Raw genomic sequence first — 108,707 nt, 5'->3', positions numbered from 1 at the left:
TCTAAGAGTTCTCCCAGTCTGACATTAATGTTCTATGGTCCCTCCCAGTTCTGATATCTTATATTCTAAGGGTCTGACATCCTGTGATCTAAGGCCTGTCTTCGTTCTGATAGTTTTCATTCTGAGTCGTTTCTGGCCCTTTGGCTTCATGCTTTTGCCTCTCAGTCTCACCTATGCCTGGAATTGCAACCTCAATCCTCAAGAGCAGCTTAGGGCAGGATCAGGAGGCAGAACATTATATTTACCTTTGCCCTGACTTCAGGGACAAGGCTGGAGAAGTTTTAGAAAGCCCTTTCCCTGCCCCCAATGAACCCCCAAACCGAGCTTCCTGATCCCAGGTTCATAACTCATAGAAGCAAGAGTGGGAAGTGGGGGTGGGGAGGGAGACACAGAGTTAAGATTCTGGGACAGAGTTGAGGGAATAGGGGAAGGGACCTTAGATCATGAGCAGTCAGCTCCAGGAGAATCGCGTTCTCCCCAGTGGGAAGTTTCTTAGTTAACAGCAGAGAGTTCTCTCCCTAGAGGCTGTTTTTGTTTTGCTAGGTGGTTTATATAAGTTGTTTTCTGCACTTGCAGAACCTCCAGAGAGAAACTCCCAAAGTTCTCTGGGCCTGTCCAGCTCTAAATCCGCATGATCCTAGGATCCCAAAACTTTTGGCAAGATGTTAAAAATGATCCCATCTGCTTTGGACTCTTGATATGCAATCTGAGAAATGGAATCAGCAATGAAATGACGAACAAAGCTAGCCCCCCTCTTCTGAAGGAGGAGGATTGGATGAAACTGGTATAGATAGTTATTTCCCTGGCCCTGCTAAGCATTGGGGGGGGGGCTGGGAGATAAAACAGTTCCATCTCTGCCTGTTTGACAAAGTGTTTGTGGGCTCAAGCTTCTCCAAGCCCCAAAGGGTGGACTGGGGCAGGGGAACAGTGCTGGTGGTTTCCTTATAGAGTCACCTCTCCTCCTTGGGTCAGTGGATCCCAAATAGAATTCCAGTGCTGTCTAATCAATACTTGCAGACAATTAAGGCCTTTCTGCCCTTTCTGATGGGTCCTCTCATCTGCCCACCCTCATTCCTGTGGCTCCACTCCTCTTTCTGAGACAGGATCTCAAGCCAAGAACAAAGACATTTTTCCTGCTTTGATTTGTTTTTCTCATCGTTTCCCCCTCTCCCAGCCCCAACCTATTCCTACAAAGACCTTACCAGGAATTACAATAACTTACCTCTTTATCACATATAAACATTAAAGATCTATATACTGTCTGAGCTGGAAAGGACCTTACCTTGAGATTATCTGGTTCAAGGTAACTCCCCAGGCTGCTGATTAAAATCATCTGAGGCTTTTGTACCTGAGATCAGCTCTATGCTCCACTGGGCAGTAATTTTCTCCTTTGTGACTTTTTTGTTTTGAGGCTATCTTGGGTTTTTCTTGTAACCTATCACTTCCCCATGTTGGAGACATAATATAATTTGCCCCAGCCTTATTCCCTGCCTTTGGGACTGACCTCCCCCACTAATCTATATGTCCATTTGACCAAGAGCTCCTCCAAGAAGCTTTCTCCCACTAACTTTCCTTTGATAGCCTTCCTCTTTGGATTCTGGTTAGATTGTAATAACTCATGAACATAGCAAAAATCTGAGACTTACCAAGTTTTTTCCTCTAAGTTAGATGGCGTAAGGACCATAATCCTCATTTTATATACTTCAAGAAACTGAGGTGTAGAGAGGTGGAAGAGTTTCTTCCAGTATTACAACTAATAAATATTGGAACCAGGAACTGAATCCACTTATATCCCCTGATTCCAAGGCTAGTGGTACCAGAACCATTTTTTTGGATTTTGGATTTGGATTTGGAAGCTGGAAAATCTGAGTTCAAGTTTCTGCTCAGCCACTTAGGAGCCGTGTAACAGCCTAGGCAAGTCACCAGCTCTGAGCCTCCTCTGAAAAATAGAAATGCGAATAGCATTCATATCTCAGGATCATTGTAGGGATCAAAATCCTCAATCCACTTCATTGATATACTTTGAGATGCTCAAAAGAGACCCCAACTTGACATTTCAATATTCTTTGCTACTGAATGCTTCATAATTGTTTTCAAATCATTTTGCTTAATTATGCTTCCTGCACTCTCCTCCCTGTGCCTAAAGTCAGATTCCTCCAATCCCATTTGGGTCTTGTTTCTTTACTGTTCCTCACTCCCCATATTGTACTTCCACACACACTGCTTGGGTTTAAGCTGCCTGCTGGTGGGCTTACTTTCCTACTTACCTTGGCAGCTGCGGAAACAGTAGTAGTTAGAACTCATGGTGAGAGGCAATGGGGAAAAGGGCTGGGCAGAGTAAATCATTCATTAATTGTCAGCTAATCTCACAGAATCTAGATTTCCTCATCTGTAAAATTGGGGCTAAATCCTGCCCTGTCAGGTTCTCTCTGGGAATAGGCCTTTTAATAAGCAACTATTGGGAAGGAAACTGTTCATTGAACAAAGCAACTACTGATCTGGATCCATGTTCCCATGCTTCTCTGCTCATTATATGGCCTTTCACTTCATAATTTGTGTTCATACTGGTCCCTTGGCTTCTACCCATGCGATTCCTACATCACTCTGCTCAGGACTCTTGGCTCCTGGCCTTACCCTGGATTCTCCTTACTTGGTGTTTCTGACTAGTTTTTTGCCTCATTCTGAGACAATTCCATCATTTGGCATCTCTGGACTTTTGTTTTGTTTTTAAACTCAAGCTTATTTATTCCTTTCCCAATCCGACCTCCATTACACTTCCTCCATTCTTTACCTCCTCCTACCTCTGGGCCAGTAAGCTCCCAGGCTCTTTCTGCATGTGGGCATTCGTGAGAAGGAGTCCACTATTGTAAAATGTCATACAGATGTCCATTTCTTAGTGTGACACAGACTGCTAGGTCCTTTTTCCTGGCTGGGCCCTTCCTTTGCCTTCCTGGTGGTATCACTTGCATTTCTGAGTTTTCATGCCTTCTATGCTATTTTGAAATCTGCTTTCAGAAAAGGATTTGATAAAGTTCCATTATGCTAAGATGTGAGGAGGAGAAATGTTATGGGACATCTTCCCAAACCCTTCAAATCCCACTTTAATTCTAAAAGGCAAGCTAGGGTGCTCTAGGGTGATTCCTAAAGACCTAACTCAACCTTAGGTAGGTGAAAAGTTGTCTTTTTGGGCAGCTGGGACTCCCAAAGCTGGCTGATAACTCTAAAGACTTCCTGGTTATATTTTGGCAGACTGGTCACAGATGGTGAATTTCTGAATCTTAATTCATGAAGGTGAAATCCAATCTAGTCCAACAGGTTATTTATGAAAGTAACCCAGCTCCTAATAGGGTTAAACACAGAATTAGGGGACTTAACTCCAGACAGAGAAAGGGAGGAGGGAGCTACTCTTAAAAGAAATTGGGCAAAGCAAGCAGGAGGCAGAGAAGGTTAGGAAAATGAGTCCAACCAAGGCTTGGAGATTTTGCCTATCTATGATCAGAGGACCCTGTTCATTGAGAAAAACAAACCATAATATCCCATAACTTTAATTTAATATTGTACAAACGCGCCATTAACCACAAAATGGATATAGTAACCTTTTTTTTTCTTTTTCTTTATTTCCTTCTTTTTTAAAATTATAAATACTGCATTCTGGGGAGTGAAGAAGATCAAAGAATGAGGGAAAGGAGAGAGAGGTTGTATAGGCATTGAGCCCAGTTTTCCCAACCATGTCCCTCCAGAGCAGCTCCTTCCATTGGGGAACCCCCTGAGCATCCCCAATCTACTCCATTGTTTCATTGCTGCCTTGGGGTCCCGAGGAGACTAAGTGGAACTGCTGATTATTAGGCACACTGGGGTGAGGATATGGGGGCTCTGAGCCATGCCATAATTGTTGTTTTCCCATGAGCTAAGATGTTTCAACTCCTGGTCTCACTTTGTGAATACTGGTGATTTGAGAATGAATCTCAAATTTGCCTGAAAGGATCTGGCCCTGAAATGACTAACTGGGCAACCAGGGGCTATGCTCACAGCTAGAAACAGTTTCAGGAGTCAGGGAGAAGAAGAAAATCTCAGTTTTGACTTGGGGGACAGTACAGCCCCCCTTTTCTCCCTGAGAAATCAGAGCTGCCGTGGATAGGGTGATTTGAGCTAGGGGAACGAGAAAGGCTTGGGCCCAATTCCGATAGCAGCAGGGTTTCGAAATGGACAGAGTCCTTTCTTTCCTGAAATGAACCTCCTTGGAGTCCAGGCTGCTGGGCAGGCCTGCTATGGAAAGTCAGCTACTGAAGATCAGCCCCCAGAAGTCCTTTGGCCCATCCCTCTCATACAAAGCCCCAAACTCCGAGGTCTTGTAGAAGCATAGCCTAGACCAGACTACCAGTCAATGATTTCACCAGGCTGTAGTCAGGGCCTTTCCCAAGGCTTCTTTTCTTCTTTGTTACATGCTTAAGAGTCCTTGATTTGGGCACCAAGAGTTAACTATAAAGAGACCTGCTCCTCCAAAGCCTCCTTTCCTATATCCTCATCTTGAAGCTCCATTTGAAAAGCTAAGCTTAGGGTCAGGTTAAGTGATGAGATAGTTTCTCACCAAAGAAGCAATCCTATACTCAGAGCTAATGTCCTTACTCCTCCAATCTTGTCCCATCCCACAATGGCATGCTGAGGTCCCTCTGATAGTCCCTGTGGCCCCACATCCTGCCCTTTGGTAATCCTCCTCCCCAAGCCCCACATCTTTCTCTAAAATCTCTGAGGCTGGGATAGGGGGTCCGTGTACTATCTCACCCACCAAGACTAAACCAATCCAGCATCTTCCTCCAAAGGACTGGTACTGAGAGGGGCTCTCACTCCCATGAGGTACTGTTATTTCACCCTCATGTTTGAGAAAAATACTAGCACTGCTAGCACTGAGGAAACCTGCAGCCTGTGTGACCAAGAGAGGCTGCTGCTATGAGGGGCTGTGTGAACTACCATGTGCATAGTTCATGGAGAAAGAAAAGGAAAAACATTGCTTGGGAATCTGGGGCAGGTGGGTGGTTTGAAGCTCCCAGGTCTGGAGAGTGAATAATGGCTATGAGCCAAATGGGGATCAGAGTAAGGAAACAACCCCTGTGGTTAAAGGGGAAGTATCTGATCCCTGAACCGGTCATGGGCAAGCCTCAAGCTGTCCAGGGAGAAGTGACTTCTCTATTTCCCTGAGGCTACAGACCACCGGGGCAGCTGCCATCTGGCAAGGCCCCAGCGGCAGAGGATACCAGCATGGGTGGATGGCAAAGGGCGAGGTGACCCATCTCACAGATCAGGGCAGGAGGCACAGTGGGGCCTCCTAACGAAGGCAACGTTCTGTCTTTCTCCTTCCCGGCTCTGAGGTCTGTTGCCCAATCCCCCAAGGCAGCAGCGGTCACTAAATGCGCACCGTGTTAATGCGCAGAGGCTGCACATTCTTGCCATTAGCGTGGCTCTGACCGGGACTGAAGTAGGAGCAGAGCTTCCCAGGAAACTTCTCCCGGAAGGTGTACAGCCACGACATATCATCCGCATTGTAGAAAATGAGGAGTCCCTTGTCATAGTCCAAGAAGACCCCCACCTTCTCCAATTTGTTCTTGACATTGAGCCGGGTCCAGGGCTCGGTACAAGCACTGTACTGGTTGCCATCATGCATGACGATGCAGTAAAAGCCCCGGCTGGGCTGGATTTGGATGCTGCCCTTGCGGCTGACGGCCTCGTGAGCCAGCCCAATCATCCACTGGGTCTTTTCGGAAACCACCACCTCCCAATAGTGGACGCCGCTGCCAAACGCCTCCGAGCCCAGCACCGACACCTCCACGTCGAAGCGCTTGGGCGAGTCCTGCAGGGGCTGGGGGTGGAGGTTCCCGTAGGCTACAATCGTGCAGTCATCAGATAGGATGAGCCGCTGGTGGGCGGTGACGGGATCCAGGGTGAGAGCGGCCGGGACTGTGGGAGGAAGAAGAGAGGATGTGAGGGAGAGGATCCAGCTCTCCGGCCCGAGAGAGGGCCATCCTGGCAGAGCTGTAACCACAGGCAGATAGCAATCATCCTCAATGTCTACGCAGAACAGACTGGGCAACATTGTAGCTAGGCTGATAGTTTCCTTTCGTCATCTTGCAGAAACATAACTGTTACATACTTTTTTCATTGTATGGAACCCGGAACCCAGCAAGGTTCCGATGTTGGGAGGAAAGGCCGTTTTCAAATCAAAACACTTAATTGTCTAAGACAGCAAGAGGAAATAAACAGAGTTTGGAATAAAGAGAATTCTAAGCTAGAGATCTTACTACTGAGCGTTTGTTGCAAGGAGGTCAACGACAGAAAGGAAAAAAAGATTTATAATAAAATATTAATTGTGACAATTTTTTGTATTTACGGTAGCAAATTTTCCTTCATGCTAATGCCTTCCTCTGAAATTATCTGCAGTTTATCTTGCACATATCTCTTTATACATTCAAACATGTTTATACAACATGTTTGTATGCTGTCTCCCCATTAAACTGCAAAGTCCTTAATGATGAAATTGCAAAAAAGCCTTTCTTTGTATTCCTAGCACTTAGCTTGATACCACGGATAGGTGCTTAATAAAGACTTTTTGACTTGATTTGACAATGATGTAAATAATCTAACATACATTATAATGTATATTACACATGATGCATACATATTATGTATACATCCATACATAATATGCATAATAATGTAAAGAGAATGAAACTAAAATGAAGACAAATGGTCATTGTGATGACCAATCTTGATTTTGAAGAAGAGATAAAGATACATCTCCTCTCTTTTGGCAGAGAGGTGGCGGCCTATGGATGTGGAATATTGCAGTACTGTTGTTGGTTTTGCTGAGTTGTTTTTCTTCATTACAAGAGGGATGAGATGCTAATAAAGATAATATATCTATAAACTAATATGATATAAAATGAAAAGCCCCAAAGAAACAACTTCAAACTAATGCCAAATTAATTTAAACAAACTAATTGTAAATTAATATCAGATAAGGAGATCCATAGATCTGGAAATGGAGGGGAATGCAAAGGTCATCTAGTCTTGTTGTCTACAGTTGAAGGATGTGAGGTCCAGGTGGCACGGGTTATTAGTGAGCTTCATTTGGACCAGAGCCTGACACAGGTCTCAGAGGGGATGCATTCCTTCTCCTTATGCATGAGGAAAGAGCAGTGAGTGAGATGGGGGAGAAGGCTTTGATGGGAAAGCGGCAGGGCTGGCAACCAGATGCCCTGCTGCCAAGCAGTGGAGTGCTCCCTGGGGCACGATGGAATTTCACTCACTTGGGCTGGAGCCACAGCCCAGCTCTTAAAAAACAAACAACAACAAAAAAACCTGCACCATGGTTTGTGACTCAGCTTCCATTTTAAAGGGGCCAGAATTAGAGGCTATAGTGGATATCAGCCTTGGACCTGGAGTCAAGAAGCCTCCTTTTCCAGAATTCAGATCTGGTCCTAGACACTTCCTAACTGTGTGACCCTGGGCAAGTCATTTAAGTGCTGTCTGCCTCAGTTTACTCATCTGTATAATAGGGATGATGATAATAGCATCTACTATACAGGGTTATTGTGAAGATCAAATGGAATAATATATGTAATATACTTTGCAAACCTTAAAACTTTATATAAAGGCTAGCTATTACTACTACTACTACTACTACTACTACTGCTACTAATGCTGCTCTTCATAGCTGATTGCTGTGTCCTAAAATACTAGGTATGTGTCATGGTTAAGTACCAAATTGTAATTAATGTCCATTCCAATCCTTATTAGAGTTGGATCTCCATTTCCATGTCTACTTACCACAGGTAACATTTGTTTAAATAAGTTTCTTCCTGGCACACAGTAAATACTTAATGAATGCTTTCATTCATTCATTCATTCCTTGACCATGACCAATACTAAATTAAAGTGCTAATATTACAGAAGTAAATTTGATTTTCATGAGTTTTGCATTTTGCACCAAAAAGCAGCTTTGGGGAACACTCAACTCTTTCTTGGTCTGGAAACACTCATCAAAGGAGAAAGGCAGCATTAAAACAGTTAGCCTAATCAACAGAAATATAAACAGAAACATGATTCTCCAATCTGCTGTTTTCTCATGCTGTGGACATCTGCTGTAGGTCAGTGAAGGACAAAGTCCATCAGATGGACATGTTTGAAATAATATCCTTCTTGAAATACCATCCCCAGCACATCAGGAAAAGTGAAGCCCAATGAAAAAGACACAGTCCCCAATTTTCCTGGACCTCAGCTTTTTATTTTTAGAAGAATCCTTGCTTCAGCTCTTTTTTTCCCCCCAAGTTGAGGTGATGATTCATGGGATAGAAGTTGAGATGTGTTTTTGTGTTTCTTGGAGACTGACTCTATACAAAGGTAAAATGGCCTTGTTATCACTGCCATTAGGAGTCACCCCTCTCTCCACTTAATAAGTGTGTCTGATTCTCTGTCAGGAAGTGACAGACTAGACCTGACAACTGTGCCCTCTGGCCCATATTTCCCCAAACCTATGCAGTCTCCCACAGTAGCTGGTTGATGCTTAGATGCCTTCCACTGTTTACTAGAAGCCTTACTAAAAACAACAACAACAAAAATCCCAACTGCCTCAGTAACATGTCTGTTCCTGAGACAACTATTAGTTCTAGAAAATGACACGTCAATAGGCATTTATTAGATGCCTACTATCTGCCTTTGTTATGGCAGCACTTCTCTGAATAGTCTTCAGGGGCTCTGGCTATGGTCTCTCCAGAGAACCAAGGGCTCGGAGATTGTTTGCAGAGTTGGAAAGGCTTCCAGTCACCAGAAAATGCTTTCCAGGCTCCCCACATCCGGTGGGACAAAATCGGACTTCTCTGCAACATTCCAAGCTGCTGAGGAATTCTTGCCCAGAGCTGATGAAGGCCGGGCCCCCAGAGACGGTTCAAAAAGGGACTAAACGGTCTTTGTTCCAGGGCTTGCCGAGTCGGAGGCAGTATGGGAAACGGAAGCATCCCTTGAAGTGGATGGAACTTTGTCTGACCCTGAGATTCCTGGCAAGTCAGCATTTTAATGGGCAAAATGGGGCAGTAGAGAGGAATGGGGAGGAGGAAGAGGGAGAGAGTTAGGTTTGAAAATATAGGAGCTTCCTGGATGATACTATATCATCTACTACCTCCCACACGGCTGGCTTGGCAGGAGAGCTCAGGCAAGTAGACAAGCATTTATTAATTACTTACTCTCTGCCAGGTATTGTGCTAATTGATGGAGGTGCTAAGCCAACGTACACTTTCCTTCCCGGGACTACTTCCAAACCATTCTTATGTCACCAATCCACTCACACTGAGGGCAGAAGTGATACAAGGACACTCTCAAGGTCTCTCTTGTGAGACATGGGAGATACTAGCACAGGACCACCAAGCACGATGTGCCCACATGAAAGTGCCTCTATGAGCAAAGCAAAATTGCAGTAGCTCAAAAGAAATGCGAGGTGCACAAATTTAGAGACAGCTCCACCCCCAATGTTCATATGGACTATTTATGCTTGACCTGTGGTAGAGCCTTCTGGACCTGCATGGTCTGATCAGCCACAGCTGGACACATAGTACCTTGACCTCAACATAGTGAGGTAATTTTGGTCCTCTCTGAGTACAAAGGACGACAACCAAAGTCCCTAACAAGGTTCTCTTTCAAGGTTCACACTAAGTACTTAAGTCATCCTTCTCCATTTTCATTTGCCACCCTCTAGGACTCTTCCACCATCCCTGATGGCTTCAGATCCTGGCTCATGCTTGCTCTCTACTCAGTCTCCCGCTGTCATCTACAGTAACCTCAACATCCATCCAACTTCCCAATAACCATCCAACTTCTCAAACATCCACCCAACTTCTTGGCACATCAGCCCAACTGTGGCTTATATCAGACAGTGTCTATAGTCTTTTCCAACCTTGAGACTCCAGGTTTCTATAAACACCTCAATTCTGGATTCTTTCATGCTGGCTGTAGGATTGTCAGAAGATCATTTCCAATTTGGGAGGGGAGGCTTCTGAGAAGGCATCAGGGGATAACACTATAATTAGCTGTCTCTATTGAGTGTCTGTTAGGCTCCAGAAGAAACACTATTCCTGTGGTTATGAGATCTGGTATTTGTTCCCAAGTAAATTCAAAACATATAGTACAGAGCCTGGCACTTAGCTATTATTTGCTCCCAGATCTCACCTGACTATGTGACATTTCTTCTTTTTTTTTCTATCCCTTCTGCTCTTTCATCAGTAATGAATTTCATTTTTATCCTCTATACTAATGAAGGCAATGCAATATGGTAGATAAGAGTGCTAGACTTGGAGTTGAGAAGATCTGAGTTCTGACATTTAATAGTTGTGTGACCCTGAGTAAATCATTTATAATCTCTGAACCTCAGTTTCCTTATCTGTAAAATGAGGGGGAGTTGGACTAGATGGATTCTAAGATTCCTTTCTGCTATACATCTATGGTTATGTGACTAGCTTGTAAATCCTGGCTCTGTCACTTACAATCTATGTGCCCATTAGATAGTAAACTCCTTGAGGGGTAGGGACTATTTTTCACCTCATTTTATATCCCTAGCATTTAGCATAATCCTACAGGGATTACAAAGAAAGGTAAAGGATAGTGAAAATAAAGATTTTTTTTCACAGACATAGAATGAAATCTATCTATGGATCCCTTGGGCATCTGGGGACCCCAGGTTATGAGACTCTGATTTACATTAATCTTGCCATTTTACAGATGAGGAGTGATTTGTTTATAGAAAAAAATTACTTGTTCAAGAGCACACAGATAATGAAGTTAGCTAAATGAAGAATCAAACTCTAGTCTTTCTAAAACTGTCTTTCCCCCTTTAATTCTATAAACACAGCAACAGCAGCAGTAACTGATCAGTTGAAATCCCCAAACTTGGTATGATGGCCAACACTTTTGCACAACACTGGTCCCCGCCTCTGGTGTATGGAATGCTCTCCTTCATTACCTCCATCTCTTAGAATCTTAAGCTTACCTTCAAAGTTTGGCTTATGTGATGCTTCCTAAAGGAAGAATTTTCTGATCTCCTTAGTCACTGATGCTCCCTTCTGAAATTATCATATCTATACTTATTTGGTTCTTTTCCCATTCTGTATCTTCCCCAATTCTGTATCTTTCCCTATGTACCCTTTCCCCCATGTCCTAGTAGGATTGAAGCTCATTAATTGCAGAGAAAGCTTCATTTCTGTCTTTTTATTCCCTGTGGCTAGCACCATGCCTCGAGTACAAAATGCCAGTACTTAGTGGATTAGACTGGAGTCCAATAAACGTAAGTTTCAACAGCAAGACTACAGAGATTTAGGTTACCGGGTGACTACCATAAAGAAAGGAAACAAAAGGCTCAGAAAGGGCTCCAGTGGGTTAGAGGAGTCCCCAAGGGAGTCACTGGCTTATTTTATCAAATACATTAGGGCCCCTTTTTCAGGGGTCCAGGAAAGGTGAGGAGAGGGAACCTTCCTGTAGAGCACCTCTGGCATCCAGGCTTCCTCTCCAGTCTCAGTCTAGAAACAGGAGGCTCATTCTTGGATTGCTTACATCCTACTTGGGGAAATGTCTCTCACACTTAAGTAAACACTTGCAAAGCAAGATGCAAACAAAAGCCAATTAAAATAATTCAAGCAGTGTCAAGGGACTGGAGAGTAATTGAGGAATCAGTGTGAGATGGGGTTTATCAGGGAAGACTTCCTAGAATAGGTGAGTCTGAAAAAGAGAGGGAGGAACAAGAATTCACAGAAGGGAAAAGGAAGGACATCCCTTGGGTCTTTCCTGAGGAATGCCTGCAAGACATACCTGCAAGAAGGGTGACCAGCAGCTTAGGTTGGTCACAGCAGGAAGAAATAAGAGAGCTGAGCTTAATAAGTAAGGGGGGAAACCCAGAAGGGCAGAGGATTAGGGCGCCATTATTGTCTTTTGAGCAAGAAGGTGAGAGGTAAGAGGAGTTGACTGGTATACATTAGGTATTTAATAAAGGCTTGCTTGCTGATGTGACATTTCTAGAGCCTCAAAGTTTAAAAAGCCCCCTTTTTTGTGCATCACCCACTGAAGCCTCATAATGACCCAGTGAGACAGCACAGGTATTACTGTCCTTATTTTACAGACGGAAACCAAGGAGCAGAGACAAGGAGCAACAATTTGTGGATCACACAAAAGCAAGACTTTTCTTGACTCCTGAGCTGATAAGTGTCTTGAGCAAAGAGCCCGAGGCACATTATTGCAGCTGATACATCTAAAAATCATAAAATGATTGGAAGCTTAGTGATTGGCAACCTTCTGGGATACCACCATGGTGGGCAAGGAGGGTCAAGGTCTGGACAAAGCCAGCAACTGAAGAAAGATAAAGGAACATGGTGAATCCAGGAAGTCCAGGAAAGATTTCTGAGGTGAGACATAGAAACCCTTAGCTCTCAGACTACCCCTCTTCTGGGTATGTTTCCCAATAATATTCATCTCAGTCCACATTCATTAAGGCAATTATGCCATCATCCTCAGTGAATGTCTCTTAGATGAATGAACCTTAGTTTCTTTCTCTGGAAAACAAGGATTTATAAAAGTTTGTAAAATTAGCTGTGTCATTCTGTGTTCTAAAGTCCCTACTATTTGTGATATTCTTTGTTCTAAGGTTCTCATCATATCTGATATATAATGTTCTTAGGTCTCTTAGTCGTATTCTGAGGCCCCTAATGGCTCTGATATTTTATGTTCTAAGCTCCTTCCTAGCGATGACATTCTATATTCTAAGGATCTTCCAGTCTTGGTATTCTGGGTTCTAAGAGTGCTCTCAGATCTGACACTGAAAGTTCTAAGCGTGCTCCCAGATCTCATCCTATCTGGATTCTTCTGGGTTTTAAGAATCTGACACTGAAAGTTCCAAGGGTGATCCTAGATCTCATTCTATCTGGGTTCTAAGAGTGCTCTCAGATCTGACACTGAAAGTTCTAAGCGTGCTCCCAGATCTCATTCTATCTGGATTCTTCTGGGTTCTAAGAATCTGACACTGAAAGTTCCAAGCGTGCTCCCAGATCTCATTCTATCTCGGTTCTTCTGGATTCTAAGAATCTGACACTGAAAGTTCTAAGCATGCTCCCAGATCTCATTCTATCTGGGTTCTTCTGGGTTTTAAGAATCTGACACTGAAAGTTCCAAGGGTGCTCCCAGATCTCATTCTATCTGGGTTCTTCTGGGTTTTAAGAATCTGACACTGAAAGTTCCAAGGGTGCTCCCAGATCTCATTCTATCTGGGTCTTCTGGGTTCTAAGAATCTGTCACTGAAAGTTCCAAGGTGCTCCCAGATCTCATTCTATCTGGGTCTTCTGGGTTCTAAGAATCTGTCACTGAAAGTTAGAGCTAACATTCTGAGTTCTAGGGCCTCTCCCAGAACTGACAGTCTGTGACTGGAGGTCTATATTTCCCTATAGGCCTTAGTGGAAAGACCTACTCCTTGGAGAATAATTTCACCACTAACAATGTCCTTCCTTCAGCCCAGGGCTCTAAGAATCTCTCTCAGTGCAGGCTGAGTAATGAGCCAGCATGAATAAGGCAGGCCTGACAATTGACCAGTGACTCCTGTGGCTTCAGCCTAGAGGCTGATCCTGGGAAGGGCTTGAGAAGAGCCCTGGTTCTGAAGTCAATGGAAAGGGCTTGGATTCCGATCTCTACCTGTGTGACCTTGGACAAGTCCCAGCAATCACCTGACTGTGTGACTCCTAATGAATTTTGGGATTGTTGGGTCACAGATGCAGAGTGTAAGGAGCCTTAGGGATCTTTTGAGGAACCACCCCCCTCATTTTACAAATGGGGAAACTGAGGCACAGAAAAGGGGGGGGAGTAGCTTGTTCAAATTCACAAAGGTAAGGGGCAGAACTGAGATTCCAACCCAGCTTTCCCTGATTCCAAATTCAGCGACATCCATTGCTCTGTGATGTTTCTCCCTTAGCTTTAGGCTTAATTTCTTTACCTGGAAAATGAGAATAATATCAACCCCACCTCCCTTACCCACAACATTACTTCAGGGTTATGATAACAAACATCACACAGCACAAGGAGTCAGGGTAAGGCTTAAGCCCACTTTACAGATGAGAACACCAAGGCTCAACTAAAGGAAGTGTCTTAGCCAGAAAATAAGCAAAGAATTTTCTTTTCTTCAACCATAAAATCAAATGGCTGATAAGAAATCGGGAGCATGTCCTTCCCCAGTAATGCGGCACCTTTTCATGACCATCCTTGCCAAAATCAGCGGCCCAGCAAACGTATCCCTCAGGGCTCTGGGGAACCGAGGAGGAACTTTGTCTTGGCCTTGGGACACAAATTCACTGAAGGGAGCTGGATGTTCTCATCCCTTTAATTTTTTTGGGTGGGTTTCAATTTTCATGAAGAAGAAAAAAGCATTAGTGCTTCTTCCCCTCTCCTCCATTAAATTTTAACTGGTTTGTGAAATGCCCTTAAAGTACGACTGGATTACTGATTGTGTGTCAGACTGCCCTGGGTGTAATCCCAGGTAACTGGGAAGATGATTCCATGGTCCGCGCCAGCTCTGAGGGCTTCACTCACATACCTCCTTCTACCTGAAATGGTCTTTCCAATTTCCTCTCCCCAGGTCCTACCTCCCCAGGAAGCCTTCCCTGATTTAAGCACTCCTCTCTTGCTGACCTCCCCTTTCTCAGAAGGCCTCAGGGTCAAAAGAATGCACACAGACAACCCACAGTCTGCACTCAGGCTTTCCTGAGCACCTGCTGTGACTCCCACCCTGAAGGGATCACACGGGTGTCCCACAGCACAGCACGATCCTGGGCCCTCAAAAGAGCCGATAGCCTCCTGGGGGCCCCTGCTCCATCGTGCTTCCAGGGAGGACTTGGGGTGTGACTCTCTGCTTTTTGTCCCTTTCAGGAGGCAGCTGGGGGGCATGTGGGGAAGGGGCAAGGTTTAGAGTTAGAAAGCTCTAAGTTCAAATCCTACCTCAGACATTAGCGTGTCTCTGAGCAAGCTGCGTACCCTCCCTTAGCCTCAGCCTCAGTTTCTCCTGCTGTAAATGAGGATAAGAATAACACCTACCTTCTGGAATTGTTGTGATGTAATAGCTATATCTATAATAATACATACAGATAGATAGATCTATGGCTATATCTAGCAATGGTAAACCTTCAAAGCACTATGTAATAATAACAACAATCATTATTATTATACTCTCCAGAGTGGAAGATTTTTTGCCATTTAGGTTCTATTTCAGTGACAGGTCTGTCTTCCCTCTTCTTGCACCTTTGGTGTAAAATGGCATCTTGCCCTTGCCCTGGATGCTGCACCATTTCCACTTCTGGGTCCAAGTTGTGCCCCAAAGTTCCCCTGCCCCGTGCAGAGTCAGGAAGCAACACCCCCCTCCTTACGCCCCTACATCCCCAAGGAGCTCTGGACTGCACCTTACCAGGGTGGATGTCCTGAAAGAGAGACTTCCAGATGGTGTACTGCAAGGGGCCCGTGTACTTGGACGTGGGAAAGTCTTCATAGGTCAGGTTTGTTTCATGAACCTTCCCCTTGAGCCTGGAAGGAAAGTGTTCTGGATTAGGGGCTAGCTTCCCATTTAATCCCAGGTATTTGCAGCACTGCCCCACCCAAGATGGCATGGACACAAAACAGAGAAGGAGGAGAAGAAGAAAAAAGAAGCGAAAATGATAGGGGATTAAGCTAAACTTTCATGGGGCAACCTCCCTGCCCACAGAGTCTACAGAGAAAGCTCTCCAGTTCTCCTTGGAGGGTGTGCTATGGTCTAGAGCTTTCTCTCCCCATCCTCTTAAAAGTCATTTATCTCTCATACCATCCCCTTACGTGACCGGATTACTAGAAGGATTAATTGACATAGAGATGTCAGTGGCTCACCCTGGTTTCTTGTATGCCTTCTTTTCAGAGGGTATTTTTCCTCTCCTGGGTGGAACAGTAATAGAATAGTGGAACTTTGGGCACAGTAGCCCTTTTCTTTCTATCACGTTCCATCCTTATCTTGCTCTCTCTTTCCTGGAACAGTCATTGTCCCTCGATGGAGGACAACCAGCCTCAGTATTTTAGCCACTAGTTCCACTGTGGATGTTGGTCATCAGTGCTGATGACCGCTAAGGATGATGGTCCTTTCGAAGACTTCCCAGCACTCTCTGCAGTCTCCCAGGTCCCTGAGGAATTCTCAGGGAGAGAAGGGAGCCAGGGAAGAGAGCTATCTTGTTAGGACAGGACTTGGAAGGCCAACATGGCCTTTGGCTTTGCCAAAATGGCTTCCCCATCTACTCCGTTGTATGTCTCTCCAAACTGCTCATTCTGAACTGCCAACCTGGTTTGGGAAATGCATGGCCCGGATTCAAGTCCCAGCTCTGCTACTAATAACTGTGGGCAAGTTCCTTACCCTCTCTGTTTCTTCATCATAAGGAGAATCCTATTGCTGTGGAAAACTTGAAGAACTGAGTGAATGTCAGCCTCCAATGCCTCTGAGGGCCCCTTATTCTGGTATAAGAATGGACCATGTTTATGTAGGCTGTGAACCCTTTTCAAGGACTGAAGCAGACTTGTTGTTAGCTCCCTGCTCACACCAACTTCCTCCCTCACACCTCCCCAGGTCCCCACCAAAGGTACTGAACCTGCTGCTCAGTTTTTAATCATGGAGGAGATAGCCTCTCTCCCTTCAGGTAGGTGCTAGTATCACCTCCATTGTATAGCGAAGGCTGAGATGTTCGGTCATGTGCCCAAGGCTACACGGCCAGTATAGAGAAAAAACTCAGCTCTTCCTGCCTCCGTGGTCAGTATTTTCTAGCTGCTTCATGGTACGTGATGCTCAGTGCGTTCTTCGGTTTCACCGACAGCTCTTTTTCTTTTTAATTCTTTGAGTAGGGAAGGAGAAGAGAGAGCTTTGGAAGTGAAGGGGATGGAAAAATAAAAAAGCTCTGTACAAACTTTAAAAAGAAATGATTCCATTTGTTCTTTACATCTGTACAGAGCTTTATGATGCACTTTTTTCTAAGTGAAAATCATAGTCAGGTAACTTTCCTTAGCATTCCCTGAGGAGGAGCAATCTCTTGTTGGCTTTTAGTTTAGGGTCAGCATTAGCTCCTGGCAGTCATCAGAGGGAAGAGGGAAGAAGAAGCTAGCCAGGGTGGATGGGGGATGGAGGAATGGACCCCTCCTCTCCCCCCACGTACCGCTCAGACAGCGAGGCGACCCCAGCCAGGAAGGCATGCCTGTCCGCCTCAGCCAGCCGCTCCTGCAGGATCTGGCTGCCCTCCTGGACCCTGCGCAGCTGCTGACTGTAGCGCTGTATCTTCTGCTCAATGTCGGTCAGCGTGCGGGCCGTGTCCGCCTCCAGCTCTTCTAACATGGCCTTCTGGCGCTCACGTAGCAACCGGTGCAACCGCTCAAAGGCCTCCCCAATGGTGGCCCGCAGGCTCTTGGTGGATGACTGCAGAGAACACACACAGAGTGAGGCAGGGCGTGGGGCACAAGGTGGGGCACTGGGGTATCAGGGGACAAAATGTAGGGGCAGGAACCAGGGGACCTGGATGCTCTTTCACCAACCAGCTCTATGAACCTGGGCAATCATCCTCCACTCTCTAAATCCTTATTTCTGTAAAATGGGGATACTACTATTTCCCTTAAACAATCTCACAGAGGAGCAGGGGAAAAGAGATTTTAAAATATTTGTAAAGTTTAATGCGTTATATAAACGCAAGGGATAATTCAATTCAACTTAGTGCAAACCCTTCTTGAGTGCCTACCATGAGCATAACACTATGTTAGGTGTGAGGGATACAATAAAAGGAAGCCAGTCCCTAACTTTAAGAATTTATACCCTCCTGGACGCTCCACATGCAAGGAATGAGAACTAGAAGGTGGGGAATGATGGGAAAAGAGAAAGAACAGACAAAGGGATATAGAAAGAGGGGGAGAACATTATCAGCAGAGGGGGTGAGAGAGGACATCATGGAAACTCCATGGCCCCTGAGCTGAGCTGTGAAGGAGGAGAAGAAATCTAAAATGCTAAGAAGAAGGAGTTCCATCAAGGCAGGAGAGAAGGCAAGTGCAACTATACAGGGGTGAATAATGGCAGGTTGAGTCTGAGAAACTAGAAGTAGTCTAGTTTTTGCCAGAATGTAGACATCTAAATGACACAGAGGATAGAGCACTAGGCCTGGCATTCAAATTCAGCCTCCACACTTACTAGCTGTATGTTTCTGTATTTTTTAACCCTTTTGCCTCAGTTTTCTCATCTGTAAGATGAGCTGGAGAAGGAAATGACAAACCACTTTAGCATCTTTACCAAGAAAACCCTAAATGGGATCACAAACAACCGAAACAACCAAACAACAATAACAAAAGAATGTTTAAAAGGGGGTAATGTGAAATAAAACCCAGCAAGATAGATTGGAGTCAAAATAAAGAAGGCCAAACTGAGGGATATGTATCTGTTCTGGTGGTAGGAGCCATTAAAGATCCCTAAATAGGAGAAGGACATGGTTAGACCTGAGCTAATTTAAGAAGACTATTTTGGCAAGTAAATGGATTGGATGGGGAGGGAAGCAGGATGGAACGAGGAGGCAGAGAAACCAATTAATAGGCCATTACAATATTCCAGTAAGGGACAATGAAGACCAAAATAGGGTAGTGGTGGCGGCTGCCATGTTAGCTATGAGAAGGGGATGTCTCTGAGAAATATCACGGAGGTAAAATTCACAGGATTTGGCAACTGACAGACAATGAGGTAGGGCGAGGGATATAATCCAAGAGGAGTCTGAGGTTTCCAGCCTGGGTGGCCATTTGGACATCTTACAGCAATGGGACATTGAAGGAATCAGCAGATGAGTTGGGACCCTCTCCCATTAGGACTGCTCCTGCTGCCTGATTCCCTGGCCCCTGCCAGCTCAAGACCAGTGAGAATCTTCCTCAGGTGATGTGAGATTTTCCTTCCCTAAAGAGTCAACACTAGAGGGTAGTGTCATCTCAAACTTTGCAAAGTCCATTTACTTGGAGGGGGCAGGGAGGGGGCAATGCTTTTCATTTTCCCTTGGGTATCTGCTGAGGTGGATAAGTCCATGATAAATAATAATAATGTTAAATGCTTTAAATTTCAACTTTTTACATCTTTTATCTCATTTGGGAACTTGGTATCATAATGCCATCATCCCCATTTTATAGACACAAACACACACAAAGACTTGCCCAGGGTCACACAGCTAGGAAGTGTTAAGTGTCTGAGACCAGATTTGAACCCAGGTCCTCCTGACTTCAGGGCTGGTGCTCTATCCACTGCACCATCTCGCTGCCCCAACATATTCAATTTTAATCTAGCCAGTCTGGGACCAAAGGCCAGGAAGCTAATATGGGATTTCAACATCGGTCCTTGATGTCTCCATTAACCCACTTTCCCATCTTTAAACTCTGGGTTTAATCTTTGATTCTTTTTCCTTCTTGATCTCTGACCTCCATCAGTTTCCAAAGCTGGTGCCCAATTCCACCCTGCCTTCTCTCTCTAATCCATCCTGCGAAGGCTGAGGTGGAAAGGGTGTGCCTTCCCAAGGGGCATCCTGTGCAGTCACAGAAGTAGGAGTCGGAATGTCCTGAATGGGAAATGGCAAGCGGGGAAATCTGGCTGGAATGGAGAATGACATGGAATAAGGGTGGGAAGGTAGGTGGGAGCCAGATTATGGAGGGCTTTAAATGTCAGGCCGACTCTAGTTTATCCTGGCAGTAACAGCCCCGCTCCAAGGCCACCTGTTCCAGTAAGTCTCCTCTGATCCCCTGGGGTTGGTGACAGGAGGCAGCACGGTATCAATCTTGGAATCAAAACCCGGGGCGGATCCGAGTTTGGCCACTTGCTCTCAGTGGGCCTTTAGAAATCACTTACGCTCTCTGTGACTCAGTTTCCTCTGATATAAGATTAGGGAAGATGAAAACTGACACTCTACAAAGCAAGTAAACTAACTTTGTAAACACTGAAGTCTCATGTACTTGGGAGCCATTATTAATCACATTATTCACAAAAATAAGGAGAAAAGGCACAACTCAGGAATTAGGAGCTCGCCAGTGACCTTGGAGAAAGCATTTCCTATTAAGCGGTGGGGACGAGAGCTGATTATTAGAACTTGAGGGGTGAGTGGGTTCGCAGGAAGTAGAAGCAGAGAGGATATATGGCTGTTTCTAGAAACTTGGCAGCAAAGGGAAAAAGAGAATGATAGTTTAAGGGGGTAGCAGAGTGAAGGGGAAATTCTATGCCACTTGAAGGCTAGAGAGAAAGGAAAAGAATACAGACGAGAGGAGATGATTGGTGCAACAAGGAGAGATGGAAGGGGACAGATTAAAGTCACATATATCACTGAAGTGATTCAGGGGCTATAGTGTTGGGTGTAGGAATCTGAAAGATCTAAATCTGAATTCTGCCTAAGACACTTAACACAACCCTGGGTAAGTCATTTAATTCCAATTAACCTCAGTTTTCTCTTCTGTAAAATGGAGATAATAACAGCACTAATTCACAGGGTTATTGTGAGGCTCAAATCAGGCTTTACCCTCAAGCATTATCTAAATGCTTTTAATTGTTTTTCAGTCATGTCTGACCCTTCATGACCCCATTTGGGGTTTTTTAGGCAAAGATATTGGAGTAGTTTCCTTTTCCCATTTACCCAGTTTCCCATCTTTAAACTCTGGGTTTTTCCTTTTCCAGCACACTATAGAGATGGGGAAACTGAAACAAATAGGATTAAGTGATTTGCCCAGGATCATACAGCTAGTAAATGTCTGAGGTTGGATGAACTCAGGGAGATGAGTATTCCTGATTCCAGGCCTGGCTGCCTTACATAAATGCTACCCACCATGAACAGCATCATTATCTCTTTGGAAGGATCCAAATGGAGGGTCCTGAAGAATTCTTAGGCCAGCCCCTCCATTCCTCAGGGCCTCAGATCATAAACAGATGAATCCCAAGGGGAACAGTCTTGTCTAGGTACTGAGTTTTTGAAGAACTCTAAATGCATTCTGATTCCAGAAGCTGTGACCTCGCTCTCTGAGCTCTCTGTTCCCTGAACCGACTCCCCCCACTCCCCGAGCCCTGTGCCCCTTGCCCTCAGACTTGCCCAGTCCTTGCCAGGACGGCCTGATCTGAGTATCTATTCATTCTCCTCCATTTTCTACTCTCTCTCATGCCCTTTCAAGATATTGAGTTTGCCACTTCCAGAATCTGGTAAAGGAGTCGGTGCAGAAATACAAGTAGAGAGTGAACAGATAATCTGCCCAGAAGAACATACTGAGAAATCAGTCCAGCGTGAACTAGCCAGGTTCCAAGCTTACTCACTTGCTCTATCAAGTACCTGCCAAACTTGCTTGCGGTTGGGTTCTTGCATCATGTTGTAGGTGGATCAGGTACCACGCTTGCCCCCTCCTAGCCTCTCACCAGCCTGGGTCTTAGGGGATTCCCTCTGTCCAAGGACTGGCTCCACCCAGCTCTCCCAGTTTCCTCTGCCTGTCTCACTGCTAGCTTTATAACCTGTGCCCCGTTCTCACTCAGGAGCATTCACCTCCAAGAGCTATGGGGCTTAGCCACCACTCACAGGCCCATGAGAAATGGCATAATAATAGACTGGAAATTAAAAGAACCTGGCTTTGAATCTGGATTTTGCTCCTATTGACCAGTAGACAAGTCAGTGAACCTCTGGCTCTCAGTTTCCTTATCTGTAAAAATGAGCAAAAGGGCAGCCTAAATGATGCCTGAGATTCCTTTTAGCTCTAAATCCACGATCCTTGTTGAGGACTGTAGTTGTCTCCTTCATGCAAGGGGGAAAAGACAAGAGGAGTCTGACTAAGGGTCCTGAGGGATTAAATACAGGCTCAGAAAAGAAGACATCCTCAAAGCCAGAGACATCCCTTCTATTCTTTAAAGGGAATTTAGACTTACTATATACAGAGCATTGTCCTAAGCTTTCAAGAAATTCAAAATTTAGTAAGACAATCCTTGTATTCATAGAGCTTGGATATAACACATATATCTTTACTGTAAAATTTACTATATAGAGCAACTAAAACGTGTGAGGTCTGAGGATGCAGAGGGAGGTCATGATTGGAATGAGGAGTTCAGTTTTGGATGCGATCAAGTTGTAAAGTAAAGAAGGCCATGTCATTCTCTGAGATTGGGGAGAGGATGAAAGACCAAGTGAAGATATTAGACTTGGGTCCTTGGTAGGGGGCTGTAATAATAGTTAACATTTATATAACAAATTTTTTTCTTACATTGTCTCATTTAACCCATCTTTGGATGGAAGAAGGGAATAAGTACTGAAGAATTATCATTCCCATTTTATAGGTGAAGAAACTGAAGCACCAGTTGGTGCTTTGGTGACTTGGCCCATGGAGTCCGACTAGGTAGGAAGGCATACTCAGCTTTCCTGCCTCTGATTTCAGCCATTTCATGGCCTTATTCTTCTCAGGAAAGTAGGAGATAAACTCATTTGGGGGGAGTAGGAGTAGATGGGAGTGAATTGGGGAAGGAGGGAAGGGAGGAGTTGGGACTTGAGGGAAAAGAAGATATGGAACATCTGCTATGAGGAATATGACAGGGAGTCCAGAAGAGATGAATGGAAACTGCTATTAATTGTCTCATTAAAGTGCCAAGAAGATAATGAGCTGAGCGAACCTGGAGCTCAGGTCTGCTATTCTTGTCTCCTTGACACTCCGCACAGAGTAGGGGCTTAAAAAATAACCAACCCTTGCTCTGTTCCCAGTCCACAATGTTTATCCCCTAGCCCTAAGGGTCCTTCACAGTTGTGCTGTTGTCCTGGGCTGCATCCTTCTCCATCTCCTGACCAGCTTATGATCCAATGAGGTTTTAGTTTCCTGGGGCCAGGGTCAAAGATAAACAGCTTTGACCCTGGCCCCAGGAGACTAAAGAGCAATATTTTAGGACCTGGAGCATGGGAACTTTGCCAGCCTGGATCCCAGGCTTCCTTGGGAAGCCCTTTTCAGTGGAATAGAATGAAAAAGCATTTATTAAACAGTACAAGAACCAGCTTAATGCAGGGGATCCAAACTGAAAAGTCAATCTCTGGCCTCTGCTTTCAAAGAGCTAACATTCTAGGGGCTAGTCAGTACTAACAGCGTTCATATGTATGGCAGGCCCTAAGTCCCTTGGGTGACCCATTAGGAAGGGAGGATTCTAGCAGGATCTGGCCAGGCAGGGCTCAGGTTGGAGCTGTTGAGAAGTAAAAAGGTCACACACATCAGATGGGCTCCATCCTCTGACACCCCTGGGCAAGCAGGGTTCTGGCATGAGGTCCCTGGGGAACAAGGTGGAATAAGTGGGTTGAGAGGAAATGGAGTCCAAGAGTGTATATGTCCATTTCTAAAAGTGTGTCAGAAAATGGGAAAAGAGATGCCATAACAAGGAACTGGAAATTGGGTAGATGCCCATCATTTGTGGGATGACTGAATAAATGATGGTATATGAGTGTAATGAAATATTTTGTTCTGTAAGAAATGATCAGCAGGATGATTTCAGAAAGGCCTGAAGATATTTACATGAACTGATGCTAAGTGAAGTGACTAGAAGCAAGAGAACACTGTACACAGGAACAACAAGATTATGTGATGATTAACCGTGATAGACTTGGCTCTTTTCAACAATGGGGTGATTCAAAGCAATTCTAATAGACTTATAAAAGGAAGTTCTATCCACATCCAGAGAAAGAACTTCAGAGACTGAATGGGGATCAAAGCATAGTATTTTCACCTTTTTGATGTTGTTTGTTTTTTTCCCTTTCTTGTGTTTGTGTGTATGTGTGTGTGTGTGTGTGTGTGTGTGTTTGTGTGTGTGTGCAGCATGACGAATATGGAAATATATTTAGAAGTCCTGCACATATTTAACCTATATCAGATTGATTGCTATCTTGGGGAAGGGGAAGTGAGGAGATGGAGAAAAATTTGGAACAAAGGTTTTGCAAAGGTGAATGTTGAAAACTATCTTTGCATGAATTTGGAAAAAATAAAATACTATTAAAAAAAGAAATGCCATAGGACCTTGTATACAGTAAGTACTAAATACATGTTACTCAAATTCAGTTCAATACAGTTACTAAGGATTTACTATATACAGAGCATTGTCCTAAGCTTTGAAGGAAATTCAAAATTTAGTAAGACAATCCTTGTATTCATAGAGCTCAGATATAACATATGTATCTTTACTGTAAAATGACACCATATAGAGCAACTAAAACGTGTGAGGTCTGAGAATGCAGAGGGAGGTCATGATTGGAATGAGGAGTTCAGTTTTGGACATGATTAAGTTATAAGCACTGGAAGGTCGTACAGATGGAGAAGTCTAGCAGGCAAATGGCAATAGGAGACTGGAGCCGTAGGTTGGAAACAGAGATCTAAGAGCCATCTAAGTAGGGATGGTTACTGAAGCTTCGAGAGCATGTGAGATCATTAAGGAAGAAAATAAAGAGAAGGGAGGGAAGAGGATCAAGGACGAAATACCCATGTTCAGGGGACAGAAAGATGAAACCTTTGGTGGGGACCCAAGGGGGCTGCCCTATAGAAGGGAGATTAGGTTCTGTTCTGATTGGTAGAACTAGCAACCATATAAAGCTGCAAGAGGGTAATTATATATTCAAAATAGGGGGAAAACTTTCTAATGATCTGAGCTGTCCAAAAGTGAAGTGGGCTGCTTTAGGGAGCACTGAAGTCTCCTCGCTGATTTGTTATAGTGGTTGTTGTTCACTTGTGTTCAACTCTCTATGACTCCATTTGGTATTTTCTTGGCAAACAAATTGAAGTGATTTGCCATTTTCTTCTCCAGATTTTACAGATGAGAAACTGAGGTTAATAGAGAGTTAAGTGACTTATCCAAGTTCACATGGTTAGCAAGTATCTGAGAATTTGAACTCAGGAAAATGACTTTTCCTTATTCCAGACTCAGTGCTCTAACCACCGCACCACCTACCTGCTCCTTATCCTCCCTGGAGGAGCAAAATCTGGATGACTACTCATTGGGGAGTTAGTCCAGAGGATTCTTATTTGAGAATTCTGTGATGCTGAGAAACAACAACAACAATAACAAAAAGACAAAGAAGGTGCAGTCAAGGAGGTAGGAGGATAACCGAGAGAACATCCTGGAAACTGAGGGAGAACATGTGTCAAGGGTCTCAGAAGATAAGGATGATATGGAGTTGGCTGCGGGGAAGACTGAAGCACATAGCTCACAAAGCACTCTTCCTATTGTAGAGCTGCAAAGAAGGGGTTAATTAGAGGAGTGAGGGGAAGGAAGAATACTTCAGTTTACCATGAATTAGCAGGACAGGTAGTATATCAAAAATATTCATAGCAACTCTTTTTGTCGAGGCAATGAAGTGGAAACAGAAGGGGTATCCATCAACTAGGAATGACTGAACAAAATATGATATATGAATATAATAGAATAATATTATGCTATAATAATAGTTTCTGGCTAGCATTTATAAAGTGTTTTAAGGTTTGCAAAGTGCTATTTGGGTTTAATCCTCCCCAAAATCCAATAGGTGAGTGCTGTTGTTTTCCCTATTTTATGGATGAGAAAACCAAGGCTGAGAAGTTAAATGATTTGCTCAGAGTCATACAGCTAATAAGTAGCTGAGACAGAATTGGCATTCAGGTCTCCCGGACCTATGCCCAGTATTCTTGCCCACTTCACCACCTATGTAAGAAATGATGAAAGTTTTGGTTTCAGAGAAACCTGGGAAAATGTATATGAACTGATGCTGAGTAAAATGAGCAGAACCAAGAAAACAATTTATATAAGGACTACATAAAGAAAAACAACTCTGAAAGACCTGATGACTAGGATCCAGTCAACAAAAATTCACAATAAAGAGGACCATGAGGATGATGAACAAATGGATATGAAGCTGCATTTATTACACACTTGATAGATGCTAATCCTGTGAAAAGTTCAGAGAATACAATTTTGCTATTGTTGTGTCGTTTCAGTCACGGTCAAAGTCTTGTAACCTCATATGGGGTTTTCTTGGCAGAGATATTGGAGTGATTTGCCATTTCCTTCTCTAACTCATTTTACAGATGAGGAAACTGAGGGAAATAGGGTTAAGTGATTTGTCCAGGGTCACACAACCAGTAAAGGCAGGAGGCCAGATTTGAATTCAGGAAGATGAGCCTTTCTGACCCAAGGTCACCCAGAGGATACAAATCAGGAGCAAAGGTAGACTCTGCCCTCAAGGAGCTTATCTTCTGAGGGTGGTCCAGTGTCTTGGCCCTGGGTCCCCTCTACTTTGTGGGGGTGGCAGGGGCCACAGGGAATGTGCACAGGACTGGAGTTAACCTGACTTGTACTCCATGTTGCTTTTGGGTCTATCTTTACACAGTGTAGGGTGCAGCAATAATAGTGACCAATATCGATTTTGTGTTTTAGAGCTTTCAGAGAGTTTACAAACATTATGTCCATGGCCCTAAAAGATAAGTCTTATCTCCATTATCCCAATTTTACAGATGAGGAAATCAAGGTTCAGAGAAGTTATAAATGACTTGTCCAAGGTCATAGCAATCGACTAGCATTTATAAAAAGTTTACTATGTGCCAGGTGCTATTCTAGATACTGGGAATATAAACAAGCAACTAGTATTTATTAAGCACCTACTGCATGCCAGGCACTGTGCTAAGCATTGGCACATAAAAAAACAAAAACAAAAAAAAAAAAACCTAAGAGATGGAGCCAAACAATGCTAAGAAGAAGAATTTGAATTTAAGATTTTCTGACTTCCAGTCCAGAACTTTGTCTCCTAGGCCATGAAGCTGCTAAGTTATACATTTATAATACAATCACATTAGAAACCCAAGTCCTTTGGCTCCAAGTCTGGTTCCCTTTGCACTCTACCAAATTCCCTTTTCCAATTGCCCCCAAATTTAATGTCTAAAATGGAACTCCTTCTTTGCCCTGGAAAACTGCCTTTCCTCCTGCACATTCTACTGGAGGTACTACCATCCTTCCAGCCCCCAAGCTTCAAATTTCCAAGTTAATTCCTTCTCCTTTTTCTCCTCCAATTTGCTGCCAAGTTGGCGTAATATGGGCAGAAATAGCTCTCGCTTTGGAGCCAAGGGGCTCTTATCCTGACTATTCCTTACTTGCTGTGTGACTTTGAGTAAGTGACACTCTTTCTGAACTTCTGACCATTCCTCGATAAAAGGAGAGGGTTGGACTAGAAAGAAAAAAGTCCTTCTTGTTTCTAAGCCTTTTAAGTTCCATTGATTTTGTTTCCACAGACTCTCACAGAGGCCCCCTTATTTCTACTTTTTCTGCCCTAGAGGAGATTATCAGAACCCAGGAATAGAGAGCAATGCCCTATCTCCTTCCTAAGGACCTGGGGTGATGTAGGGATCCCATTGCAAGCCAGGAAGGGCTCTCTTTCTCTGAGAGCTTGCCTCAACCTCCAGGCTTGGAGCCCTTAGCCCTGCTTGCCAGTCCCCTTGGAGGGGGCTGGGTGAAGTGAGAGTCATCCCCAGGTGGTGGGATGCCCAAGACTCAGCAGCGTCCTCCCCTCCAGTTGTGTGTACCCTGGGCCGGGAGCTCCTCTGGGCAGAGACCGCCTCGCTCAGTGCTGACATCCCACCGGCAGAGCTGGAGGGGGGGGTTGGGGGAAACCTACTGTATGCTGAACAAAGGCTCAATTAAGGCCTATTCCAGGCCCGACACGGCTGCCTGTAAAGAACTGACAGGCTGAATCGAAGCTCTTTTCAAAGACCTCTCTCAAAAGAGCACTGGGGCGTGAGCACTAAGCAGCCCCGCTAAGCTCTGCCAGTGTGCGTTACTGAAGGGACTGGAGAAGAAACTCCCTGCTCCCTGAAGGCTGGCGAGTCAGGAGAGACAGACAGTAATTAGCGGCTCTTTGGCATCGGTGGCCCATCCAGCCTGACTCTGCCTGGGTGGCGCGGGCCCAGCCAGACCACAGACGTTACCCAGAACCTCCAGACAAAAAGGGGATCGGACTCGGGAGGTGTCTGGATGTAGTCTGTGTCAACATCCCACTCTGTGCATCCAAGGCTCTGGGGACAGGGGGACCACCCCGAGCTCCCCAACACTCCAAACCAGCACAAAAGGCTTCTACAATTCTTCCCGTCATCATTTATTGGAGCTGGGATAGAGAAGGGGATAGTGCAGTCTCCCTTCACTCATGCAGACTGTTGACTCTGTCAACAACAGAAAATTAGTTGCCTGGGGACCCTGAGAGATTAACTTGCCTGAGAAATATCACAAAGCAGCAGCTTAGGTAGTATTTGAACTCAGCTCTTGCCAACTCCCCAAGGCTGGCCCTTGAGCTAATCTGCCCTGCTGCCTCTCCAGGGGGATGAAATGGAAGAAGAAATTGAGATTCAGAGAGAATGACTTGCCCACGGTCACATTGCCAGAGCTGGGATTCGAAACCAGGCCCCTCCTAACTCCTTTGTCTTCTTTCATGAATTTAATAATCATGAACATTTCAATCTATAAAGAACAGAAAAAGTGGCTTGTGTATGAAGTTGCTGAGCCCTCTTGTTCCTGATCCTCGGTCGCCACTCTTCTAGGTCCCATTCAATGGAAATGGTCTATTTTGTCCAACTTTTATGAAATGTTTTCGGTCTTGTCTCAGAGACTCCAATCTCCTTGAGAAGAGAAGCAGAGTTTAGCCTAGAGCTATTGGGTAAAAACTGAAAAAAGTCATTTTCTTGATGAGATGAGGAGGAATTAACTTGGGAGACTGGAAGTTAACCTTTTACTGATAGGTATCGGCCAATCACCCAGATTGGTCTCTAGACAAGGGATCCCCAGGATACCAACCCCCCTCACTACTCGCCCTTCTGGTCTATTACCTGCTCCAGAATTGGGGCTCCACTGACAAAGCCTTTGTGAGATTGGGGTCAGCTAATACCACATGAGCGGCTGCAGAGTGACTGTAAGGAAAGATTATTCTAGTGATGAAGTGTGTGTGTGTGTGTGTGTGTGTGTGTGTGTGTGCAAATGCCACAGGAATGCACAGTTGGCTACTAAGTGAAATATGACCTCCAAAGTGTCTGCAGGAAAAAAAGAGGCATTTCTTATATAAACACCAAGGCTGAGGCAGGAAATAGGGTTGGGGGAATGGTAAGGGGCTCTGGGACCCCATGGGCCTACAAGAAGGCCTGGCAGATGGACAAAAAAGTGGGGGGAAGGGAGGAGGAGGTGGGGGAACAGGAAGCTGGGCAAGGATAAAAGGAACACATGGGGAGAGAGAATGGGAGGGCAGAGAAAAGGGGCTGGGGAAAGGGGAGAACGGGGCTTTTTATTTCCCAACACTACTAGGTGGTCTCAAGGTCCAGGTCAGTCAGGAACAAAGGCTCCAGGTTCCAAGAGTCATCTTATGGGCTTGGAGCCTGACTTTGCTGCCATAGAACACCTCAGATACAGGAGCTCATGGGAATGGGGAGGGGGGATGTTGACAAGGCAGTCCCACAGAAAGACACTGAACTCCACTCTCCCCGCCCCTACTTTGATCTCAAGGGATTGGGGAGAGAAGCAGCTGGTGGATGTGGCTATTGTCTCTGGTCCAATCCCTTTGTGTCTGCTCCAGACACACAGTGGTACAGATGGACCTGGCTTCAGCACACTGAGGGGACACCTGCCCTCTCCAAGGCCTCCCAGCGCTGCCGAAGGCCTCAGGTGTGCAGGGGGCTCCGGGCTCTCCTGCCCCCGCTGCCAGATGGAAGAGCTGGGCCCCAGGGCTGCCTGCTCTTCCTCCGGCTGAGGAGGTGAAGGGCACGGAGGTACCATCCTCCCCCCCTCCCCCAGACCCCAGGCTCACCTTTGTCTCGGCCAGTTGGCGCTTGAGAAGCTGCAGGGCCTCTGTGTGTTCCCGTTCGCTGTCTTGCAAGGCCTGAAGTTGCTCCTTTAATTCTCGCTAAAACAGAGAAGAACACAGGAGTGAAGCCTCAGACGGAAAGGACCAGGTTCCAGGCTGGGGGGCTTCAGCTGTCTACCAGCAGCTGGGAAGGCAACTCTTCTCCCCGGAAAAAGCTCAGCCTCCACCAACTCGCCAAAAGTTAATGTTTCAGAACTGGGAGGGGTCCCAGAGGGCATCTCATGGAAACTAGCTGAACATCAGGAGACCTGTAAAGTATCCCTGACAAACGGTCATCAGGACTTTGGCTAAAAGACCCCATTGGGGAGAAAACTACTATGCCTTAAAGGTTCTGTCCTCTGGGATGAGTAAAACCAGGGCAACCTTCCATGGGGAAGCCCTTCAAATACTTGAAAACAGCTACATGCTTCCTCTACTTTTTCTTTTCTCCTTAATAAACTGACACAAATTTGGCATTATTCTTGGTCCTTTTTTCATTGTGATCTCCCACTTCCTTTGAAAATGCTCAAATTTATCCCCAACTTACTAAAAAGTGATAGAATCAAACATGGTAATACAGATAAAATCTGACCAGGAAGGATGGTAATAAGGTTAACATTTCTCCTCCTATAGGTAGTGGGGAGCCACAGAATGTTACATACATACAGGGAGTGAAGTCAACAAGCATTTAAGTTCCTACTATATTATGTAGCGCGGTAGCACAGTGGATAGAGGGCAGGACTTTGAGTCAGGAAGAAAGGTAAAAGACAGTCCTTGCCCATTCTAGTGTGGGAGAGAACAAGCAAACAATTATGAACAAATCAGGTATACACAAGATAAATAGAGAACAATCTTGGAAGGGGGATTAGGAAGGGCTTCCTTCAGAAAGCTGGATTTTGGCTGAGCTTTGAAAGAAGCCAGGGAAAGTGAAGATGAGGAAAAAGTGTGTTCAGCTATGGGACACAGCCAGAGAAAATGTCTGGAGTTAGGAGATGGGGTGTGTTGTACGAGGAATAGCAAGTGAACCAATATCAGTGAACCACAGAGTAAAGAGAGAGGGATAAAGTGTAAGAAGACTGGAAAGATAGGAAGTAGCCAGGTTATGATGTGCTCCAGCACAATGTCAGACACATAACATTTATTGCTATTCATTTGCTGATAGATAGCAAACAACTGGTTCTCTAGAACAAAAAAGTCCCTTCCTCCTCAAAATAATACACTTTTAAGTTTAATCTGCATTATTAAATTTTCTCCATCACTTTACATTTTGACAATTAACAATATATTTGTAGCATTTGCCCATTTCCAGTATAAATGTTCACCTTGAAAATTTAATAATTTAATAATCAGGTCTGATTTAAAAATCAACTCTTCTACTTCCTTTACTCTCTCCCTTAGAGAATTGGTAACAATATATAGTAATATTCAAACAAGATGGTACAATGGCAAAAACCTTTGGAGTCAGAGGACTTCAGTTTAAATTCCATCTCTGGTAATTTTGGACAAATTATTGAGCTTCTCTTGATCTCAATTTCCTCATCTGCAAAATGAGGGGTTGTACTGAATGGCCTCTGAGTTTCCTTCTAGCTTTAGCTCCAGGAGACCATGACCCTCTTTCAATCCAACGAGCATTATAGAATGGAGCCTGAAAGGATCTAGCCTAGGATATTTCTTCCTTCCTCCCTCCCTCCTTCCCTCCCTCCCTCTTTCCTTCCTTCCTTTCTTTTCTCTCTCCCTTCTTTCCTTCCTTCCTTTTATTTATCCATCTATCTATCTACCCATTCATTCTTCCATCCATCCATCCATCCACCCATCCATACATCCATTTATTCACTATTTACTATACATGCCTAGGTGGAACCCTGCCCTAGGTACTGGTGAAGATATAAAAATCCATCTCAGAACTAATAATCTAGTAGTGGGTATAATACATGCAATATTCAGTACTACGCCATCCTTTCATGTTCTGGCTACACCTTCAGTCATTCTCCTTAGCCCTCAGTGCTGCTAGGCAATCCTTCTATATCTCCCTTATCAATTCACTATCCTAATCTCCAGAGTAGCTCTTCTAAAGCTTTTCATCCCTTTTCAACCCTTCCACGACTCTCTCTTCCTCCAACCTTTCAGCTGAGAATTTATTGTTTTACAGAAAAAAATCAGAATATGTGCTATGGCCCTCCTCCTCTCCCCGTGTCAATTTCATTTTTGTAAAATCTCTTAAATATGTCTCCTTCTCTGACACTGTCACTACCCTGGCATAGGTTCTCATCACCTGAGACCTGGATTACCGCAATAACCTTTTGGTGGTTCACTTGCCGCAGATCTTTCTTTCCCCACTCTAGTTTGTCCTTCATTTAGTAATGAGAGTGGCTTTCCTAAGGCTCAGATCCAGTCATCCATATCTCCCTCTCCCTCTCCTCCCTTCTTTCCCTCTCTCCCTCCCTCCTTCTCTCCCTCCCTCCTTCTCTCTCTCTCTCTTTCTCTTTTTCTCTCTCTCTCTCCCTTTCTTCTTCCCTCCCTCCCTTTCTCCCTGTCTTTGTTTCTTTCTCTCTGTCTTTGTGTGTCTTTCTCACCTCTCTTTCTATTCTCTTTCTCTGTCTCTACTCTCTCTCTCTGTCTCTCCTTGTCTCAGTCTCTCCCTTCCCCCTCTCTGTCTCCCTCTCTCCCTCTCCCTTTCCCTTCTTCTTTCTGTTTCTTTCTCTGTCTCTGTCTTTCTCTCTCTCTTCTCTCTCTCTCTCAGTGTGTCTGTCTCTGTCTCTGTCTCTGTCTCTGTCTCTCTCTCTCTCTCTCTCTCTCTCTCTCACACACACACACACACACACACACACACACACACATACACACACCCCTCCCTACTCAATAAACCTCAGTGGTTCCCTGTCACTTCCTCTGTCGTTCAAAGCCCTTCATAATCTAGGCCCTATCCTACCTTTTTGGTCTTTCTATTACTTTACTCCCTGACAAGTAGTTTTCAATTCAATAGCACTGACATCCTCACTTTTCTACAAACAAGACACTCCACCTCTTAGCACTGGCCATTTTCTCCGGCTATTCCCCCATGCCTGGACTACTCTTCCTCCTCTTCATTTCTACCTCCTGGATTCCCAGGCTTCCTCTAAGTCTCAACTAAAATCTCATCTCCAGGAAGCTTTACCAACTCCTTTTAATTCTAGTGTGTTTTCTCTCTTAATTATTACCTTTTTATCCTATAAATAGATTTTGTTGTATATATCTACTTGCTTGTTGTCTCTTCCATTAGCTTGTGATCTCTGTGAAGGCAGAAACCCTTTTGAGGCTTTTTGTGTTCCTAACACTTAACACAACTCCTGGCACACTGTAGATACTTAATAAATGCTTATTGACTGACTGACAGTAATGTAAAGCAAAGATAGAAAAGAATGGGATAAAAATGACTCATATTTATAGAAATGGCAACAAAAGGTTTGCAGTGTACTTTACTTGTATCATTTCTGGGAGATAGGTATTATTATTATCCCCATTTTACAAATGAGGAAACTGAGGCAAATAGTGATTGACTTGCCTAGGGTCATACAGCCAGTAAATGTCCAAGTTAGGATTCAAGCTGAGGTCTCTCTGATTCCAAGCCTAGAGCTTTCTCCACTGTTAGAAATAGTGGTGTTTTTTTTTTTTTAACATGGGGTCCATGAACTCATTAAAAATCATTTTGATCGCGATATCTTAGTACAATTAGTGAGTTTTATAATCCTATGAATTTTACTTAGGGCATTTAAAAACTAAACGATGAGCTGGGTTTTACTAGACTGCTCAAGGTGTGTGTGTATGGGATGCACTTTAAATATTATCTCATTAGATTCAAGGAGTCCAGGATACACAAAAATGGTTAAGAATTGCTGATCTGGAAGAATGAAAAATGAGACAAAGTTCTTTAGAAGGTCAAAAGAAAGAAATACCATTTTTAACTGAGATTAATGGGGGGGAGATGTGGTGAGGTGTCCTGAAGAGATGATACCCGAGCTGGGCCTTGAACTCTGGGTAGAATTTCAAAAGCAGAACTAGACGAGGCCTTCCGGGTATCTGGAACTGCACAGCAGATAGATGCTGGATGCCCAGCAGGGCACCTTGATGCTCGGTGGGAGCAGGGGGGTAGGGGTCACGGGGCAAGGGTAAGAGGTTAGGGGGAAGATCACAATGACAAAGGTTGAACAGATTTGTTGGCCACCCTGACTTGGTAGGCCAGTAAATAAATGGGCTATTAGGTAAAAGCAATGGGAGGCTAATGATAATGATATAATAATAAAATTTGACTTCAAAAAAGCACTTATTTTACCCACCTGTGCAAGACACTAAAATAACTTTAAAAAATTATAGCGAACACCCAATGAAAAAAGTCTGGGGAGTGAATATGAACCACTACATAGAATTCCCAATCCCTCTATTTTTGTCCTCCTGCATTTTTTATTTCCTTCACAGGCTAATTGTACACTATTTCAAAGTCTGATTTTTTTTTTAATACAGCAAAATAACTGTTAGGACATATATGCTTTAACAAACTTAACATGTATTGGTCAACCTGCCATCTGGGGGAGGGGGCTGGAGGAGAGAGAGGAAAAATTGTAACAAAAGGTTTTGCAATTGTCAATGCTGAAAAATTACCCATGCATATATCTTGTAAATAAAAAGCTATAATAAAAAAATTATAGTGAGATGGTGATTTGTCCCAGAAGCATTTCTAACTGAATTCAACTGCACAAGATATGAATGATTTTTCTATTCACTAACAAAATGATTGTTTACAAAATGCTTCAAATACTTTACATATAATCGTTTATTTAAGATAGATACTCTATTTTATTGCAAATACACTTCACAGGTGAGGAAACTGAGGCTCAGAGAGGGAATATAAATTACTCAGAATCACACAGCTAGTAAATAAAGAGGCAAGATTAAAATCCCATGTCCTCTTTTTTTTTTAATTTAAATTTTATTTTATTTAATAATAACTTTGTATTGACAGAATCCATGCTCCCATGTCCTCTTGATCTCAAGTTCATCACTCTTTTGATTTTGATTTCGCTGCCCTTGATCTGAGTGATAGAGGATGTAGAGCTGGTTGTTGTTTGGTCATCTTTGTGACTCCATTTGGCATTTTCTTGGCAAAGATGCAGGAGTGGCTTAACATTTCCTTCTCCAGCTCATTTTTCGATAAGAAAACTGAGACAAATAGGGTTAAGTGACTTGCTGAGGTCACACAACTAGTAAGTATCTGAGGCTAGAACTCAGGTCTTCCTAATTCTAGGCTCTATGCTCTGTCCACTATACCACCTTGCTGCTCTGCTGTAGAGCTAAAAGGGGCCCCAAAAGTCATCTGGCTCAAGCCCTATATTTTATTGATATATGTGCAAAGTATGGGTAAACTAAAGACCTTAATGCAGAAAGGTCAAAACTACCCCATAGTTGAAAGGAATGGACTGATGTCAAAAACAGAGCTTTGGGAAAGTTCACCACATTAAAAAAAATAGAATATATATTTTAAGGCACTATATATAAGAAGCTAAAGGGCTAAAGACCAGCCCTGAGACTTTCTCAGTAGAGGGAACTTCAAGTTCAGGAAAGTTCCTGTCTTAATGTGGGTCATAGTTTGGAAGAGTTGTCTGGAACACTGAGGGCTGCAAGGCTAGTATATGTTAGAGGCAAGACTGAACCCAAAGCTTTCTGGTCAGCTCTCTGGCTTCTAGATAATGCTTCTCTTACATCAATATAATTCTTTTTATTAAAATTTTTAATAATAGATTTTTATTTTCAAAATATATGCAAAGATTGTTTTTAACATTCACCCTGGTAAAACCTTGTGTTCTAAATTTTATGCCTCCCTTTCCCCTCTCCCTCCCCCTCCCCCAGACAGCAAGTAATCCAATATATGTTAAACATGTACAATTCTTCTATACATATTTCCATAATTATGCCACACAAGAAAAATCAGATCAAAAAGGAAAAAAATGAGAAAGAAAACAAAATGCAAGCAAGCACACAAGAAAAAAGATGAAAATGCTATGTTGTGATCCATATTCAGCCCCTATAGTCTGCATTCTGGATGCAGATGGCTCTCTCCATCAAAAATCTATTGGAAATGGCCTGGATCACCTCATTGTTGAAAAGAGCCACGTTCATCGGAGCTGATCAATACAATTCTTTATTATAAGAGATGGCTCTCTGGGAGGAGGGAGAAAGAATATCAGGCAAGTGAAGGTGATGCCTGAACAAAGGATAGCAAAAGAAATTTTAAACAAAAGCTGAGACTGCTAGATGGTACAATGGATTGACCATTGGCCAGGAATCAGGAGAACCTGAGTTCAAATCTAGCCTCAGATACTTCTAATCTATGTCATCTTTGGCAATTCATTTAACGGCCAAATGCCCTCCCCGACAAAAAACAGAGACTCTGTGTTTTTAATATAGCTTCTTATATATAATGAAACTCAGCTTTTTTTTAAACATCTATTATATTTTGTTGAATAAGGCATGAATGTGTGTGTATACGTATATACCGTCTTGCTCAAAAGACTTTTGGAAAATGGCATATAATCATGTGGAGAAATCAGGAATTGGTGGGGAGAAGCATGATTGAAAGCAGTTTAGAAAATATCAATCGCAAAGTGTGATGGCACAGCCCTGTAATCCCAGTTGCCTGGATGCTTGAGGCTAGTGACCACTTAAACTCAGGAGCTCTGAGCTTAAGTTGGTGTGTTGACCTCGTATTTTAAAATCAGCCGGAGTCAGGAATTCAGGTTAAGGAAAAATCCTCCATTTTTATTCTTTGCAGAGGTGAAGGGGGATGGCATAGGAAGTAAGAGCAGTCATGACACTCTCTCTGCCTCTCTCCACCCACCAAAATCATCTCTACATCATTTCCTATACAACACATCAAAACTTGCACAGAGAGTGGGCGGGGGCCATTCTTTCTCCAAGCATATATTAATAGAGTATTGTCCGATTGCTATTTAACCTCACGTGCTTGGGACCTCAGTGCATTAACTCGAGCCTCAACCCATTACAAGTTGGGCTAAAGCCAAGACCCTGGGAGAGAGAGAGATCCAAGGACAGATAAAATGGCCCAAGTAGGAAGTGAGTGGGTCAAAGCTTTTCTTTCAGAGTAGAGCAGCCCTGCATATCCCTTAGGAAAAATAAGGAGGCTGTGCCTTCAAAAAGAAAAGAAAAAGAGATTATCAATGAAAGGAATAGAAAAATGATATTATGATGGGGGTATGATACCAAGTTCCTAATTGAAGGAAGGAAATACATGTGAATTTCAGGACACAGTTTGTAAACCCAGCAAGATACTGTGGTATCACAGTAATGGCAACTTCAACTCTTCATACATCTGCTGAAGCCAAAAGCTGAGTAAAGGATAAATTCTTAACTTGCCTTAATGATCATTTACAGTTTTAAAAAGGGGGTAATGATGAAGGTAACTTAATTCTTCAAGAGAGTCTGAAGCAATAAAGAGGAGCTAGTTTTCACATTATAATCTGATGCACACCCTGGATTTATGGAGGATGGGTTATACAGAGATCAGATTGAAGATATTGGTCTAAAATACTATAGGGAATGTCAGCCCAAGAAAGAGGGGGTATTATCATACATGAAACTCAGAAGCCTTATGTAGGTTCTTCAGTGAAAAAGAGAAAAGGGGAGACATGAAAAGAAACTGACATGGATATATAGAAAATTTACCAACAAATTTTTTTAAAGGCATGGATAGAAGATGAAGGAAAAATGAGAATATGTGAAGAATACAAGGAACACATTGGTCATTTAAAGAGTGTCAGAAGAGCTAATAAGTGCAAGGATCAGTGAAAAGCATTTTTAAAAATCTACTTAGGAAGAATGGGGGTAGATGAAGAATAACATTAAAATATATATTATATATAATATATGTGTATGTTTTATATATATACATATATATGTAGAAGAAATAATGATAATGACTATGGGAAGAAAGAACTATTCATCTCTTATTTTTCTTTCCTATTCTTTAATTTTTTTTGTTTTTATATCACCTTCATTTCCAAATATATCCTTCATTTCTGCCCTGTTAGAAAGTCATTCCTTGTAACAAAGAATTACAAAGAACAAAATAAAAAAACCAGTTCAACAAAACTAACACATCAACTGAGTCTGATAATATATGCAGTTCAACTTTTGGCTCACTTTTGCATTCTTTAACAAGGAAAATTATCTTTAGACTGAGAAGGACAGAACAGAAATAATTTCAACTCCTAGTAGAGTGAGATGTTAGGAAGAAAGCACCTAGATAACAGCAATCTGTTCAGGTCACCAAGTAACAATGAACTGCATTTCTCAGTACAAATTTTTAAATGGCAGATGTCATTGTTAGACAGTCAATAAACATTTACCAGGACTTACTATGGACATACACCATGTTAACCTCCCCAAACACAGAGAAAGACAAAAACAATCTCTGCCCTCAAGGAGCTTCCATTTTAATGGGGAGACAGACATGTAAATTCTTAGGCAAACATAAGCTTGCCAACTATCAGCCAGTGATCTTCGATAATCATGGAGAATGGAAGAGATGCCCTGAGTTTGAAAAAAAAATGTTCCAATTTTCAAAGCAAGAACAAGTCTAAGTAGAGGCAGGGAGTTTGACTTTGATTCCTGGCAAAGTCTGAGATACATGATTCAAGAGCTAGGTTGCCAGCATTTAGGAAGGGATGTGGTGGTCACTGAGCCAATATGGCTTCATCAAGAACAGATCATGCCAGACAAATCTCATTTTCTTTTTTGACAGGATTAGTAGAATGGTTGGCAGTGAGTAGGTCAGGGGAATGATACCAACAGAATTTCCCTGGATTTCAACTAAATATCTGACCAAGTCTATTATGCTATCCTTGAGAACAAGATGGAGTAATGTGTCGGGGACGATGCTACAATTTGGTAGATTTGTAGTTAAATTACCAGACCTACAGAATAGTCAATAATAGGATGATATCAATTTGGAGGGATGTTTCTAGTGGAACACCCTGGGAATCTGTCCACAGCCCCATTCTATTCAACAATTTTATCAATCACTTGGATGAAAAGATGGATGTCAGACTTTCAGATGACACAAAACTGAGAGTTAAATAACACATTGGATAGCAGCAATAGGATCTCCTGATACTCAAAGGCTAGAAGAATGGAATAAATATATGGTGAAGTTTAATACAAATTCATGTAAAGACCTACACTTAGATTTTAAAAAAGTAATTGTATAAGTATAAGGATATATTAATCTTGAATTTATTTGAACAGTTTAAATAAAAAAGAGCTATGACTGTAATGGACCACAAATTTAATGAATTAACAGTATAATGTGGCAATTAAAAATAAACAACAAATAAAAACACTCTAACTAGAATTTAATCAACATTAACAGACATTAGTCAACATTAAAAGTATCCAATATAAGGAAGGTGATAGTCTTATTATCTTCTCTTCTAGTCAAATCATATCATTAGTGTGCCTTCAGTTAAGGGTCCCATATTTTAGTTAGGAGATGGCCAAACTTTAAGAGATGTAGAGGAAGATAACTAGGAAAATAGGAGCTAAGAGATAGTGCCATTCAAGAGTTAATGGAAGGAATTGGGATGGTACACATGGGGAAGAAAAGACTTCGGCGGGGGGAGGATGAGGAACTTGATAGCTCTTCAAATTTTGGAATAGTCATCATGAGAAACAATGAGTAGAGGATGCAAAGAGGCAAATCTGGAGTCAGTGTAAAGAAAAATCTAATGACAAAAAACATATTAGAATGGAAAGTCTTAGAGGGAAGACAGATTGCTAGAGGTCTTCAACTGGAAACAGGATGAATATTTGCCAAGTATACTGAAGGGAGGATTGCCACTCAGGTATGGGCTGGTTGGTCCTTAATAATGCTGAGATTCTAAAACCTTGGGATCCAGTGTGAACACAGCTCAGTTTGTTGGCATAAACTGGCCACAAATAACTTTTAGTATTGCCCAGTGTATAGGGCTTTCCCCAGGGATACGCTGGTAACACAGAGGAAAACCGATCATGTCACAGTGGAAAAGCTAGAGCAGCAGACACCAGAGCAATCATAGTTTACCATAATGAGGCTCACTGCACTCTCCAACTTTTTTTCCCTTTCAACATGTAAAGCTTTACATTTGTAATTTTGGGGCCAGTTTAGAGGCCACCAGCCCAGAAGCTCTATCTCTGTTCTTTTATTTGTTTTTGCTTTTGTTTTGTTGTTTGTTTGTTTGTTTTTGAGCTGGCAGCCTTAAAACTGGAGAGAAAAACGGCATCTTCCTTAGTTCCTGGCAGCAGCTACTACCTACCTGCTCTTAACAACTCATTATTCTGTCTTCTTAACTGTGGTAACAAAATAACACTTGGCTTGTTCCTCTCCTATACATTGGCATATTACTTTGTATTAGATTTATCTGGGTAAATCTCCCAGCCCCTTCATCAATCAACACCCATTATTAAGTAATAACAATGTGGCAGGAATAGTGTTGGATTTTTTGTTTGATAGGAAGAAAAAAATAAAAGTTTCTGCCTTTAAGAAGCTTACATTCTACTAGGAAAAACAATATAAGTATGTATCAAATCAATATGTCATTTTGGGAGGGGGAGAGAGAGGAAGTAGGATGTAGGGATTATCAGGAAAAGTCTCAAATAAGAGGTGACATCTGAATTTAACTTAGAAAGAAAAACTAGCCAGCCTAAGAAGCAGAGGAAGAGAGAATACACAGCAAACACAACAGATAGTCCATGAAAAAGCAAGGAGATAAGTCATGGAATGGTGTGTTAGAAACAGCAATAAGGACAAATTTGTCTGGATTGTAGTTTGTAAAAGGGGTGTGGAGGGGGAGAGAGGAAGAATATGCCATAAGGCTGAGAATGTAGTTTGGAGCTGGTTTATAAAGGACTTTACACATCAAAAGAAGTTTGTATTTGATTGTAATGAGAAATGAGCATTTCAATGAGCAGGAGTCATTTGGTCCGAAATAGCACTTTGGCAGCTTCATAAAGGGCAAATTAGAGGAGAGCTGTAAGGTAGGAAGACCAATTAAGAAGCTATATTTGGAACACTTATAATGTGCAACTATAAGTGGCACAGTGGATAAAGCACTGGCTCTGGATTCAGGGGAACCTTGAGTTCAAATCCAGCCTCATTGATTTATTAGCTATGTGAACTTGGGCAAGTCACTTAATCTTGATTACCTCAACAATAACAAAAAAGAGGCTATTTTCAGTTTGGCTGAGACAGGAAAACTTGAGCATGTTTATAGGAAACAGGGAAAGAATCAATAGAAAGGAAAGACTGTAAATTAGACAAAACGGTGTCATAGTGGAGGGGCAGAGGACATGGAGTCAGGAAGTGTTCAAATCCTGCCTCAGACATTTCCTAGCTGTGTGATCCTAAGCAAATAACTTGACTTCCATCTGTTTCATTTTCCTTATCTGTAAAACAGAGAAAGAATAGTACTCACCTCTTAAAGTTATTGTGTCAAATGAGATAACATGTAAACTTTAAAGTGATATAAATGCTAGCTATTCAGCTTTTTTGTGTGGAGGTAGCAAAGAATTGAACATTGAGGAGATGCCTATCAATTGGGAATTTGCTGAATAATTTGTGGTACATTATTTGTAATGGAATAGTATTGCAGTATATGGCAAGATAATTTCAGAATGACTTGGAAAAACATATGTGAACAGATATAGAATGAAATGAGCAAAACCAGGAGAACAGAGTACACAGCAACATTGTACAATGAACCACTATGAATGACAGCTATTTTCAGCAATGCAACGATCCAAGACAATTCTGAAGGACTAATAATGAAAAATGCTGTCCACCTCCAGAGAAAGAACTGATGGAGTCTGAATGCAAATTGAAGCATACTATTTTCACTTTCCTTATTTTTCTTGGGGTATTTTTTTTGGGTCTGTTTTCTTTCACAACATGACTAATATGGAAATATATTTTGCATGACCACACATGTATAACCTACATAAAATTGCTTGCTTTTTCAGTGAGAGGAATGGGAAAGAGGAGAACCCAATTTTTTAAAAACAAATGTTAAAAATCATTTTTACATGTAACTGGAAAAACATAAAATGTTAAAAAAAAATAAATATTAGCTATTTTTATAATATAAATGAGAGTATATTGATGGAGGAGATGGAAAAATGGAACAAAGGAAACATGTAGAGATGTTTGCTTTGGCAAAGAGAAGACTCTTCTATTTCTCAAAGCCTGCAGTAAAGGAGGAGAAAATGGGAATGTTGTTAAGTATTTTAGAGATGAAGACAAGAGGCGAAAAGAAAGATCATGGTGGATGGCCTTTGTGGTTCTGAAAGGGTAGGGTCAGGGAGCCATGCAGTAAGCTTGAGAATGAAAGAGAAGGTTTAGAATACCCATTGGAGGGAGTGTGACAGAATTAATGAGGAAGGTTCCCTGAAATTCAAGTAGGGCCCAGTTAAGATTAGATATTCTTCATATACACAGTCACCATACTTGTGTGACTTCCTTTAATCTTGTTCAGTATCACAGGAGTGGGAGTGAAGGATGCATATGGTGGAAGGAATCCAGCCTTAGGGTTTGGCCAGGCATGAGAGCAGTGCTAGGACAAGGGGATTTGAGAAATAAAGAAGAATATAACATTGAATTGACTAATTACAGAATCAGGTCTGGTAAGGGAAGAGAGCAAAATTAGAATGGGGTGATAGCCTGAAGAAACATAGAGCATGGAGGGACCAGAGGTCATGTGAAGATGAAAACAATAGGTTTATGAGGAATAAGTCAAAGGGAGATATGGGAAGTTAGAAGATTACAGATTAATAAAGACATTTCAGAATTCTTGATGATAAAGATGGAACGTTTCTTGATAAGGGTAATACTCCTTGGTCACAAGGATGTGATTACCCCCGTGTATATTTGTGGTGGAATGAAGGTGAAAGTACCAGGAATTGAAGAGATTGAAAAGAGGAACTGGGAGGCCAGGGTGTTTTAAGGGAACCTTACTGACAATTGGGCAAGTGTTCGGCAGTGTTTGGGGGGGGAGGGGGGAAGGAAGATTGTAAAGCAGGAACAGATATTCGGGTTTTTTTCATATTTTATTTTTCCCAATTTCACTGATATTCTTTTTCTCTTATCAATAGTATTTTATTTTTTTCCAAATACATGTAAAAATAGTTTTCAACATTCATTTTTGCAAAACTCTGTTTCAAAAAAAAAAAAGAAAAAAGGAACACACCTTCTCAAAACAGCAAGTAATCTGATATAGATTAAACTTAAGTCACTGATATTCTTAAGAAAGAAGGAAAAGCCAGACTGTAAACAGCAGAGACAGATGTAATTTCAAATCTGTGGCCTCTGTGCTACAACAAAAGTCAGTGTCTTGCATACAGTAGGCATATTAAATTATCTATTGCATTGGATTGCCAAGTGGACAGAACTTGGGCCTAGAATGGTTAGTTCAGGGAGGAGAATCATCAGAGACCTCTTAGAAAGCTCAGGCTGTGAAGGGTAAAAATTCCTCAGAATTTAGAAGTATTTTGGATCCTTTGGTTCTCCAGACATCACCTTCCCACCTGTCATTTAGCTATGGGGACATGCAATCCCTGACTGGAATGCTGCCTTATCCCCAGAGAATGGTAAATCACAGCCTTCTTTTAAGAAGATAAGATGGAAGACATTCTCATAAGATGGTCAGGCTACCTAGTCGGAGATACCCAGAACTGAAGGGGACTGCTAAGACCAGCCACCCCACCCCAAAATATTCTCAATGAGTAGCCACAAGATTTCCAGTGACAACAAACTCATCTCCCCAGAGGCAGTGTGTTTCATTTTTGAACAGCTTTGACCATTGGGAATTATTTTCTTCTATGGAGCCCAAACCTGCCTCTTAGTAACTTCCACCCTCTAGCCCTCCGTCTGCCATTTGGGGCCAAGCAAAACAATCCTAATCCCTCTTCCCCATGACAGCTTTTCAGATATTTGGAGATAATTCTTGTGCCTCCCCCAAGCCTTCTCTAAACAGCAGACCTGTGTCTGAGACAATGTGGAAAGTAGAGATACTCTTATTTACAGACCCTCAAGAGAAAACAAACACTGCAGAGACATGGAGGAAGAAAATCACATTACAAAAAAATCCAATTCAACAGAGCGTCCAGTTTGGACTCCAGGGGGAAATAGCTAGTTATGCCTGAGTGAAGGGCTTTTAACGATCTGAAAACTGAACTGAGGGAACCCAGTATATCTGATTGGTCCACATCAGAAACAGGAATCAGTTCAGATAAATTTTTGGGTGACAGAGCTACAGAATAAGGATAGAACATTGGGGTAAATCTCTAACCAATACCTTTCTTAGATCCTTGGAATCTCCATCAGAAACAAGGCTGGACCAGATATGGGAATGGTCAGAGAGCAAAAAGTTTAAGAGGAGGAAGTAAGGAAAAAAGGATACCGAGAGGGGGAGGGAAGGTAGTTCTGATACTCAGAGAGACATCAGACCTAATCTCTGTGGAAGCACACAATTCAATTCATTTGTTAGACTTATCCACATTATATAATAATTTCAGTATATTCTCTCTCCAACTGAACCTTGTGTAGTTTGCTTTATATCTATTTCATTGCATCTTGTCTCCCCCATTCAATTATAAGTTCCTTGAAGACTGTCTTTTGCCTCTTTTAATATCTCCAGTGCTTAGCACATAGTAGGTACTTAATACACGTTTGAGTTTTCCTTTTTATCTTTTTTATAGCTTGCTTTATACAGGTCTGTATCTGTCCGTCCTTCCATCCATCCATTTGTTTGATTTGTTTGATTGTTGTCTCTTCTATTTGATTCTAAGTTCCTTGAGGGCAGAGACTGTCTTTTGTCTCTTTTTATATCCAGCACTTAGTACAGTGCCGGCATTTAGTAGGTCCTTAATGCATTGATTGATTTGGAGTGTGAGAACCTGGGTTCAAGTCTCAGCTCTGCCACCTGCTAAGGAAGAGACATGACCTTTCTAAGCCTCAGTTTCATCAGCTATTAAATAATGAAATTATACTTTGAGGTCCCTTCCAGCTTGCAATTAATATCACATAGCCAAAACCTGAGTAAGGACTCACTATGTGCAAACTATCGGAGAGAGAAAGACAAAAATGAGACAATCCTGTTTATATATGACAACATATACAAAAATAAGCAAATAGAAAATTTAAAAATTATTTGGGTGTTGGGTGATGGAAGCACTCCCAGTGGCGGGGGTGGGGGGAGACAGATGGTGTTGGAGCTGAGTCCTAAAATGAACTGGGGGGTCCAGGAAGGGGAAATGAGAGGACCACCAGTACAGGGAGGGCAGGCTAAAAAGCCAGTCCTCTCTATTATGTTTTTTTGCTTCTCTGGTGGGGCTGTGGCCCTGCCCAGGGAAACCAGTCCTGATTCCTAAACTCAATAGTTTTCTCCTGGTCATGGCTCCTGATCCAAAGGTCATCAATGCTGCAGCTGCACTGGGCTGTGTGTGTGTGTGTGTGTGTGTGTGTGTGTGTGTGTGTGTGTGTGAATGACCTCAGGAGAGACATTGCCTATAGCAGGGAGTCAGGGGACGAAGCCTCTTGAAAGAGCTTCCTCCCTGGGTTCCTGTAACATCATCCTCTCCTGTCTGCCTGCTCAACAGTCCTCTCTGGCCCAGGGACATCTGAAACCCAGCACTTTGAAGATCTGTGATTTCATTGGCGCCAGGGCCCTCCCCACTATGGTCACTAACTTGCCGCACCTCAGGAAATGGATGCTGTTTATGAGTTGCTGTTTGGGGTTTGGGTATTTTTGAGGCTCTGGACAATGTTTTCAGGGAACTCCCTGAAAAGAAACTCTCTGCATCATCACATGTGGCAACTCAAAGTCTTAAACTTCTAGAGTTGCCCAACTTTAGAATATAGGTAGATATTAGATAAGAAATATAGCTCTAGCGAATAGGATATGGCTGTGTATACATACGAGGCAGTTATTTCTCCTGCTAGCAAGCTATATTATTCGCTGCCTGTTTATTCCCAGTTATTTGCCCAGTACTTCACATCATAAAAGTTGCATGAAATGTTTTGTAGGATGCCATTTTAAAATGACAGCTTGGACAGCTGTGTAAGCTATCTTTGTAGTTAGAAATCTGATCCAATAAAGCAATCTATTATTTTATTTATATATATACATATAAAGAAAAAATAAATAAACCTCTAATCATTGGGAAGTTTGGCCTTACACTGAGACCAAGATCAGAGCTCTAATTACAAAGCCTCTCACTGTCCCTAGGATGAGCTGTAGCTGAAATAAAATCATCTCATGACCTACCTCTGGTAATGAAAATCTGAAGCTTAAGAAAGGGAGGCAGTGTGGTGATAGATTGGGAGGCAAAGGTCATAGGTTCAACTCCTGCCTCTCTCCTGAGTACAAAAGTCCCTGAGTAAGTCAGAAATTCTGTCCAAATCTCTTCAGATGTAAAATGAGGGGATGGGATTAGATGACCTCTAGTTTCTTTCAACTACAGTCCAGGTCCAAAACTGAACTAATTTCCTTTTCTTCCTCTCCTTTCTCCAAATCAGCTCTTTTTCTCGGATCCCATGCTTACTGTGTGTAATACCACCATCTGTCTATCCCCAGGGCTCACAATCTCTGCCAGTCTTCTCCTGATCCTGTGCTTGCCATCTCCAGGTAGTCAACAATTCTACTTCCAATTCTTGCCTCTCCATGTCAAAAATAATGGGATGGGAAGGAACCTTGGAGAATCAAATTTTAACCCTCATTTGACAGAGGAGAGAAAGAAAGAGTCATATAGGGAGAGACCGGAGCAGAGAACCTGCGTCTCTTGACCCCTGGACCAGGGCTCTTCACACTATAGTGCAGCTCCCTCATGACCATTTATATTGGAAGCGCCTGCCTCACCTCCTGTCTCTCTCATACTTGGTTCTATTTTGCACACACAACAATTAGAAAAATCTCTCTCAAACACGCCTCCTACTTGCCAACATGCTGTGATTTCCCATCACCTACCAGAGCCAATTTAATGCTTCAGCCAGATATTTAAAGTCTTTCATTCAGTAGGTTCCTTGTGTTTTCTAAACTCATCTCTTGCAGACTGGGTTCAACAATTAGTTCTTGCCTCTTACATGCTGGGTGATGTTGGGTAAGACACTGATCTTCCCTGAGGGTCAATTTTCTTAAATGTTAAAAAGGGAACAATAATTCTTGTTCTACATGCTTCGTGGGACTGCTGTGAGGCCCAAATAAAAAGATGTGTATGAGACATTAAGGAGCCATAAAATAACATGTACCGAGTGCAATGGAACACAATTAGGTCTGGAATCAAAGGGCCTGGAATTGCATATAGGCTCTGCGACTTTCTACTGATGTGGCCCTTGCACAAACCATTTCTCCTCTCTGCCTCAGTTTCCTCATCTGTTAATAATGGCTAGTATTTCCTTTGAGTTTTGCAAAGTACTTTACAAATATCTAATTTGAAACTTATAACAACCCCCGGGAAGTAGGTACTACTATCATCTCTTTTTTACAGGAGAGAACTGAGGCAAACTGAGGTTAAGTGACTTGCCCAGAGCCCCACAGTTGGTGTTTGAGACAGGACTTGAACTCATCTTCCTGACTGAAATGTTGCTCAGTTGTTTTCAGTCATGTCTGATATTTTGTGACCCCATTTGGGGTTTTCTTGGCAATGATACTAGAGCAGCTTGCTATTTCCTTCACTAGATCATTTTACAGATGAGGAAACTGAGGTAAACAGGATTAAGTGACTTGATCAGGGTCACTTCCTTTAGTAAGTTTTTAAGGTTGGATTTGAATTCAGGTCTTCTCTACTCCAGGCTTAACACTCTATCCACTTATCCTGCCCAGCTTCCCACTTCAATGTTCTTGGAATGGACCCTGGGAAATTGGAGTAGCTGACCTGAGAGGTCTCTTATGTCTAAATCTAGGAATGCTAAGCTCTTGACTTCCATATTCTGGATTTATTCAGCCTCTCCTGATCTTTCTTAATGCTAATGTCTTCCCTCTAGCATTTATCTCTAATTTATCTAGCTTGTCTGGACTTCAGTATGAGAGAGGCTAGCTTTTTTTTTCTTTTTCTTTGCCTTTCTTTGTAATCCTGGTACTTAACACACTGCCTGGCACATAGTGACTGTCTCCTATCCTAACCCGAGATTCATTGTGCCTGAATCCTGAGAAGGCCTAGGTCATTTCACTTGGTTATTATCTCTCCTATCTTGCCCCTTCTTTTTAACCTGGTTATTATCTTTCCTACCTTGCCCTTCTTTTTACTTCTAACAGAATCTGAGGGGGGAGGAGGGGAAAGGAGATCACTAAAGAGCCCACAAGTTTACCTGGAATCCCCTGCCCAATCTACCAGGCAAGTGGCCATCCACCCTGCCCATGAGGACCTCTAGCGAGGGGGACTCCCTTCCACTGAGGATGGCTCCAAACCTCCGTGACTTTTCCTCTAAGGAGCCTCAATCTGCCTCAGACATTTTCACTCACTGCTTCTCGTTCTGCTTCTTGGGGCCAATCAGAACAAATCAACCCCCACCCCCATTCAGAACGTGGAGGCTTCTGGCCCGGATTAGTCCAACAATCTCGTGACTGTCCTTCTGGCCTCTTAACTCCCTTTACCTACCCAGTCTTCCGACATCCTAAGAGCCAAAATAATTTAAGTTTGGAGTATTTAACTCTTTTGAGTCCTGCATCTGGCAGAGTTCAAGGAGGCCGTCTCAGAATAAGGCATAAAATGCATAAATATATGCATTTAAATGCATAAAATAAAAACACATAAGCTAAAAGGAAAACAATTAGACTGAAATACAGTTCTCAAAATACTTTAAAAAAAACAACAACAAATTCATGGGTCCCTTGAGGTTTCTCCACAGCATCTTTTGGGAGTTTGTAAACCACAGGTTAACTTCTGACTTAAGATATAGGCTTAACACAGCTCTGCTGTGCTCGCAAACCTTCAGTGACTCCTTATTTCTTTGTGGATAAAATGCAATCCTCTTGGCTTGGCTCTCCATTTTGCCAGCCTTGGTTCACACTGTTCTCTTTTACACACACTTATTCTAGCCAAATTAGGCTACCCACATCTCTTATCTTTGTACTTTTGTATCCATCATTCCCCTGGGGCTGGAACATACTCTCTCCTTGTCTCTCCCTCTCAGAATCCTTCTTGTTCCTCAACATTCAGCTCAGTCACCATCTTTTCCCTGAAACCATTCCTGATTGTCCTGCCCATCCTTCCGGTCACTCCCAAACTGATCTTTCCCTCCTCAAATTTTACTAGAGGTTCTATTCAAAATATTCCTTTCTGGCCCCAATATTTATGCTCATACTTCAAGCTTCTTGAGGGCAGAGACAAAGAGAAAGTCTGGAACATAGTAGGCACACAGTAGGCACTTAAAAAATACCTTCCTTTCTCCCATGGCCAAGCATATGGCCCGGCCCATAGGAGGCACTGATGTTTTGTTGTTGTTTTCCAGTAGTCTTGGTTCTGGCTCCCAAAAAAACCACATATCTGAGTTAATTCAGCAAACACTGATTAAATGTCTACCGTATATACTAGACATTAGGCTCTGTGCTAGGGAAGTAAAGACAAAAAACTATCCTCTGCTTTCCAGGAGCCACCACAGCTTTAAGTGCTGGAGATACAGATACCACACCATGATAAGCAATTATTAAGAGATGACAAATCAGGACTACTGGGGGGGGGGGGAGAGGGGGGAACGGACCATATTACACAAAGCCTGGAGGCAGGAAACTTCATCTTCCTGAGTTCAAATCCAGCCTCAAACACTTGCTAGTTGGGTGACCCTGGGCAAGTCGCTTCACCCTGTTTGGCTCCGTTTCCCCATCTGTATAATGAGCTGGAGGAGATGGCAAACCAGTCTGGTATCTTTGCCAAGATAACCTCAAATGGGCTCACGGAGGGTTGGATACAACTCATGACTGAACAATACATAAAATTAGTGCTGTGGATATAGACACAAAATGAAAAAACAGTTCCTGTCCTCAAAGAGCTTACATTTTACTACAGAGAATTAACATATAAATTGAGAAATATTTAATCTGAGGAGGCAAGGGAGATCACAAGCAATTAAGAGGAACAGGAAAGGCTTCCCACATGAGCTGAGCTTTGAAGGAAGCAGGGCTGAACCAGGTGGAAATAAGGAAAGAGTGTATTCTAGGCATGGCAGACATCCTTTGCCAAGGCTGGCGACGAAATGCTGAGTCTGGAGAACACACGGATTGTACGAAGGGGAATAATATACAGAAAGCCTGGAGAGCAGGTTGGAGCCAGATTGTGAACGGTTTTAAAATGTCTATTTGAAGAGTTCATATTTCATTCGAGCAGCAACCGCCACCGAGTGCTTGGGAGTTGGGGAGTGGCGCGATCACTTATGGGTGAGAGAGATCATTTTGGCAGCTACGTGGAGGACTGGGTCGAAAGGGGAGAGACTGGCACCTGAGTGTCCAAGGAGGAAGCTGTTGTAATAGTTCAGATGACCTAGGGTGGTGGCCATCTGAGTGGAGAACAGAAAGAACAACAGTCTGTCATCTGCCAATTAGGTCTCTGGCTTTCCTAGCAGCCAGCTTCCTTTCCCACCTCCGTGTCCTCCTACTCTCCATATGGGAGTGTTAGCACAGGAACCCTGCCTCCATTCCTCCCTGTCCCCAGCAAAGGCACATCGGAAGCACCTGGCATGAAATCTGCCTTCAGTCTCTGTCTGTCTCCTCGACTAGAGCCAGGCACTGCCCAACAGGATCTGGGGGTGTGTTTGGGGACTCCCTCGGGCTTCTGACACTCTGTCTTCAGGCAGGAGGCAAAGTGGCAGCTTTGGTCTCATGAGAGCAGGAGTGGGTGGTAAGTACCCATTACTATCCACCACTCCTAAGCTAAAGATCAAGGTCCCACTGGGTATATAAACCTCTGTCTGGCCACCATGACCTCAGGCAACCCACCAGCCTTTTCTCTCTGTCACAAAGGGGAAAACCAAATAACCAACCAAAGGATTTAACAACCAAAGGGAACCTCAGAATGTCTCTAGCCCCAAATGACCAAATCCTCTGTTCCAGACGTCTCACTGCTAGGAGTACAACTCAAAGAGACCAGTGATGAAAAGAATGGCTCTGTTCAAAACCAAATATTTATAGCAGCCCTTTTTGTAGGAGAAAAGAATAGGAAACAAGGCTAATTCTCATCAAATGGGCACTGGTGAATCAAACATTACTGTGCTATAAGAAATAATGAATATGAGGAATCCAGAAAAACATCAAGTCTTATAAGACCTGATGCATAGTGAAGTTAACAGAACACACACACATGTGCACACATGCGTGAGATAACTATAACCACGTAAATGGGAAGAAGAAGAAAAACAAAACAACTGAATGCTGCAAAATCATAGTAATCAATTTTGGTTCCAAAGAAGGGATGTGAGAAGGTACCTCTCCCTGCTCCTTTGCAGAAGCAAGAGCCTATGGAGATAAAATATTGTATTCATATACATATACATATAACATATACATATGTTAAGCTCTCTTGTTGTGTTACTTCCAGTTTTGAACTCCCCCCCCCTCCACTTCTCTTTTGAAGTCTGTATTATAAAGAAAGGTCTCCAAGAGGGAAGAGAGCCAGTGATGTAAAAACAAAAGAAATCAATACATTTTTAATAAAAAGAAAGCATTTAGTCCAACTCCTTCATTTTGCAAATGAACAAACTAAGGCCCAGAGAAAAATCATGATTCAAATTTGTAGAATAACTTGTATCAAACTCAAGTGTTGTTACTCTCAAGCCTGATCTCTTGATACAATACATTATACTGTCACTCACTCTACTCTGTCTTTATCACCACCCCTAGACTCAAATGGTAATGATGGTGATGATGATAATGGTGATAATAATGATGATGAGGATGACAGTGATGATGGTGACTTTGATGACAGAGGTGATAATGATGGTGATGATATTAACAACTAGCATTTATATAATGCCTTTGGGTTTGTAAAGGACTTTCACAAATATTTCATTTTATTCTCACTACAACTCTGAGAGATATGTGTTATTATTTCCACTTCATAGATGAGGAAACTGAGGCAGATGGGAATTACCTGACTTCCCCAGGATCGCAGAGCTAGAAAGTATCTGAAGTTATATTTGAATTCAGGTCTCCCTGACTGTGGGCTCTCTGCTCTAACCATGGTATCACCTAGCTGCCTTGGATTATTCCAAGGGTCTGAGGTTCTGATCTCAGAGATTCTACCAGGCTGGGAACAAAAGAACCAGAGTCCAGGACACAGTCCTGATCTCTAGCTCAGAATTTCCACACTCAGAAATTCTGTGTTAAATGTAGTCACTATAGTTGGAAAAGATTCTGAACTAATCAGTTTATTTTAAATTTTTTTTAAAAAATAGCTTTTTGTTTTCAAAATAGATGCAAAGATAGCTTTCAACACTCACCCTTGCAAAACCTTGTGTTCCAATTTTTTCTCCCTCTGTTCTCCCCACTGCCTCCCCTAGACTACAAGTAATCTAATATATGTTAAACATGTGCAGTTCTTCTATACATATTTCCACATTTATTATGCTGCACAAGAAAAATCAGATTAAAAAGGAAAAAATAAGAAAAACAAAAAGCAAGCAAACAACAAAAAAGATGAAAATACTATCCATATTCAGTCCCCAAAATCCTCTCTCTGGGTGTAGATAGCTCTCTCCATCACAAGATTATTGGAATTGGCCTGAATCACCATATGGTTGAAAAGAGTCACGTCCATCACACTTAATCATCACATAATCTTGTTGCTATGTATCATGTTCTCTTGGTTCTACTCACTTCACTTAGCATCAGTTCATGTTAAGTCTCTCCAGGCCTTTCTGAAATCATCCTGCTGATTGTTTCTTATAAAACAATAATATACCATAATTTAGTAATTACTGTCATTCTCCAACTATTGGGCGTCTACTCAGTTTCCAGTTCCTTGCCACTACAAAAAGAGCTGCTATAAACATTTTTGCACATGTGGGTCCTTTTCCCTTTTTTATGATCTCTTTGGGATACAAATCCAGTAGAGAAACTGCTGGATCAAAGGGTATATGCACAATTTGATAGCCCTTTGGGCATAGTTCCAAACTCTAAGCTGATCAGTTTAAATGAAAAAGGGTGGAGCTGGGCAATTATTTTTTGAGATCAAGTTAAAATTAAATAGCTCACAACTGCACATGAAGAATTTAACGAAGAATGGGCAAAAACACAGGAGCCAATAAAGAGTGAAAAAAGCAGAAGGAAAACCACATCCACAATGGCTGTGACAATTATAAATGGAAACAAACTACAAACCCACAAAACTAAATAATGTGTCATTATAATGACTAAGAAGATGGAGGAAGGGAGTACACACTCCTCAATTCCAGAGGCTTTCAGAATTGGAAAGGATCTTGAAAGTCAATTAGTTCAATCTCCCCTTTGGTGTTGGATCTTCTCTGTAGCATCTCTGAAAGATGGCCACATAGACTTTGCTTGAATACCTTCAACGATGGGAGCCTCATTACCTCAGGAGGCCCCTTGCTCCATTGTAAGACATCTATGATTATTAGCAAATATGGGGACAGAGAATAATTCTAATCCCTCTTCTACATCACAGCTCTTCAGCTATTTGAAGCCAGTAATTAGGTCCCTTTCACACTCCTCCCAAGCCTTCTCTCCACCCTCAGTCCCTTTAATGCTTGTTCGTGTGATGTGGAGTCCAGATCCCTCACCATCCTTATTGTTTCCTAAAATATGGCAGCCTTAATTGAGAGGCAGCATGATGGAGTACATAGCTTGAAGTCAGGATGGGTTCCAATCCTGCCATAGATACTTAGTAATTGTGTGACTCACTTAAACTCTCTTTGCCTTAGTTTCCTCCTGTGTAAAATGAGAGTTGGACTTGATAGCCTCAAAGGACCTCTCCAGCTCCAAATCTATCATCCTATGACCACAACATGGTAAACTAGAAGCTTCTTCAGGTTAAGGATGTGTTTTTCCTGTGTGGGTATGTTTGTAACCCCACTATTTGAGAGGCAATTTGGAGACAGCTAGCCTTGGAGTGGAGAATCTGACTTCAAATTCTACCTCTGATATATAATGGCCAAGGGACTCTAGATAAATCATTCAACCTTTCAAATTACAATCTCCTTACAAGTGACTGCTTCATTTCTGTCTATCTTCCCCCAGTTCCTGCCATAACATCATTTTCACATTATAAGCTCTTAATAAATGTTTGTTGATCACCTCCAGGTAATTCTCTAAAATACAGGTTACAGATAAGTCCTAAATTGGGATAAGTCCCCAATCTGTATCTTCAGAGGGAATTTTCAGATTGGAAGTTCTTTACATGAATGATTCAATTTCTAGCACAGAACACAATGCCTTCAGCTTACTCCAACTGTAGCCTGATTGGGCAGTGGGATAAAGAAGGGAAAGGATAACATTTCGGGGTACATCTGAACCTGAGATTGACGTCAGGAAAATCAATCATGTTCCCATTTGAGTGTAACCCAACTGCTCTAGAGACCCATGGAGCTCTCTCAATGGGAGCATATCAGATGTTCTTTAACACGAATGGGAAGATGTCCTTCCCCTCCCCATGCAATGACAGTTACCCTGATCCACCAAGAAAACCAAACTGATATCACGCCACAGCCTTTCGAGTTAGGCTACACTTCCCCAATTGGCTGCACATCATTGCTGAATTCCCTGGTAAGTTGATCTGAAGTAGCTGTTCCAACAGACAGGCCAGTGGTAAGGCAACTCCTTGCCCTACCTCTGTCGTCATCAGGTAGCAGGACTTAGAATCTGGGTTAAGACAGTTCACATCTTCCCTTAAGGTCTATGAGGCACTTTCCTTACTGCCAGCCTGGGACATGGGTACTTCCCTATTCCCAAGCTTCAACACACCTGAGATCTCACAGATATAGGAGTCCCTTCAACAATGCAGATCAAAGTTTTTCAAGCCTGATCATTCAGTGTGTCTTGTCCAGGCCCTTCCATAAGTGCACCTCAAGGGGTCCATTCACCTTGCTGGGGGACTTCTTTTCATTCCCTCTACATTCCATATCCCAATGCACGTGCAGGCTATCGACTGATAATCCCTCATTCTCCTCATGTGACTGGATCATCTCTCTGATCTGATATTGGCAGTACAAGTATTATGATTCCCAAATTAAACTGAGACCCGGAAAGGGTAAGGTAACCGTCTAGAGTTGCACTGCTAGTGTTTTGAAAGAGTCTAGGTTTTCTGATTCCCAGTTCTGTATAACCTGGGTCTCAGTTTCCCCTTTTGTAAACCAAAGGCATTGGACTAAAGTAATTCTTCACTCTTTTTTTGTGTCACAACTTCCCCCTCTCCTATCCACACACACACAATTGTCAATATGGTGAAATCTACGGGCCCCATCTTAAAATGAAGTTTTCAAACACATAAAATTAAATATATAGGATTAAAATAAAGGTCAATTATGTTGAAATAGCTAACAAAATATTTAAAAACAATAAGTTCAGTGCCCTCAGGTTGAGAACCCTGGCACTGCATGGTCTCTGAGGGCACTGCTAGCTCTAAATCTGTGATCCCGCAGCTTCCCTCCCTCATCCCATGCCTGGCTTGGGGCTTCTGCTAGCTATTATACAGATCATTTCCCAGACACCTCTAAAGGGGAGTTTAGAAGAGCAGCTGCTGGCTAGGGAGGAGGGAGAGAGGGAGGGAGGAAAGGAGGGAAGAGAAGGAGGAGCAAGTGGGAGTCAGGCCCAACTCCTGCCTCCTGCCTCCTGCCCAGGCAAGGGATCAGTTTTACTTCCTAACAATAAACCAGTTCTTCTCATAAATAGCTAATGAGTGCAGGATGTGGCTTTTTGGTCTCCACCCCAGTCAGGAACAAGTGGCAGGTGAGGGAGATGTGCTGACGCCTCACACCCATCACACTTTTATCAGCCTTGGGCGAAGGAGATGTTTCTCCCACCACCTCTTGGCCAAGCCAGGTGCTTTGGAGGCGCCAGGCGAGGGAGGCAGGGCAGGGAAGCTTTATCTGGAGAAGAAAGGGCTAATTGGGGTGTCAGTCAGGCTGGGAGACCAAGCACCCAGAGGCGCCGGGCAGCTTCAATTCTCTCCCAAATCTCAAGGAAGTCCCATTAAAAACATCCATGGGCATGTGCTGATGCCATTTTGCTAACATTTCCCTCACTTGGACCCCCCCCCCATCACAGAAGGGGGCAGAGATCACTTTATACCAGCATTTCCTCCAATGCATTTAGCCACATGAGACTCTGAGTGTCCTATCATTGGTCCCTAGTTGTAATATAGGGTATGGAATATCCTTGGGATGAAGGAAGAAGAGATCATAGAAATTGGGTGCATCCATCAACAAGTATTTAGGAAGGGGATGGAATTTGGTACTGAAAACAGAATCAAACTGAATTTTTAGAAAATGCTTATTTCCAGGCACTGAGCAATGAAGGGAAATGGTTATATAGTCATATTTTTGATGCATAATTATTTATCTCATATTTTGTGAGAAGCGGCATGATATATATATATATAGCCTTGGACTTGAAGTTGAGATGGTCTGGATTCAAATCCCACCAATGACACTTTCAGTAGTATGAACACAGACAAGTCTGAATTTTCCTGGACCTCAGGAAATTGGTAAATGGGGAAAATAAAAAGCCAGAGGATTTACCTCAAGTTCAAACGAGATAATGGGATGTAAAGTCTTTTGGAGATTTTAAAATAACCAGGACAGTAATTGTTAATACAATATTTATAGAGTTCTTTAAGGTTTGTAAAATGCTTTACACCCATTATTACATAGTAAATACACTAAGTAAAACACTATCCACTGAACCATACTGCCTCTCTAGGTGTTAACTGTTAACTCTTTTTAAATGAACAATCTTGTCAGTATGGATGTATTGATTTTAGATGACTCATATTTCCAGGAAAGGGAGAGAAATGAGGTTCCATTTTCTCTGAGAGCAGGACCTGGCCCAGGGTCACTTAGCTGGAAATTCAACATTGAGTGGGACAGTATTGAGCTCATGGGATGGAAACCAGGAGAGTCAGGTTCTAGTCCTGTTGCTATCACTAAGTTGCTGTGTAATTTTTGGCAGGCCCTTTTATTGCTCCAGAATCAGTTTCTTTATCAGTAAAATGGGTAGGTTTGAATGGAAGACCTCGCTATCCCTTTCAGTGCTAGTATTCTGTGAGTGCAGGTCTGGTGCCCCACTGAACACAGATGGGGCTTTATTCTCTCTTGTTACAGGGCTGCAGTCGGTAAGGATGGAACACTACCTCCTGACACTGGGACCAAAGGTATGAGCTCCAAAGATGGCATCGTGTAATCAGGCTACTGTCCCTCTGCCTGATCACTCATCCCTTTTGTGGAGAGCCAGCCTGGTGACATCCTGTGACAGACAGCTTTGGCTCAGAGTCCCCTCAGGCAGAAGAAAGGAATGGAGGAAAGGGGCTCATGTCACACGGGCCTGGACCACTGCCATGCCCCTGGGTAAGGAACTGCAGTCTGCTCAGTTCAGTAGGGTAGGAAGGTTAGCTCCTGCCCCGGGGCTCTTGCCACCCTTGGGGCTAAGGTGCAGGTGCCAGATGGGGGGAAGGGCAGGAGACTCAGATGGGAGACAGTCTGGTGTTAAGTGCAAAGGGCCCTGGGGTCAGAGTCAGAGGAGAGCTTGAAAGGCTGCCAGATGGGGGTGGAGGGTAAAGGAGGGGTAAAAGGCCCATCTCAGAAAGAAAGCAGTCTGGTGCAAGTGGAAAGGACCCTGAGTTTGGGGCTCACAAAATCTGGTCTTGAATCTCTGGCTGGTCTGCTCCTCACAAAGCTCATGTGATCTTGACCAAGCGGACCAAGTCACTTCTCTCTGGGCCTCAGTCTTTCTATCTATAAAAAGGGGGAAATGTTATGGAAGGGGGCGTGTACGGCCTAAATCCTCCGATCTCAATTGTAGCCCAAGGTCCTTGTCCACCATCCCTCACACACACACCGCACCTCAGTTCGTGGCTAGCTACACTTAGGCAAATCCCTTCCCTATTTTGAGCCTCAGTTTCCCTCTCTGTAAAGTGAGCGGGTTGGCCTATTTGCCTGCCGAGGTCCCTCTTTGCTCTCAATCCGCGGACCCCCTACTACCCTGGTGACCTTGGGTCAGACCTGCCCACTGAGCCTCAGTTTCCCCAGGTGTAAAAGGCTAGCCTTCCCATCCCCCCCTCGCCCCCAGCAGGTTTCCCGTGGGCGCCGGGGCCCGTCCCCTCCCCCGCGCACCTGCAGCTCTTCGAAGGCGTCGTCGATGCCCGTGACCTGGTGCTGCTCGTGCAGGGCGGGCTCGTCGCAGAAGAAGCAGACGAGCGCGCGGTCCGTGAGGCAGAAGAGCTTCACCTTCTCGTGGGCCTGGCAGGGCAGCGCGGCGCGCCGGGCGCTCAGGATGGCGTCCAGCGGGAAGGCGCTGTAGCGCTCCACGATGTTGGCCAGCTTGAGGCTGGGCGCCAGCGCCGGCTCGGCGAACGTGCGCCGGCACTCGGGGCAGTCGCGGGCGCCCTGGGCCTCCTGCCGCACCCAGTGCTCGGTGATGCAGCGGCGGCAGAAGTAGTGCTCGCAGCCCAGGCTCACCGGGTCCTGGTAGATGCTCAGGCAGATGGAGCACAGCAGCTCGTCCTTCAGGCTGCACGCCATGGCTGCAGTGCGCCCGGGATGCCGGCCGTCCCCCCGCTCCGGCAGGACCGGCCAGGGGCACCCACCCACTCGGGGAAGGCACGGAGGAGGGACGCGGGAGGACGGGACGCGCCCAGGCGCAGCCTGCAGCCACCGGCCCCGGGCTCCTTCCCAGCGGCTGGCTCCGCGTCCCCGGCCCCGGCTCCCTCCGGCTGCGCTCAGGACCCAGGGGAGCAGCCCAACCCGGAACAGGAGGCGCTGGGGGAGCGGAGACGGCGGCGGCCGGCTGGTCCGTCCCGGGCGGAGCCTGGAGAACCGAGCTCCGCCCCGACGGGGGAGGGACGATTAGAGGCAGCTGCTCCAAGCTCTGGCCAGCCAAACGCTGGCTTCTTCCATTCAGAGGCTCCGCGTAGCCTCGAAGGGACCCTTAAGGAGCATTTGACAGCAGGTTCAGCTAAGGGAGGAACTTGTCCAGAGCCACAAGCTTACGTTAGTCGTAGAAGCGGGATTCGAACCCGGGACTCTTGATTCGCTAGCCTTCCTTCCAGCCTCTTCACCGAGCTGACTCAAATGACAGTCAGACGTTGCAGGCTTTTGAGGGAGATCTGTTTGGCCACTTGCCCCTTACCCAGATGTTCTTAGCACAGAGCGCCCCCTGTTCCAAAAGGCTGTAGGATTTGGTGTGATGATTAGGGATGCAGTCCAAGACCCCGTTCCCCCATTTTACAAGTGAGGAAACTGAGGACCTGAAAGGTCACACATAGTAAGGAGTAGAAGCAGGATTTGAAACTAGGTCTTTTGACTCTACGTCCAGTGCTCCGATTGCGTAGCACGCAACTTGACCAGCCCCAGTAAAGAAGCAGCATCCCAGGATCAAGCCCGGATCTTGATTAAGGTCTGGATCCTTCCTTTTTCCATCTATGATCTCAAAGCATCTTATAAAGACTTTGACTTAGGAAAAGAGGATCATGGTAACTCATTTCTGTGTGTTTGTGGGGTATGTCAGGAGTATGTAAACTGAATTTCCAAAGCCTATCATGGGTCTGTCTTTGGGGAGCGGAAGAAATAGTCATAGTTATTTCAGTAACCTAGTTTCCTCTGACCTGTTCATTCATCAAATATTTATTATAATTAATACTCAGAAGGATTGGTGATCTTATCTACATTAATTTTTCTTCTAATGATATGCACAACTACCCAATCATTCTTACTGGACCTGAACCACGTCTTCCTTTGAGTTTATGACAGGGGTTCCATCCAATGTCCTGGCAGCCTTTCTCCCTTTCTTCTGACCTCAGATACCTATGGCACCCAATGTCGTCCTCTGGGTGGTTATTTCTTACTCTGGAAAGCCTTTCTGATTCTACCTTTCTCTGACAGCAAACTTTGCTTCTTTTCTGGAGCGTTTTACTCATTAGGTGTTACAGCTGTTCACTTCAACCATATTCTTCCTCATCACCCTTGAGTGTTGCTCATTTTGACTTTTTCAGAGATTGTTGTGTTCCATGATTTGCAGCCAGACAATACTGATAGCATATTGCTGTGAAAAAGATAGATCTTTGTTTTTGTGGAAAGTTGGGAGTCATTAAAAGACCTTTAGTTTCCTAGTGACTATCTAGTCCAATTTCCTCCTGTTAAATTCTCATCTCATTCATATAGATTGTCTGTCTGTCTATGTCTAACTACCTATTTAAATATTCATCTATCCATCCACTCATCTATCTGTTCATCCATACATCCATCTACTGATAGACAAGCTCTAGATATAGATAGACAAGCCCATCTAACTGTACGTCTGGACAAAAGGCATTCTTCGTCCACTTAGTCTTCCTTTAATGGAATGGGAGGTGAAAGAGAGTGGTTAAATAGTTCATCCAGAAGATTCTATAATTATTTTGAGTATAATGCAAACTGGAAGATGTCATTTGCCAATAAAACATCTAGAGGAGCACATGTTTTTTATAGTTTTTTTATTTTTAAAGCTTTTTATTTTCAAAACATATATACGAATAATTTTTCAACATCGATCCTTGTGTAGTCTTGTGTTTCAGATTTTTCCTTCCTTTCCCCCCTTCCCTATATAGCAAGCAATCCAATATATGGTATACATGTTAAAATATATTTTAAATCCAATATGTGTAAACATATTTATACAATTCTCTTACTGCACAAGAAAAATCCAATCAAAAAGAAAAGAAAATGAGTAAGAAAACAAAATGCAAGCGAACAACAACAAAAAGAGTGAGAATATTATGTTGTGATCCACATTCAGTTCCCACAGTCCTCTCTCTGGGTGTAGATGGCTCTCTTGAGGAGCACATATTCTATAGGAAATCCCTTTTTAAGTTGGACTCCAGTGCTATCTCCCCCATCATAATGGTAAACCCTGCTGATTATCCCTTGATGTAAATCCTGGGAGGATCATTAAGCAAGGTTATTTCTATTATATCTTTCAAGGAATCTCAAGTGATTTTGATATTAGCATAGAAAACCTCTTGTGGGAAGAGAACCTTTACCAAATGAAATGCTTTTTAAAGAAATCAAACAATAACGTGTTGGAATCTTGTATCCTCTACATCTTTCAGTTAGTGGTATGATGGTATAATAAGATCAATGATAAATTGTTGGTTATGAATGCCTATTTGGCCCATAAATCCCTCAATGCATGTGTACAGTAAAAATTGTATGTGAATGAGAAAGCAGGTGTACAGATTGATAATTGATGTTCTTTTGGTAGCCTTTATTTTATTAGATTATGAGCTCTTTGCTGACAGAAATTAGTCTTTTGCTTCTCATTGTATCCCCAGTAAAGACAGCAGTGACTCATACATAGTGGGTGCTTAATGAATGCTTGTTAATTGATCAACTGATTTTTTTTTCCAGTATTCATAGGATCCTAGATTTTTTTCCCCATGACTTTGGAATCTTCTCAATGGTTTCACAATAATGTCATGGATCTCTTCTCTGTATTCTTGATTGAATCCAACTACTTTTACCTGTCTTTGTTTTCCTTAGTGCCTTTTCTAGCTTTACTATAAGCAAGTCTAGAATAGGGAAGCTGGAGGTGAAGGGTGGGGAATCTACTGTCCTTGATAGGGAAAAAGTTTATTGTTGTAGTACCCCGCTTTGGTTTATCCCCTACTAGCATATACAAGTTGGGTCCTTTGAGAGATGATTATTTCAGATTCAATACTATATTCCTGAAACTAGTTCATGAGCCCCTACTAGTGCATTTCATTTGAATTCCTGACAATTTTAATTTCTTAAAAAAGGAAAGGATGTTTACTTGTGAGCCATCATGGATTAATAAAAAAAATAGGCATTTCAGAAAAGTCTTATTTCAATTTAAACAGAATAGGCTTAAAACAGTATTTTTTCTCAACAGCATTTTATTTTTCCAAATACATATGTAGTTTCCAACATTCATTTTTGTAAGATTTTGTGTTCCAAATTTTTCTCCCTTTCTCCCTTACCTTCCCTCACCCAAGACAGCAAGAAATCTGATATAGGTTAAATACATACAATCCTTTTAAACATATTTGTCATGATGTACATGAAAAATCAGATAAGGCGACATTTTGTAGAAGATAGCGTGCTTGACATGAAGTTAGAAACATCTGGTTTCAGATCCTGTTCTTTGCCTATTACTAACTGCTTTACTCTAGATAAGTCATTTAATTTCTGTGTTGCAGGCAACTCCCTTGCTCTTATCTGCTAAAGTCATAGATGGGTCAAGATCTGCATTACTGGAGGGAGTTCCCATATGGAGGGTTCCATACACACACACACACACACACACACACACACACATATATCCTTTGAATATACCAGATTAACAGATTGGGGATTTTTGTTAATCCTTCCACTTGACAAGTGTCTCCTATCTTTATAACAAAATGGAGAAACAGTGGCTGAATGATAATATTGGTCAAATATACAAACCTCCAAGAGTAGTAAAAAAAAAAAAAAAATGGACCAATGTTAACCTGGGGGGTGGAAGAAGATAGTTTGTCTATAATGGAATTTCATAAAAGTCTATCCTTGTCCCTGATCTGTTTAATATCCTAAAGGCAAAGATTGAAGTAAACATACAAGGTGACACAGTAGGAAGAAAGTAAGAACTCTTTCGATGTTAGAATAAGAATCCCAAAAGATAAAGTTGAATTGATTCCAGTCAACTTTACAAATACAGACAAGGAGAAACAAAAAAGATCTGGGAGTCAGAGTGAATTTCAAGCTCAGTATGAACCATTAGTAATGACCTGGTTTCCTAGAAACCTGATACAATCATTCAGCTTTAATAAAATCATGGCATCCAGAATAAGAGAATGGAGAGTTTTATTGTGTTTTGTCCTGATTAAATCATATCTGGAAATTTATTGTCAATTTTAGGTACCCTATTTTTAAAAGTGCATTGATAACCCAGACAAAGATGATCAGATTGGCAGAAGGAACTGGATATTTTTAATCTGGGTAAGGGAAGATTTGGTGGAGTCATAATGGCTATGTCAAAGGATTTGAAGGGCTGTGATAAAGAAGAGGGTTTAAATTTTTGCTTGGCCCCAGAGGACAAAACAAGGAGCAATGGATGCTTACTGAACTAAGAGAGGCAGATTTCTACATAATATATGGTAATATTTCTCAATTTTAAGGATGGAACACAAGGGATATATGCTGTCTCAAGAGATATCACTTTTTCTGACACTGGAGATCTTTTTTAGGGAGTAGGGGTGGATGGGGAGGAACAAGGATTTATTAAGCATCTATTTTGTTCCAAGTGCTGTGTCAAGTTTTGTACAAAGATTATCTCATTTGGTCCTCATAATAACTCTGGGAGATAGAGGACCAGTTATTTTTCTCCAGGATATTATAGATGAAATTAAGGTTGGGGAAAAGATGGATTACTAAAATGCCTCTGAGGTCCCCTTCAAATCTGAAATTTTAGAGACTATTGAAATAATCCAGTTATAAGATAAGGTATCTTGATTTTTCTTGTGCAGCATGACAAATATGGAAATTTGTTTAGAAGAACTACACATGTTTAATGTATATTAGATTGCTTGCTGTCTTGGGGATGGGGCAGTAGGGAGGGAAGGAGGGAGGGAGGCAGAAAAATTTGGAACACAAGATTTTGCAAGAGTGAATATTGAAAACTATCTTTGTATATATTTGGGAAAACAAAATGTTAAAATTTAAAAATAAAAAAATAAAGTCAATGGCCAAATGACAAAAAGGATAAGGGAATCTGGTCTAGGCAAGTGAAAAAAAAAAGTATGGTGGAAAGGATCCTTGGAAGAATGAATTGACAGGATCTGATGACTGTGGGTTATCAGAATAACCAAGAAGAAATGAAAATGTTCTAAGCTGCTTAAGAGGAGAGTTTAGAACCTTTTCATCCCAGATAAAAAACTGTTAGAATTCAAAGACAGCACAGAGACCATCTGGTCTAGCCCACGCCTGGACAAGGATCCCTTCTACATCATACCCAATAAGTGGTCCATCCAGTCTTTAATGAAAGACCTCCAGTGACAATACATGTCTAAGGAGGCCCAGATCACTTTTGGATCACTCTAATTGTGAAGAACTTTTTCCTGATTTTCAACCCAAATTGACATTTTTGCAAATTGTGCTTGTTGTTTTTAGTTCTGTTTCCTGTGTCCAAGTAGAGAGAGTTTAATAGTTTTTCTACAAGAGAACTCTTATGTCCCCCACCACCCCAGCCTCACCGAGTCTTCTCTTCTCCACAAGAAACATCCCCAGATCCATCAATCAATCCCCATTTGCTCTTTGGTCCCCTGATCATCCTGCTCTGGATACTTCTTGATTTGTCACCAACCTTCCCAGATTGATAAATTCTTTCAACTAAATCATTTTTCTTTATAGCTTATGATCATTCCTATCCTGTCAGGTTAGCCCCTCATCTTCAATGAATTCCCCATTCCCAGACTTTTCATGATTTTGATTAATGATGTAATCTTCTTTATTTAGGATAAAAATATTGTTTGCACATAGCCACTTGCATATTGTCTTCCCCATTAGCTCCTTGAGGATTAGAACTGTATTTTTACTGTTCTTTGCAGCTCCAGCCTCAATGTATGGCACATAATAGGCACTTAATAAATGCTGACTGACTTTCTGATAGAGGATTAGGGACTGACTAATACTGGTTGAATGACCAGACCACTAGGAAGAGTGAATAATGGACTTTCTTTCTTTTTTTAAAATTTTATTAAAGCTTTTTATTCACAAAATATATGCAAGGGTAATTTTTCAACATTGACCCCTGCAAAGCCTTCTGTTGCAAATTACCCCCTTCTTCCCCCCACTCCCTCCCCTAGATGGCAGGTAGTCCAATACATGTTAAATATGTTAAATCCAATATATGTATACATATTTATACAGTTATCTTGCTGCACAAGAAAAATCAGACCAAGAAGGGAATAAAACCTGAGAAGAAAACAAAATGCAAACAAATAACAACAGAGATAGTGAAAATGCTATGTTGTGTTCCACACTCAGTTTCCACAGTCCTCTCTCTGGGTGTAGATGGCTCTCTTCATCACTGAACAATTGGAACTGGTTTGAATCATCTCGTTGTTGAATGGACTTGCTTTCTATGAACGTTCTCTGTCTCCTTTAAGCTATAGTATTCCTAACCAGACAGAAATAGAGAGTAGAGCTCCTGTTATCCTGCTGTCAACTGTACTTTTCAAAAAAAAAAAAAAACAAAATTAAAAAAAAAAAACCTTTTTGACATTATAGATATTCTGAGCTAATGACTTGGGATCTCTCCCTATCCCACCTTGCCCCCTCATTCTGGATTTTCAAACTTTTGGAAATTATAGAATCTTTGCACTAAAAGAAGGTGAGGAAGAAGGAGATTTGGGGAATCATGATCACTCAAAAGTGCTGTCAAAAAAAGAAGAAGAAAAGAAGGTTGTTTTTTAATGTAGAGAAAATAGATGGAATTTCAGAAGGAAACACTGAAAATGGGACAGCCTTAAAAATAACAAACTGAATTTATTATATACTTTAATGGAAGATTGGCCAATAGGAGACTCATCCTCAGAGCATGTGCATCAAACTGTCTTTTGCCTACCAGTGTAGGATGTTTTGGATAGCTGCTTCTGGAATTATGTGATGATGAATCATGGAGGCCCTACCCTCCAAGAGAGCATTTGCAGGTTTGACACTTTCTAATCCATTAACCAAGTAGTAAAGAAATGCACTTTTGTTTGGCTTCTAAGGAAGAGGACATACAAGGAGGCCCAAGGGGGCAATTTGGCTCTCTTTTTGCTTTCCTGGAGTCCAGAAAGGAGGACAAATTGTTATGGGAATCCAGGAGAAGGGGGAAAGAAATGGAAAAGAAAGAGCCTTGAGTTCTCTCTTTCCTCTAGAACCAGCATGAAGCCACATCCAATGACCTAAGATCCCCAAATGGGACATCATGAAATCATCAGTATATGACCTTGTTAGGGCTTCTGTTCCTATATGGTCTATTTAGTCCTGCCTTAGGTGGAAAAGTATTGTAGATAGAATGAATTAGACTATGACCTTGTAAGCTTTGCGATATTGGCAGATAAGCAAGCCACTGGAAGTCCTATGTTGGGAATCCATGACAGAGCTTTCAAGCACCCAAGCCTGATGAGGTCAAACCCCAAATGACTTATTTGACCCAGTTCTGTCCATGTAAGACAAGCTAGAGCAATGGAAATTCAAGAGTGAACTTAGTAAGAGTGAATATTTTGTAATAATATCTCTAAATGGTCAAAGGATATGATAGACAATTTTCAGAAGAAAAAATTAAAATCATTTCTGATCATATGAAAAATGCTTTAAATCACTATTAATTAGAGAAATGCAAATTAAGATAACTCTGGGTTATCCCTTCACATTTCTCAGATTGGATAAGATGACAGGAAAAGATAACAATAAATGTTGGAGGGGATGCTAGAAAACCGGAGATACCAATACATTGTTGATGAAATTGTGAACTGATACAGCCATTCTGGAGAGCAATTTGGAACATGCCCAAAGGGCTTTCAAACTATGCATACTTTTTGATCCATCAGTGTCTGTACTAGATCTGTATCCCAAAGGAATCATAAAAAAGGAAAAAGGACCCACATGTGCAAAAATGTTTGCAGTGACCCTTTTTGTAGTGGCAAAGAACTAGAAACTGAATGGATGCTCATCAGTTGGGAAATGATGGAATAAGTGACGACGTATTACTTTGGGGACCCAACTCCTTAGTGTGAATAGGAATTGTAATAAGACTCCCTGGGGCTTATTATGGGTTACTTTCTAAAGTAAACAGTTCAACAGAGATTTAGAATTTTATATATAATCCTCTTTTTACCCTGTCTACTTTTTATATGGAAAGTCATTTGGTTTTTGAAAGTTTATTAAATCCAGAATTTTAAAAATTTAATTAAAACCTTCTCCCTTCAAAAGCAGTTTCTCACTCAAATCTCAGAGTTAGGGATACAAAAGGGAAAATATATGATACCAAAGCAAAAACGATGTGCTTATTTAGTCCCAGAAAGACTTGGGGGAGGGAGAAGGAGGCCATAGGCTCACCATCCTCAAATATCAGGCTAAAAGGGGATTAGATTTGTTTTCCTTGGCCCCAGGAGACAGAACTTGCTAGGACCAATAGACAGACTATATAGAGTCGAGTTTCAGTTCAATCTGTGCAAAAATTTCCTAGTGATTGCAGCTGTCCCAGGATGCGCTGGGGCTGCTCCATGAGTTTGTGAGTTGTCTGTCACTGGAATTGTTTGAGCAGAAGCTGGTCTTATATTGGTGGGTGAGAAGCCCTTTAAGGGGTCAGTTCTTCGCAAGATACAGGTTGAATTTATTGTATGTTTAAAAAAAAATCAGGCTATACATAAAAGAAACCTATTGTATCATGTACAAGCCTCTTTTTTCCTCTTCTATTATGCTTATGCAAATGTCCCTTCTCTTTGGTGTTTATTTATTTTAACTACATTAATTATTTTTAGAAAGGATTATTCTTAATTGTAAAGTCTTTGATTCTATTGTTCCAGATAGAAGCTAATGATAAATGCCAATGGTGACAGGGATTTGCCCCATAACAATAATTATAATATTAACTGACATTTACATTAGGCTTTAAAGTCAGCAAAATGTTTTACATGTTTTAAGTCATTGAATTTACACAATCGCCCAGTGAGGTAGGTGCTATGATTATTCTCATTTTACAGACAAGGAAACTGAAATTAAGAGAGATCAAATGACTTGCTCAGTTGCTAGCAAAGTCTGAGAAAGTATTTGAACTCAGGTCTTCTTGATTCAAGTCCAGCACTCTTTCCACTATCCCATGTTAGTATTTCAAGTACTCCTAAGGATATAAATCCATTTCAGGGTAGTAAGGTTGGGGATCAGGCAGCTGTAAATCAACAATTATTTATTAAAGTGCTTATTATGTGTCAGGTCCTGAGGTAGGTGCTGGGGTTACAAACAGAAAAATGAAACTATCCCTGCCATTAAGAATCTGACATTTATTTGGGTGATGAAGGGTATAATAACATTTCTTTCCCCCCCTCTTATATTATTCTGGATCTAGGTGACAGTATAATAAATTCTCCACACTTGTACTATCCAGTTTCTGGTTTGGCCACTTGTACCTAAGAATAAATGTGCCATTAGGGACCAAACATAGGAGACTAATTTAAGGACAAAGGAAAAGAATGGAACTAGATTAATAAATTGTATCCTCACGCAAATTTACACCATGGTCACATCTATTCTCACATCAATCCCTTATTTCAAACCTCAATCCATTTCTCTACAAAATGCCAGATTTTTCCACATAACCCAAGGAAACTGTAACTTTAAGGGTCTTCCCACATTTAAGCCTCATTTTCCTCAATTATTATTTTACCGGGATAGAGTGTCCTGTAATATTAACATTCTTGGATTCTATAATTGAAAATTTCTGAATTTTGAGGATTCTTAGGGTTCTGGAGTACAGAGTGACTATCCTTGCTCCAGAGCAGGGCTTTTTAAGGTTTTTCTACTTGTGACTCCTTTTTGCCTGATATATAAATATAAAAAATGGATAAACAAATCAAATATTTACTTATAACAAATCATAATTTTGTGACCATCCCATTCAGTAATGAGACCTCTTATGTGCTCATGTCCTAAAATTTAAGAATGTGCATGTGTGTGTGGCCTAGAGGATACAGGAATGACCCAGATATCCAAACCAAGGAGAAATAAAGCAGAGAAAGAGACTATAGATCAATTTCACTAATGAATACTGATGCAAAAAATTTCAACCAAAATTCTTGTAAGAGGACTAGAGAAGTATAATCAAAAATAACTCACTATAGCAAAGCTGAATTCTAGAGAAAATTAGTTTCAAGTAAAAGAAGACAATTGGTATAATCAGTTACATATACAACAAAGAAACAAAAATCATATGATTATTTCAAATGATACATAAAAGACTTCTCCAAAAGTAAAAGACTTAAAATATATTATCAACTACAAAGCATAGGAATGGAAGACCTTTTTCTTCTACTGATCTTTTTATGTCATGCTTCTAGTCTTCTTACCATCTTGGTCATCCTCTTCTGGAAGGTGCTCAATTTGCTTACATTCTCATAGGCAATGAAAATCTCAAGCTCAGCCTGTACAGAATTCTTCAGATATGATCTGACCTATATCAATATATATTCCACTTATCTCTATCTTGTGTGCAAAAATAGCAAAGAAACCTTTGTCTAGGTAGGCTGTATCTACTTCATTCCTCAACCTACCTGTTTAGCATTCCTTTCAAAAATGGAAAATGAGGCTAGTCTGGTACAACTTGTTTTTTGATGAATGCAGGAACTCTTAGTAATCAACATTTCTCTTTCTAAATGTTCACAAACCATCACAAAACAAGCTAACCATGACTTTGGGATCATTTACTATTTCTTATGCTCAGTGTTTTATTCATGTTCAATATTTCTGAAGTCCAAAGTCAGATCCATAGATGATGAGCCTCTATTCAGTGGTCATTCTAGCCATACTCAAGGCATATAAATCCAATAAAGTGTTTAATCAAAACAGAAAACCTCAAGCAAGGTAAATAACAAAGGAAATGAATCATATAATTAGTATTCTCAGACAGTTGCTGCCTCCCAGCCCTCCCCAAGGTAGCCAATGAGTCAGAATCCCATCAATTCCCAAGCATCCTAATCCCTTGGCAGAAGGAAATTGTTCAGCTAAATTCATGGATGGGTGTTAGTTCGCTAGAGAGTAATGTCCATAAACAGTCTCTGCTTAATCATCTGCCTCTCAATCTCAAAGCAGCATCTAGGATGCCCTTGGGTACCAAGGCTCCAAACATAAAAGCTCAATTTTCCTATCTCTTTCTCTGTCTCTCTCATCCACTAGTTCTCTTCAAGGTAGATTTCCTTCTCACATTACCAGTTTTCTAGCTTTCCTTCTTGCACCCCAAGAATCTTTTCAGGAGAGTGGCTATTCTATTGTGTCTTGAAGACTCCAATAAGATTTCTGTAAGTTTCTTCTAGCCCTATACATTAATTCCTATGATTCCTTTAAATTGGGTTTAAGCTGCTGAACTCACATCTTATGGAAGATGTGGTCCTCCAAAGTAAGCTTGGAAGCTATCTCTTCAACTAACACTTCCTTACATAGGAGCCAGACTGCAGAGAATTAAATGAGTGAAAAGAGAAAAGTATACTCTCTAGGGGCAGCTAGATTAAGGCTGAGATTGGGGAGCCAGACTACAGAGGTTTAAATGAGTGAAAAGAGAAAAGTATATTCTCTAGAGGCAGCTAGGTGATAGAGCATTGATCTTGGAGTCAGAAGAATCTGAGTTTAAATCTGGCCTCAGATACTTACTAGTTATGTGACTCTGGACAAGTCACTTAAATCTGATTTCTTTCAAATACACATGCATATGTGTGTATGTGTGTATGTGTATATGTATATACATATATATATATGTATATATATATACATATATATATATGTGTGTGTGTGTGTATATATATATATATATATGGGTCTAATTTTGCCAGGAATTAAAGTCAAGATTATTAGTCTATGAGCCTAACCATTAACTCTTTTTTGAAAATCTGAATATGTCCGTCTTTAGTTCTTTAACAGCTTTTCTCCTTCCCTTTGAGTTTTCCTTGATAAAAAATTTAAATGTTTTATTAGAAGCAACATTAAATATAAATACATACAAATATATTTGCTTAGTAATTATTTTCATTTAAATTTATTAATTTCCATACATAAAGAACTCTAACAGTTTAAAAACTTTTTTCTGTAAGTGCTCATCAAGTTTTGCTATCCATTCATTCTCATTTACTTTTCCTCATATGATCATAGTTACTATGTATTCCATCTTTGTGATTTTTGTTTTTCAGTTTTGTATTATTTCATAAAGGTCTTTCTGGATTCCTTTGCATTACTCATAATTGTCCATATTAATTGAATTATTCTGTTATAATTATAATATCCCATTGTGTGAATTACCACAATTCATTTAGCCATTCCTCCTTTGGTAGACATTTAGGTTATTTCCAGTTGTTTACAATTATATATAATGCTGCTGTGAACATTTTTGAACAGATAATTCTGTTTTTGTGTGGGTTGGGTGACACTGTCAGGGTATATTTCCCACAGTGGAATGTTTGGTGCTAGGGGGAGGTTTTTTGGGGTAGCTTTTATTGTTTGCTCTTGACAGATTGCTCTTCAGAAAGATTTTACAAGTTTATGAGTCCATAAGTAATCAATTGTTTTACCTGCTTCTTCACAATCTCATCAACATTGTTTCCTTGCTTATACTTAATTTTTTGGTAACATGAAAGTAGCAAAATGATATATCAAAGTTATTTCAATTTGTATTTCTTTGATTATTTGTGAATATTTTTCCTAAGTTATTTTTAACCATTTATTTCTCACTTTAAAACTGTTTATCCACAACCTAGGATGCAGTCCTTCTACCTCTTAGAATCCCTAGTGTCCTTATAAGTTCAGTTTAGATGCCACATCTATAAAATATTTCCTAATTCCCTAGATGCTATTACTTTCTCCAAAAAATTACCTTGTGAGAAGAGAGAGCATTCTGGTAAAGAGAGGGAAAATGAAGAAAATGAAAAGTCATGGGGTTAAGAGATAGGGTGTGAGGACTAGTAAATAAATCAGTATAGCTTAGTTATAGTGAATGGAGAAGAGAATAAAATGTAAGAAGAAAATGTAGGAAAAGTAGAAAGGTGCCAGGATATGAAGAGTTTTAAGGGTAAGAGGGAGAAGTTTATATTGAACACTCGAGGTAATAGAGAACAACTACAATTTTTCAAGTAAAACAGTAACCTGCTCATACTTGAACTTTAGTAAAATCACTTTGGCAGAGAAGAGACTTGAAGAAGTGAGAGCAATTAAGAGACTATTAGAGGGTTAGGGATAAGGGCCTGGATTAGGACAGTGGTTATGTGATGGAAAGAAAGAGATGTATATGAGAGATGTTGTGGAGGTAGAAACACCAAGATTTGTTAATAGTTTGGATATGTAGGGTGAGTGAGGCAACCAGAATGACACTAAGCTCTCAAGGGTATCTTCAACAGTAAATAGAGAGTTTACAGGAAAGGAGGGCTTGGAGAGAAAGATAATGGGTTGTGTTTGGGTTATGTTGAGTTAGATGTGCCTGTAGATGTCCAATTGGAGACATCCAAGAAGCCAAGGATGACATGGGACTAGAGCAAAGCAGAGACATTAGTGATGGATATTTACAACTGAGAATTGTAATTTAGAGATTGTACTTTAACTTATGATAAAAAGAAAAGAGAGGAAAAAAAGAGGGTTTAGGCAGACACTTGGGGGAGACCTACTTTTAGCAGAAGTGATCAGGATGAGGACCTAGCAAAGGAGACTGAAGAGTGATCAGATAACATAAGAGGAGAGCCAGGAGAAGATGGTATCATGGACACTTTAGAGAGGAGAAAGAAAGTGGTTGACAGTGTCAAAGGCTGCAGAGGTCAAGATGAAGACTGATTTAAAAAAGTCATTAAACTTGAAGATTAAGAGGCTGTTGGTAACTGTGGAGAAAGCACTTTCAATTGAAGGTTGAGATTGGGGAGCCAGACTGCAGAGAATTAAATGAATGAAAAGAGAGAAAGTGGAGCCTCCAGTTTTAGAAGACCTTTCCAAGAAGTTCAGTTACAAAAGTGAGAAGAGATATAGGATGACTGCTAGTGGAGTCTACACAGATCTAGTGAGGATCTTTTTTCTTTAAGGAGGAGGGATACATAAGATTGTTGCCTCAGACAAACTGAGACCTTAATTTAGGAAGACCAAGGTCATTTACTGCATCCCAAGCCATCAACAGCCATTCTGACTTTTATTTTGCCACTGGACTTCTCTGGAAGAGAGAGTAAGACTAATTATTTTGTGTAGCTCTGCCTGACTTTTAAAAAACTTTGTTTAATTTATGGAATAAAACAAGAATTTCCATAATATAATAAAAAAGATGTTTGCACAGGAAATTGTAAATCTATAGTGTACAACTTGCTTTTCCTTTCAAATATGCAGCAAGGTTAACATGTTTCTTTTTTCTTCCCTCTCTCCACCCCACCCTAGAGTTGGCCACCATTAGATACAAATAGATATAAGTATGTGTATGTGTTTATGAAAAATTATTCTATACATGTCTATTTTCAGTTCTTTCTCTGAATGTATCTTTCTTCTCATATACTATTTTATAGTTAATTTGAATATAATAATGAAAATAACTTATTCACTCAAAGTCACTCTTAAAACAAAATTGTTATTACTGTATACAATGCTCACTTGGTTCTGCTCATTTTGCTCTTCACTATTTTGTGTAAATCTTTCCATGTTTTTCTAAAATCATTGAACTCATTATTTATTATAACTCTGTAGTATTCCATCATATCCACAACTTGTTCAACCATTTCCCAATTGATGGACATCCCTGAAATTTCTTGTTCTTTGCCACCACCAAGAGAGCTTCTATAAACCTTTTAGAACATATAGGTTCTTTTGCCTTTTCCCTGATAATCTTTGGAAATGGACCTAGTAGTGATTTTGCTGGGTCAAAAGGCAGTTTAGTAACTCTTTGGGGATAATTCCAGATTGCTTTCCAAAATGGTTGGATCAGCGTTGGTGGTATAGTGGTGAGCATAGCTGCCTTCCAAAATGGTTGGATCAGTTCACAATTCCAGCAACAATGAATTAATATTCCAATTTTTCTGCATCCCCTCTAACATTAAATCTAGTTTTCAATTCAAGACAAGAAGACCCTTATGATAACATTGGTCTTCTTCAAGAATGAAAGATGAACAAGAAAAATAGGAGTCAATAGACAGGGAGACATTGACTATAAAAGAGTAGGGTGGATAGTGGTTATGAGCTGCTTGAAAAGACAAGAAGACATGGGAAACGTTCATGTGACTTCCTAGGCCTTGGCATGGAGAAGAACTACTTTTTCATTTGACGTGGGGGTGAAGAAGGACATTTGAGTGATATGAGATGAGTAAGGGAAAATAAGGAGCTCTCAAAGAATGGCCTCTGAGAATAGAATGGAATGGAATAAGCTTTTATGTAGGGGCGATAGTTCAGTGAAGAGGGATGAAAGGGTTTGGAATATTCTTAGCAAATCCATTAGGGAGATACAAAGAGATGTCACTTCTGGCTTACTCTCAGTTCTGTTCCACCCCCACACTGTTTTGCCCCAACACGGGTATTTTTGGTCCTCCTCTCTCCTTCCAGCTCCCCTTTTATATGTTTTTTTTTTCCCCGAGGAAGCTGCTATTGTTATCCCCATTTTATAGTTGAGGAAACTGACACAGTCAGAGGCTAAGCAACCCTCCTCGAGTCATGGAGCTAATAAAGGGCTGAGCTTGAATTTTAACTTAGGTTGCCATGATTCCAGGTTTAGTGCTTTATTTACTGTGCCAATAAACTGTTACTTCTCTCTCTCATTCTCTCTTGATTCTCTCTTTCTCTATTCTCTTCCTCCCCCGCCCCCCCGTGTCTCTGTGTCTGTCTATCTCTGTCCTCTCTCCCTTTCCTTCTCTCCCTCTCTTTTTCTTCTCTCTCTCTTTTCCTCTCTCTCTCTCTCATAAAAAATTATGATCTGATAAAGGAATTTTGGAGATCTAGCAATTTTTTAATCTCAAATTAAACTACAAAAATAATCACAATTTTTTAGTATTGGCTAAAAAGAAAAGTAACACACAGAGAAGCTGACCAGTAGAATAGATTAATTATAAAACATACAGAAGTAAACAAACCTAGTAGTCTAGTATTCAATAAGCCCAAAGACTCAAGCCACTGGCCCAAAACTATGAAACTACCAAAACTGCTTGGAAAACTGGAAAGCAGCTAAGCAGAAATTAGAACAGACAAGCAACTCATACACATATCAAAAGAAGCTCCAAATAGATATTATGACTTGGATATAAAAGGTCATTTAATAAAGAACTTAGAGGAACTTTCAGATCTGTGAATAGAGGAAGAGTTCACAACGAAAGAAAGGATAAAGAGAATCAAAGAAACTGAAACAAATAATTTTGATTTATATAAATTTTTTTAAAGTTATACTTTGCAAATTAGTTAAAATGAGAATGAATGAAGTTAACTGAGAAAATATCTTCACAGCCAGTTTCTCTGATAAGGGTCTAATTTCCAAAACATATGAAACTAATTTATAAAAAAAAAAATAAAAGCCCATTCCCCAATTAAGAAATGGTCAGGCTGTGAACAATTTTCAATGGAAGACATACAAGTTATAGTCAGCCATGTGAAAAGACATTCTATATCACTATTATAGAAATCAAAGTAAAGGTAAGTATGAGTTTCTACCCCATACCCATCATGTTGACAAAGATGGAAAAAATAGAAAATAACAAATGTTGGAATGACTATGGGAAAACAGAAGCACTAATGTGCTATTGGTGGATTTGTGAATTGGTAAAGTCATTCTAGAAAGCAATTTGGAACTATATTCAAAAAGTCATTAGAATATTTATATCCTTTGACCTAGCAATAATACTACACTACTAAGCTCATACCCCAAAGAGATCAAAGATAAAGAGAAAAGATCCATATGTACTAAAATATTTATAGCATCTGTTTTCTAGTGGTAAAGATTTGGAAATCATCCATCCATTAGGAAGTAGCTGAGCAAATTATGGTGTATAAATATAATGGAATATTATTTCACTATAAGAAATGAACAAAGATATTTTTTGAGAAACCTGGGAAGATATGTATGATCCAAAGGGAAATAATATGGGCAAAGACAGGAAGATATAAGATAGCAATGACAACATAAAGACAACAAATTTGGAAAAATGTAAGAACTTTGATCAAGCATTATTCAAGACCAGTGAAAGTATGCTACCCACCTTCTAACAAAGATGATGGATTTGAGATGCCATATGGAACAGATTTTTTTCAAACATGGACAAGGAGGGAATTTCTTTTGCTTGACTATGCATATTTGTTAAGAGGGTTGTGTTTTCCTATTTTTTCTTTTCAGTGGGCAATGGGCAGTAAAAAAGGACGAAGGGAGGAGCCTCCGGAAAGATTTGCCAAATAACAACAAAAGAATAAGAAGAGCACAGAAAAACAGCCAAAGGAAATCACATATAAGCAGGACAGCTTTGAAAGTTATGCTCTGAATTCATCATATGCTGAAAAATAAAATCAAGATCAACATAATAGGAATTCACAGTTTCATGTATAATTACTTTCTTCTGTTCCACAACACATAAGAAAATGCTCATTTTGTTTAGTGTTTGTTAACTTCAGAATAAAAAAATAAAGTAATTTAGGAGTTCATGAACATGAAAACAGATCATTTGTGGATGATGGATGACAAGATCAGAGGGATAACCCTTTCTCTTTGTGTCTGAAGTTCAGTAAAAGTATTAGTAGTTGGAGAGAATTGAGTCAGTTGAAGAGCTAGGAAGTTAGGAGAGCATCAATATGTATATCCAAGCTCCCTAGTATGAGGGCAGGCGATGTATTTACAATAACTTTTTCTAATTCTATTAAAAAAGTCTCTTGGTCTTTTGATTGGAATTATGTTAAATATATAAATCAATTTGGGGAATAATATTATTTTTATTCTGTGATTCTGATCTATTTATAAACATTGAATGTTACTCCAGTTGTTTGAGTTCTCTTTTATTTTGGTAATTATAGTTTTATGTCTTTCCATATACATGTCTTGGGCTTTCCTAGGCAGACTAATTGCCAAATATTAGATGATTTTTATTCTTATAAATGAAATGGAGCTTCTTTTTTATTATGTTTTCTTCATCTTTATTCCTAATAAGAATGCAAATTTCTATGGGTTAATCTCGTATTCCAAGATGTTGCTGAACTAATTTATTGCCTTCATTAACTTTTTTTTTTTTTTTTTGGTGGAAGTGGTTGGATTTTCCAGATATGCCATCATGTCATCTGCAAATAATCATATATTTAACTCTTTACTTCCAATACTAATCTTGCTAATATTTTTCATTTTTTATTATAATTGCTAGAATTTCTAATACTGTGACAAATAGTATTGAAATATTGGAACTTGGGGCAGCTAGATGATGCAGTGGATAGAACACCCGTCCTAGAGTCAAGAGGACCTGAAATATTGAAATTTAAACAATTTGAGAAGCAGCATAGCATAATGGATAGGCCTTTAGCCTTGGGATTATGAAGGTCTCAATTCCAGTTCCCTCTCCCACACTTAGTAAATGTGTGACACTTGATAAAAAACTTAAATTTTCCATGTCTCAGTTTCCTCATCTGTAAAATCAAGGGGCTGGACTCCACATTTCCTCACGTCTTTAAATCCATGATCTTATAAATAAAAATGTCAATAGTTCCATGAGTTTTCAAAGAACACTGAGAATGACTCAGCCATTATATTTATAAGTCATTTAAACGCCTTAGGTTGTAGTTACTTTGGATCTAGTAGCTTGAGCTCATTGAGTGCTACCAGATAAACGCCTCCTATCTAATCTTCCTATCGGTCATTTTTATTCAGTCAATTCCAGTCCAAAGATCATTCTCTGTGTTACAGAAAAAAGGGAAACAGGAAAAGATTTGAGTAGTTCTATCTTCTCTTCAACCATAATCATTGTCCTTTTCATCCTGAACAGTGTTTCTATCCCTACTTTGATCCCTGTCTTTCCCAAAATGGAGCTTTTACAAAGCCCTTTCATTTGTTGACTCACCTCGGCTCACTCTAAGCTTTAGCACCTTTTGACACGTCTTCCAATTCTGTGCCTCACTTTCACTTTCATTATCTATTATCTGCCCTGGTTTATCTTCTCCAGATAATTCTTTTAAAAAATGTTTGTTAGTGAGTTACTGGTCATTCTCTTCAAGTGGGTTCTCATTTGCTTCTTTTTCAAAAGAACAGTTTTTTGGGGGAATTGTTTTGCTTTTCATAAAAATCAGTGAAGGGAGAATTTGCTGACAGCTCTCTTATTGGCAGCCACAAACCGATGTATACCCTCATTGACTTCCAACCCTTCCCCCCTTAATCGCATTCTTTGACTTTAAAAGCATAGACAATTGAGGTCAGAGATTTTTTTAAAAATGTATTTTTAATTGACATAAGTTGTTTTTATTCCCTACACCCCAATCCTTACCCGAGAGCCAATTCCTTATAACAAAGTCCTTTTTTTAAAGAAAAAAAAGAGAAAAACAATCAGCAAAACCATTCAATAACATTATATGCAATGTTCCACGTCTACAGAATTTCAGGTTCTGCAAAGCAGTGTGTGTGTGTGTGGGGGGGGGGGTGTAAGAGAGACAGAGAGAGAGAGAGAGACAGAGAGAGAGACACACAGAGAAAGACAGACAGAGAGAAGAGAGAAAGGAGAGAGACATAGAGGGGGGAGGGAGGGAGGGAAGGAAGGAGAGGAAGGGAGAGAGAAACAGAGAGAAGGAGGGAGACAGAGAGACAGAGAGAGAAACAGAGACATACAGACAGACAGAAAGACAGAGAGAGGGAAGCAGAGAAACAGACAGAAACAGAGAGACAGAGAGGGAGGGAGAGAGAGAGAGAGGGAGACAGAGAGATAGAGAGAGAGAAAGAAAGAGAGAAAGAGAGAGACAGAGAGACAGAGAGAGGGAGGCAGAGAAACAGACAGAAACAGACAGAGAGACAGAGAGGGAGGGAGACAGAGAGCCAGAGAGAGAAGGAGACAGAGAGACAGAGAAAGAGGGAGACAGAGAGAGAGAGAAAAAGAGAGACAGAGACAGAGAGAGAAGAGAGAGACACACACTTAGAGGAAGGGAAGGAGGGGGAGGGAGAAAGATGGAGAGAATATCTCATATTCATGCTTTGGAGTCAAGCTTGTTTTCATAATTTTGTAGCATTCATTTTCAATTGTTATATGGTCATTCTTTCTATTTATCTTGTTGTTGACATTGTTAGAGGCATACCTTGGAAATTCTGTAGGTTCAGTTCTAGACCACTGCAATAAAGCGAATATTTCAATAAAATGAGTCACACAAATTTTTTGGCTTCCCAGTGCATATAAAAGTTATGTTTACACTACGTGTAGTCTATTAACTGAGCAATAGTATTATGCCTAAAAAAAACCACTGCATATACCTTAATTAAAACTACTTTACTGCTAAAAATGCTAACCATCATCTGGGCCTTCAGTGAATCATAATCATTTTGCTGGTGGAAAGTCTTGCCTCCATGTTGGTGGTTGCTGACTGAACAGGGTGGTGGTTACTAAAGCAGTGGCTCTTGTAATTTCTTAAAATAAGGCAAAAATGAAGTTTTCCATAGGGGTTGATCCTTCCTTTCACTTAACTATTTAGAGTCCATTGTGGGGTTATTAACTAGACTAATTTTAATATCGTTGTGTTTTAGGGAATAGGGAGATGCAAAGACTGGAAAACAGAATACAGACAACATTTGTCAATTAAGTTTGCTGGTTTATCTCAGCTCTGTCCATAGTGTTCAAAACAATTACAATATTATTGTAATTGTAAGATCACCAATCACAGATCACAGTAACAGGTATAATAATAATGAAAAAGTTTGGGATATTGTGAGAATTATCAAAATATGACACAGAAAAATGATATGAGCACATGCTGTTGGAAAAATAGCACCAACAGATTTGATCAGGATTGCCACAAATCTTCAACTTGTTTAAAAAATAAATAAATAAGAAAAAAGCAATATTTTCAACTTGCAATTAAACAAAGCACAACAAAGGAGGTATAGCCATTTACTGTTTTCTCGGCTCTACTTCATTCTGCATTAGTTCATGTAGGAGTTTCCATCAATCTCTGTTTTCATTGAATTCATAATTTGTTACAACACAGTAATACTCTATTATATTCATGTATCACAATTTGTTTAGCCATTCCCCCACTCAACAGGCATCTACTTTGTTTTCATTTCTTTGCTATTGCAAAAAAGTTCTGCTATAAATATATTGGTTGCTATGAAACCTGTCTTTTTTTTGTTTGTTTTGTTTTGGTTTTTTTGCCAGTGTCAGCCTTGGAGTATATACCTACCGATAGAATGGAGTCCTTGGGTCAAAAGGTCTTTTAGCCACTTTATTTACATAATTCCAAATTGCTTTCCAGAGCAGGTCTAATAAATCCATAACTGTGCTAGCAATACATCAGTGTGCCATTCTTTCCACAACTTCAACATTGATTACTCCCATCTTTTGTCATTTTTACCAATTTTCTGGGTGTAAGGCCAAACCTCAGGGTTTTTCTCATTTGTTCTTCTCTTATTATTGTGACTTGGAGCATTCTTTCACATTGCTTGTTAATAGTTTGTAATTCTTTTGAGACAAGGTCACAGCCTTTTATTGTTAGTTTTTTTTCTTAGATTTTGACTTTGGGGAATTTGAGGAGAACTTAAAAACCTGCTTATTAATATACTTTAGTTTTCAATTTCTATAATACCTAGTTTCAAATGTCTAATCCATATGCATAGAGCACTCTAGACTACTACAATAAAGTGAATATCTCAATAAAATGAGTCACACAAATTTTTTGGCTTCCCAGTGCATATAAAAGTTATGTTTACACTATGTGTAGTCTATTAACTGAGCAATAGTGTTATGCCTAAAAAAACCACGGCATATACCTTAATTAAAAATACTTTATTGCTAAAAAATACTATATATTTGCATATACATCTGTATACATATATAAATACACACACACATATACATATATTTAGACACACAGAGAGGTATATCCCTAGGGATCACCACATTAGGTTCATGTCTCATGAGGTAGACTTAAAAGGACTGGAATTCATGCTAATTCTGTCTTCAGAGTCATAGTTATGAAACATAATTCATGATGACGCTCCTCCCTCCATCCGTTAGAGAGAAAAAAACTTTCAGGGGAGTTAGAAGAAATCCTATTCAAGTACTGGTCAAGGGAACGTTAAACTCCCATATAAGGGGGTGAGCATATGTGCAGACCCTCTGATGGAACCCTGCGTGGAGGAGACTCGGGAGCTTCCTTCCTGGAGAGCTGTGATGAGTCTTTTCAAGGAGAGTCTTGGGGAGACATGGGAACATGTATTGGTGTTCTTTAACTGGTCCCAGTTTGCTAACAATGAGATCAAGAAAAATCTTTTTAATTGGCTGTATAGATAGAACTAGGGCACCATAAGACAGGTCTTAGTTGTCCCCCTTCATTCTCATTCTCTTCAGCTGTTCTCTGGTGTTGGGGCTCTTTCACTGATGGCATCCAGGAAGAAATAAAGCTATAAGGAGAGGGACCTTGTCCTCTAAGGTCACACGAACCCCTGAAATGGGTCTCTGATTATTCTTTCTATTCCAGGTGAAGGAATTGGAGCAGCCAATCTGTGAGTCTTTTTTAGAGGTCAGGAGAATGACTGTGAGCTTCTGGGCATCTCATTGTCCCAGTCTCCAGGTTTTGCAGCCAGATCAGCACTGGTGCCCAGAGGATCAAAGAGTGACCTTTAGGAATGACCTTTAGGATTCAGGAACAGCATTCTATAGTAATTATGCTAAGAATGAGGCTACTCTCTAGAGACTGCGACCCTGAAATGCTAGGGGGAAATGCTGATGTTTTTGTTATTGCTATGACTTTGAAGTAAATATCCCTTTGGGAAAGCTAATTGATATTAAGTGGTTAAATGGAACTGGAGTGCTAGTTGGTAACTGGTATCCAACAATAGGGAACTTAACTGGTAAGGTCCTAATTAAGCCAATGGCATTACAGAGGAGATAACCCCAAATACCTCAGAGAACCTCTAGAAGTCTCAGAGGCAATTGTAACGTTCCTTGCCCTGAGAGACTGAGACCAAAAATTATTTGCTCTATATGTGTGTGTATGTGTGTATATATGTAGTTATATATATAATGTGCATATGTAAAAATAAATGTATACACAAAATATAAATGTGTGTATATACATATACACCCATCCATAAATATAAAAAATATAGGCATGTATATGTGTGTTATATATGTAAACAAATATAAATATATATACATATATACATATTTTATATGTATATATTATATAAATATAAACATATATAATTTATATAAACATATGTATGTGTGTATTATATATATATATATATATATATATATATATATGTCTTTTCAGTTCTTTAGCCACATAGTTTTTCCCAGTGGAGTCAGGAAGCTAAAAAAGATTTCTGAGCAGAAAGAACAGAACAAATGTAAGTATATATACATATGTATGTGCATGTATACACACACACACACACACACACACACATATCTTTATCTTTATCTTTTCAGTTTAAACCTTCTTTGGTCAGATTTGCAAGACTCCAGAAAATATAATTTTTGACAACTCTTAATATGTATATTCCATCCTTGACCAATAGTCTATCAATCCCAAATTTTAAAGTGTAGTCCAAAAATCTTTTTTTCAGCCACCATCTCCTTAGTCACGTGTTCATTTCCCAAAACCTTTTTCTTCTGAAGTTCTTGTATTTATTTGGCAGCTGTGTTAGCAGTACCACCAGTGCCCCCAAAGTCTTTAGTTTCTTACCTAGGACTTCCTAATCCCTAGAAAAGCCATCTGGGTTTCTTCCAGCACTTATTTGTCTCTACATGAATTAGCAGAAGTGAGTAAGGGTCATCAATTTGACAAGCTTTAGAAAGCCTTCTGTCAGGTGCCCCAGGAAAACTGCAGCCCTCACTACTATTTATGTCAGGGAGAAAAATAGTTGACTCTGTTTCCCTTAGGAGTCACCTCTACTTGTCTGGTTTTCCCCTGACCTAGTGGATTACATCTATATTAAAGAAAGGGGGGCTATAGGAGCACATCATTGTTCCCCAAAGTGTAAGGAATTGCTTCCTCTTCTGTCCAGCTTTCCTTTTTAAGGTAACATTCATACCTGTGATTATTTCCAAGTATTCAGTGGTTCTTGTCCCTTCCTTCTGTGTCAAAGCCTTCCTTCCACACTCCAGTCTCCTGATCTAGGTCAGGTTTTCCCTCTGGCTCTTCAGATCCGTTTTCTTCTGAGATTTTTACTTAGAAGCCCCTTTTCCATTTTTTCAAGGGACACTTTATCCTTCCTGTAACCCTGAGAGTGAAGAAGGATTCTTCAAACCTCTTACCTTATTCATCCAGGAGGGATACCAACCTTTGCTCTATGCACATGGAGATATTCTTGGCTCTGGAATACAAACAGGCAAGCCAATTTGGTGAAGGTCAATGAGACAGTGCAGCCTTCCATACTACTAGACCAGAGGTCTCTTCACTTGCTTGTTCTCTCCCCAAGTCCTCAGATCCTGTGGACCACTGATTGCTAGCCATCTGACCACCCACCTTGATTGGCCACCTCACTTCTTGCAGATATCCCTGGTTGTTTTCTGGACTTTGGATGTCCCATTTGGTTTAATTCCCCTTTCCCCTCCTTTTATGTCTTCCTGATTTCTGATTCTTATCTGATCTCTGATTCATTGCTGCTTGGGGCCTTGGATCTGATCCTGCAGTTATACAGCAGAAACCCAGAGAGTAAAGGAAATCCGCCCCATTTTGAGACTTTTTCTCTGGCCACAAGTTTATCCCAGTGGAGTCAGGAAGCTAAAAAAGATTTCTGAGCAGAAAGAACAGAATAAATATAAAAAGGCAGCTGGTTGTTGCAGTGAATTGGCACTTGAATCTGGGGCCAAGATAACCTGATTTCTAACTGAACCTTCACTTGGGCAAGTCATTTAATTTCTGCCTGCCTCAGTTTCTTTATTCATAAAATGGGGATAATAATAGCATGTACCTCCTTGGGTGGTTATGAGAATTAAATGAGATATTGTTTGCAAACATGAGATATTATCATCATTGTTTTTTATTATTGTTATTATTATACAGGGGGAGGAAAGTATGAGGTTGGTATGGGGAAAAGCAAGTAGACCAGTTGGGCTAGTTTTCCATGTTTGTAACCTTGCTGGCCCCAGACCTTGCTTCACATCCCATTCAGTCACTTACCAGGGCCAACTTGTTGTAGGCATCTTGCCATCATTCACACCTGCAGGAATGATCTCCCTCCTCACCTCTGAGATCTCTTAGAATCCCTAGCTCCCTTCAAGAGTCAGCTCAAATGTTACGTTCTGCAGGAGTTCTTTCCCACTCTCCCTTGGCCCCTTCCCAGGCCATCTTCTTAAGGTATGTGTCTTATTTTTACCCATGCACATACCCCTGCCCCATTAGAATGTATGCTCCCTGAGAACAAGACCTCTTTCACTGTTTTCTTTCATGTAAACATGATATTTCCCTTGTACTCCCAGCACTTAGCACAGTAAGGGCCTAGCCTCTTATAGGTATTTAATAAATGCTTGTTGACCGATTGATTTCCACTGGATGCTCTCCTATATAACATGTCTGAGACCCAAGTCAATGATCTGCTCCCATGTATCTTCTAACCTGCTCCTCTTTCTGGCATACTGCCACTGATGTCTCTAGAAACCCCACAGATGCAGGAATGTAGGTTAGTTCAATATTAGGGAAACTATCAGCCATAATTAAGCATAGCAGTAACAAAACAACAAAAATCATATGAATATCTTAAAAGATGCCAAAAAAATCTTTTTGACAAAACACAACACCCATTCTTATTCAAAACACTTGAAAGCATAGGAATAAATGGAGCTTTCCTTAAAATAAGTAGTGCCTCTCTAAAACTATCACCAAGCATATTTTGCAATGGAAATTGGTGAAACAGAGATGTCCATTATCATCATTATTATTCAATATTGTACTAGAAATGCTAGCTATAGCAATAAGATAAATAAAGGAATTTGAAGAAATTGGAACAGGCAGTGAAGAAACAAAAGTATCACTCTTTGCAGGTACGATGATATACTTAGGAAATCCTCGTTGTTGTTGTTGAAGTGTTTTTAGGCTGTGGCCAACTCTTTATGACCTCAATTGAATTTTTCTTGGCAAAGATACTGAAGTGTTTTTTTTTTAATTTTCATTTTACAGCTGAGGAAACTGAGGCAAACAGGATTAAGTGATTTGCCCAGGTAACAAAGCGATAAGTATCTGAGGCCAGATTTGGACTCAGGAAGATTCACTCATCTTCCTGAGTTCAGGCTCAGCACACTATCCAAATACAAAATATTTGGGAGTTTCTCTCTGCCAAGACAAAACCAGGAACTATTTGAGCACAATTACAAAACACTTTTCACATAAATAAAGTCAGATCTAAACAATTGAAAAAATAGTAATTACTCATGAATAGGTTGAGCCAATAAAATAAAAATGACACGTCTACTTAAGTTGATTTACTTATTCAATGACATACCAATCAAATGACCAAAAATTATTTTATATTGCTGGGGAAAAGTCATTACAAAATTCATCTGAAAGAACAAAAAGTCAAGAGTATAAAGGGAATTAATTCAAATAGCCTAGCCATAGTAGATCTCAAAATGTATCGTAAAGCGGTAAATATCAAAACAGAGAGGATGCTTTCAGAAAACCTGGGAAAACTTATATTAATTGATTCCAAGTGAAATGAGCAGAACAAGATGAACATTCAACACAGTAACAGCAATATTATAGGACAAATTACTGAAAATGCCTTGGTTATTCTCAGCAATACAATGACCTGAGACAATCCTGAAAAACTTAGGATAAAAAATGTTATTTACCTCCAGAGAAAGAACTGAAGGAGTTTGAATACAGAGCAGTACTTTTTTAGTTTTCTTTCTCTCCCCCTTTTGGTCTATTTTTTTTTCACAACATGACTAATATGGAAATATGGTTTGCATGACTGCACATGTATATCAAATTACTCACCTTCTTAATGAGGCAGGGAGGGGAAAAGGAGAAAGAAATATAACTCAATTTTTTAAAAATGAATGTTAAATTTTTTTTACATGTAATTGAAAAATTAAAATACTTTATATGAACTATAAAAAGTTAGAAGAAAATATAATAATTTGTTTCAATTGATGAGGAATATTACTTTTTTCTATTAAACAAAAAAATATATTATTAAAAATAAGACAGATGTGGTTGATTATGTATTTTTTCTTTCTTTTTTTTTTTTGGAAGGCAATTGGGATTATGTGACTTGCTCAAGGTTACATAGCCAGTAAGTGTCTGAAGCTGATTGATTGTATTTGAAATTTTCCTGTTTGACAAGAAAACATAATGAAAATCAAAGTAATGGATGAAGAAAATTCTTATGCAAATGAAAATTCAGTAAGTTCCATTATGTATGCATCTTTAGATATATGTATATATTCACAGATACATCTCTTTATATATCAAATATATAAAGAACTGCTAAAATTTTACAAAAATAATGTCTGAGAAGAGACAAGGAATGACAGGGAATCAGCATTGAAGTCAGGAAGACTACCTGAGTTTAAATCCTTTCTCTGACAGATGGTAACTGTGGGACCTAGGAAAAATCTCTTACTTGCTCAAGTCACCAGGCAACTCCTTCAGATAAAAGATTAAAAGAAACTTTCAATTCTGCATCACTGGGGAGAGTTCTGGATACTGGGAATTCTAATGAAATAATAGGTCCAGATTCCCCAAACCAGTCCCCTTACCCTAAATAACAAGTGAAATGTTTCCAGCTTATAATGGAAAATGGTACAAAATAAGAAAGGACAGTTTCAAAAGAAAAAGCATAATCATTTTTTCCTCTAAAAATAATTGTGGGGTTTTTTTTGTGGGAGATGGGAGGAAGAGGGAGTAAAGCTAGGTGTCAATATTTAAACATCTTATCTTCAGGACTTTATCCCTCTATAAAGTAAAATTTTCCATTCATGAAAAGCATAATATTTCTCTTTATTATTAGGAAATGTAACAGTTAAAATCACTTGAAAAATACTCAAACTCCCTAATGATCAATGTGATCTCAATTAAATAATTTTACAGTGCTACTTTATCCTCCTCAAATTAGTAAAATTTAAAGCAACAAGACAGTGAGATGAGATCTCATAGAACTTCAGAGTTGAAAGAAATCTGAGCCAACCCTTTCCCTCATATCCTTCCCCCCTTTTAATGTTCCTGACAATTGATCTTTCAGTTAAGAGCAAATGACATCTTGTCTTGATAATGGTCATTTCATCCTTCAAAAACCAGAAGGACCATCACAGAGGGAATTTCACCAACAGAGAGAAATTATAATAATAATAATAACTAACATTTATATAGTGGCCATGGTTGAAATCTTGCTTGAAAATTTCTTGAAGCAATTCATTACATTTTTGGACAGCTCTAATGCTTTCTGACATTAAATCTAATTTTACCTTTTTTGAACATCCATTCATTTAACCTACTTCTATCCTCTGGGATCAAGCAAGCAAGTCAGAGCCTCCTTCTACTTAATAGATATTCAAGGATTTGATAACAGTTCTCATGTCACATGATGTCTCTTCTCCAGACCAAATATCCCCATTTCCTTCATCCTTTCTTCTTATGATTGGCAGACACTTCACCTTTCAGGTTTCCTTCCTCAAAGAGCCTTGGTGTCTTCACTCAGTTGTTCATCTTGCTTTTACTTTGATTCTATGGCTGACTTCATTTTCTGGCCCTCCCAACAGTTATTATTACAAGAAAATGCTATATTTCTGTCTACTCTTAATCTATCCTCACTTCATTCTTCCAAATCTATTTCTTAAAAATCTAAGTTGGCTAATGGATTCTCTTTGTACCCACCTTGACCTTTTCAGACAACTACTCTTTCCTTCTTAGAAGTTTTTGTTTTCCTTTTATGTTTTCAGTTTTGTTCTTAAGTTCCTCAACCTTTCTGGGTTCACACGCCTTTACCCTATACCCTGTACAATTTTTTAGTTTATAGGAATCTATCTAATTCTCCTCTGAACCCTTCCAAATCCACTCTTCCAAAATTGAGGGAATATTTTAGTCAATACTGACCTTTCCTCTCCTTTATCTATCAGAAACTCTAAGAGAGAATATTTATTTCTCCTTGTGCATTAACCATGGTATTCATCCCTGTTCTAACCATAGTTTTCATCATTTCCACCTAAGGACCAATTTCTGGGAGCTAGTCAGCATAGCATAATATATACACATAATATATAATATAATACAGTGCTGTAGTTAGAGTCAGGAGACCTGAATTCAAATGTGGCCTCAGACATTAGCTGTGTGACCCTTAGGGACAAATCCTTTAACCACTGTTTCCCTCAGTTTCCCCATCTGCAAAATGGGGATAATAATAGCACCTACCTCTTAGAGCTATTGTGAGGATCAAATGAAATAATAATTGTAAAGTACTTAGTACAGAACCTGACAGATAGTAAACACTTTATAAACTAGTTATTGTTATTATTCCCTATGGCCATGAATCAAATAATTGAATTCCCTCTTGTTTCCCAGCTTTTGAAGGATACAATGGCCATTATCAATGCAAGATGTCATTTGCTGTTCTGCTTTTGGCTAAAAAAAAGTACTCCCAAAGATGTCTGGATAGTTGAAGTCTACAGTATCATGCTTTTGGGCAAGGCCTGTGATCTGTTTCTTCTATTTCTTCTTTCTGTTCAGGTGGTATTGGAGTATACTCTGAAGGCAAAACCACTCTTGTTTCTCATCCCATTAATCTTCACCCAAATGCTCTCCACCCTGGTTCTCCCTTCTGATTCTTTCATTTCCTCACATGAGTATTTCATCATAATATACAAAGCTCCCTTGTCCACTCCTTTTTCTTATCTAATTTCTTTTGAATAAGGTGTACTCCAGATCTATATTACTGGCACAGGTCTCATCCCAGTTCTCAAAGATTACTATGAAGTCAAATTCAACAACTAAGAGGTCCTTAAACCAGGATCTCTGGTGCGTCTTCTTTGTTGAGCAAGTTTAGAGCAATTGTGTCTAAAAAATTAAGGTTATGGGTCATACTATTACTTTCTCTTTTCTTGAATTTTTTTTCCCATGAGCTTTTGGTGTTTCCTGTTTGTAGTATAGAATCAAGTGAATAAGTACATTCACTCATTGCTGGTAGAATTGCAAAATAATAAAATCTTTTCAAAAGAAAAATCTAGCTGTTTGCTGTAAAAGTTACCAAACAAATAATTTCATTATTCAGAATATAACTAGAAGCAACATAAAACAACAATAAAATGAACTATGTGTTCGCAGTTTTTAAAACAGCAGCATCACTTGTAATTTTAAAACAAACAAATGAAATGAAACAAAACTGGAAGTTATCTAAGTGTTCAACAATAGGATTGTTGAAAAACCAGTAATTTTGTGGTTAGTAGGAATGTTTTACAAAGGCAGGAATATAAGACAAAGAAACCAAATCAGTTTCACCCTTGGTACAAGTTTGCATGACAACCAGAGACATTATGAAGGCTCAGAAGGACTCCAACACCCTGGTACCATACAACTCCTTTTCTGTTTTTCCAAGTAGAATCCCCAGGATGTTTTTGAAGGGATACCGACTAACATGGAGGTATGACAAGAGTATGAAGGAATTTTCTAACCACATGTCGGATAGGTGACTGGTGTAAATGTAATAAAGAATTAACGTGTCAATCAAGTTTTCGTACCTATCATAAAATCCACCGATGACAGAAATGCTGGAAATGTGATTAGTGAGGCAAAAGGTTCAATCAGAAAAGCTCATCTCATTTGTCATCACATATGGAAAACTATTTTTTATCATTGTAATTAGGTAACAAAGGTTTCATCCAGTGAGTAACCCTGAACATTCGTAAAAGTCTATTTAGAAGGAAAAACCCTGTATGTGTAGTGACTATAGGAAAGGATATAGTCTGCATTCATATTTTTTCTAGACATCAGGAAATAGGACATTAGCACAGAACAGCAAGAAGAGTTCATTTCAAAATCAAAATAATAAAAATCACATGATAACATCAATTGACAGAAAAAGCTTTCAACAAAATATAGCACTTATTTTTTAAATTAAAGCTTTTTATTTTCAAAATATAGACATAGATAATTATCAACATTCACCTTTACAAAATCTCGTGATCTAAATTTTTCCCTCCCTTCCCATCACCTCTGCCCTAGACAACTAACCCAATATATATTAAACATGTGCAATTCTTCTACATCTGCATAAGAAAAATCAGATCAAAAAGGAAAAAATGAGAAAGAAAACAAAATGCAAGCAAACAACAACAAAAAGAGTGAAAATACTACATTGAGCACTTTAAAAAAGATTTTTAAAAACATAGGCATAAAACTTAACATTTTTACTTAACATAATTAAATGTATCAAGACTAAGATTATTTGTAATTAAGAATAGGCAATTTCTGAAGGGCATGATGGAGATGATGGGCATCTGATATTAACCAGCTTACCCTATACTCCTCCCAAGTAGGACCCTTGTTTCTGTTTACCTCATAGAAAGACCAGCTTCAGTTAGTCCCTTCCATGGAGACAAATCTCCTTCCTACCCTTGCTTCCTAACCAAATTAGGGGTGATTTGGTCTAAGTAGAGGAGACAAACAGGGGGAACTTGATTGAGATGGTTAGAGCTAGAAGCAGGTGGGTCTCATAAAGCAATTAGCATTCCTTACGTGTCAGAAAGATCGTCCATACCTGAAGACCAACCCACATACCAACAAGGATTGCTTTACCGTTTGCCAGGGAAGGTCCAAATCATCTCCTGCCCACATCAGTCAGGGAAGACACACCTAAGTTTAAAACGCCCTGTTGTCTAACACTCTGGGTCTTTAATAATTGAGACAAGCCAATGACTGAATAGATTGATTACTGTTATCCTAACAAATTAATTGTGCTCAGAATTTCTACTGTGTCACCCATCCTCTATTATCAGGTAACTTGCCTCTGTTAATAAATTATCTTAAGCTTGGAGAATTACATCAGTTTACCCAATTGTTAAATTTCATTCATGATATAATCATTATAAAGAGGTAAAATTAGAATAAAAAATAAAAAGATCAAATTTATCCTTTTCTGTAGTTACAGAGTGTTTAGTTTGAGAATTCTAGAAATTTAGTGAAAAAATAATTCCAGCAAGAGAATTGAAGAGTACAAAATATTTAGGATAACAGAAGGGAATGAAATAAACCAACAAAATGACAACTTTCTCATATTACTAATGATATCCAACAAGTGGGGACAAAAGAGAAATTCCATTCAAAGCCATGCAAAATGAATAAATTATCTGAAAGTTAACCTACCAAGACACTTAGGATCTCTATATCTAGCCTTTACCCAAATAAAAGAAACATTGAAAGTCATTTATTGTTTATGGATGGGCTGTACCAATATTCTAAAAGGTAACAATATTACCTAAAATAATTTATAGACCTAGTTCTATATCAAATCAAACAACAAGGGAATTATTTTGTAAAATTAGACAAAGTGCTAACAAAATTAATTTGAAGGTATACAAGGTCAAGCATCTCTTCTTGAAATAAAACAACAGGAGGAATGAAGCTGACTTAGTAAACTTTATCACAAAGCAATAATGATTTTTTTCAAAAAGCTTTTTGGTTCCAACAAAAGAACAGAAAAGTAGATTACTAGAATAAATTGTTAAGTAAGACCCCAAAACAATTGAAAATGATAGTGCAGAGATCAATAAATCTCCAAACACAACTACTGGGAAGGCCTGCTTGTTCTACAACAAAATTGAGAAAACTGGAAAGTAGTTTGGCAGAAATTAGGTTTTTACCAAGAACTTGTGCCATATACCAGAACAGGGTCTAAAAGAAGATGTAACTTTTTTGAAAGAGCTCAAATTATAAGACAAAATTTAGTGAGAAATAGAAAGTAGCACTTTTTATATCTCTGCTTTTGAGGAGATCATAAAAGACAAAACAGACCACTTTGATTATATAAAATTGAAATAGTTTTGCAAAATAAAACCAGCATAGCTATAATAAGAAAAGAATATTGTCTGGGGAAAAGAACTCTTTCAACTCCAAGATTATATGTGCTTCTGAATCTTTGTATATACACTCATGTGCACACACACACACACACACACACACACACACATATACACTCCTGTAGGTATTCTCTGTAGGCAATCTGTGTATATGTATATTTGTGCCTAGTCTTGGGTGTAGATGAGCAAGCATAGCTATAATTAAGAATATTAAAGAAGTGGTTTCTTTTCAATGGGGCAGCTAGGTGGTGCAGTAGATAGTGCCAGACATAGAATCAGGAAATTGTGAATTCAAATCTGGCCTCAGACACTTCCTAGCTGTGTAGTCCTGAGCACATCATTTAACCTCATTTGCCTCAGTTTCCTCATATGCAAAATGAGCTGAAGAAGGAAATGGCAAATCATTCCAGTATTTTTGCCAGGAAAACCCCAAATGAGGTCATGAATGACTAAAATAACTGAACAACAATTTCCTCACAATAGTCTTATAAAGTATACATTCTTTGCCCCCTTTGGGGGCAGCTAGGTGGCTCAGTGGATAGAGCATTGGCCCTGAAATCGGGAAGACCTACATTCAAATGTGTTCTCAGACACTTAACATTTTCTAGCTGTGTGATCCTGGGCAAGTCACTTAACTCCAATTGCCTCAGAAAAAAAAAAAGGTATGTAAATATTTTCTCACTTTACAGATGGGAAAATTGAGGTGAAACAACTACCAATATAAAAGGAAAGAAACATATAGTCATGGGCTCACTCCAGGTACCCTCACAAATTGCATGCTGAATTTCGTGGTCCCATATGTACTTACCTATAACAGATTTATACATTTTGGGAGGGTGTCTGTGTGTAATTCCCCTATACCACCTTCTCCATTCTCTGGGGCACTATTCAAACTTCACTATTATAGGACCTTGATGTCCAGTTTTTTTCCTAAATTTGTGTTGAGGGTGGGCAGGTGGGAATATATTCTGTTTTAATTAGATCTATCTGCTTTTGCTTGATCTGAGATCAGGATGGCTAGCCCTGCTTTTTTAAAAACTTCACCTGAAGCATAATTGATTCTGCTCCAGCCCTTTACCTTTATTCTGTATGTATCATATGCTTTAAATGTGTTTCTTGTAAACAACATATTGTAATGGGAATATATTCTGCATAGGGGGGCACTAAAGGCTTTTCAGTAGGAGAGAATCATTCTAATCCTGGGCTATAAAATGTGGTGAAATGGATTTGAAGTCAAGAATCTAAGTTCAAATTCTGACTTACTATTTCTGATCCTGAGTGAACTACTTAATTTCTCTGGGTCTCAGTTTTTTCCTCTGTAAAATGAATATTGGATTAGATGGCCTTTAAGAATCCCCCCAGTTCCAGGATCTATGATCCTAGGATTCTAGCCACAGCCCTTTGGGCAGGAGCTACTCTTGACCCCAAGAAGTGGCTGATTGCCAGATGAGTATGGAAACCTCTCAGTGCCAAGGTCTTTGGGTGAGCCCAGCCCCATAACCAACATCACGCTCCTATCTAATATATCACATTTCCTAAACCAGAACTAATCCAGAGGAATCCAGAGAGCTGAATCCAGAGTTGCTCTGCCCTGGAACTCAGATACCTGACTAAATAACCCAGAAAATTGTATTTTCAATGAACTAGTGGCAGTTGTTTCCTGAGGCTGGATTATTCATGGTTAGGGAGGGGTTAACCCTTCTCCCAGAGCATGCAATCAAAAGGCTTTGAATCTCTGGCAGGAAACTCAAGCTTCTTTGGAAAAGGAAAAGAGGGAGGGCCCTTGAGTTTCCAACTACACTAGGCTACAGACATGGGGTCATGGGGTCTTGAGTCCATGACTCTGAGTGCCACTTATGAGGGGTGGGGAGTTGTGTAAGGAGTGAACAGAGAATATGATTGGGTGCCAGGTGAAAGTGTAAATTCACATGTCGGAAAGTGTCTCTCCATGTATATAAATGTCAAGTGCGCAGCTTTGTGTATTTTGGAATGCCTTGGAAAATGCCTTAAACATGTGTATGCGTGTTATCAGAATGTGTCTGTGTTTATGAATGATCATAATAGCTCCAGTTTCTATGGTGTTTTGAGGCTGATAAAGCATTTTCCTCACTCCTGCCCTGTGAGGAGCAGTAACAAGTGCACCGAGTGTTGCAAACTCACTTTGACAGAGGGGGAAGCCGAGGCTCAGGGAGCAGGAACAACTTGCCTTATGGTCACACAGCCAGCAAGGATCAAAAAGCTGGGATTTGGATCTGGATTTTTCCCAGATTAGGTCCAGCAGTTTCTGGAACAACTGGCTAAAGTCAGCCTGATCCTTTGGGCCAACCTGACTGCCACAAGGAAGCCCCGTGGGTAGGCACCTACATCATTGCTGTCAATATTGCTGTCAACTGCAGGATGACCCTGCAAATATCCCTTTTCCCAAACCAGGTACCTCCTCCCTCCTTCCTCACCTCCCCAAAGTCTCACATTTCTGTAATACTGTAATAATAACAGTTTCTAAATTGCTTTTATAGCTATTATCCCATTTGGAATAAACTCTAGGAGAGCAGTGATGATTAGTTCCATTACATAGCTGAGAAGACTGAGACACAGAAAAGGCCCAAGGAAAAAGTGAAACACTAACACAGTGTTGTTGGAATTGTGAACTGATCCCACAATTCTGGAGAGCAATTTGGAACTAGGTCCAAAGGTCTATAAATCTGTGCATAGCCTTTGATTCAGAAATACTACTATTAGATCTGTATCCCAAGGAGATCATAAAAAAGGGACAAGGACCCACATGTATAAAAATGTTAACAGCAACTTTTTTTGTGGTGACAAAGAATTGGTGAAGAGATGCTTCTCAAGGGGGCAATGGCTGAAAAAGTTATGATATATGAATGCAATGGAATATTATTATGCTTCAAGAAATGATGAGCAGGCAGATTTCAGAGTAATCTGGAAATATTTTAATGAATTGTTGCTAAATGAAATGAGCACAAGTAGAAGAACATTGTACAAACCGATAGCCACATTGTTCAATGATGAACCATGATAGACTTAGCTCTTCTCAGCAATACAATGATCGAAGTCAATTCCAAAAGACTCATGATGGAAACTGCTATTGACATCTAGAGAATGAACTGATGGAGTCTGGATATAGCTATTTTTACTTTGTTTCTTGCTTTTTCTTTCTTGTGTTTTTTCTTTTTTGTTCTTATTTCTTTTTCATAACAAGACTAATATGGAAATATGTTTAACATGATTGTACACGTTGAAGCTATATCAAATTGTTTACTGTCTTGGGGAGGGGAAAGGAAAGGGAGAGAGGAAGAAAAAATTAGAATTCAAAATCTTACAAAAATAAATGTTGAAGACTATCTTTGCATACAGTTGGAAAAAAACCTATTAAATGGGGGGTGGGGAGAGCAAAGAAAGGAGTCAGATTTAGAATCACAAATTTTCAGAGCTGGAAGGGACCTTAGAGTTCTAATCCAACCACACCTGAAAAAAAGGTTTCCTGGGACAAAGTATCTGACAAGCAGTCTTCGTTGCCTTCAAGCATTCTTTGCATGAAGGCCACCAGTGAAGGGAGCACATTGTGTCTGTCCTGAGTCAGCCTGTTCCACTTTTGGACAGCTCTAATTGGTAGGAAGTTTTACCTTACTAAATTTGTCTTTTTGCAGCTTCCACCCAGTGCTTCTAGTAATTGCCAGGAAAATTTCCCTGAAGCCTAAAATTACCTTTTTTTTTTTTTTTTTTTTTTTTTTTTGGTAACTTTCACTTATTGCTTCTACCCACTGGGGCCAAAAGAAATATGCCTAGTCGATTTTCCAGACAATATCCTCTTGAATATTTTTAAATAGTTGTTTTTTTTTTTTTAAATCATGTCCCTCCCTGAATCTTTTCTTTTCCAAACTACATAGCCCCATTTCCTTCAACTGATCCTCATAATGGCGTGACCTTGAATTCTTTTACTATTTCATTTGACTTCCTCTGGATAATCTCCATAATTTCTGACCTCCAGATTTGCATTTTACTTTCTACATAATATACAGTTCCTGCTTATAGAGAAGTCACAATCAATTGGGTAGATAGGGGATCAGACATAAAGAAAGCTATGAGCAAGGAGAGGTAGTGCACATCTATAATCCCTACCACTAGAGGAGACTGAGGTTGATGGATTGTTTGAGTTCAGGAGTTCTGAGCTTCAGTAGGGCTAAGGTTAATCACATGTCTATACTAAGTCAGGCACCAATATGGGGAACTATTAGGCAGAAGAGACAGGCGATGTGAGAAAGGGGTAAGGAAAGGATAAACCAACCTAGCTCAGAAATGGATCAGGTCAAAGTTTTAGAGCTGATCAGCAGTGGTCACTGCTAGATGAAATAAAGAATCCCAGTCTCAAGAGAGACAGAGACAGAAATAGACAGAGAAAAAGATAGACAGAGACAGAAATAGATTCAGAGATGGAGAGACAAAGAGAAAGATAGAGAATCAGAAACAGAGACAGAGAAAGACAGACAGATTCAGAGATGGAGAGACAGAGAAAGAGTCAGAAACAGAGACAGAGAAAGACAGAGAGAGACCTGAGACAATGACAATCACAGAGAGAGATAGAGAAGAAAGGAAGGAGGGAAGGATGGTATTAGGAAAGGAGAGAGAGGAAAGAAGAGAGAGAAACAAAGAGACAGAGACAGTGAGAGAGGAAGATAGACAAACAAGAGAATGCTATGAGACCATGTGTGTTGTTCCCAATGACTACATGGATAGTGCAGGATAGATACAAAGATTAAGAGATCTCTGACTCTTCGTGTTGGCTCCATTTCAAGAAAAGCAAGGACATTTTGTCTAAACAAGTCTTTGCCAAAGGATAATATCTTTTGTCAGACCACGTGTCCCAATATTTCATTAACAAACGTGTAGATATTCAGAGGAGGGAGAGCTTAGTCAGACTTAGGATGGGTGGGGAAGGATTCTTGGAGGAAATGGGACCTAAGCCAAGGGTTGAAAAAAAGGATATAGGTAAATGGAGAGGAGAGGATGTAGGGGAAATGTCATAAGCAAAGATATGGAAGAATGGAATGGTGCAAAGTGTGGTTAGGAGATAGTTAAGAGAGCAGTCTGGATGAAAAGGAGAATCATTCTAGGGAATAAGGAATAATAATCATGTAGGGTTAGCTGAGATCAGAATGGAAAGAGTCTTGATCATGAAAGGTTGAACTTGATCTTCTAAGCGCTGGATTGACATAGTAGAAGGGTTGCTCTCAAACTGTCAAATGGACCTATGATCTCACTGATTTGGGCGTCAACTCCAATGATGCATGTCACAATCCATTCACCCTTCCATCCTCTCTAATGCTAATGTGTTTCTTCCCATAAATTTGTTACAGAGGGATCCACCCAAAATATTAGAGGTCTTCCTTCCTCTCTCCTAACACAGTAAAGGTCCTGTAGAACACCTAGGCTATCTACCTGTCATCCTTTATTTTTGCCACCTGACCAAACCGGCTTCTCTTCTTTTTATACCATTCCTCGATGATGTCTTTCCTCCTGTTCTTCAGAGTTCTTCCTTGATTCTGTATTGCCATGTGTTCATACCTACCACATGGCTTTCTATTGTTCTCTGCATAATACGCATTTTCAACTCTGTGGAGAGAGTTGGATTTCATAACTTAATGTAATATTATAATACAATTGTACAATATAGTAGTGGAAAAGATGGTTCTTTGCTTTCATGTAATGTTTGAGGATTAATGGAAAAGCTTTGTAAATTTCCTGTCGGTGGTATCAAACTCAAATAGAAAGGATTTTCAGTGGGCTGCATATTGACTTCAAAAACCACAAATATTATCTATGTTATATTGTATTTTTTTTTGCATTTCAGAGTTTAGTTTAATATTTCTGCCCTAAGGTATACCATTCCCTATAAAACTGTGCATACCCTTTGATCCTGCAATACCCCTTTGAGGTTTATATCCCAAAGAGATTTCTAAAAGAGGGAGAGGATCTATTTGAAAAAATATTTATAGCAGCTCTCTTTGTGGTGGCTAAGAATTGGAAATTGAAGAGATGCCCATCAATTAGGGAATGCCTAAACATGTTGTGGTATATTATTGTGACGGAATATTATTGTACCATAAGAAATAAGAAATAGGATAATTTTAGAAAAACCTGGAAAAACTTACATGAACTGTTGCAAAGTGAAGTGAGGAGAACCAGGAGAACATTGTATACAACAGCAGCAGTATTGTATGATGAAGAACTGTGAATGGTTTAGCTATTCTCAGCAGTATAATGACTCAAGACAATCCCAAAGGACTGATGATGAAATGTTATCTGCCTCCAGAGAAAGAACTGATGGTGACAATACTGACTGACACTGTTTTTCACTTTCTTTTTTTATTCATGTTTTCTTGTACAAAATGATTATGTAAATATTTTACCTGGAAAAAAAATATATCTATATATACCAGCCCTCTCTTTTATTCCTGTTCAATTCTGGGCCTGTGTCATTATCCATTTGTACTCAGCATCCCAAAACCAGGATGTATAGGGAATTTTTCCAAATGAATTTTTAATTCTAAGCAATAGACACTTTTCCTTTCACTTGATCTTTCCTGTGTGGCTGAATAGGCTACACTCCTTGTTCTCTTCCAGTGGACTCTGCAGTGTCCTGGGGCTTGATATGATCTGGATAATCTCTCATGCAGAGAGATTTCACTATTGACAGGGACTTCCTCTTGAAGCTGGATGCATTCTGGATCTCTTGCATCACAGTGGCAAATATCTCTTGCAAGTATGTATCTCCCATTTTATGCCTCATCTGATATTTTGTATCATCTGATATCTTTGTTATTATATCTTCTGAGGAGTAATCAGAGATTTGGATGTATTGGAAGTGGCCCGATGTTCAGAATGGAAGTTGGGACAAAATAAGGTATTCACATGTCAATGAAAAGTTAACAAAAGATTTGGTTTGTCCTAACTAGGAAGGATATGCAACAAGGATACAGTGACATCCTGGACACAGTCTTCCTTGACACCATATGGAAACGTCTGGTCATTAGTATGTGGTTAGTGTATGGCAGTGTATGGTTAAGGACATGGCTGTTTGCATGTTCTTCAAAAAATATCAAGTTCCAGGGCCCACAACTGCCTATGACTGGGACTTTCCATACCTTTAGGTGGCCAGGAAGCTGTGACTAGGAAATCAGGTGTTAATTGGATCCCAGAGAACAACCTTGTTTTTGTTGTTGTTGTTATTTGTTTGTTTTTTCATGGAAAGCTAATCCTAAAGACAAGGAAGAAGGAAGGACATCATGTTGTGGATGGGGAACAAATAAACGGCATCACAGAGAAGATGGCAAATATTAGCCCTGTCACAGGATAAGAGATGCATATAAAAAATGCAAGTTCTAGATAGATAGAGCATTTATTATGCACCCCCTTTGTGCCAGGCACTGTGCTAAGTGCTGATTGGTTCTTGTCTTTCGTTCTCTTAGAGGACCAAAAGAACATCACTAGCTTAGAGTGGAGTTACCGTGTGTTTGACTGTGGCTGAGCAGACCAAAATGAACTCAGAATGCTCTGCCACAGCACTCAAGATACAAAACCAAGCACATGAGATATTCCGTACATTCAAGGACCTTACATTGTAAAAAGGAAGATTAAAAAGTAAAGGGAGCTAGAAAGGTGGGATAGGATTGAAGTGGGAATGGGCAAATCTGCTGAGAGTAAGCTGAGAGCATAACTGAGTTCTCTCAGGAAATGGCAATCCTAGCCAGACACTGAGTAATCAAGAATGCAGACATTGTGTTGGAGGTATCCTGAGGTGGGCAAGGCTGTACCAAATCAAATGCCTTCCTCCCCATTCTTAATAATATTTTATTGTTTCAATTACTCAAGATAGTTTTCAACATTCATTTTTGTCAGATTTTGAGTCCCAAATTTTTTCTCCAACCCTCCCTTACCTCTCCAAGACCATAAGCCATCTAATATAAGTTACATGTATAAAACTTTTTAACATATTTCAATCCTTGTCGTGCCATGAAATAAAAATCAAAACAAAAAGGAAAAAAAAACACGAGAAAAAAGGTAAAAATACTACATTTTGATCTGCATTCAGTCTCCATAGTTTTCCTTCTGCATGCAGATAGCATTTTCCATCCCAATCTATTGGAATTGTCTTGGATTACCACATAGCTGAGAAGAGTCAAGTCTGTCACAGTTGATAATCACATAATCTTGTAATTACTGCGTACAATTTTCTTTTGGTTCTGCTCACTTCACTTAGCATCAGTTCATGAAAATCTTTCTAGACTTTTTTGAAATCAGCCTGATCATTATTTCTTATAAAACAATAGTGTTCCATTAGTTTCATATACCATAACTTAGTCAGCCATTCTCTAACTGATGGGCATCCACTCAATTTGCATTTCCTTGCCACTACAAAAAGAGCTGCTACAAACATTTTTGCACAAGTGAGTCCTTTTCCCTTTTTTATCATCTTTTTGGGATATAGACTCAGTAATAACAATGCTGGATAAAAGAGTATGCATAGTTTTATAACATTTGGGGCATAGTTCTCCATTCTGTTCTCCAGAATGTCTACCAACAATACATTAGTGTTGCAGTTTTCCCACATCCCTTCTAATATTAATCATTATCTTTCTCTGTCTTCTTAAACAATCTGATAGGTATGAGATGATACTACAGAGCTGTTTTAATTTGCATTTCTCTAATCAAAAGTGAAGTTCAAATGCTTTTTAAAAATCCACAAAAAATAAACATCAGAGCTTATATTTTTTGCATCTTCTAGTTAATTATGAAATTGTGAGGATGTGGCCTACTATTGAATTCATCAAAGATGTCCTCAATTCATGTATAGATGATTCTCATAAAGATTTTGGATAGATGGAAGAATAAACATATAAGTCAATGGCTATTGATGCTTTCTTGGAAGAGTAGCTGAAAGAAAAATAGAGTATCCCATCCTACCCTTTCTGGTCAGAATTCTCATGGAGTGGGGCAGATCAGAAGTGACTCAGAATATATAGGATGATGGATATAGAGTAGATGGGGAAACTTTTGCGAATCATTCATTGATCATTTATCAGCTAATCTCTGAGTCAAACAAGTTTACTATAAGTCCACAGTGTGATTTGGCAGGCAAGAAAGCTGTCATGTTCTTGGACTTCAATAAGAGAGGACTAACTTCCAGGAATAAGATGATAGTACATCTATACTCTGCTCCAGTCAGACTTGATCTGGCTATTGTGTTCAATTCAGGATACTACAATTTTAGACATCCTGGAGAGGAGGAGGCAGGCAGGGTAGTGAGGGGTCTTGAATATATGTCATTCAAAGGTTATTTAAAGCAACTAAGAAGAAGGAGGGGAAGGACATAGTTGTTGTCTGCAAGTATTTGAAGAACTGCCATGTATTGGGCACTGTGTTCTAAATGCTTTACAAATATTAGGAGAACAGATTAAGCTTGTTCTATCTGGCCCAGAACCAGGAAACAATCAGAATGGAAATTAAAAAGAGAAAAATGTCAGATAAGATATCCTAGCAATGGGGACTGTCCTGAAGTAGAATGAGGATTGCACTGGAAAGCTCCCCCACCATCAGAGTTCTAGAGTTATGGGCTAGAGATTACTTATAGGTCATGAGAGGATAAGATTCTTTTCTGGGCATGAGTTGGAGTAAACAGACCCTGAAATTCATCCCAACTCTGAGATTCTGGGATTATTTTAGGGTTTATAGCCTACTGGTGACATGAAACAGAAATTCAGGGCCAGATCCTTTGTGTGTGTATGTGTGTGTGTGTGAGAGAGACAGACAGACAGACAGACAGACAGACACAGAGACAGAGAGAGAAAGAGAGACAGAGAGAGATAGAGAGAGAGAGAGAGAGAGAGAGAGAGAGAGAGAGAGAGAGAGAGAGAAGGAGAGGGGGGAGGGAGGAGAGAGAGAGGGAATGAGGAGAGAGAGGGAAGGATGGAGGAAGGGAGGGAGGACAGGAAGGAGGGGGAGAGAGAGAAAAGGAGGGAAAAAGAGAGAGTAAGGAGGGGAGGGAGGGAGAGGCTGTGTATAGATCCAGACATTATGTGGTTGGGAATGTGGATGAAGGTGTGTCTAATTGGGTGTGTGAGGCTGATACACACACAAGATGGTGTGTGGGTGGTCATTGATCAAATGGATGAATGGATGTACCCTCTACATAAGAGGTTAAGTAGGCAGAATGGCAAGTCCTAGATTCCACTTGAGCTGGTGGGAATGAAGGCAGGTGGGATAGTTGCTGGATACATTTGCTGTGTACATGGAGCCCACCCTGCTCCCTCTGAGCGCCCCGGAGGGGTGAGGCAGCCAGGCCAGTGGGAATGACTTTCTCATTTCCTTTATCAATTCCACAGGAATGTTTCCTGCCCAAGCAAAACTTGATCCCTTAGGCAAGGGGGAGGGAGGTCGAAACCAGCCAGGACCTGCCCCACTGTATGATGGCTGATTCTCTGCTGCTTCCAGAAACAGTTCTGCAGAAGGAGAGGGCTCTGGAAGCATAGCTGTAGTGAATCAGGAGGGTGGTAAAGGCCACCAAGTCATCTCAACTACTTGCACCCTCTCTGCCAATATGGTCAGGCTGGAGCTCCTCTCTTTCCGCTGCTCCTAAGTGTGGCTCCTTGGCCCTTTCTTGGGTTCTGAGGGGCACTGAGGCCCTGAGCAGCTCAGGCTGAGAGGAAGTTATGGAGAAGGAACTAAGGTGGGAATTTCTAGGAAAGCAGTTACTGTGAAGGAACTGCTGGGTTTTGAGAGGAGGATTGTAGAGACTTTTTGATGTCAGAAATATTAAAATTTGAAGCCTATTTCAGACAGTAGCTATGCGCCTAGGGGCAAATCAATTAACCTCTTTCAGCCTCAGTCTACTCAATTTTAAAATGGAGTTAATAATACTGCCTACCTCTCAAAAGCTTGTTGTGAGGCTCAAATGACATATTTATAAAGTACTTTACACATGGAATCTACATTAGCATTATTACTTGACCTGTATAGCTTATATTTATCATTACTTGCACTATAATAGGTCACATTTATGGATATTTAAGGTTTGCAAAGTGCTTTTCATGATTATTTCATTTGATATTCACAATATGTGAGGGAGACGTTATTATTATCCCCATTTTACAGATGAGGAAACTAAAGTTGTCAAGTACTTTACTCAGGAGTCATACAGCTGTTTGTATCTGAAGATAAACCTTGGGGTTCTTGGTGGCCAGTTACTGCCTAGAGCTGACTTAACTGAATGGGGTAAGGAAGCAAAGTTAAATTGCCCGCTGTATAGAAGGTTGGCCAGGGAGATCCATGTATTGGGAACAAGAATGACAACAACAGCCTGGCAGCAGGTTCTGAGTCCCTGGGTTGTTCCCTTTATACATTTCTAACAGCCTGGCTGCCCACGGGATCCAGCCTGACTTTCTGACCACTCACTAGGAATGGTCAGTCACTTTACAAGGTGCCAAATCCTGGGCATCATGAAGATGAAATAAGGTGCAGTTTCTAGGGGGATACATGAAGATGAAATAAGGTGCAGTTTTTACCCCTGAAGGATTCACAATCTTGCTGAAGAAGAGGATAGATGGTATGTGAAAAATTCACAATGTAAGAGATTTACTCATTCATTCAAAAATATGAAACAATTTATTAACTGACTGCTCCATAAGAGCAGAAGCTAAACGCTGATGTGTCCCCCAGCATTTAGCACACTGCTGCACTCACTAGTCGATTAATAAATGTTTGGTAAATCCAAATGATTCTTATCTCACCAACTAGACTTTGAATCCTTATCTTGGCTTCCTGTGAGACTTTCTTGGAATTTTCCATGTCATCTATTTCAGGAATGAATGCATGCATGCATGCATGAAAATCATTTATTAAGCATCTACTGTATGCCAGGCACTGTGCTGAGTCCTGGGGACACAAAGTCTCTGCTCTCGTTGAGTTTATACTCTGATAGGACAATTCAACACATATAGAGGAAAGTTAATTAAGGAAGGAAGTTTTGTTCTGTGGAGTTGGAAAGGGCAGGATGCAGAAGACAGATGGCCTGAATGAATGGCTGGATGGATATGAAGCTGTTGCTTAAAATAAATGGCAAGTAAGTAAATACTTCGAATCAAACCGTCCCAGAATTTGGAGTCTATCTAGCTACCCACCCGACTCTGGAATCTTCTGTATAGTCTTCTTGCTAGATGACTGGTGATGGATAGCTCACTGCTCTGCAAGGCAACCTGTCCATTTTGGGACTGTTCCTATTATTAGAAAGTTCCTCTTTATATTAAGCCAAAATCTGCCTCTTTTAGGTCTAACTCTTTGGTAGATAAGTCAACCAGCACTTATTAATGCCTACAATGTGCCAAGGACTGTTATTAAACTAAGTCTTAATTATTCTGCCCTCTGGAATGACATAAAACAATCTTCCTTCCTCACAAAAAGTCACTTCGAATATTGAAGACAGCTTATTATGTCATCATAAAGTCTCTTTCCAAGCTTAACTTCTCTGCTCCTTCAGCTGATTTTCATTTCCATATGGCTTTGTGTTTCTTTATGATCTTGGACATCATCCTTTGGACCAGCTCCGGGTGAGTGCTATGTCACACTGTTGACTTCCATTGTGGAAGCATCTGTGAAAATCCCCATTTTGCATGATCTGTCTCCTCATTCTTTTACCATCTTCCACTTATAAAAATTTATTTTTTGAGCTTTAGCAATTTACATTTATCCTTATTAAATTTCATCTTTGCAACTAGTCAATCAGTTCCCAAGTCAGTTCCTTCAATCTATTCCAGGTGATTTGTCTTTAACAAGCCCCCTTTCTTTGTGTGCAACAGGTACCTCTGTAAATTCTGCTCTCTGCCCTACCTCAGGTTACCAAGTAGCCTGAGAGTCCTCAGAACCTTCAAGCCAAGAAGGGATTCATTATTAGGGATCACCAAGCTAATATAGGCTTGGAATTTGGGGATTCCTCCCCAAACTGGGAAATATAAATTATGACACGGCCCTGAGATTTCTCGTGTCTGCAAAATCTAGCAGCCATAGGGTGGCTCCCTTCAGACCACGGGCTCCCTTCAAGGAAGAGACATGTCTTCTCCATGAGAATGCATCTCAAAGGCAGGTCCATGCTAGCTTTTTCAGACAAGGCGTTTGGCAGGCTCCACGTCCAGAATATAGTATGTACTGTAGCCGAAAGTGACTTTAAGGACTTTGAGACACGTTATTGCTCTCACCTAATCCTCATTTCTCAGATCGGCAGTGACCCAGGAGAACTCTGTCTGGGCTTGTGGCCAGGGGGCTGGTGGTTGCTCAGTGACTGAAGGGAGCTGACTTGGTAATCTTATTAAACACTGTGTCCCAAGCCAAGTTATAGAAAGATGGTTACATAAAGCTACAAAATTGAAAGAGACCTTAGAATATAGAACATAGAATTACTTAAAAGGAAAGCACTTTAGAACACAAAACGTCAGACTGGAGAGACTTTAGAATCTGGAATGTTAGAGCTAGGAAGGTCTTTAAAACCCAGGATGTCAGAGCTGGGAGGTTCCTTAGAATGCAGGGTGTCAGAGCTGGGAGGGCCCTTAGAACACGGGATGTCAGAGCTGGGAGAGCCTTAGAACACAGGAGGTCAGAGCTGAAAAGGATTTTTAGAATGTAAAATTCTAGAGCCAGCAGGTACCTTAAAACATAAAATGTTTGATAGCCAGAAGGAACTTCAGAGATCATTGAATCCAACTTTTTTAAATTTATAAAGGATGAACTGAAGGTCAAGGCCACACAATGAGTTAGCAATAGCCACAGGACTAGAAGCTGGACACCACATTTCTGTCTTCTCCCACAAACCCAGCCACCACATGAATCATCCTCCTTCCTGACCCAAGGCATGGTGTATAGGCTCCAAAACAGCAGAAATCCTTCTTGTCAGAATAATTAGAATAAAACCAGGGCCACCCAGAAAGTTACCAGCAGAGTGTGACCTAGGTCTCCTGTTTCCAGTTTCAATATCAGACCCTCTGTAGAAGATTTTATATTAGACCACAAAGTGACCTTTAAGCCTCAGTATTGAAATCTGTAAAATGGGAATTATATTTATTACTTTTCCTACTTGAGAGGGCTGCCAGGAGAGTATAGTGAGATAATGAAAGAGGGAGTGCTTTGTAAACCTCAAAGTATCATAATAATATAGACTATTGGTATATATTTATTTTAACACATATTAGCATATTTTAAAAATCTTTCAAGCTGTTAAAAATAGTGTACTATTATAAAAGATGGCTATCTACTCTCATTATGATGATCACTGCTTTGTGACCATGTCTGCTGTGAATTAAAAATTTATATTATTTTATAAAAATGGGACCCCACCCAATCACTGTCAGTTGGCCCATGCATATTAGTTGACATTTATGTTTGAAAATTGCAAATGGTTTTGAAGTTATCTCACTTGATCCTCACAACAACCTTGTGAGCTACATACTATAGAGAGTACCATCCTCTGACTTTTTTGAGCTGACTCATCTATTGTAGGGGGTGGGTGAGTGGGATGGGGTTTCAAACCCAGGCCTCTTCTTACTTTTCACACACTGTCTCCCCTAAATAATCTTCATCTTATCAATTCCTCATGCATGGAGAGTAGGTTATATTTCCCAAAGTGTTTTGGCTAAAATGTTATTTAGAGCTTACCACAATAATGAATAAATATTTGCCAAAGGAATGAACAAACCTGTGAGGTAGGTAGCGCAGGTATTAGCAGGTTCTGGGAGGGTGATTTACACATGGTTACACTGAGTCATAATGCCAGAACTTGAGATGAGGCACCCTTATACTGCGTCAGTGCTTTCTAGAGCACCATGTTGCTCCCCCCTCTTGTTCTACATCCTCCTGGAGGTCATGCCATCATGTTGGTTTTCTTGGTGTAGTTTTCAATTTCTTTGTCATCCATTAATCTGTTGGTGGACAAATGGATGACACAAGTTGGAAGACTCTGTTGCCAAGGTCAATCACTGTCTGAGAATGAAACCATTAAAACCATATGACTGCTATAATTCATTTCACAGTGTTTGGATTGTGTTTTCTGTGATCTTTCTTAGGATGATCCCCTGGTGTTTACATTTTAGAATTTCATAATTGCAAATGGCATCCAAATGGCATTTGGGAATGCAAATGAATTGATATTGCTTGCTAGAGAACATATGACTGCGTATGTAACTCAGGTTCAAACCTGAGTAGAAGGCTCCTCATTGGTGGAGAGAATGATGACTCAATTTTCTGTCACTGCATGAGGGATGGAACTGGCTGGAGAATTTGGGAGACAAAGAGACTTCTTCCTTCTTCTATTTATAAGAGATGAAGCATACAGATCCAGACACTGTGGAAAGAGAAGGAAAGTGAGACTAAAAAGATGATCAAAAGAGAGAAAAGACTAGAAAGTCACACACACACACACACACACACACACACACACACACACACGAAAAAAAAAAACAGCTCTCCAATTTTTCCCTTTCACCTCTTTGTTCTCTCTATTTATACATGTATTTATATTCATATAAAGTTATAGTCAAATTGTGGTGTCCCTTTCACATATTAGATCTTCAGGTGCTGGAAATGTATTTACCCTCCCTTACTGAACTTGACAGCATTATTTGTCAAAATACAAAACAAACAAACAAACAAAAAAAAAACAAACCATAAACATCTTCCTCAGAAGGTCCTTTATCCTCATTTGACATTTTCCTGGAAGTGGCCAAGCAAATTAAAACCAGAACTCTTTCATGCCCATATTAACTGGCTACTATCTTATAGACCTATAGATTTTAATTGTTTCTGAATTCTTTTGCTTTCATCTTTAAAATAAATGGAGTTCTCCCTGCTTACTCAAATATGGTTTCATAGACAAGTGACTCCACAGAACCTGGGATCAGAGTTAAAATCCTACACATTTCCATTCTTGATAGACCTCTGTAGGTGGAAGGACAATCCAATCCTTTGCCTCTCATTCTACTCAATCAATTTTTGTGATTCAATATTCCATAGTAGACTTAGAATCAGATAATACCGTTTACTACCCACTAATTAACCTTACCTATGACTTCCAGATTTGAAAACTTTGCCTCTATTATTGCAAAATCCTGGAACTTCCTTCAGTGCCTGAAACCATCTCATCCTGGAACATCCAACCATCTCTGGCCTTCTCAAATTGGAATATCTTTCTATAAGTCTGTCTTGCTTCCACTGGTGAATTATTCCTGGGGTCTCCATTTTTGTGGAGGAGCCTCGGCTAGCTTTCATCCCCTTCCTAGTACTTTCCCAGGCTTTTAGACTTCAAGTCCATTCTCCCCTTACCTCTAGCATTTCAGCTCTTTTTAAATGTTGTCTTCTCCCTTTAGAATATAAGCTATTTTTCTTAAATATGTATCACTACCCTTTGCATAGCACCTGGCACTTAGCACTTACTACTTAGTAAGGGCTTAATAAATACTTCTTCCTTCCTTCTCTCCATCTGTCCTTCCTTCTTTTTCTTTGTGCAGATGCTGGTTTATCACATAATCACTTATTTAGAGAATACTTTATTGTCAAATGAACAAACTAAAAGAGGTGGGAGAGGTTAATCAAGTGTCCTTCTTTTAAAAC

General features: G+C 40.5%; 1 protein-coding gene across 1 annotated transcript; it reads right to left on the bottom strand.

The window, feature by feature from the left end:
- Positions 1 to 3,360: 3,360 nt before the first annotated feature.
- On the bottom strand, positions 3,361 to 58,878 carry TRIM62 (tripartite motif containing 62). Its single transcript, XM_051987973.1, has 5 exons — positions 58,252 to 58,878; positions 29,868 to 29,963; positions 17,226 to 17,482; positions 15,470 to 15,585; positions 3,361 to 5,952 (listed from the first exon to the last, which is right to left on the bottom strand). Exons 1-5 carry the CDS (start codon positions 58,657 to 58,659, stop codon positions 5,402 to 5,404), a joined length of 1,428 nt encoding a protein of 475 aa, XP_051843933.1. The 5' UTR covers positions 58,660 to 58,878; the 3' UTR covers positions 3,361 to 5,401.
- Between the last annotated feature and the right edge of the window lie 49,829 nt (positions 58,879 to 108,707).

The sequence above is a fragment of the Antechinus flavipes genome, chromosome 3, assembly GCF_016432865.1.
Source record: "Antechinus flavipes isolate AdamAnt ecotype Samford, QLD, Australia chromosome 3, AdamAnt_v2, whole genome shotgun sequence".
NCBI classification, from domain to species: Eukaryota; Metazoa; Chordata; class Mammalia; order Dasyuromorphia; family Dasyuridae; genus Antechinus; species Antechinus flavipes.
The sequence above is the reverse complement of the archived record's forward strand: the minus strand, read 5'-3'. Positions and strand labels throughout refer to the sequence as shown.

Bases quoted from the DNA above. Each gene is read 5' to 3' on its own strand.
- TRIM62 (XM_051987973.1), bottom strand. From the start codon at position 58,659: ATGGCGTGCAGCCTGAAGGACGAGCTGCTGTGCTCCATCTGCCTGAGC. The intron at 17,483-29,867 runs GTGAGCCTGGGG...TGTTCTCTGCAG, and splicing joins GCCAACTGGCCGAGACAAAG to TCATCCACCAAGAGCCTGCG. The intron at 5,953-15,469 runs GTAAGGTGCAGT...TTCCTCCCACAG, and splicing joins CTTTCAGGACATCCACCCTG to TCCCGGCCGCTCTCACCCTG.